The 102,924-nt window shown below is 35.6% G+C and overlaps 3 protein-coding genes across 12 annotated transcripts; 1 reads left to right on the top strand and 2 right to left on the bottom strand.

Annotated features, from left to right (window-relative positions):
- The first annotated feature begins 20,571 nt into the window (after positions 1-20,571).
- Positions 20,572-68,317, top strand: LOC138332392 (TNF receptor-associated factor 4-like). Of its 7 annotated transcripts, none has more exons than XM_069280477.1 (6): positions 20,583-20,677; positions 53,979-54,030; positions 62,171-62,440; positions 64,318-64,479; positions 65,323-65,478; positions 66,176-68,317. In XM_069280477.1, the coding sequence occupies exons 3-6, from the start codon at positions 62,204-62,206 to the stop codon at positions 66,791-66,793; spliced, it is 1,173 nt and encodes a 390-aa protein (XP_069136578.1). In that variant the 5' UTR covers positions 20,583-20,677; positions 53,979-54,030; positions 62,171-62,203; the 3' UTR covers positions 66,794-68,317. The 7 variants fall into 7 exon arrangements, with proteins under 7 accessions (XP_069136581.1, XP_069136578.1, XP_069136576.1 ...); XM_069280475.1 differs by lacking the exon at positions 20,583-20,677 and adding an exon at positions 50,712-50,791; XM_069280480.1 differs by lacking the exon at positions 53,979-54,030 and having other exon boundaries at positions 20,572-20,677.
- Positions 68,314-95,200, bottom strand: LOC138332391 (apoptosis-inducing factor 3-like). 4 transcript variants are annotated; one of them, XM_069280472.1, is made up of 18 exons: positions 95,044-95,200; positions 94,214-94,373; positions 85,225-85,639; positions 80,549-80,658; positions 79,309-79,418; positions 78,945-79,071; positions 78,117-78,229; positions 77,386-77,472; positions 76,811-76,902; positions 76,352-76,482; positions 74,715-74,830; positions 72,354-72,489; positions 71,844-71,917; positions 71,008-71,125; positions 70,618-70,716; positions 70,322-70,397; positions 69,709-69,813; positions 68,314-69,489 (listed from the first exon to the last, which is right to left on the bottom strand). In XM_069280472.1, exons 2-18 carry the CDS (start codon positions 94,239-94,241, stop codon positions 69,447-69,449), a joined length of 1,980 nt encoding a protein of 659 aa, XP_069136573.1. In that variant the 5' UTR covers positions 94,242-94,373; positions 95,044-95,200; the 3' UTR covers positions 68,314-69,446. The 4 variants fall into 4 exon arrangements, with proteins under 4 accessions (XP_069136573.1, XP_069136574.1, XP_069136575.1 ...); XM_069280473.1 differs by having other exon boundaries at positions 95,048-95,184; XM_069280474.1 differs by lacking the exons at positions 74,715-74,830; positions 95,044-95,200 and adding exons at positions 73,071-73,186; positions 94,593-94,748.
- A 4,371-nt stretch (positions 95,201-99,571) lies between these two features.
- LOC138330993 (neutral cholesterol ester hydrolase 1-like) lies at positions 99,572-101,324 on the bottom strand. Its single transcript, XM_069278456.1, has 2 exons — positions 101,032-101,324; positions 99,572-100,480 (listed from the first exon to the last, which is right to left on the bottom strand). The coding sequence occupies exons 1-2, from the start codon at positions 101,049-101,051 to the stop codon at positions 99,700-99,702; spliced, it is 801 nt and encodes a 266-aa protein (XP_069134557.1). The 5' UTR covers positions 101,052-101,324; the 3' UTR covers positions 99,572-99,699.
- Between the last annotated feature and the right edge of the window lie 1,600 nt (positions 101,325-102,924).

The raw sequence follows: 102,924 nt of genomic DNA, 5'->3' as shown, positions 1-102,924 counted from the left end.
ATTTTAACAGTCCTTGTACAATAAGTAACAGATGTTCTCCTAATTACATTTGAACAGTTACTGTACAATAAGTAACAGATGTTCTCCTAAATACATTTTAACAGTCCCTTTATGATCAGTAACGGATATTCTCCTAAATACATTTTAACAGTCCTTGTACAATAAGTAACAGATGTTCTCCTAAATACATTTTCACAGCCCCTGTACAATAAGTAACAGATGTTCTCCTAAATACATTTTAACAGTCCCTGTACAATAAGTAACAGATGTTCTCCTAAATACATTTTAACAGTCCCTGTATGATCAGTAGCAGATGTTCTCCTAAATACATTTTAACAGTCCCTGTATGATCAGTAGCAGATGTTCTCCTAAATACATTTTAACAGTCCCTGTACAATAGTACGTGTTCTCCTAAATCATTTTAACAGTCCCTGTATGATCAGTAGCAGATCTCCTAAATACATTTTAACAGTCCCTGTATGAATCAGTAGCAGATGTTCTCCTAAATACATTTTAACAGTCCCTGTACAATAAGTAACAGATGTTCTCCTAAATACATTTTAACAGTCCCTGTACAATAAGTAACAGATGTTCTCCTAAATACATTTTAACAGTCCCTGTACAATCAGTAACAGATGTTCTCCTAAATACATTTTAACAGTCCCTGTACAATAAGTAACAGATGTTCTCCTAAATACATTTTCACAGCCCTGTACAATAGTACAATAAGTAACAGATGTTCTCCTAAATACATTTTAACAGTCCCTGTACAATAAGTAACAGATGTTCTCCTAAATACATTTAACAGCCCATGTACAATAAGAAACAAATGTTCTCCTAAATACATTTTAACAGTCCCTGTATGATCAGTAACGGATGTTCTCCTAAATACATTTTAACAGTCCCTGTACAATAAAGAACAGATGTTCTCCTAAATACATTTTAACAAGCCCCTGTACAATAAGAAGCAAATGTTCTCCTAAATACATTTTAACAGTCCCTGTACAATAAGTACTTAGATGTTCTCCTAAATACATTTTAACAGTCCCTGTACAATAAGTAACAGATGTTCTCCTAAATACATTTTCACAGCCCCTGTACAATAAGTAACAGATGTTCTCCTAAATACATTTTCACAGCCCTGTACAATAAGTAACAGATGTTCTCCTAAATACATTTTCACAGCCCCTGTACAATAAGTAGCAGATGTTCTCCTAAATACATTTTAACATTCCCTGTACAATAAGTAACAGATGTTCTCCTAAATACATTTTCACAGCCCCTGTACAATAAGTAACAGATGTTCTCCTAAATACATTTTAACAGCCCCTGTACAATAAGTAACAGATGTTCTCCTAAATACATTTTAACAGTCCCTGTACAATAGGTGACAGATGTTCTCCTAAATACATTTTAACAGTCCCTGTATGATCAGTAGCAGATGTTCTCCTAAATACATTTTAACAGTCCCTGTATGATCAGTAGCAGATGTTCTCCTAAATACATTTTAACAGTCCCTGTATGATCAGTAGCAGATGTTCTCCTAAATACATTTTAACAGTCCCGGTATAATCAGTAACAGATGTTCTCCTAAATACATTTTAACAGTCCCTTTATGATCAGTAACAGATGTTCTCCTAAATACATTTTAACAGTCACTGTACAATAAGTAACAGATGTTCTCCTAAATACATTTTAACAGCCCATGTACAATGAGTTACAGATGTTCTCCTAAATACATTTCAACAGCCCCTGCACAATAAGTAACAGATGTTCTCCTAAATACATTTTAACAGTCCCTGTATGATCAGTAACAGATGTTCTCCTAAATACATTTTAACAGTCCCTGTATGATCAGTAACGGATGTTCTCCTAAATGCCTTTGAACAGTTACTGTACACTAAGTAACAGATGTTCTCCTAAATACCATTTAACAGTCACTGTACAATAAGTAACAGATGTTCTCCTAAATACATTTAACAGCCCATGTACAATAAGAAACAAATGTTCTCCTAAATACATTTTAACAGTCCCTGTATGATCAGTAACGGATGTTTTACTAAATACATTTTAACAGTCCCTGTACAATAAAGACAGATGTTCTCCTAAATACATTTTAACAGTCCCTGTATGATCCGTAACAGATGTTCTCCTAAATACATTTTCACAGCCCCTGTACAATAAGTAACAGATGTTCTCCTAAATACATTTTAACAGTCCCTGTACAATAAGTAACAGATGTTCTCCTAAATACATTTTAACAGTCCCTGTACAATAAGTAACAGATGTTCTCCTAAATACATTTTAACAGTCCCTGTACAATAAGTAACAGATGTTCTCCTAAATACATTTTAACAGTCCCTGTACAATTAGTAACAGATGTTCTCCTAAATACATTTTCACAGCCCTGTACAATAAGTAACAGATGTTCTCCTAAATACATTTTAACAGCCCATGTACAATGAGTTACAGATGTTCTCCTAAATACATTTCAACAGCCCTGCACAATAAGTAACAGATGTTCTCCTAAATACATTTCAACAGTCCCTGTATGATCAGATTTCTCCTAAATACATTAACGTAACACAGTAACAGATGTTCTCCTAAATACATTTTAACAGTCCCTGTATGATCAGTAACAGATGTTCTCCTAAATACATTTTAACAGTCCCTGTATAATCAGTAACGGATGTTCTCCTAAATGCCTTTGAACAGTTACTGTACACTAAGTAACAGATGTTCTCCTAAATACCATTTAACAGTCACTGTACAATAAGTAAACAGATGTTCTCCTAAATACATTTAACAGCCCATGTACAATAAGAAACAAATGTTCTCCTAAATACATTTTTACAGTCCCTGTATGATCAGTAACGGATGTTTTACTAAATACATTTTAACAGTCCCTGTACAATAAAGACAGATGTTCTCCTAAATACATTTTAACAGTCCCTTTATGATCAGTAACGGATGTTCTCCTAAATACATTTTAACAGTCCCTTTATGATCAGTAACGGATGTTCTCCTAAATACATTTTAACAGTCCCTTATGATCAGTAACGGATGTTCTCCTAAATACATTTTAACAGTCCCTGTATGATCAGTAACGGATGTTCTCCTAAATACATTTTAACAGTTACTGTACAATAAGTAACAGATGTTCTCCTAAATACATTTTCACAGCCCTGTACAAGAAGTAACAGATGTTCTCCTAAATTCATTTTAACAGTCCCTGTACAATAGGTGACAGATGTTCTCCTACAATACATTTTAACAGTCCCTGTATGATCAGTAACAGATGTTCTCCTAAATACATTTTAACAGTCCCTGTACAATAAAGACAGATGTTCTCCTAAATACATTTTAACAGTCCCTGTATGATCCGTAACAGATGTTCTCCTAAATACATTTTCACAGCCCCTGTACAATAAGTAACAGATGTTCTTCTAAACACATTTTAACAGTCCCTGTACAATAAGTAACAGATGTTCTCCTAAATACATTTTAACAGTCCCTGTATGATCCGTAACAGATGTTCTCCTAAATACATTTTCACAGCCCCTGTACAATAAGTAACAGATGTTCTTCTAAACACATTTTAACAGTCCCTGTACAATAAGTAACAGATGTTCTCCTAAATACATTTTAACAGTCCCTGTACAATAAGTAACAGATGTTCTCCTAAATACATTTTAACAGCCCCTGTACAAGAAGTAACAGATGTTCTCCTAAATACATTTTAACAGTCCCTGTACAATAGGTGACAGATGTTCTCCTAAATACATTTTAACAGTCCCTGTATGATCAGTAGCAGATGTTCTCCTAAATACATTTTAACAGTCCCTGTATGATCAGTAGCAGATGTTATCCTAAATACATTTTAACATTCCCAGTATAATCAGTAGCAGATGTTCTCCTAAATACATTTTAACAGTCCCTGTATGATCAGTAGCAGATGTTCTCCTAAATACATTTTAACAGTCCCGGTATGATCAGTAACAGATGTTCTCCTAAATACATTTTAACAGTCCCTTTATGATCAGTAACAGATGTTCTCCTAAATACATTTTAACAGTCACTGTACAATAAGTAACAGATGTTCTCCTAAATACATTTTAACAGCCCCTGTACAACAAGTAACAGATGTTCTCCTTAACAAATTTTAACAGTGTTTGTACAATAGGTAACAGATGTTCTCCTAAATACATTTTAACAGCCCCTGTATGAGTAGTAACGGATGTTCTCCTCAATACATTTTAACAATCCCTGTATGATCAGTAACAGATGTTCTCCTAAATACATTTTAACAGCCCCTGTATGAGTAGTAACGGATGTTCTCCTCAATACATTTTAACAATCCCTGTATGATCAGTAACAGATGTGCTCCTAAACACATTTTAACAGTCCCTGTACAATAAGTGACAAATGTCCTCCTGAATACATTTTAATATTAACTGTATACTCAATAACATGTGTTCTCGTAAATATATTTTAAGAGTCCGTGTATGATCAGTAACAGATGTTCTCCTAAATATATTTTAACAGTCCCTGTATAATCAGTAACAGATGTTCTCCTAAATACATTTTAACAGCCTCTGTATGATCAGTAACATATGTTCTCCTTAATACATTTTAACAATTCCTGTATGATCAGTAACAGATGTTCTCCTAAACACATTTAAACAGTCCCTGAATGATCACTAACGGATTTTCTCCCGAAAACAATTTAACAGCCCCTATATGATAAGTTACCTATGTTCCCCTAAATACAATTTAACAGTCCCTGTATGATCAGTAATATATGTTCCCCTAAATATAATTCAACAGTCCCTGTATGATCAGTAACATATGTTCCTGTAAATATAATTTAACAGCCCCTGTATGATCAGTAACATATGTTCCCCTTAATATAATTTAACAGCCCCTGTATGATCAGTAACATATGTTCCCCTTAATATAATTTAACAGCCCCTGTATGATCAGTAGCATATGTTCCCCTAAATACAATTTAACAGCCCCTGTATGATCAGTAACATATGTTCCTGTAAATATAATTTAACAGCCCCTGTATGATCAGTAACATATGTTCCCCTTAATATAATGTAACAGCCCCTGTATGATCAGTAGCATATGTTACCCGAAATATAATTTAACAGCCCCTGTATGATCAGTTGCATATGTTCCCCTTAATATAATCTAACAGCCCCTGTAAGATCAATAACATATGTTCCCCTAAATATAATTTAACAGCCCCTGCATGATTAGTAATATATGTTCCCCTAAATATTATTTAAGAGCCCCTGCATGATCAGTAACATATATTCCCCTAAATATAATTTAACAGCCCCTGTATGATCAGTAACATATGTTCCCCTAAATATAATTTAACAGCCCCTGTATGATCAGTAACATATATTCCCCTAAATACAATTTAACAGCCCCTGTATGATCAGTAACATATATTCCCCTAAATATAATTTAACAGCCCCTGCATGATCAGTAGCATATGTTCCCCTAAATATAATTTAAGAGCCCCTGTATGATCAGTAACATATATTCCCCTAAATATAATTTAACAGCCGCTGTATGATCAGTAACATATGTTCCCCTAAATATAATTTAACAGCCCCTGTATGATCAGTAACATATATTCCCCTAAATATAATTTAACAGCCCCTGTATGATCAGTAACATATGTTCCCCTAAATATAATTTAACAGCCCCTGTATGATCAGTAACATATGTTCCCCTGAATATAATTTAACAGCCCCTTTATGATCAGTAACATATGTTCCCCGAAATACAATGTAACAGCCCCTGTATGATCAGTAACATATGTTCCCCTGAATATAATTTAACAGCCTCTGTATGATCAATAACATATGTTCCCCTGAATATAATTTAACAGCCTCTGTATGATCAGTAATATATGTTCCCCTGAATATAATTTAACAGCCCCTGTATGATCAGTTGTATATGTTCCCCTTAATATATTTTAACAGCCCCTGCATGATCAGTAACATATGTTCCCCTGAATATAATTTAACAGCCCCTGTATGATCAGTAACATATGTTCCCCGAAATACAATGTAACAGCCCCTGTATGATCAGTAACATATGTTCCCCGAAATACAATTTAACAGCCCCTGTATGATCAGTAACATATGTTCCCCTTAATATAATTTAACAGCCCCTGTATGATCAGTAACATATGTTCCCCTTAATATAATTTAACAGCCCCTATATGATCAGTAACATATGTTCCCCTGAATATAATTTAACAGCCTCTGTATGGTCAGTTATATGGTCGCTTTATTGTAAGATTTAATTTCGATGTGAAGAATGAAAATGAAATAAGACAATTTGAGCGTTATTTGTTTATCTCATTATTATTGAAATTATGCGAGAGAATTAAGACAACAATATATATTTACAACAAACCTGTTTATACTTAAAGAAGGCTATAACTTCCAGTTCCCATAATATTTCTAACATGAATAGTATTAATTTGCTGTGTATAAGCCACAAAGCTGTGAAAAGTATGAAATAAATACACAATGCAACTTCATATAAAACATAGTACACCATAGATAGACAGTTAGGAGATGTTATATATCATACTGTACATAGACAGTTAGGTATGTTATATATCATACCGTACATAGACAGTTAGGGGTTGTTATATATCATACCGTACATAGACAGTTAGGTGTTGTTATATATCATACCGTACATAGACAGTTAGGTGTGTTATATATCATACCGTACATAGACAGTTAGGTGTGTTATATATCATACCGTACATAGACAGTTAGGTGTTGTTATATATCATACCGTACATAGACAGTTAGGTGTTATATATCATACCGTACATAGACAGTTAGGTATATATCATACCGTACATAGACAGTTAGGTGTGTTATATATCATACCGTACATAGACAGTTAGGTGTGTTATATATCATACCGTACATAGACAGTTAGGTGTGTTATATATCATACCGTACATAGACAGTTACGTGTTGTTATATATCATACCGTGTACATTAGACAGTTAGGTGTTGTTATATATCATACCGTACATAGACAGTTAGGTGTTGTTATATATCATATACCGTACATAGACAGTTAGGTGTTGTTATATATCATACCGTACATAGACAGTTAGGTGTGTTATATATCATACCGTACATAGACAGTTAGGTGTTGTTATATATCATACCGTACATAGACAGTTAGGTGTGTTATATATCATACCGTACATAGACAGTTAGGTGTGTTATATATCATAACGTACATAGACAGTTAGGTGTGTTATATATCATACCGTACATAGACAGTTAGTGTGTTATATATCATACCGTACATAGACAGTTAGGTGTGTTATATATCATACCGTACATAGACAGTTAGGTGTTGTTATATATCATACCGTACATAGACAGTTAGGTGTGTTATATATCATACCGTACATAGACAGTTAGGTGTGTTATATATCATACCGTACATAGACAGTTAGGTGTGTTATATATCATACCGTACATAGACAGTTAGGTGTTGTTATATATCATACTGTACATAGACAGTTAGGTGTGTTATATATCATACCGTACATAGACAGTTAGGTGTTGTTATATATCATACCGTACATAGACAGTTAGGTGTTGTTATATATCATACCGTACATAGACAGTTAGGTGTGTTATATATCATACCGTACATAGACAGTTAGGTGTTGTTATATATCATACCGTACATAGACAGTTAGGTGTTGTTATATATCATACTGTACATAGACAGTTAGGTGTGTTTTTATATCATACCGTACATAGACAGTTAGGTGTGTTATATATCATACCGTACATAGACAGTTAGGTGTGTGTTATATATCATACCGTACATAGACAGTTAGGTGTTGTTATATATCATACCGTACATAGACAGTTAGGTGTGTTATATATCATACCGTACATAGACAGTTAGGTGTTGTTATATATCATACCGTACATAGACAGTTAGGTGTTGTTATATATCATACCGTACATAGACAGTTAGGTGTGTTATATATCATACCGTACATAGACAGTTAGGTGTGTTATATATCATACCGTACATAGACAGTTAGGTGTGTTATATATCATACCGTACATAGACAGTTAGGTGTTGTTATATATCATACCGTACATAGACAGTTAGGTATGTTATATATCATACCGTACATAGACAGTTAGGTATGTTATATATCATACCGTACATAGACAGTTAGGTGTGTTATATATCATACCGTACATAGACAGTTAGGTGTTGTTATATATCATACCGTACATAGACAGTTAGGTGTGTTATATATCATACCGTACATAGACAGTTAGGTGTTGTTATATATCATACCGTACATAGACAGTTAGGTGTTGTTATATATCATACCGTACATAGACAGTTAGGTATGTTATATATCATACCGTACATAGACAGTTAGGTGTGTTATATATCATACCGTACATAGACAGTTAGGTGTGTTATATATCATACCGTACATAGACAGTTAGGTGTGTTATATATCATACCGTACATAGACAGTTAGGTGTTGTTATATATCATACCGTACATAGACAGTTAGGTGTTGTTATATATCATACCGTACATAGACAGTTAGGTGTTGTTATATATCATACCGTACATAGACAGTTAGGTGTTGTTATATATCATACCGTACATAGACAGTTAGGTGTTGTTATATATCATACCGTACATAGACAGTTAGGTGTTGTTATATATCATACCGTACATAGACAGTTAGGTGTTGTTATATATCATACCGTACATAGACAGTTAGGTGTTGTTATATATCATACCGTACATAGACAGTTAGGTGTTGTTATATATCATACCGTACATAGACAGTTAGGTGTTGTTATATATCATACCGTACATAGACAGTTAGGTGTGTTATATATCATACCGTACATAGACAGTTAGGTGTTGTTATATATCATACCGTACATAGACAGTTAGGTGTTGTTATATATCATACCGTACATAGACAGTTAGGTGTGTTATATATCATACCGTACATAGACAGTTAGGTGTTGTTATATATCATACCGTACATAGACAGTTAGGTGTTGTTATATATTATATATCATACCGTACATAGACAGTTAGGTGTTGTTATATATCATACCGTACATAGACAGTTAGGTGTTGTTATATATCATACCGTACATAGACAGTTAGGTGTGTTATATATCATACCGTACATAGACAGTTAGGTGTTGTTATATATATCATACCGTACATAGACAGTTAGGTGTTGTTATATATCATACCGTACATAGACAGTTAGGTGTGTTATATATCATACCGTACATAGACAGTTAGGTGTTGTTATATATCATACCGTACATAGACAGTTAGGTGTTGTTATATATCATACTGTACATAGACAGTTAGGTGTTGTTATATATCATACCGTACATAGACAGTTAGGTATGTTATATATCATACCGTACATAGACAGTTAGGTGTGTTATATATCATACCGTACATAGACAGTTAGGTGTGTTATATATCATACCGTACATAGACAGTTAGGTGTGTTATATATCATACGTACATAGACAGTTAGGTGTGTTATATATCATACCGTACATAGACAGTTAGGTGTGTTTATATATCATACCGTACATAGACAGTTAGGTGTGTTATATATCATACCGTACATAGACAGTTAGGTGTGTTATATATCATACCGTACATAGACAGTTAGGTGTGTTATATATCATACCGTACATAGACAGTTAGGTTGTGTTATATATCATACCGTACATAGACAGTTAGGTGTTGTTATATATCATACCGTACATAGACAGTTAGGTGTTGTTATATATCATACTGTACATAGACACATAGACAGTTAAGTATGTTATATATCATACCGTACATAGACAGTTAGGTATGTTATATATCATACCGTACATAGACAGTTAAGTATGTTATATATCATACTGTACATAGACAGTTAAGTATGTTATATATCATACTGTACATAGACAGTTAGGTATGTTATATATCATACCGTACATAGACAGTTAGGTGTTGTTATATATCATACCGTACATAGACAGTTAGGTGTGTTATATATCATACCGTACATAGACAGTTAGGTGTTGTTATATATCATACCGTACATAGACAGTTAGGTGTTGTTATATATCATACCGTACATAGACAGTTAGGTGTTGTTATATATCATACCGTACATAGACAGTTAGGTGTGTTATATATCATACCGTACATAGACAGTTAGGTGTTGTTATATATCATACCGTACATAGACAGTTAGGGTATGTTATATATCATACCGTACATAGACAGTTAGGTGTTGTTATATATCATACCGTACATAGACAGTTAGGTGTTGTTATATATCATACCGTACATAGACAGTTAGGTGTTGTTATATATCATACCGTACATAGACAGTTAGGTTTGTTATATATCATACCGTACATAGACAGTTAGGTGTTGTTATATATCATACCGTACATAGACAGTTAGGTGTGTTATATATCATACCGTACATAGACAGTTAGGTGTGTTATATATCATACCGTACATAGACAGTTAGGTGTTGTTATATATCATACCGTACATAGACAGTTAGGTATGTTATATATCATACCGTACATAGACAGTTAGGTGTTGTTATATATCATACCGTACATAGACAGTTAGGTGTTGTTATATATCATACTGTACATAGACAGTTAGGTGTTGTTATATATCATACCGTACATAGACAGTTAGGTGTTGTTATATATCATACTGTACATAGACAGTTAGGTGTGTTATATATCATACCGTACATAGACAGTTAGGTGTTGTTATATATCATACCGTACATAGACAGTTAGGTGTTGTTATATATCATACCGTACATAGACAGTTAGGTGTTGTTATATATCATACCGTACATAGACAGTTAGGTGTGTTATATATCATACCGTACATAGACAGTTAGGTGTGTTATATATCATACCGTACATAGACAGTTAGGTGTGTTATATATCATACCGTACATAGACAGTTAGGTGTGTTATATATCATACCGTACATAGGACAGTTAGGTGTTGTTATATATCATACCGTACATAGACAGTTAGGTGTTGTTATATATCATACCGTACATAGACAGTTAGGTGTGTTATATATCATACCGTACATAGACAGTTAGGTGTGTTTATATATCATACCGTACATAGACAGTTAGGTGTGTTATATATCATACCGTACATAGACAGTTAGGTGTGTTATATATCATACCGTACATAGACAGTTAGGTGTGTTATATATCATACCGTACATAGACAGTTAGGTGTTGTTATATATCATACCGTACATAGACAGTTAGGTGTTGTTATATATCATACCGTACATAGACAGTTAGGTGTGTTATATATCATACCGTACATAGACAGTTAGGTGTGTTATATATCATACCGTACATAGACAGTTAGGTATGTTATATATCATACTGTACATAGACAGTTAGGTGTTGTTATATATCATACCGTACATAGACAGTTAGGTATGTTATATATCATACCGTACATAGACAGTTAGGTATGTTATATATCATACCGTACATAGACAGTTAGGTGTTGTTATATATCATACCGTACATAGACAGTTAGGTGTGTTATATATCATACCGTACATAGACAGTTAGGTGTTGTTATATATCATACCGTACATAGACAGTTAGGTGTTGTTATATATCATACCGTACATAGACAGTTAGGTGTGTTATATATCATACCGTACATAGACAGTTAGGTGTGTTATATATCATACCGTACATAGACAGTTAGGTGTTGTTATATATCATACCGTACATAGACAGTTAGGTGTTGTTATAGTTAGGTGTATGTTATATATCATACCGTACATAGACAGTTAGGTATGTTATATATCATACCGTACATAGACAGTTAGGTATGTTATATATCATACCGTACATAGACAGTTAGGTATGTTATATATCATACCGTACATAGACAGTTAGGTGTTGTTATATATCATACCGTACATAGACAGTTAGGTGTTGTTATATATCATACCGTACATAGACAGTTAGGTGTGTTATATATCATACCGTACATAGACAGTTAGGTGTTGTTATATATCATACCGTACATAGACAGTTAGGTGTGTTATATATCATACCGTACATAGACAGTTAGGTGTGTTATATATCATACCGTACATAGACAGTTAGGTGTGTTATATATCATACCGTACATAGACAGTTAGGTGTTGTTATATATCATACCGTACATAGACAGTTAGGTGTGTTATATATCATACCGTACATAGACAGTTAGGTGTGTTATATATCATACCGTACATAGACAGTTAGGTGTTGTTATATATCATACCGTACATAGACAGTTAGGTGTGTTATATATCATACCGTACATAGACAGTTAGGTGTGTTATATATCATACCGTACATAGACAGTTAGGTATGTTATATATCATACCGTACATAGACAGTTAGGTGTGTTATATATCATACCGTACATAGACAGTTAGGTGTGTTATATATCATACCGTACATAGACAGTTAGGTGTGTTATATATCATACCGTACATAGACAGTTAGGTGTGTGTTATATATCATACCGTACATAGACAGTTAGGTGTTGTTATATATCATACCGTACATAGACAGTTAGGTGTTGTTATATATCATACCGTACATAGACAGTTAGGTGTTGTTATATATCATACCGTACATAGACAGTTAGGTGTGTTATATATCATACCGTACATAGACAGTTAGGTGTGTTATATATCATACCGTACATAGACAGTTAGGTGTTGTTATATATCATACCGTACATAGACAGTTAGGTGTGTTATATATCATACCGTACATAGACAGTTAGGTGTATGTTATATATATCATACCGTACATAGACAGTTAGGTATGTGTTATATATCATACCGTACATAGACAGTTAGGTATGTTGTTATATATCATACCGTACATAGACAGTTAGGTGTGTTATATATCATACCGTACATAGACAGTTAGGTGTTGTTATATATCATACCGTACATAGACAGTTAGGAGTGTGTTATATATATCATACCGTACATAGACAGTTAGGTGTTGTTATATATCATACCGTACATAGACAGTTAGGTGTGTTATATATCATACCGTACATAGACAGTTAGGTGTGTTATATATCATACCGTACATAGACAGTTAGGTGTGTTATATATCATACCGTACATAGACAGTTAGGTGTGTTATATATCATACCGTACATAGACAGTTAGGTGTGTTATATATCATACCGTACATAGACAGTTAGGTATGTTATATATCATACCGTACATAGACAGTTAGGGTTGTTATATATCATACCGTACATAGACAGTTAGGTGTTGTTATATATCATACCGTACATAGACAGTTAGGTGTGTTATATATCATACCGTACATAGACAGTTAGGTGTGTTATATATCATACCGTACATAGACAGTTAGGTGTGTTATATATCATACCGTACATAGACAGTTAGGTATGTTATATATCATACCGTACATAGACAGTTAGGTGTGTTATATATCATACCGTACATAGACAGTTAGGTGTGTTATATATCATACCGTACATAGACAGTTAGGTGTTGTTATATATCATACCGTACATAGACAGTTAGGTGTGTTATATATCATACCGTACATAGACAGTTAGTATGTTATTATATATCATACCGTACATAGACAGTTAGGTGTTGTTATATATATCATACCGCACATAGACAGTTAAGTATGTTATATATCATACCGTACATAGACAGTTAGGTGTTGTTATATATCATACCGTACATAGACAGTTAGGTGTGTTATATATCATACCGTACATAGACAGTTAGGTGTTGTTATATATCATACCGTACATAGACAGTTAGGTGTGTTATATATCATACCGTACATAGACAGTTAGGTATGTTATATATCATACCGTACATAGACAGTTAGTATGTTATATATCATACCGTACATAGACAGTTAGGTATGTTATATATCATACCGTACATAGACAGTTAGGTATGTTATATATCATACCGTACATAGACAGTTAGGTATGTTATATATCATACCGTACATAGACAGTTAGGTGTTGTTATATATCATACCGTACATAGACAGTTAGGTGTGTTATATATCATACCGTACATAGACAGTTAGGTGTTGTTATATATCATACCGTACATAGACAGTTAGGTGTTGTTTTATATCACGTACATATATATCATATATACCGTACATAGACAGTTAGGTATGTTATATATCATACCGTACATAGACAGTTAGGTGTGTTATATATCATACCGTACATAGACAGTTAGGTGTTGTTATATATCATACCGTACATAGACAGTTAGGTGTTGTTATATATCATACCGTACATAGACAGTTAGGTGTGTTATATATCATACCGTACATAGACAGTTAGGTGTGTTATATATCATACCGTACATAGACAGTTAGGTGTGTTATATATCATACCGTACATAGACAGTTAGGTGTGTTATATATCATACCGTACATAGACAGTTAGGTATGTTATATATCATACCGTACATAGACAGTTAGGTGTGTTATATATCATACCGTACATAGACAGTTAGGTATGTTATATATCATACCGTACATAGACAGTTAGGTGTTGTTATATATCATACCGTACATAGACAGTTAGGTGTTGTTATATATCATACCGTACATAGACAGTTAGGTATGTTATATATCATACCGTACATAGACAGTTAGGTGTGTTATATATCATACCGTACATAGACAGTTAGGTGTGTTTATATATCATACCGTACATAGACAGTTAGGTATGTTATATATCATACCGTACATAGACAGTTAGGTGTGTTATATATATCATACCGTACATAGACAGTTAGGTGTGTTTATATATCATACCGTACATAGACAGTTAGGTATGTTATATATCATACCGTACATAGACAGTTAGGTGTGTTATATATCATACCGTACATAGACAGTTAGGTGTGTTATATATCATACCGTACATAGACAGTTAGGTGTGTTATATATCATACCGTACATAGACAGTTAGGTGTTGTGTTATATATCATACCGTACATAGACAGTTAGGTGTGTTATATATCATACCGTACATAGACAGTTAGGTGTGTTATATATCATACCGTACATAGACAGTTAGGTGTGTTATATATCATACCGTACATAGACAGTTAGGTGTGTTATATATCATACCGTACATAGACAGTTAGGTGTGTTATATATCATACCGTACATAGACAGTTAGGTGTGTTATATATCATACCGTACATAGACAGTTAGGTGTGTTATATATATCATACCGTACATAGACAGTTAGGTGTGTTATATATCATACCGTACATAGACAGTTAGGTGTGTTTATATATCATACCGTACATAGACAGTTAGGTATGTTATATATCATACCGTACATAGACAGTTAGGTGTGTTATATATCATACCGTACATAGACAGTTAGTGTATATTATATATCATATTACATAGACAGTTAGGTATGTTATATATCATACCGTACATAGACAGTTAGGTGTTGTTATATATCATACCGTACATAGACAGTTAGGTGTGTTATATATCATACTGTACATAGACAGTTAGGTGTGTTATATATCATACCGTACATAGACAGTTAGGTGTTGTTATATATCATACCGTACATAGACAGTTAGGTGTGTTATATATCATACCGTACATAGACAGTTAGGGTATGTTATATATCATACCGTACATAGACAGTTAGGTGTTGTTATATATCATACCGTACATAGACAGTTAGGTATGTTATATATCATACCGTACATAGACAGTTAGGTATGTTATATATCATACTGTACATAGACAGTTAGGTATGTTATATATCATACCGTACATAGACAGTGAGGTGTGTAGTAAACAGCAATATCTAAAAGCAATATAGAATTTTATATAAGGGAATTCGTACCTGATACGCCGGTCTGTAAGTTTATCAGATATACTGGGCGACATCAGAGTGCCTACTTGTGTGTGACAAGCATCAGGTCATCCCTTATAAGTCAGAGTGCCTACTGATGTGTGACGATTCCGTAGGACTAGTCTATTACAGATACATAAAGGACATTGTTATATAGCCTGACACAAAACACTCATTCATGAATATGTGTATATAGTTAAAATATCATGCTCTGCCATTTTACAACAAGTGCTACAGAATAAAACCAACAGAGCCTATCAAAAGTTTATTTAAAGACCCATTATGTTTTTAATGAATGCTCTACAAACTAAACATCCAGGATTCTTTTGAATGTATCTTACTTAATTCAAATATATACAGTTTCGACAAAAATGCATATTGAATGTTTATGTCTGAAAGTAGCCTATGTGCCTGTACATACCCGGATGATTAACAGGTAAATCCCAGCGACACCACGGGGAAATTTAGAACATGTTTAATTTTATTCAATGTTTTACAATGTTCTTCCTAATAAAAGTGGTTCTCCTTTCCAAAATAAAAACACAATACTTCATTGGAACTATATACTCCATTCTGGCGACATTAAACACGCACTTGCCAAAACTACTAAAGAGTAGAGAATACGACTTAGCTTCCTCTTAATCGAGCGCGTGTACCCGCTTCGCTCTTCGCTCTTAACCTGTGTAGAGCGCATATTCGCTTGATGTTTGCTTATTCTCGAGTAATTGGCTTTCCATGGTGTTATGTATGACACTAAATACATGTAGCTATGAGATAAGGGAGATAACTCCTATAGCTTTTTTATCAATACATCCTATAAAGGTCATATCATTAATCTAGGTTATAGAACTTTCTAGAATATAATCATGTATAAACAAATATGTTTGTAAACATGTTGATTTTAAGTAGAGATCTAGAATGATCTATTTCCAGAAAGTTATGTGTGTTTATTTGTTTACTGCTTTTAGTTAGATATTTCTAGAAGTAGAAGGTTCTCCAATATTCTTGAATTAAGGTTAAGCTATATATACTCCAGCTGCCCAAGGCTAATCAGAACTGTAATGAGAACTGTAATGAGACCTGTAATAAGACATATCAAGAATTGTACAGTGCCATATAAGATTCTATTGGGAGAGCTATTGTGACTTTATCTGTGGATTATTACAACACTTTGTGTGGATTTATTCATATTGCCTGGAACTTTACAAATCATCGGTGGACATTCAATTTCCTTGTGGATTTGTGATTATTGTGAATTTGAAACCTGGAAGGATCAAGGATTATACCAGGACATTCGCATACAGATAAGTAACACTTTAAATCATCGTACTAGTCTTGTACCAGCACCAATTACTTTAGATATTGTAAACCATCTCTGTATAATATTGTATATATAATTAAATTGTGTTTTGAATTTAGCTGCTGGTTTCTCATTTCTGTTATTCGTTTATGTAACAATGGTTAACTCACTAACCGTTTTCATATGACCAATTTCTGTCAAACTCTATCAGTTTTCATACCTGGGGTCAAAGGTTATACAGAGCGGTTCTCATATGTGATGTTTATCCACGTGTGCACTGTGGCACCAACAGAGCGGAACAATGAAAATTCTTGGTATTCCCCCATCATTGCTACAATCCTGATTAACTACGACGTTTTAATTAAGAAATATCGCCATAAGGTTATCAACTCTATCATTTGACGAAAGGAGAAGGTACGTTAAAACTCGAATATGGCCCCAAAATTAATTCTCCAGTAAAGAACAACATATTTTGCCATATAACTGTTGAATACATTTGCTAACACATTATATCCCGAAAATATCCCGCATGTGCCAATTATGTTCACTATGACGTCATCAACATGCAGTTTCCCTCCATTTTTCACAAAAATCCTTGAAAAATCATACTTTTTGAGTGGTTTTCTCTAAAAATGAATGAGGCCGCCTTCATGGAGCAGAAAGAGATTTTCACACCTTGTGTATCGTGTATTTACGCATATCCATGCAAAATATAAAGTAGCTCCAAAGTGGCTGCCAAATCCATTTCAAGCCCTTTCTAACCTAAAGATGATGAATTTCTAGCAAAATTTGGCGAGAAGAGGAAAATCATCAATTTAATGACGTCATAGGTGGAGCAAATCGTGTACATGGTTATAAAAAGTTACGTTTTGGTGAATGGCAAGTATGAGAGTATTTATTGATGTGAAATTGATGTGGATCAGAGTTAATATTTTTCGGCCTGAAAAATTAAGGCCAAATACTGGTGCTATCATATCTACTCCTTTGGATTTTTTACGATTTAATATATTACGAAAACATAATGGGACTTTAACAACTCACGCTACATCTAGGAAGCTACAATAGCTAGCTATTATGCCAATTACTTTGGTATAATTACGCCTGTCATGAAACGTCGCGGGAATCGAGTGTTCGTCTTTTTTGTAACGATCAATTATAATTTACTTTTAAAAGTATCACATGTAAATATATAGATAAAACGATCAAGCATATAATATACAAAAGCATAAAACTAATGTCAACATCCAGTCTTATAAGACTTAAAATACACTATTAAGCATAAAACTCTATCTAAAATACATATATTTTCAAATTATCACGATAAGAATCACTTTACATCAAATAATTGAAATAGATTGGCAGGGAAAGTATGAATGTGGTTGGGACGATCCCTACTGACGATTCAAACCATCCCATATCATGAAATAAAAATATGAAAGTAGGTTACTTTAAAAAATTATTTCATAAAATAAAAATGCCTTTAACTATCACCTTTAAAGTACACCTGTAATCATCACCGTCAAGAAACGCATATAGTTATCATATGTAAGAAGCTTCACCTTAACAGGCACCAATAGTTATTACAAATGTACCTGTACGAAGCACCTGCTATTATCACTCTTACTGTCGTGTCGGTCTAACCGTTGACGATGGCAGTCATGTACTTGACGCGCAACCTGCGCAATACCTATTGCATAGTGGGTTACAATATAATGCTAAACGCGAGTTGATTGGTTGGTGGGCGTGGCTTATATCGTGTGATATGTGTGACCCACGTGTGATAGATCTATCCTGAACTCATCGGGTATTACCGTACTCATAAGAACTAGATCTATCCTGAACTCATCGGGTATTACCGTATTCATAAGAACTGCAGGATGTATCCATACTTTCTATTACCCGCAGTTTTACAACAGACGTTTCTTCAAAGAAAGTTCTGGCATTTAATGCAATAACGCGGTTTTCATGAGCTGTTGTCCGTGTTTCAGCAGGGATAGACTGGATAACTTTTCGCGTCATCGCTAGCATAATTAACGGTACTGTACTGTACAGTAGGGAATATGCGTCACAAACATTACTTCGAGAACAACGTAATGGCTGCCATGAGGCCCGCCTCGAGGTAAGTTTACCTCTGTTTGTTTCTTAATCAATCAACTTCTTAAATATCAATACCGTCTTAAGTACTTTTAATTCACTCCAGATGTATCGGCTGTAAATGGATTTCTTACAGAATATGCCGTTTTTTCAAACATTAAAGGACAAACATAGTACGCTCGTAGATCTAACGCTGTTATCGTTAGGACTTCTACGTGGAAATGCAGCAAATTGCCTCTAAATTCTATTTTATGACTGTTTATTCTATAAACTTAAGACTATGTTGGTAATTTTGCTTGGGTTCCGATGAACGGGTGACTGGGTCAAATGTCCCCCATGCATTCACATTCTTTATAAGGGCGCATTCGGGTATTTTTTCGGTAAATCTTGTTGTGAGATAGAGCGCTAATTTTTTTGTACAAAGATAGACAATTGCAAGCTGCACCACGAATCAGTCTCCTTTGCGAAAATTTCAAAAGTGGCCGAAATTTTGACCGACAAAGATTTTTGTGAAAAATGGTTTTGTGAGCTAAAGCGCTAATTTTTTTGTACAGCGATAGATGGTAAAAAATGATGACAATTCCACAAAATCCGGGTTGCATAACTTTAAAAATGGCCAAAATATGGCTCCGTAAAGTATGAGACGCGTCTCTGCACATCAATTTGCCGGCTTCCTGTTTAAAGGGGTTTTAATATATCACTCTAATGTTTTGCATATTTGTAGTCGGTATAAAGGTCTACAACACTGCCAATTTTCAGGGGCATATCTTTCAAAATGGCTGAGTATTTTCCCGCCAAAAATGACAGAATCTTAATAAGTCGGTTTTGCCGCTTAAAAAGGTTTCCGACTTCCGGTACAAAGCGGTTTAAAGTTATGGTTATGATTTTTTGTAAATTTATTGTCCGTAATATGATCTACAAAATGGCGGATTTCCAGGTGCGAAGTATTCAAAAAGTAAATGCCCGCGAAAGTTTAAAACGATTTAATTTGCAACACAACTTTGACCGTCTAATTTCAGACGATTTATCCATATTGTTTTGAAATATTGATACGATTTTTTGCACAACCGTACACACGTGCATGGACTAAGTGTATCTGTCCCCTGTGTCGTCTGCCCGTCCGTGAGGCTGTCAGAGTGTCCTCGTGTGGTCATACGTTCTGTGATGTCTGTCTGCAGGAATTTCTCAGGTAAGTCATCACAGCTGCTACAACGAATTCACTATATATATAGTATCAGTTCCAAACAAGGACCAGCTGACAGGTGTTTTGGCTGCAGCAGATTTGAGTCTGACAAAACTATAGATACATGCTGTATATGACAGCAGAAACATATATACAGATGTATATATGTTTCTGATGACAGTCATCAAATTTTTTGACAGCTAGTACAGTGCAGCTCCAATCTTGTAATTACCATATGCCTTTTTTGAGCAGCAAACTGACACAGGCCCATATGATTTTTTTCAATAGCAGAAACCAATGTTTAATGAATGGTTTGGATTATGTAAGCTAATTAGAAGAATTAATATATATAAATCCTTTACTGTCTCATTAAGTGTCCTTATTTGTGCCTTAATTTGTCTAATACTGATATTATAGATAATCCTATTCCTTCATACATTTGTACATTTTCTACTGTACTCTGTGACTGTGTTTTGGGTAGTTGAGATAGGTGTGTGTTGTTACCTGTATACAATATATACCTGTGTTATTGTATACCTGGTGATACATGTAACATTTTTGTGGTTTAGGAAACCCTGAATCAGCCTGTCAGTATATTGATTCTCTAGAAGCCTTTCCAGGGCTTTATCATGTAATGATAAAAGTGTAATCTTTGTAGAGCTGTATAATTAGTGTACGTCGTCCCAGACAGGTATTTACACAGGTATGAGTGGTTATTATATTGATAGACACGTACAATGGTAATGTGTATCCCAACTATATCTTCAGGATAAAAATCTACAACTGCTTTCATCTTTCAAAGAAAGGTAGACATTTGTTTAAACAGAGTGAAATATTATATTGTTAGCTTTCTACACTAGAAATGTATTCCTGCTATCTAAAGATAAAAATATATGTCACCTTCTTTGGTCTCGGAGGGAAGGTGATATTTTAATGTTTAAACAGAGCTAGGTAAGTAAACTATTTATATAGGACACCTTAACAGTGAAATCAGACATCTCTCCCAGGGGTACAAAAATAGCTATGTTGTAATTGTCTAGTGTTAGGTGTAGTGACTCTGTTTACATAGGCATTAATGTATCTAATGCTGTAATACAAATAATACTGATTCAATTAGTCTATAATCTGCTGTAATGTTCTCCAGTAATCCAGTAAAGGAGTAGGCCATCCCCTCTTAAATTACCAGACAAAAAGGAAGTAGTGATAAAGCTGCTATTAAGATTATTGGGTCCAATATGGTAATTAATTATAGATCCCATCCTTACCTGGGATTACTGTTTTATCTGGTGTAAATATTGGGTCAATTACGGTAATTATTGATACCTTATATGGATTATTGTCTTATCAGGTGTAATTACCGAGATAATGTTTTACTGCCGTCCTCGTTATCAGAGATAAGGTTCTATAATGACTTCATCACCTGACCGTGGTACCTGATGTTGTGGCAGATTATATGTTTCCACTAAGTAGATTGTTATCAGAAGTTAATTTCATAAAATGGTCATGTAAGTTGGTGGTCTTTCTCTGGTACCTCTGAACTAGAATTCTCCAGCAACAGAACCTAGCACAATCATATTATCATGGCTGTTCACGGGCATACATTAAAAACACACATTATGAAGAAAAATTTAGCAATAAGTGACTAAATGAATAAGTGGATAAGTGGCTACAGACTCTGTCTTTGTTACAAACATTCCTCCCTGTGTTTTGATAATTGACTGATCCCCCTCCCTCTCCCAAGGTTTAAAAAATATGCAACCAAAATAAATGCAACCAAATTATTTTGAGAATTTTGATCTTAGGCACTGTGCTGAGCCACATGTGTGCTATATCTAACATTGTAGATCAATTTATAGGGTGATGTATACCATTGTGGTCAGGAATTATGTTCTCATTCTTTAATGAAAGTTGTTTCCATGGTAACAAAAATCATCCTCAATGAAGTTATTATAGTAATGAGCCTCATCTCATTAGGGGAGTTTCCAGGGCCATCTGGCCAGAGAACTGAGAATCTGGCTGGTTATACAGGAGCTGGCGTGAGGGAGGTCCAACATCAGGAAGTGGGATGTTTTCCATCAGTTCAGATAATAAGTTACTTCCTGTTTGTCCAATTAGACAAGGAACTGCTTTATTGTTTTATATTAAAAGTACCGACAACCCCTCAACAAATGTGTATACCTTAGGCTTTAGAATGGCCACTAGCCACCAGTCTATAGAATTAAACACATCACCAAATTTTAGCTTAATAATTTCTATCACTGCGACATGTCTGCATGATTTTCAGTTTCAATCTAGGGGGATAATCTAGTTTTATGCTATGTCATTAATCATTAAGAAGTTTCACTTGTACATAAATACACTATTTATGTCCATATAATGATTAACTCAAGGTTGGTACAGTATAGCAAATACACATATTTCATGAAAATTGAGGTCTCATTAATTGCCCTCTACATGAATTTATAAAGAATCATAGTAAATGGTCAAATTTCCTGAACCAGAACCAGACTTTGTCAGTATTACTGATAATGATCATTCTCCTTAATACCTATTTCACTTTGATTTGACTTTGCTTTAAGGTTTTGATACTTGGTGACTTTTAACATTTGCATTAAGGTTAATGGATGTGAATATTTGTGATATTTACCAACAGTAGAACTATAACCAGAACTCAATAACCTTGTTTTTTATTGGCGTATACAACCTCCACTGTTTTTGTGTCAGTTTCTGTGGCGGTGTTACGACTGACTGACATAGATAAAGCTGATCAATATAAATTCTTTCATCTCTGATACTGGTAATTTAATTAACATTCTTCTCCAACCCACATTTTGTTTTATTACATCAAACAGTATGTACTTTTCACTCTGGAATGTCTGGGAAATTTATAGTGTATATACATGTACATCATGTCAGGACAGATATTACAGAATATGATATTGTTGTTTTATATTGATTTATAAAAGTTTTCTGATTAAGGATTTAGCTGCTGTTATCACATTATTGACTGAAAAATAATGGACAGGGTTTAGGTCACCAGCCACCAAAGTATCTGTTTCCTGTTTATTATTTACCTGGGTATTCCATCATGTAAACTGAGTGAGTACTCTGCCATTCTACCCTGCTATTCTACTAGACATCATGTAAGCTGAGTGACCATGGTTACCCTGTTATTCTACTAGACACTAGATTTCGGTGAGATAGCACTATAGATCTACAATCCATAGAAACGTGTGAGGTTTCCTGATCAATGGACCAATCCCCAGGTGTAATATAGCCACGCCTCGTGCTCGCAAACGCACATGTTTCTATTCTTTGTTGGAGCAAACATCATAACACACACAATCCAAAATGCAAAATCATGTGCAGTTTGATTGACAGCTGACAATCCGCCATTGTAGTAGCCAGTTCAGGGTTTAATTCCAGGACCTTCCAAACACTAGCTGAATATTCTACTGACTGAGGTACTTGGTTACAGATGATTGACCAAGTCCAATTTAGCTATTCCTTGATCCTTTCTCCAAGTCATCACCCTCAAAGATACAACCAACAACTCACAAGATTGCATACCCTTTGCTAAATGTTCCCTCAAGACTTAAAACAAGTCGGTAAATATAAGCTCGCCAATATTTGTAACAGGAGATCTAGAGGAGAATATGTAGAGGCCAGACCTGGGTTCGAACCTGGACCTGTAGTAGCCAGATGCCAAACCGATCAATTGATCGAGCTTCTTGTTCAAAATAGATCAGCCCATTCTTACTCTATTTCAGCTACTTATACAAGTAAGCTGTCCTTACATTTGACCTAAACAACAAATGGATTGGACGTGAACTTATTGAGCAAATGACAACAAAACCAACTTAATAAGCACCCTGTCCCTATAAGTGCCTCTCGTCCCTATTTGAAGCTTCATTTTTACAGAATTTACTGGGGTACCTCATACTAAATAATAGAATTTTTTATTTCAATTTCTTTTGCAAATTGGTATATGACTTACTATTTGTACTAATTTGATGAAAGTGTTGTCCATGGTTCTCTTAAGTAACCCTCAGGTTTTAACTTCACTGGGCATTTATTGGGTTGAATATGGTATAGAGAAGAAGCCTGTAATTATTGTTATTGATAAAGTTAATAGACTACGTTGTATTAGTGTACATGAAATGTTTAGGATGTCACTCAGCTCCACTCAGCTCCACTCAGCTCCGTCCATTACACACAATTATCACCATCAGCTACAGCCAGTAATTGATCATTTATCTGATTTCATGTTTTCATGATGATTTTTTTAACGGATGATTTAGGATGCTAATGACAATTTATGAAGTGCTATTTATAGAATTTTTGTATTCCCTCACATATCAGTGATGGGAAAATCATTTCTGTCTTAATGTTGATTTCCTGTTTCTATTGTGTATTGTCAAATCTAAGAGTTTTGATTTTTTTAGCGTCATGGTGACATAATGGCCTAAATTACCTGTCTGAGGTGGGATTATTATCCTAGCTATTAAATATCATCACCTTCAGGCATTATTACACTCTATCATAGGGCAGCCTTTATTTATAGAACAATTTCCCATGTACTTAAATAGAATCTGATGTAGATAAAAATTTATCTGGCCTTTGTAAATATTGGAGCTGACTTCATCTAAGGTTTTTTCTGTTTGATTTCAACAGATTCCTTTATATCCTGTACAGTTAAGTGTGTCTATTAATATTCAGTTCTGTAATTCCTTGTCTGTCCATTTACAGAGGACTTGTAATAATTTTATTACAATTTCCTTGGAATATTTTTTTTACAGATTATTGAGTTCTTTTAAACAGATGCTGTGTAATGCATCACAGGTGTGTTATAAAGATTCCACATTTCACACAACTGTATCACAGGTGTGTTATAAAGATTCCACATTTCACACAACTGTATCACAGGTGTGTTATAAAGATTCCACACTTCACACAACTGTATCACAGGTGTGTTATAAAGATTCCACATTTCACACAACTGTATCACAGGTGTGTTATAAAGATTCCACACTTTCACAAACGTATCACAGTGTGTTATAAAGATTCCACATTCACACAACTGTGTATCACACATCACGTGTGTTATAAGATCCACACACAACTGTATCACAGGTGTGTTATAAAGATTCCACATTTCACACAACTGTATCACAGGTGTGTTATAAAGATCACATTTAACACATTACACAACTGTATCACATGTGTTATAAAGATTCCACTTTCACACAATGTATCACAGGTGTGTTATAAAGATTCCACATTCACACAACTGTATCACAGGTGTGTTATAAATTCACATTTCACACAACTGTATCACAGGTGTGTTATAAAGATTCCACATTTCACACAACTGTATCACAGGTGTGTTATAAAGATTCCACATTTCACACAACTGTATCACAGGTGTGTTATAAAGATTCCACATTTCACACAACTGTATCACAGGTGTGTTATAATAAGATTCCACACTTCACACAACTGTGTAAAATCATTGACATCTAAATCATGCATGCATGCTTCAATTTAGAAGAAAACATGTAGCTTAAAATGATGTTTTGAAGGTGAAATGGTTATCTTATTTGTAAATTGATTTTCAGCTATAGTTGTTACAGATTGTAGAACTATTTCCGCCAGTTTATGGAATATTAACAAATAAAGCTGTTTTTTATACATGTTTTACAATCATAAAGTCTCCATCCACCATACTTAATTGATGGAGGTTTAATTAGTACGGTAATAAGATGATTTAAGATACTTGAGATGAATATCACTTCAACACATACATATTATGGCTTAGAGAATGTACCCACCTGGAAAACAAATAAATCATTTACAGTCGATGTCATATCTCAGTGGGAGGGTGTGACAGAGTATTAGAATCACCTGGTAGGTTATCATATCTTTATAGATTATCAGGGTATATTGTTCTTTATACCTCGGCCATTTACATGACAAAGAAAGAATAATCTGTATCAGCTGTTTGTAGTATCTAGGGTTGGGTGTCAGTGAAATTTATCTTTAAATCCTATCACCTGAGAATGAGTTTTCTGTAATGTTATAAGTATTATTCTGTATTAAGGTGTCTCCACGAGAAACATGAACATCTCCCTACATTTTCCTGACTTATCCGTGTAAGTGGTTACCTAATGAGGCGAGGTTGTGTCCCCTTTCTTTGTCCTGATGGCTTTCTGTATTCTATTCTGACTCTAACAAAGAAAATCCCACCTCGTAGATGTGACATGTTTTAGCCATCAGTCAAAGGATTATCTTCAATATAGCCAGTATTTGTGGTATAATCGAGACAGACGACAACAAATGATGTATTGATTACGAAGCGGAGACATGTCAAAGGCCAGATCAATATCGGGGAGAAAACATTCTTTTTCTTATAATGAATTATACTTTTGATTCATTTTCTGTAATCATGGATAAGAAAATCTACCAGGTAACTTTTATCTGTCATATACAGGGAAACATTAGCCCCATGAGAGTCCACCATTATCAGATGGTAAGTGTGTCAAATTGACTTTCTTCAGTGTTCTGTTGATTGTTACGGGTGGAATGTGTTCAAAAAGGGTTGGGGATAAGTTTTTTACACTGCCACAAATTAGTTTTACCAATCATTAAAACTAAATGAAACTTGCTTTAATTACTTCACCATAGACTGACCACCAGTCTCTAGAATATTAAAAAAAATCTTTAAAATTTGGCTTGATTAATTTTGTCTCTACTGCATGCCTGATTCTAAGTTTTAAACTAGGGGGAGATAATCTAGTAAAGAACTCTGCTGAGAAAGTCTTATCGGCAACTGAGGGTCTGGTGGCCAGTCTAACTTCACCCATGTATCATACAACCGGCCTACGTTTGTTGGAGATGCCAGAACTTGCATATTGTGATAAGGTAATTTTCTGCTACTGTACTTCCTACACTGACATTATTTTTCTACCTAGATTATAAATATTAATATGACAAGTTAAGGCATGTGAGAGAACTGGAGAACATAAAAAGATAATACATAATTCATGTATCCCTAATAAGATGCCAATAGATAATGAGAAATACGGGAGAGCCTGATACCTCGGGTGTTAGATATCATACTGGGTCTTATTGTGTCATGGTAATGTCGCGGTGAACAGTTTATATACCGCGCATCATTGGTGATCATACTTACCGACAATTAGTTTTATGGTGAGAAATTCTCAATGATGTTATTGGGGAGCCAGAAATATTGTTCTTTTTTTAATACGTTTACAAGAAAATTGGCGGGGTGACGGGGTCTTGTCTGAGCAGGCTTCATCTTTAATGGTTGTGAATTTTAAATTGGTACAAAATTAGCTCAGCAAGGCAATAAAATCATCAATATACTGTGTAAATTTGGATAATGTATTCATAATTTAGGCATGTTTACTGGATACTGTAGTCTATAGGACATCGATTTAGTACCCAGATGGTCTTTATAAGTGTGAAGTTAAAGGTGCATTCAGATATTGGAGAAGATAATAGTAGAAAAGTTTAACCATAGCCAGAACCTGATGCATGACAATTAGATATTATCTGTATATTCAGCATATCATTTGTTGAGCGTTTCAGTAATATACGGTATGACATACATTTCTTGTGAAAGTTAGATTCTCCAAATTAGGGGGAGATAATCTAGTATATTATAAAGATAGAAACTTCAAACAAGGAAATGATCTAGTACATATAATATTAATAATAAGATAGATTCTGCAACATCAAGGGGAGACAATTTAGTACATCATATGATGAATATATATATATAGTTTCCAAACTACTAGGGGAAGATAATCTAGAACATTATTAAGATAGATTCTGCAACGTCAAGGGGAGACAATTTAGTACATCAAATGATAAATATATATACATTGTATATAGTTTCCAAACTACGAGGGGAAGATAATCTAGAACATTATTAAGATAGATTCTGCAACGTCAAGGGGAGACAATTTAGTACATCAAATGATAAATATATATACAGTGGAACTCCTCGAAACTGATCATGGTCGGTGCATATAATTTCGGCCGGTTTAGAGAGGGTTCGGTGTGGAGAAGTGAACCGAATACCGATCATCACGATCCGGATTTAATCGATCGGAAGTCGTTTTTTACATTAGTGCACCGCATGTATGCCTAGTGTTCGTTAAAACCGACCGATATTGATTGTTAATGTGAATGTTATCACAAAAGAGAGAATCATACGTTTAAAAGGAATGGATTACAGCAAACTTGACTTTGTTACCGCTTATAAACGTAGTTTAGTTAGTTAGTTGCATGAATGTTCTTTGGGATGTTCTCGTCTGCAACCTACATACGACCGATCGCTTCCGGTTACGTCAAGAATCAAATTATATGGTCTAATATTACACGATGATCAGTCGATGCCGGTCAATATATGACAGACATTTTCTAAAACAATACCTGGCTTCGGCTTCTTCATACAGATAATTTACGTTATCCGACAACTACATATGTAAAATAAAAAAAAAACCGTGTGATTTGAATACGAAACTTTCTCTTTATTACTAGCTCTGTTTGTTTTCCTACAGTAAACAAACCGCGTGCACATGGTAGACCTTCGTTAGATATCTAAACAATAGGCATGATTAAATAATTACACCACCATCTCGGGTATAATTACTGTGTACCTATAGCCTTCCCATCGGTATATACATGCCCAAGGACATGGCATACAACAACTATGGTACAGGTATGTGTGTATTTCACGGTCGGTTGATCAGACCTCAATGCAATCTATCGGTGTCGCTCAGGTAAGGCCGGTTTTCAGAAGTGTATTTTAGTTACATTTGACTATTCCGATCTCAAAATCGGTCCGGTATTTGGAATTGGGCGGGATCGGTTTTGGGAAGTTTTATATACTATTAATAAAGAGGAATTCATTCCGTACATGACATCCATGTTCGGTTTCTAGAGGTGATCGGTTTTGAGAAGGTTCGGTTTTTGGAGGTTTCACTGTACATTGTATATAGTTTCCAAACTACGAGGGGAAGATAATCTAGAACATTATTAAGATAGATTTTGCAACGTCAAGGGGAGACAATTTAGTACATCAAATGATAAATATATATACATTGTATATAGTTTCCAAACTACTAGGGGAAGATAATCTAGAACATTATTACGATACATTCTACAAACTCTAGGGGGAGAATCTCCAAACTAGGGGGAGAATCTCCAAACTAGGGGGAGTTAATTTCCTACTGTTATACAAACTAGGGTGTGATAATCTATTGAATTATTATATATATTATTAGCTATGGTACAATTCTATACATGTTTGTGTTACATTCACACAGCTTTTGACAGGTGATGATGGAGAAGTATGTAGTCCTTATAACCATTATATCTGGTAAAACCATAGACAGCGGGGCATTGTGTAGCTAGGAATACAGCGAGTGTTTATAACAGGTGATGACGGAGGGGTATGTAGTCTTTATAACCATTATATCTGGTAAAACCATAGACAGTGGGGCATTTTGTAGCTAGGAATACAGCTAGTGTTTATAACAGGCCTTTCAGGATTAGTGAACTAGAAGAAAGGTGAATTTAAATATCCATGAGGTGTCACACAATTTTAAATATTCATGAGGTGTCATCTGATTCCTACAGTGTAAGATTACATCGTCCACATCTGTCACTAGACAGGAAGGGAGATAACTCTACAGGCTGGTATATATAGTAGAGTTAGGTATGATTTTATTGGAAAACATCAATAATGGTCAAATCAGAATGTAAAGTGTAACCCACTGGGTTATACAGACTTTACTTAGTAAAATTAGGCCGAAATGTTCATGGATTCAGATCAGACAAGGATCGGTTTTGAAAAGATGTACTGTTCAACTTAAATGATCAACTGATAATATATTATAAAATGTATGTCTTTATAAGGCAGTCAAATAGAAATTAGGGAAGACTGATAAAGATTTGGTTTGGTTTGTTTGTTTAGTTTTACGTCCTATTAACAACCAGGATCATTAAACAATGTGGGGGTTTAATAATGTAGCAAAACCGCAGTATTTGGAGAAAAACCACTGACCAGCAGTGAGTTGGCAACTGCCCCACATGAGATTGGAACTCATGACCCAGAGGTGGAGGGCTTGAGGTTATATGTTGGGACACCTTAACCACTCAAAATAGATCAACAGAACAATATCTTGTGGTCTTAGTATTGACTTTACAGTAAGTCTCCAAGTATCTAAAAGTAAAAAAAAATGAGGTGTCATACACGTAGAACCTAACAACAGGTTCATTTAAATTGACTAAACTGACAAGATTTCAAAGTGTTACATAGATCACCAGATATATTGTTGCAAGATCACCAGATATATTGTTGCATAGATCACCAGATATATTGTTGCATAGATCACCAGATATATTGTTGCATAGATCACCAGATATATTGTTGCATAGATCACCAGATATATTTTGCATAGATCACCAGATATATTGGAAGATTTTGATATTAGAATACTTCATCAAAAGGTCATATACTGTTACTGCTGGTTATATCAACATGAATGCTTCTTAATGAACGCTTTTAAAGCAAGTTTTAATGTTAAACTGGAGGTACATACATCTGATTATTGACCTTCTCCTATTGTAGACCTTGTAATGACCGATATGATAATACAAAATACCTAAAGCTTTTTTGGTCTGGAATTTTAATTTCCTCAACAATGTATTTTATACTGTGTACTATAGGCAGATTTGATAAAGATTAAATTTGATTCCAGAGAAATAACTTGTAACAGAAGGATGACCTTTAAGCTAAGTAGGTTGAGCTGACATATCAACAACAGCAAGTACATATTTGAGGTAGTGATTGAACGTATTAAAAGTTGATCTTCAGCTTGAAGGTCAGATCAGCGGTATTATGGATGTTCCTTATTCTGCCTGGACACTTGAAACTTGACCATTGGCCTTAGTTAAAGACTTAGGACTGACCACTGTTAGAGACTTATAATTTGTTACACGGTATTTCATGGCTGATCTGTTGTACTTAACTTTGTGATCCGTCCTTACACTAATTACGTACCGTAATACCCCCACAATAACAGGCCACTGTCAATATTGTTGTTTTGATTGGTCGGATTACAATTACGATATAAACACACAAGTAAGGGGTAAAGAGCTAGTGTCGCCCTAATGCTAAATGACACTGATTGGAAGTGTAGATTATAAGTAAGTAACTTTACACAGGATTTGTGCCATGTCAGTTATGTACTAAAGATTTTATATCAACAGATAATAGAATAGAAAAAGTACATACAGGAACAGGACTTTCAGGTTGTTGACAGCAGTATTAACTGTACATATTAGTCTATAAGATCATTAATTTGTCAGTTATGTATACCTGTATCACTATTACCTTTATATGTCTTCATTAAATAATTTGTGTATGTCCACCCTAGTAGCCTTATAATGTTTGTATTTAGTTGTATCACAGATCTGATTAATTGATTCATTTTCCAAAAGTAATGTTTATAGACATATATATATATATACACAATGTCCCTGGAACTGCATGCTGACCTAACACATATGAGTAAGTAGCTGAAACTCAAGGATAACAAACACAAGAACTAGAAAGAAGTGAAGCATTTTATAATCATGATGATGATGATGATGATGTCATGGTGATGATGATGATGGTGTCGTGGTGATGATGATGATGTCATGATGATGATGATGTCATGATGATGATGATGTCATGGTGATGATGATGGTGATGATGATGTCATGGTGATGATGATGTCATGATAATGATGATGTCATGGTGGTGATGATGGTGATGATGATGATGGTGTCGTGGTGATGATGATGGTGATGATGATAATGATGATGATGATGATGTCATGGTGATGATGATGATGATGGTGTCGTGGTGATGATGATGATGTCATGATAATGATGATGTCATGATGATGATGATGATGATGGTGTCATGATGATGATGATGATGTCATGATAATGATGATGTCATGATGATGATGATAATGATGATGTCATGATAATGATGATGTCATGATGATGATGATGATGATGGTGTCATGATGATGATGATGATGATGATGTCATGATGATGATGATGATGTCATGATGATGATGTCATGATGATGATGATGATGTCATGATAATGATGATGTCATGATGATGATGATAATGATGGTGTCATGGTGGTGATGATGTTGATAATGATTATGATTATGATGTCTATTTCTCTATCTGACACTCTGCCCAGTGTTACATTATATAGTGTGAGGTTGGAATGTACCTTATTACTGTAGTATTACCAGATTTGTGTAATTGATTATAAGTAGAGTTAATGTGACAATAAAGGTGAGATAAATTGTGTTAGATTGTACAGCTCAGGTGACAGGGCTCAGGCTGCAGGGCTCAGGCGACAGAAACACTGTCCACTTTGATATATCATCATGATTCATTGGACGGTCACTTTGATATCACCTAATGGTCACAGATTCACTGGACTGGTCAGTTTGATGTGGCCATAATGAGGGCTGGTCAGTTTGATGTGGGCGTAATGAATGCTGGTCAGTTTGATGTGGCCATAATGAGGTGATCATGAGATCAAGCCTAAAGGTGAAGATGTACTAAGGATATACATATACCTGTCAACTAGAAAATATATATTGTATGTAGGTGTGTTTATAGAGAAATTGATAAGGGAAATGGTTTAGTGTACAAAACTGTGTCTTACACTATGAAATACAAGTTTTAGGTTTATTAAAAAGCAGAACAAGGCATTCTTAAAGGGAGACAGCTGATATCCTAGTGGTTATATAGTCTTAGGGAACTACAATGTATAAGGGGAGATAATCTAGGGTGACAGCTGATATCCTAGTGGTTATATAGTCTTAGGGAACTACAATGTATAAGGGGAGATAATCTAGGGTGACAGCTGATATCCTAGTGGTTATATAGTCTTAGGGAACTACAATGTATAAGGAGAGATAATCTAGGGTGACAGCTGATATCCTAGTGGTTATATTGTCTTAGGGAACTACAATGTATAAGGGGAGATAATCTAGGGTGACAGCTGATATCCTAGTGGTTATATAGTCTTAGGGAACTATAATGTATAAGGGGAGATAATCTAGGGTGACAGCTGATGGTTATATAGTCTTAGGGAACTACAATGTATAAGGGGAGATAATCTAGGGTGACAGCTGATATCCTAGTGGTTATATAGGCTTAGGGAACTACAATGTATAAGGGGAGATAATCTATGGTGACAGCTGATATCCTAGTGGTTATATTGTCTTAGGGAACTACAATGTATAAGGGGAGATAATCTAGGGTGACAGCTGATGGTTATATAGTCTTAGGGAACTACAATGTATAAGGGGAGATAATCTAGGGTGACAGCTGATATCCTAGTGGTTATATAGTCTTAGGGAACTACAATGTATAAGGGGAGATAATCTAGGGTGACAGCTGATATCCTAGTGGTTATATAGTCTTAGGGAACTACAATGTATAAGGAGAGATAATCTAGGGTGACAGCTGATATCCTAGTGGTTATATAGGCTTAGGGAACTACAATGTATAAGGAGAGATAATCTAGGGTGACAGCTGATATCCTAGTGATTATATAGTCTTAGGGAACTACAATGTATAAGGAGAGATAATCTAGGGTGACAGCTGATATCCTAGTGGTTATATAGTCTTAGGGAACTACAATGTATAAGGGGAGATAATCTAGGGTGACAGCTGATATCCTAGTGGTTATATAGTCTTAGGGAACTACAATGTATAAGGGGAGATAATCTAGGGTGACAGCTGATATCCTAGTGGTTATATAGTCTTAGGGAACTACAATGTATAAGGGGAGATAATCTAGGGTGACAGCTGATATCCTAGTAGTTATATAGTCTTAGGGAACTACAATGTATAAGGGGAGATAATCTAGGGTGACAGCTGATGGTTATATAGTCTTAGGGAACTACAATGTATAAGGGGAGATAATCTAGGGTGACAGCTGATATCCTAGTGGTTATATAGTCTTAGGGAACTATAATGTATAAGGGGAGATAATCTAGGGTGACACAGCTGATATCCTAGTAGTTATATAGTCTTAAGGAACTACAATGTATAAGGGGAGATAATCTAGGGTGACAGCTGATATCCTATTGGTTATATAGTCTTAGGGAACTACAATGTATAAGGGGAGATAATCTAGGGTGACAGCTGATATCCTAGTGGTTATATAGTCTTAGGGAACTACAATGTATAAGGGGAGATAATCTAGGGTGACAGCTGATATCCTAGTGGTTATATAGTCTTAGGGAACTACAATGTATAAGGGGAGATAATCTAGGGTGACAGCTGATATCCTAGTGGTTATATAGTCTTAGGGAACTACAAATGTATAAGGGGAGATAATCTAGGGTGACAGCTGATATCCTATTGGTTATATAGTCTTAGGGAACTACAATGTATAAGGGGAGATAATCTAGGGTGACAGCTGATATCCTAGTGGTTATATAGTCTTAGGGAACTACAATGTATAAGGGGAGATAATCTAGGGTGACAGCTGATATCCTAGTGGTTATATAGACTTAGGGAACTACAATGTATAAGGGGAGATAATCTAGGGTGACAGCTGATATCCTAGTGGTTATATAGACTTAGGGAACTACAATGTATAAGGAGAGATAATCTAGGGTGACAGCTGATATCCTAGTGGTTATATAGTCTTAGGGAACTACAATGTATAAGAGGAGATAATCTCGGGTGACAGCTGATATTCTAGTAGTTATATAGTCTTAGGGAACTACAATGTATAAGGGGAGATAATCTATGGTGACAGCTGATATCCTAGTGGTTATATTGTCTTAGGGAACTACAATGTATAAGGGGAGATAATCTAGGGTGACAGCTGATGGTTATATAGACTTAGGGAACTACAATGTATAAGGGGAGATAATCTAGGGTGACAGCTGATATCCTATTGGTTATATAGTCTTAGGGAACTACAATGTATAAGGAGAGATAATCTAGGGTGACAGCTGATATCCTAGTGGTTATATAGTCTTAGGGAACTACAATGTATAAGGGGAGATAATCTAGGGTGACAGCTGATATCCTAGTGGTTATATAGTCTTAGGGAACTACAATGTATAAGGGGAGATAATCTAGGGTGACAGCTGATATCCTAGTGGTTATATAGACTTAGGGAACTACAATGTATAAGGGGAGATAATCTAGGGTGACAGCTGATATCCTAGTGGTTATATAGTCTTAGGGAACTACAATGTATAAGGGGAGATAATCTAGGGTGACAGCTGATATCCTAGTGGTTATATAGACTTAGGGAACTACAATGTATAAGGGGAGATAATCTAGGGTGACAGCTGATATCCTAGTGGTTATATAGACTTAGGGAACTACAATGTATAAGGAGAGATAATCTAGGGTGAAAGCTGATATCCTAGTGGTTATATAGACTTAGGGAACTACAATGTATAAGGAGAGATAATCTAGGGTGACAGCTGATATCCTAGTGGTTATATAGTCTTAGGGAACTACAATGTATAAGGGGAGATAATCTAGGGTGACAGCTGATATCCTAGTGGTTATATAGTCTTAGGGAACTACAATGTATAAGGGGAGATAATCTAGGGTGACAGCTGATATCCTAGTGGTTATATAGTCTTAGGGATTTACAATGTATAAGGGGAGATAATCTAGGGTGACAGCTGATATCCTAGTGGTTATATAGACTTAGGGAACTACAATGTATAAGGAGAGATTATCTAGGGTGACAGCTGATATCCTAGTGGTTATATAGTCTTAGGGAACTACAATGTATAAGGGGAGATAATCTAGGGTGACAGCTGATATCCTAGTGGTTATATAGTCTTAGGGAACTACAATGTATAAGGGGAGATAATCTAGGGTGACAGCTGATATCCTAGTAGTTATATAGTCTAAGGGAACTACAATGTATAAGGGGAGATAATCTAGGGTGACAGCTGATGGTTATATAGTCTTAGGGAACTACAATGTATAAGGGGAGATAATCTAGGGTGACAGCTGATATCCTAGTAGTTATATAGTCTTAGGGAACTACAATGTATAAGGGGAGATAATCTAGGGTGACAGCTGATGGTTATATAGTCTTAGGGAACTACATTGTATAAGGAGAGATAATCTAGGGTGACAGCTGATATCCTAGTGGTTATATAGACTTAGGGAACTACAATGTATAAGGGGAGATAATCTAGGGTGACAGCTGATATCCTAGTAGTTATATAGACGTAGGGAACTACAATGTATAAGGAGAGATAATCTAGGGTGACAGCTGATATCCTAGTGGTTATATAGTCTTAGGGAACTACAATGTATAAGGAGAGATAATCTAGGGTGACAGCTAATATCCTAGTGGTTATATAGTCTTAGGGAACTACAATGTATAAGGGGAGATAATCTAGGGTGACAGCTGATATCCTAGTGGTTATATAGTCTTAGGGAACTACAATGTATAAGGGGAGATAATCTAGGGTGACAGCTGATATCCTTGTGGTTATATAGTCTTAGGGAACTACAATGTATAAGGAGAGATAATCTAGGGTGACAGCTGATATCCTAGTGGTTATATAGTCTTAGGGAACTACAATGTATAAGGAGAGATAATCTAGGGTGACAGCTGATATCCTAGTGGTTATATAGTCTTAGGGAACTACAATGTATAAGGGGAGATAATCTAGGGTGACAGCTGATATCCTAGTGGTTATATAGACTTAGGGAACTACAATGTATAAGGGGAGATAATCTAGGGTGACAGCTGATATCCTAGTGGTTATATATAGACTTAGGGAACTACAATGTATAAGGAGAGATAATCTAGGGTGAAAGCTGATATCCTAGTGGTTATATAGACTTAGGGAACTGCAATGTATAAGGAGAGATAATCTAGGGTGACAGCTGATATCCTAGTGATTATATAGTCTTAGGGAACTACAATGTATAAGGGGAGATAATCTAGGGTGACAGCTGATATCCTAGTGGTTATATAGTCTTAGGGAACTACAATGTATAAGGGGAGATAATCTAGGGTGACAGCTGATATCCTAGTGGTTATATAGTCTTAGGGAACTACAATGTATAAGGGGAGATAATCTAGGGTGACAGCTGATATCCTAGTGGTTATATAGACTTAGGGAACTACAATGTATAAGGAGAGATAATCTAGGGTGACAGCTGATATCCTAGTGGTTATATAGTCTTAGGGAACTACAATGTATAAGGGGAGATAATCTAGGGTGACAGCTGATATCCTAGTGGTTATATAGTCTTAGGGAACTACAATGTATAAGGGGAGATAATCTAGGGTGACAGCTGATATCCTAGTAGTTATATAGTCTTAGGGAACTTGTATAAGGGGAATAATCTGACAGCTGATGGTTATATAGGGGGAACTACAATGATAATCTAGGGTGACAGCTGATATCCTAGTAGTTATATAGTCTTAGGGAACTACAATGTATAAGGGGAGATAATCTAGGGTGACAGCTGATATCAGTGTTATATAGTCTTAGGGAACTACAATGTATAAGGAGAGATAATCTAGGGTGACAGCTGATATCCTAGTGGTTATATAGACTTAGGGAACTACAATGTATAAGGGGAGATAATCTAGGGTGACAGCTGATATCCTAGTAGTTATATAGACGTAGGGAACTACAATGTATAAGGAGAGATAATCTAGGGTGACAGCTGATATCCTAGTGGTTATATAGTCTTAGGGAACTACAATGTATAAGGAGAGATAATCTAGGGTGACAGCTGATATCCTAGTGGTTATATAGTCTTAGGGAACTACAATGTATAAGGGGAGATAATCTAGGGTGACAGCTGATATCCTAGTGGTTATATAGTCTTAGGGAACTACAATGTATAAGGGGAGATAATCTAGGGTGACAGCTGATATCCTAGTGGTTATATAGTCTTAGGGAACTACAATGTATAAGGGGAGATAATCTAGGGTGACAGCTGATATCCTAGTGGTTATATAGTCTTAGGGAACTACAATGTATAAGGAGAGATAATCTAGGGTGACAGCTGATATCCTAGTGGTTATATAGTCTTAGGGAACTACAATGTATAAGGAGAGATAATCTAGGGTGACAGCTGATATCCTAGTGGTTATATAGTCTTAGGGAACTACAATGTATAAGGGGAGATAATCTAGGGTGACAGCTGATATCCTAGTGGTTATATAGTCTTAGGGAACTACAATGTATAAGGGGAGATAATCTAGGGTGACAGCTGATATCCTAGTGGTTATATAGTCTTAGGGAACTACAATGTATAAGGAGAGATAATCTAGGGTGACAGCTGATATCCTAGTGGTTATATAGTCTTAGGGAACTACAATGTATAAGGAGAGATAATCTAGGGTGACAGCTGATATCCTAGTGGTTATATAGTCTTAGGGAACTACAATGTATAAGGAGAGATAATCTAGGGTGACAGCTGATATCCTAGTGGTTATATAGTCTTAGGGAACTACAATGTATAAGGAGAGATAATCTAGGGTGACAGCTGATATCCTAGTGGTTATATAGTCTTAGGGAACTACAATGTATAAGGGGAGATAATCTAGGGTGACAGCTGATATCCTAGTGGTTATATAGTCTTAGGGAACTACAATGTATAAGGGGAGATAATCTAGGGTGACAGCTGATATCCTAGTGGTTATATAGTCTTAGGGAACTACAATGTATAAGGGGAGATAATCTAGGGTGACAGCTGATATCCTAGTGGTTATATAGTCTTAGGGAACTACAATGTATAAGGAGAGATAATCTAGGGTGACAGCTGATATCCTAGTGGTTATATAGTCTTAGGGAACTACAATGTATAAGGGGAGATAATCTAGGGTGACAGCTGATATCCTAGTGGTTATTACTTAGGGAACTACAATGTATAAGGGGAGATAATCTAGGGTGACAGCTGATATCCTAGTGGTTATATAGTCTTAGGGAACTACAAATGTATAAGGAGAGATAATCTAGGGTGACAGCTGATATCCTAGTGGTTATATAGTCTTAGGGAACTACAATGTATAAGGAGAGATAATCTAGGGTGACAGCTGATATCCTAGTGGTTATATAGTCTTAGGGAACTACAATGTATAAGGGGAGATAATCTAGGGTGACAGCTGATATCCTAGTGGTTATATAGTCTTAGGGAACTACAATGTATAAGGAGAGATAATCTAGGGTGACAGCTGATATCCTAGTGGTTATATAGTCTTAGGGAACTACAATGTATAAGGAGAGATAATCTAGGGTGACAGCTGATATCCTAGTGGTTATATAGTCTTAGGGAACTACAATGTATAAGGGGAGATAATCTAGGGTGACAGCTGATATCCTAGTGGTTATATAGTCTTAGGGAACTACAATGTATAAGGAGAGATAATCTAGGGTGACAGCTGATATCCTAGTGGTTATATAGTCTTAGGGAACTACAATGTATAAGGGGAGATAATCTAGGGTGACAGCTGATATCCTAGTGGTTATATAGTCTTAGGGAACTACAATGTATAAGGGGAGATAATCTAGGGTGACAGCTGATATCTAGGGAACTAATGTAGCTGATATCCTAGTGGTTATATAGTCTTAGGGAACTACAATGTATAAGGGGAGATAATCTAGGGTGACAGCTGATATCCTAGTGGTTATATAGTCTTAGGGAACTACAATGTATAAGGGGAGATAATCTAGGGTGACAGCTGATATCCTAGTGGTTATATAGTCTTAGGGAACTACAATGTATAAGGGGAGATAATCTAGGGTGACAGCTGATATCCTAGTGGTTATATAGTCTTAGGGAACTACAATGTATAAGGGGAGATAATCTAGGGTGACAGCTGATATCCTAGTGGTTATATAGTCTTAGGGAACTACAATGTATAAGGGGAGATAATCTAGGGTGACAGCTGATATCCTAGTGGTTATATAGACTTAGGGAACTACAATGTATAAGGAGAGATAATCTAGGGTGACAGCTGATATCCTTAGGGAACTACAATGTACAGCTGATATCCTAGTGGTTATATAGTCTTAGGGAACTACAATGTATAAGGGGAGATAATCTAGGGTGACAGCTGATATCCTAGTGGTTATATAGTCTTAGGGAACTACAATGTATAAGGGGAGATAATCTAGGGTGACAGCTGATATCCTAGTGGTTATATAGTCTTAGGGAACTACAATGTATAAGGGGAGATAATCTAGGGTGACAGCTGATATCCTAGTGGTTATATAGTCTTAGGGAACTACAATGTATAAGGGGAGATAATCTAGGGTGACAGCTGATATCCTAGTGGTTATATAGTCTTAGGGAACTACAATGTATAAGGGGAGATAATCTAGGGTGACAGCTGATATCCTAGTGGTTATATAGTCTTAGGGAACTACAATGTATAAGGAGAGATAATCTAGGGTGACAGCTGATATCCTTAGGGAACTACAATGTACAGCTGATATCCTAGTGGTTATATAGTCTTAGGGAACTACAATGTATAAGGGGAGATAATCTAGGGTGACAGCTGATATCCTAGTGGTTATATAGTCTTAGGGAACTACAATGTATAAGGGGAGATAATCTAGGGTGACAGCTGATATCCTAGTGGTTATATAGTCTTAGGGAACTACAATGTATAAGGGGAGATAATCTAGGGTGACAGCTGATGTATAAGGTGTAGATTTAACAAAAATACAAATGTACATCTAAATCTCTAAAATGTTTCACCTGTATTTACCTTAAATTGTGCAATCATCAATTTTCAAAATTGGTTTCCACGTCAAAGTGGTTTATCTCAAATTGTATCAACCATTCAGATTCTAAATTGTTGATAATAACTTGAATTGTTATAATTCATATTACCTTAAATCAATTTTTTGATTTTGTTGTCTCAGAACTCGCTCCACCTGTCCTGTGTTAAGGGAATGCCCCATTAACCCTGATATAGATATACAGCCCCGGGGCCAGCTGTACAGGCATCGTAAGTGATTCTGATAGAATTTAACATTTACAAGGTGACAAATCACTGTCAGTATTGACATAATAAATGATGAATGTTGGTTGTTTGTAGGGGTTTTCTGTGGATAACCTAATGTTTAACACATAATTGTGTGTAGTTGTGGAAGACTGGAGACTAATTGAGTGGTTAGCAGGTGCCCTTCCTGTGGTACTACAGCCACAATGTAATAACACATGTTACACTGGTTATCAGAAAACATCACAAATAAAAGGAGCAGTAATTTATCCTAAGCCCGCCCGGGTAATTTGTTATATCTGCCACATTTCTAATTATATTACACAATTATACATCATTAGGGGTGATGGTAGAATTTCAGTCATCTTAACCACTTTCCCACTGCTGTGCCCCTCTATATACCATTTAGTATTCTACAGCATAGAAAAAATATTATGAATATGTGTATATTTACTTTAAAACTAATTAATTCGATTATATACAAGCTAGCAATCCCCCACCCCTACCCCAGCTTTCCTAAAAGACTAGACAGCATGAAACGTAATGTAATATATATACAGATAGCTAAATAACATTGATGGGTTCCTGACCTGAACCACTATAATCAGTGTAATGTGTGGTAGTCTGGTCTGAAGTGTTATAACATGCAATCTGATGTTTTCATGTACACTAAGTATTTGTCATGAGTTGTATATTTATTTATCTTTCCTTTCATGTCCTCCATCCCCATTGAGCTGTCTGCAGCCCAGACAATCCTCATTCATGGAATACCACATATTAAGTCTCTCATTAACATTGAGGCACCTAAAAATTCCTTCCCCATTCAGAGATGTTTTCTTTACAGTCAATATAGAATTGGTTGTAAACAGTTGACAGTTATAGGAAAAAAGGCTTAATAAATTGTATACTCGTGGGACGGTGCAGACAATTACAGTGTAAGTAACATTTACAACCAGTAGCTGGTCACAGTACGCAGGGATACAATGTAGGTTTGTTTACAAAACTAAGTAGTCTGTTGGTATGTAGCTACAACTCTGTGTTAGACAACTCATGCCATTAGTCATAATAGACATTGTATGTATAGCTATTGTGGTAAAAAAAACGTCCCATGGGATAAAGAGGTCATCTACTCTCTGACAGATATACTGTCATTCGGAGTATCATTTTCCTGATATTGATATTGTCAGCAGAATTCAACACTTTTCTTCTCCAGGTGTTTAGTCAAATTTGTTATGAATAAATTTGATTCTAATTAAGTACTGACAGCTAGTACTTCCTGCTGTCATTAATCTGGTGTTATATAGTTAGGTCCTCACAACATTGTATCCAAAACTATAAATATTTACTAAGTAATGAGAACATTTGACCCAATAAGCGCCCAGCTATGGCACATACATACATGTACTTGGAAACATGAGAGGGTGCTTAGTAGTATCAAATTTGGATTAATTAACTTTGATAAAAGTATTGCACAAAGTAGGCCAAAAATCAAATTGAAAAAGAAATCAAAGAAATCATCTTTTTTATATTTTCGTTCTGCATTTTCTAAATTTCTAAATGAAATTACTGCTCAAAAAAGGGGGAGGGGTGCTTATATTTTCAATGGTGCTTGGTTATTAGGTTGAATACTATCACACGTTCTAATTCTCCTAAAGCTTCCTTATTTAGGTTGTAGAAATCAGATAAAATCATAAAAAGCCCTAATTTAGATATCTAAGCGGAAATTTTAATCTTTTATTAAAAGCTTCTAAATCATGTACAATTTAGGAGCATGCGTAGTCTGAATCCTGTTCAATTTAGGAGTATGTAGACTGGCCACCAGTGAGTCTCTAGAATATTGAGAGAAAAAACACTAACATTTGCTGTACATTCTAGAGTTTCAAACTAGGGGGAGATAATCTAGTGAAGAACTCCGCTGAGAAAATTTTATCAACAACTCAGGGTCTGGTGGCCAGTCTAAGGTATGTGGTGCACCTGAGAAGTTGTCACAGTAATTATGGATTTATGATAGCTACCCCGGGTAGTACAGGGACCGGTCAGTCCCACAGTAGGACAGGTCAGTCCCACAGTCAATATCCCTGATATCTTGGACATCAATTATTAAAGTGGGCTGCAATGGTCATTCACATCAGATGGTTATCAAATCAGAATTCTAAGTTTTAACCCTCGGGGCACCTGTTGGTCACAGTTAATACTGAGTGACTTACAGAAAATTAATTGAGTTTAGACAATCAAAAGTATGATGAAGTGAAATGGTTATAAATGTGAAGTAAATATGAGTAAGAATGAATTATCATGGCTTGATGTTGGTAAAAGTATGATTGAAATATTGAGATATCATATAAGCTTTAATAGTTATATCCCCCACTGCATGACCATATTGGTCTAGAGACTGATGCTGTAATTTGTCCATCAAATTGATATTATTTGAGTCTATATTTTAGATTTTAGGAATTAGAATCATCAATGGTAGAAATCTTATTCTAAATCTAGATAAAGGAATACTGTCTATTTATACAAAATATAGAAAAATAAATATTCTGCTACTTTATTTTACCAGTATATTTCCCTGAATTCTCAGGTTTAAGGCTGTATTACCAGAGTCGATGACAAAGTTGTTGAATATATTATTGCTTATTATCCTTATACAGTTTTTGTTTTATTGTTTTCATCTCCGAATTATACATTATATTTCAGCATAATTAACGTTCTTACAAGTCTGCCAATTAGTAAATAAATTATTTAATTTTTTTCTGCTCAAGATCAAATATATATAAAGACATTGATTTCTTACTGAAAATTATTGAAATAAGTCGGATTGGTGTAAAGAAATCAATCTTTATACTTTAGACTCATGAACATTGATAATTGTCGTTAAGATTAATCACAGCTCTCCCTTTCGTGTCAACAAGCAGGTGATCGTGGCAGATCGTAATCAAACTCAGTGATTCTGGGAGATGGTTTTTACTTTCATGCCTAATTTACAATATAAGATCTGTGGTAAGGTCCTAATACATATAATTCTCCAGCAATTCCTTTGGGCTCTACTCAGGTGGAGATAATTGACACACGACAACATAAGGGATATAATGAGTCTTTCGTGTGGCGATGAAATGATGAAATATAGATCTGTAACATTGGACTACTATATATAATAACTACACAGATATGTTGTGTAGTAAATGTAACAAAGATAGGCGACATAATAAGTCCACATATGGTACAGAATCTCTCTCCTAAGTCAGCCCTCAGCGATATAGATTTAAATCAACTGTTGATCTGATAATCTTCTACTTTGATGTCATATGTACAAACTACACAATAAAACAAGCACCTGCTGGCTTCTGTCGGCAGCAGATGTATGCAACATTCAAAGTGTTTTTAAGGTCGAGTGATTCATGTTAAATTTCAAGCTCAAGTGATTTAACATTGATTTATAACCAAGCTACTAGCTCCATACAATAGTTTTATATTGACCAATCAAAATATTTGTCAGTTTATATGTACGTTGATTGATATTTATAGTTATTTGTTGATATGAAGTTTTAAAATCTTGAATGTTAAATATTGCCACACTATAATAGATCGCTATTAAATCATTGTCACTGCATTACTTTTACAATCCAATATTGGGCCAGGCTGGGTAAAGGTTATATCATTTATTGTTATAAGCAAATCTCCTGTGGATCAAAGAGAAAAAATCTGTTTTATCAAACCTAGAAAATAACGTGTGTATTTGTTTAATCAGTGGGGATCAGATTGTTTGTACACAGATTAGGAAGTTAATATTCCCCAGGGCTACTGTGGTATTACACCGGTATATAAATACCACTTCATGGTTCTCTGGGTCCTCGGCCCTCTGTACACATCTGATCACTGTGTAATCTCCTCCCAGATAAAGGGCCAGACAAGGAATGAACAGAGCAGCCCTTTAGGATAAACAAACCTTGAGGTGTGATCAGTATCACCTGTGTGTGAGGTAATTAATAACCAGGTATCACACCCATCATAGATAAAGTGGAGGCCCAGACAATAAGGTAGAGATCAGGTTCAGGACAATAAGTTAGAGGTCCAGAAAATAAGTTAGAGGTCCAGAAAATAAGGTGGAGAGGTCCAGAAAATAAGGTGGAGAGGTCCAGAAAATAAGGTGGAGAGGTCCAGAAAATAAGGTGGAGAGGTCCAGAAAATAAGGTAGAGAATTCCCAACAATAAGGTAGAGGTCTCAACAATAAGGTAGAGGTCTCAACAATAAGGTAGAGGTCCCAACAATAAGGTAGAGGTCTCAACAATAAGGTAGAGGTCCCAACAATAAGGTAGAGGTCCCAACAATAAGGTAGAGGTCTCAACAATAAGGTAGAGAGGTCCCAACAATAAGGTAGAGGTCTCAACAATAAGGTAGAGAGGTCTCAACAATAAGGTAGAGGTCCCAACAATAAGGTAGAGGTCCCAACAATAAGGTAGAGGTCTCAACAATAAGGTAGAGGTCCCAACAATATACATGTATATAAGGTAGAGAGGTCTCAACAATAAGGTAGAGGTCTCAACAATAAGGTAGAGAGGTCTCAACAATAAGGTAGAGAGGTCTCAACAATAAGGTAGAGGTCCCAACAATAAGGTAGAGGTCTCAACAATAAGGTAGAGGTCCAACAATAAGGTAGAGGTCCCAACAATAAGGTAGAGAGTCCCAACAATAAGGTAGAGGTCTCAACAATAAGGTAGAGGTCCAACAATAAGGTAGAGGTCCAACAATAAGGTAGAGGTCCAACAATAAGGTAGAGAGGTCCAACAATAAGGTAGAGGTCCAACAATAAGTAGAGAGTCCAACAATAAGGTAGAGGTCCCAACAATAAGTAAAGAGAGGTCCCAACAATAAGGTAGAGGTCCAACAATAGGTAGAGTCCAACAATAAGGTAGAGAGGTCTCAACAATATAAGGTCACATAAGGTAGAGGTCCCAACAATAAGGTAGAGGTCCAACAATAAGGTAGAGATAGTCCAACAATAAGGTAGAGGTCCACATAGTAGAGGTCTCAACAATAAGGTAGAGGTCTCAACAATAAGGTAGAGGTCTCAACAATAAGGTAGAGAGGTCCCAACAATAAGGTAGAGAGGTCTCAACAATAAGGTAGAGGTCCCAACAATAAGGTAGAGGTCTCAACAATAAGGTAGAGGTCCCAACAATAAGGTAGAGGTCTCAACAATAAGGTAGAGAGGTCCCAACAATAAGGTAGAGGTCTCAACAATAAGGTAGAGGTCCCAACAATAAGGTAGAGGTCTCAACAATAAGGTAGAGGTCCCAACAATAAGGTACATGTCTCAACAATAAGGTAGAGGTCCAACAATAAGGTCCAACAATAAGGTAGAGGTCTCAACAATAAGGTAGAGGTCTCAACAATAAGGTAGAGGTCTCAACAATAAGGTAGAGGTCTCAACAATAAGGTAGAGAGGTCTCAACAATAAGGTAGAGAGGTCTCAACAATAAGGTAGAGGTCTCAACAATAAGGTAGAGGTCCCAACAATAAGGTAGAGAGGTCTCAACAATAAGGTAGAGGTCTCAACAATAAGGTAGAGAGGTCCCAACAATAAGGTAGAGGTCTCAACAATAAGGTAGAGGTCCCAACAATAAGGTAGAGGTCTCAACAATAAGGGTAGAGAGGTCTCAACAATAAGGTAGAGAGGTCTCAACAATAAGGTAGAGGTCCAACAATAGGTAAGGTCCAATAAGGTAGAAGGTCCCAACAATAAGGTAGAGGTCTCAACAATAAGGTAGAGGTCCCAACAATATACATGGTATAACAATAAGGTAGAGAGGTCCCAACAATAAGGTAGAGGTCTCAACAATAAGGTAGAGGTCCCAACAATATACATGTATATAAGGTAGAGAGGTCCCAACAATAAGGTAGAGGTCTCAACAATAAGGTAGAGGTCCCAACAATAAGGTAGAGGTCTCAACAATAAGGTAGAGGTCCCAACAATATACATGTATATAAGGTAGAGAGGTCTCAACAATAAGGTAGAGGTCTCAACAATAAGGTAGAGGTCTCAACAATATACATGTATATAAGGTAGAGAGGTCCCAACAATAAAGAGATGATGGATATATACCTTATTTTACCCATATCTAAGTAGTCAGAAGGTGATATATCTTATTACAGAAGTTAATATATATATAGTGAGAGGACACCTTTACTTCTGGCAGTGGTTTAGGTCAGAAACATATACAATATATCTTATATATAATATGTTTCTGTTTAGGTATGTATATATATATACACTTAGACTAGGCACCAGTCTCTAGAATATTGAAAAAATCACTAAAATTTAGCTTGATTATTTTTCTCTCTACTACATGTCTGATTATAGAGTTTCAAACTAGGGGGAGATAATCTAGTAAAGATCTGCTGAGAGTCTTATCAACAACTTAGTGTCTGGTGGCAAGTCTAGTATACACTGTACTTTGCATATTTCTGAATTGACTCCATTCTTTTCCATCCCATTCTAAATTTCTTTATTAGATTATACCTAATAAAGGAGGATGTGATTTACAACTAGATGATAATTACTAGGGCAGGGAAGAGTGTCAAGATGAACAGTGGCCCTTCCTTCCTCATCACTCAGACTGACCCAGGATGGGTATTTTTCATACTGCCCAGCAGGTGCCCCTCCCCTCCCTTCCCGAAGGCCAACCTAGCTGTCTGTCCTCTATTAGCCTGTCATTGGAATGGTAAGTGACCACTTCCTGTGTATCTCTAATCACAGCCCAGTAGGGGGGACTGACCACTGGTTAGATAAATGACCTCCAGTGGTCAGTAAGGTATCAGGCCAGACCACACAACTTGACCATGTAAACCATGCCTCCACTAAAGTTCTCTGCTTTTACAAGAAGATATTGGTAAGAATTTATTTTATAAAGACTCTGGAAACATCTTAAACTTAAAAGTGGTCAAATTACATTGCCATACTCAAAATGATAGTGCACTATATGGCTATATATGTTAATCAGAGATGATATATGTATACAGTAAAACATAGCTGGTATAGTTTATCTAAAATGTACACTTGTATGTTATATTGATTAATAAGAAGTTTGAAAGTTGAATGATATGTGTTGTATATATGGTTACATTTGCTCAGAATTAACTCTCGACCTCAGCGTTAATTGATATTTAGTATAATTTAAGTCAGGAAAGTAAACTAAAAAAGACACAAACAGGTACATTATACTTAATAATGATGTATTTTTGTAAATGACTAAGTTGAAGAATGATTAAGCATTAGTTGTGTTGTTAAAGGAGAAAACAAGATATATGATAAAGAGTATACAATGTATTGGTGTTGTATCTGACAACAACAGGTCCTATCTTACATGTGCTTATATATCCATCTTACTGTAAATCAACATTTATTCGCGTGCGATTTATTTTTCGCGATTTTCGTGATTAACTAAAAGAATTTAAATTTAATCTCCGCGAATCATTATATCAATATGACTTAGTATGATTGTATCAAATGAAAGTAGAACTATATGTATAGTCTGTTTCGCGAAAGATAATCTCCGCGAACTTGTTTTGAAACGGAATTCGCAAAATTTAATAGCCACAAATAAAAGTATTTGACAAAGATGTTAGAAATTTAAACAGAAACTTTAGAAACATCTGCATTGATTGATGTCTGTTTTCTAATTTTGAAGAATATTTTGTGTTTTCATAAGAACACATTTCTAGCCTGCCATAGCTGTTATCAGTCCTATTACATGTTCTCTCAGACCAGCATACTCTGTCATCAATATGCTACTCTGGGTTTGCACTCAATAAAATTTCATTGATACTTTGATTTCCTTTTGACTATAACCAATTCTTATTTTTCTCACAGTTATCTTTGGCAATTAAAATCATAGTCCAATAAAATGTGGTGGAATGTTGGTACAGGTGATTTGTACCATTTGAAATTATTGATTAATATTTTAGTTTAGTCATTAACCATCTGCCAGTTCTGAAGTAATTATTAAACGGATGTGAGATATAGCATGTTTAATGGAACCGATATGACAGTTGGTAGAGCAGAATTTGTTTTCACGCTTCAGAGAACTATGAATTTCACAGGTATATCTCTGTATTACTGATAATGTCGAAAATAAAGCAGAAAAAAAATCACAAAAGTATCGTTTAATCTCGTCCATCTAGTTTAGTGAATTCTATCAGAGTCCCATCATGGGGCTCGTGTTCTGGTGATTTTGTTTTCTGAAAGCCCATCAGAAACTCCGCCTTGATTCGTCGGTCCACCTGTTGGTCAGCACTGCCCCCTATTGACGACCGATGTCCGAGGACAAACGGTCCGCGGCCTCCCTACTGCACAAGTTTAATATTTGATCTAAAGTTGTACCCAGCTCCACCATTCACTCTGTAATCTATACACCTCGCCTTTGTCTCGACACCTTCACCAAAACTTCAAAAGACAACTCAGGCCGGTCGGGAGGGTCCTGTATTATCCTAACTCTCAAAGGCGCGTGGCCAAGTTCAAATAGACGAAAAATTATAATAGGCCTCATAGAATTAAAAGGCAACCCTGCGACCATTCTTGTCAAAAACTCGGGGTAGTTAGCAGGTGGAAGTGTGCCCGGAATTTCTTAATTTCAAACCCAACCAATCAGATTGGAGTAGAATCTTGTCACCTGCCCCCAACATCTGCCGGCGGGGTTCAGAGTTGATTGTCAACAGGTTAAAACTTAAGTGGTGAAAAATTGCGGGAGGGTAATAGGAGGGATAGTGGAATGCTTTAATCTGTCTAATACCGTGCTAACTGTCAGTATACCGTTAGTAAGCCACTGGACAGGTCAGTCCTAACTGTACAGCGGCCTGAGGTGTTGTAGGAGACCACTGGACAGGTCAGTCCTAACTGTACAGCAACCTGAGGTGTTGTAGGAGACGTCCAGTCACCCTGTTAATTTGTGGCTCAGGCCTAAAACATGCCTTCTCTTAGGAAGGATGATATCCTTAGAGCCAGTATCAAGATGATCAAACAAATGAAAAAGTAAGTGATTGGAATTAATTTTGTCTGTTTATAAAGTATTAATCTATGTTGGTGGGCCATTAATTAAAATTCAATTCACTTCTGAAGTAAAGTCTTATGAAGCTATTTTATTGAATTAGAAACATTAGAAATGTACCTATATCAACATTTTAATTGTTAAGTTACCAAATATCACTGCACTTTAAATTGTCAAAATATGTATCATAAAAAATTATATTTAGCAAATATTTGATGTGTATTACACATTTAGAATGTAAAGTATTCATTATGGACTTCAGTGAAGGATTATTAACTTTATAATGAAGTCATGATTGCTGATGCAAAACACGAGGCCTACTTCATTCTGTTCACAAAACAAATCCTTATCAATATTGATGGTAAACAATTAACCGTGTTTAAAGTATTGGTTGTGAGGTTAGCATGTCTATTAAAAATTAAAATCAGTATTATGAGATTAAAGTCTGTTTAAAACCACACTGATCCAAAGTCATTGATCTTGATTTGAAACAGATTGAAGATCAAGTTTCCTGCTATTACTGCCCCTGATGAATCTATAACTGTATGACACCTTTGTTGTATGTATGTACAAATTTGTCTTTGTGATATACAGTTACGGGGAAATTATGGGAGAAATCGTGATCAATATTGTTTAGTGTGCTTCAATAGATTAACAGCTGTTGTATTGACAGACCGCGAGTCTCCTATCACAAAAAATACAGCCGTGTGAGATTAATATTTAGGGTTGTATCACAGGAATCCGGGGCATCTAATACCACGACCAATATCTGTTTCGTCCAGCCCGATATCTGTTTCGTAGATCGTGACACTGATAATAACACAGTCATGTTAATGTCGTAGTTTTAGGTGAACTGTTTTATATTACAGATTTTGGTCCACATGATTAGCTTCGTCATTAGAGATCATTGATTTGGGAAAGTTAGATGTCAGTCCGTCTGACTGAGTCCTAGAGAACATCATAAATTAATGTGTTTTCAAATGATCAGCCGATAACTATCTGTAACAATGATACTACGCTGTCCACAGGCCATATCCGGCAAAATAACTCTCTTGGGAAAAGCTGCTTGATTTACACCCAGGTATGAGTGATGTATAAAGTTTTGTTAGTTACATATATAGAGACAAGCCTGCCTTTAACAATCACCTCTGTATAGAGACCACCTGTCCCCACATTTTGGGGCCATAATTGTATCTGTGGTATTTCAATGGGTTGTTGCACTTTTTGATGGTACATGTATGTCACACACCATTCTAGTAACCAATAGATATAATTTCATTTGAATTTGTTAAAATATGCAATAAAACCAATGTTGGAGCCATATAGCTTGTATGTCCCTGTGAAGCTAGGTCATGGCAAGATTGATATCTGATAGAGAAATTTTCTGCTTGCTTCCTTAAATGTTATCTGTGACTGGAGCTCTATACAGGGACAGGGAGGTATAATGGTCACTACTGGTTTACTGGGGTATAAAGTTTTAACAGTTATAGGGGTGATAAGACATTACTCTTCGGTTCTGATGGTACAGGTATGGACAGTAGTACACTTAGTACAGGACGCTGATGATAATGTCTCACCTGGTGTTACCTGTCAGGTACGTGAAATATCACAGAGTTATTAAATCTCAAGTCTTGATAAAGATTTATTTAATGATATGATCCTTTAGATCTCCAGTAAATATGTAAACTCTTTGATTTAAATTGGTCCAGTTTGATATACAATGTGCCTAACTCATCGACTAGGTATATCAGGTGGCTTAAATGGATGGGGTATCTACAAGTGCTAATGTTTGTACAATTTGTTATTCTTCAAAAGGAAAATTGTCCTGAGAAAATTCCTGATTTAGTGGTATGTACTAAGTACATAGGCCTCATTGAGTATGACTTTTGAAAAAACTTTATATTAAATTATTAATGTAATAAAAATCATTTTTGTAAGTTGATTCATCTTGTGCTGTATGTTATAAAAAACAAGAATCTTAACTGAACAGGTTATTCAATATATGTACCTGATGACATCAAAGGACTATCAAACACAGATCTAAGTATATACTAATGTAGCAGGTTCTGAAAGAAGATGGTTGTCACAACTAGGTAGTTCAATTGAGTATCTGGTTACTGTTTTAAATTCTCTGGTTCGAACCCTGATCTGGCTGTGCATTCTTTGATCAAACCTTCCTTGTTTCAAGCGAGGGAACAACTTGACAAGGGCCTGTGTTACTTGTGGCTTACAGTACACCATGCACACAGTAGATATTGACAGAGATTTATGGTGGAGTATGATAGCAGGTGTAATGGGTTACTACCAGAAGTCTTCATAATCAGTAAATCTATAAAGGAGCTATCAATTAGGATGAAATCAAAAACATCAAAACAAAATCTATTGAGGAAATCTCCTTTGTATTTGATAGACATATTTATCAGAACAGAAATGTAATTATGTGTAACTTCTTCCTTTTCTAAGACATATCTCGTGAGATTTGAGACTCCAAGACATTTCTTGTGAGATTTGAGTCTCTAAGACATTTCTCATGAGATTTGAGTCTTCAAGACATATTTTGTGAGATTTGAGTCTCTAAGACGTTTCTCGTTTGAGTGCATGCATGTATATAGTATTTGTTTTAAAATACAGATCTTTTGTGTTGACAAACTGGTCTTTAAAGGGAACACTATTTGTCCACGACCCCTGACCTGTAGACCTGTCATTACCACCCAGATGTGACTTCCTGTCTATAGACACGTGTTACGTAACATTTTACCAGGTGTTAATGTGTCTGTTAATCCTGTAGTTATATACCTGTTTGTACACAATGAGATGAGATTTTTACCGGTTTCTTTTTTATAATTACCTACAGGACTGTCAAATTACACTGTCTGATACTCACTAAATGTAATAGGTACATCTACAGGTAGAAATTACTTAAGTCCTTTTATACAGCTACCAGTAAATGTGTCGAAAATGACTTACATTATCACCTACATATATGTAGCTTCTTAATTCATTCAAATAAGTGTTTTTAAACTTAAGCTTAATAAATGTAAATAAATGCAGACAATTACAGACCTTTGGTAAACAAAGTACATGTACTGGGAGGCCATCCAGGGTCCTGTGCAGTTATGCAAAGAAATAAAATTGTAATGATATTTTAATTTTTCAATTATTTATTTACAGTGCGGGTGTATTCAAATGTCCTGAGGATGACAAGCCATTGGATTATGCACAAGTATGTAATAGTTTTTTTACTAAGTCTATCTAAAACACTAAACCATTATCTAAAGTTATATCTACTGTATGACCTCTGTGTTACCTGTAAACGACGTGTGAAATTGATCACAGGTGAGTACACACCTGGCCTACACCTCAATAATCTCTTTATATAAAGTCATCACATAATTACACAGTAACTCCACTCCACAGTTTACTCTTCCTATTTACAAACACACAGAGGGCAGGAAATCACCCTGTCTGATTCCATTTCCTGTCTGATTATGTTAACAAGTAGATGTTTTAGGGGTGGAGATTCCTACTGACTTGGCATTGAGAGTCAGTAAGAGAGGAATAGGACACAAAACTGGTCAGATACACAGGGGGTCAAGTGACCATTGTCCAAATAACCAAGGACAACACAATATTCTTATAGTCAAATTATATATTTGAGGAGTATAAGATGGCAACACCTGGCAAAATCAGCTAATTGACATGTGGAACTGACAAAGATTATATAGACAGTCAAGATGTTGAGTTTTGACTTTAAACAAAAAATCATGGTATGGAATGTTGACTTGACATGAATAGAAATATTGACTTTACATCTGTCTTCTTACTGAAGTTATATTTATAATGCATCTGACGTTTACGGCTGTCAACTAAAACTGCAATGTCTTGGTGTTGTCACACAAACAAGACATACAAAGGTAGATTTTATGTTTTATAAAACCCATACATAATGTACCAGTATGATGCTAAATACAACAATGTACCAACATAGTGTTAGGGAATACTCCATCCATAATGAAACATACAGGATTCTGGAGAAATACTCATAAATCACCGGCTAGACTGACACACCAAGTCTGGGAGGAGGCTGGGGCCACTGGACCGTGTCGCTTAATGAGTCACTGGACAGTAATCAAACAATGGATAATGTGGCCTCATCATTTTAACACAGGCTCAATCAGGCCTTCAGGCGAGGTAATCACGAATATCAGGGGAGGTAATCAGGCCCATCAGGGGAGTTAATGAAGGTCATCAAGGGGAGTAATCAGGCTGATTAAGGGGGGTAATCAGGCATGGAGATCAATTGAAGGACAGCTGAGCAGCCAGTAAGTTTATTAAATTACACTTTATGGATATTAGTCTAATGGTAATTGGTGATGAATTTTAAATAAAGACCGTAGTAGATACCCAGGTAACCATTTTGGTGGTGTCCTAACTATAAGCTTACAAATCTAGGAAAACATGCAGAACAATGATTGAATAATGACCAACAGGATCAGTTCACTAATGAACAACATATTGATTCAGTTACATGTTTTAAATGTTTGTCTAGTACGATGCATAATTTGACAGCTTCTCAAAACTGCTGTTGTATTTCAATTATCTAATACATTATACATAATTTGTAATCCAGGCAGGCTCCTGCCTCTCTCACTCTAATAGGCTTTTCTCTCTTCCTATTACTAAGGTTTAGAAATTCAATAACAAATTGCATGCTTGTTGAACATTTTAATCATCATTATGGGAGAGTGTAAGGGATGTGGTTATGTGATTTTAATACCTGGGATTCTGTGCCATATAATGGGATTACATCAGGTACTGTGTGCAGCATTAAGTAGCCTGCACACGTCCTAAGCCAGGTAAAAAAGATAAAATCTCATCGCTGACTTAAAGAGTAACCTCACATAGTACAGATCTTAATGTACCGTACTGTCAACAAACATGTATAAATACGACAATATTTTCACATCATGATTTTCCTTTTATTAGGTTTAGCTAGAGTTGACTTTGTAAAGCCAATATTGACAGCTATAATATTGACAGATCTGTACTATAGGCCTGGCCACTACTGGGGTACAGCAGGTGCTCTGTTGACAGCCACTAATGTCATACCTGCTGTAATGCTTGAATTAATTCCATAAGATTGGCATAAGGCTATTGATCTCTTATCCTGGAAATCAATCCTGGATTTAATTGAAGAAAACATAGTGAACATGCCTACAGGAGAGTAGAAATCCATTTGTCGTTATTGTGATGACAGATTGTATTGATCGGGAGTTTTCATTGGTCCAGGCCCGAGGGGCTGTAGGGGACGTCAGCTGTTGTTCCTTTGTGGGAATCATTTGTCCATAGTGGTCATTATCCTCTCCGGGACCTGTAATGAGGTGGGCCGTGTTACTGTACTAACAGTATAACTGGACACCCTATTGACCTCAGAGAAACTCGGACACTTCCAAATCCTTGTAAGGAGACAGATGGGAGGACTAGCTGGACATTTGTCTAATTTAAAGGGACAAGGATATTTTGAATCCAATTAGGAGACAATGGAACTGGCCGTTGCCCTGATGTTTTAGTTCCACCCCTACGGTTGGTAACGGGATCATTGGACATCACATACATCACCGGACAATAACTTTATAACTACAGTATACACAGACTGATGACATCACATACATCACCGCACAATAACTTTATAACTACAGTATACACAGACTGATGTTAGTGTATTCATATAACACTAAACAGTTATAACTGGTGTTTAACTGTTAGATTCTGTACCTTCTTATAGACAGTCACTCAAGTATTGACTGAGAGATTCACATTTAATGGAAGGTTACGCGGGTGTTATGTTTACTTTATTTCGGGAGTACACATTATATACTAAACAGGGACGATGTTAGCCTTTTGTGGTATACTCTGTAGATATAGGTACCCACTTCAATAGGACGGTTTATATGGTATTTTAGGTTCAAGTTTGGAAGGTTGATCCAGGACTGGTCAGTCATTTTTACTGGTCAGTTGGTCGTTTATATTAGACAGATCATGTACAACATCCTGTGATGATTCATCGTGTAACACCTTAATTACAGTATCTCACGATGACATCCTCCAGGAGATACGTTGTTGTGAATTGTGTGAATTTTCACCCGAGGATTATTGCTAGATTAATGACATATTGACCATCATCGTGTTAAATCAAGCACGACTTCACGGTTTGTCATCCAAGTAATCGTGGTACTGTTTGATAACACAATCCGTTTGTGAGGAATGTTATCTTTCCCCGATAGCCATGGAAACCGTGTTTTAGTGTAGTGTATGGGCTATATTTCCATTGATTTTTGACGATATCATTGGGAGTTGAATCACTATGACATTGTAGGACAGTATAGAGCTGTATATATATACTACAACGGAGTTAGGCCAGCCAGGTGTGTATATTACAGGTAAGTTACAGGATAACTTCTCTTTACTTATAAAACATGCACGGTTCTTACCGTAAACAGGATGCTTTTTTAAGCATGAATTGAAACAAACATCTAGAATATGTTTTACTGGGAGTAACGTCATGATGATCCATTTGCTGGACTTTTGCAAACAATCATTTGATTTGGCATCCCGTACTTATGTAAAATTGTAAAAAACTTTTCATGATTTTGCTTTAATGTTCGTAGTTAGAATCACATTGTTGAGCATTTACAGCCTATAATGTACTATAGTATTTGAATACGTTTAGTGTTAATGTAATATTGGTGTAATTATCCTACCTTCCTCAATTTAAGGTGATGTATTTTTTGTCCGTCCTTGTCATTATTCCTTTGTAATGGTCTATCCTTGTCATTGAAGGATAATTAATTATTTGTGTTTGTTGTGTTGTTTAGGATGATTAATTAAGGTCGGTGTAGGTGTAGCGTCGTTTACACCTGTACCACCTGTTATCTCTCACCATATCACCTGTTGGTCAGCTAACAGTTCCCAGTGCTATCTCTAATAGTCGGTGTATAGTAGGAAGTAATGTAAAACACCTGTCTGTCTGGTCACTTTATCAGTTTATTATATATATAAGTGTATATGGTGTACAGTCAAACCTGTCTTTAATGACCACCAAAGGGACATTGATAAAATGGTCTTTATAGCCAAGTGGTCTTTATACACAGGTCAAATTGTGTTCCTTTAAAGTGTATCCGGATTTGTACAGCTAGCTATGTAATAAGCCTATATGACAGGGGGGGATCCTGATCTGTACAGCTAGCTATGTAATATGTATATATGTGGGGGGGGGTGATATTGTTATTGTGTTGTGTTAGGTCACACATGTGTTACCTACAGGCCCACATACCTACACCATTGATTTTCTCTATATCACTGATATGACACCTAATTACCATATCTAGGCTTTCATGAATATTGTTAAATATGTCCTGTTGAAATAAGCCTCCAGAAAATAAGGCTTCGAGTGCGATATGGATGGGCTGTATATTGATTTCCCTTATATAAATATTCTCTATTACCCTAACCGAGATTTTCAAGTATTTGTTTATGGTAAATAAGTCTAAATATGTATAAGTATGAATTTTCGTGATTGATCCTCCTGTTGATTGAAAGGGGTGGAGGCCGACAGCACTTTTGATTGGGATTCAGATTCTTAATATATGCTTGTCAATGACTTTTGTTTTTAGCTACAATATTGGTCATTAGACTCATGGGATTATCTTGAATAATGTAATAATACTGTACTGAATTGATGTTTACTGTCTGGTGCTGGTTCTAAAACCCTTTCTAGCCAAGCTATCTCCTGGTGCTCATTCCTGACCATTCAGATGACCACATTACTGTATGTACCATTAGATAGACTTTACTGAACTATAAACAGTTGTATCTGGTCATCGTTAGCATTAGAACTATACAGTTGTATCTGGTCATCCTTAGCATTAGAACTATACAGTTGTATCTGGTCATCCTTAGCATTAGATAGACTTTACTGAACTATACAGTTGTATCTGGTCATCCTTAGCATTAGAACTATACAGTTGTATCTGGTCATCCGTAGCATTAGAACTATACAGTTGTATCTGGTCATCCTTAGCATTAGAACTATACAGTTGTATCTGGTCATCCTTAGCATTAGAACTATACAGTTGTATCTGGTCATCCTTAGCATTAGAACTATAAACAGTTGTATCTGGTCATCGTAAGTCACCTCTCCATCACAGCTCTGTAACCTTAGAAGTCTAACAAATTCAAATAAATCCTCATTAGGCTAACACGTGAATGGTGAGATATGGGCCTAAATCTGATCTGTACAATACTGTACCAGTGTGTACCTAGAAATGTCCACTTTGGTGGTCAGGGCCGCTTTGATCTGTTACCAACGCCCCCAGCCAGGGTTAGTACTTAATAGAGCTGTGTCCTTATCTCTGGCACGAGTCCTAGATAAGGAATCTGCTGACATGTAATAATTTTAATACTGTTGATTTACACTCAGGGAAACAATAGTCGGTATTTGGTCGGAATGCTGTAACAACACCTGCAAGTCATATATGGACCATAAAGCGTGTCCAATACACTAATACAGGTGTACAGACTGACCTACCTGAAAGTTCTGACTCACCTGTGTAGTGTAAACGGTTACCACTATCTGATGATATGGTGTGATTGTTTCTGTGTTTAATGCCCCATTAAACTGAGAACGTCATGAGAGATCTCTCCAATTAGAATTCCTATAATTCTATAGGCATCAGGCAGGGAGCTCTGTTATTGAGCTTTAATTTGTTGTTGAGAAGCAATAACCTTACTGGTTTTGGATTTAAAGGTATGTAATTGATCAATAAGTAACAATAACCAATTTGTCAGTCGCTGGAGATTACCCAGGGAGGATGGGATTAAAGCGATCGCTGTTGTAAGTTACAGCTCACTAAACTATTCAAGAGTAGATTTACACAATATCATTAACATTTAGGGTATAATTATACACATTTACATTGATAAAAAGTTAACTTTCTGTGAGTAATCTTGCGTTTCATCTACTTTTGTATTATTTTGTTTTGATGATTTGTTGATTTTATATATCCTATGGAATACAAGGCAGTTTTAGATCAGACATCATGACTACTGAGGTAGGATGAAATGTCTGTCATTTTCAATGGCGTCATATAATGTTTATTTACACTTGGGAAGCAGCTTGCATGTCGATAATTAAACTGGGAAGTTTGTACCATCATTTTAATTAAAATAAGAATACAAATATTTCCTAAGAGATTAAGGTATTTTATCTGGTTGTATCTGATATTATAATCCATCATTATAAATATTTATATACAGCTCTCATTACATTCTTGTCCAATCCTAATCAAAGAGATTCCATAGAGATGATAAATTAAAAAAAACCATTATGATGTATCTAAAACGTTTTTTGGTCAGAAGATTTATAATAAGTGTAGAAAAAAGTTTTAATGTTACAAAAATTGTTTACAGGAGTTAAAATTTGTTTCCTTAATAATTTAGTCTAGAAAATAGATTACATGTACATTGTATTTGGTTGTCAATCTTGACAATAGGATTTTATTGAAATATTCTGTAATTATTAACATATAAGCCAGCTCAATGCTGAATATTCTTGTAGGAAGTTTAGTGTTGTAGTTACTACATACCTCACAAATAGATATTTGGTGTTATGATGTAACCTAGCATGCCTAGTTACTCAGTATATGTCTATCTGGTCAATCTACTGATAGCCTTCTACCTCTACAAGGAGACATTAGAGATAGTCAACTCATCATACACCTGTCAAAATTCCTACAAGATTACATATCCCGATAACACTTGACATTGAGGTTTGAGTATAGCCATTGTTACTGAGAAGTACTTCAGGACAGATCTGTGTTAAGATGATACTTCAGGGGAGATAACTGGAATGATTAGTAATACTTCAGGGGAGATAACTGGAATGATTAATAATACTTCAGGGGAGATAACTGGAATGTTAAGATGGTTCTTCAGGGGAGAAAACTCAAATAAATGGAATATTTAGGTCACACTTTAGAGAATATCACCTTGATTGTAAGATGTGTATGCAGGGGGAGATAACTGGATTATTCAGGTACATGCATATGATACTTCAGGGAAGATAACTTAATCCTTCAAGGGAGATAATACTAGAACGTTTAAACATTAGCAGGGACAGATAACTAGACTATTTAGGTAGCACTTCAAGGAAGATAATTGTAATATTTAAACTGGAATGGTCAAGGTACCCAAATACCTTGTTTATGTTCTGCAAACCTTTTACGGGTGAAATTGATGTAAACAATAAAGATAAACAGAGGGCTTGTATACATTCTATATCATTTACTTGAGCCGATGTCCTATTTTGCTAGCTACACATGTAAGCTGTTGCATAATTCTTCTGAAGTAGGAAATTTGCAATAAGGAATAAATTACCAAGGACTTTATTTAACCAGCTATGTAGTGTATTGTTGAAGTCTTAGTAGGATAATGAATTCCTGTTTTTTCGGATTAGTTACAACATGTTCCCAAGTGTCATTTTACTCCAAAACATCGGTGCCATATTTTCCTGTCATGAAAATTGAGCTTTCCTCTGAATAAAACATGACATTAGATGGATGAGATCCCAATAGGCATTCCCTGAATATTTATGAGGATTGTGATGTAATATAAGAAGATGATGTTTGAGATATTCTACTGTGGTCATTAAAGATCAAGGATGCATTTATAATCAGTTTAGTGTTTCCTACTTCAGCTAACTGATCTATAGAAGCTTGGGTATTATCTCCGATTCTTGGATGAAATCCAGGTTAATGTTTTATCTCTGTAATGATTTTCTTGATTGACATCTTTGATGAAGCCTCTTTTCTGTCAGACTTATCTGCATTGTTACCTGTGTTAAATGATGGGATGATATAATTACCTTACTCATTAATGGAATTGTCACTCTACAGTAATGTTTACCTGTCTGGAGACGTGTAGGGACGATACACAGGTAAACATACCTGTATCTCTGTTGTCTGGATGATCTAGCTATCATACTTGATACTAATGGTAGATTAAGTGGTCTTTAGTTTTATGTAGGATCTTCTCTGGTGGATGTGAATTCATGCAGAAAAAATCTCGCATCACATGGAATTAACTTGATGCATATCTATAGTGCTTTAACTGTCAGATAATATAGCCCTTCATCTGTTTAAGGGAAGGCTGATATTGGCAAGTAAGTCTTTATGCTCGCCAAGAAAGTGAGTTTGCAAACAAATTTCCACATAATTTTTGAACACCTATTTGCAGAGAAATGCAGTAACATTTTCAAATGATTTTCAAAATTCACTTTAAAAATCATTGACTTTTGTCTGTTACAGATCTATCCTGATGATGATCTGACGTCGGAGGTGATGAACAGCCTCATTCGGTGTCGTTACAACAAGGATGGATGTCGCTGGGTCGGCAAACTACACAACCTCCAGACTCACCTCGACCAGTGTCGCTATGACAACATAGCCTGTCCTAACAAGTGTCCTGCCATGTTGTCCCGTCTGTCCCTCGAGGACCACCTCGAGTTCTCCTGTCCCAACAGACTGGTGTTGTGTGAATTCTGTAACCAACAGCTGCCCGGGGACACTTACGAACGGGTAAGAAACATAACCGTGATCTATACAAATGAGTAAGGCACATTACATAATGGTGGTCTATACAAACGAGTAAGGCACATTACATAATGGTGATCTATACAAACGAGTAAGGCACATTACATAATGTTGGTCTATACAAACGAGTAAGGCACATTACATAATGGTGGTCTATACAAACGAGTAAGGCACATTACATAATGGTGATCTATACAAACGAGTAAGGCACATTACATAATGGTGATCTATACAAACGAGTAAGGCACATTACATAATGGTGGTCTATACAAACGAGTAAGGCACATTACATAATGGTGGTCTATACAAACGAGTAAGGCACATTACATAATGGTGGTCTATACAAACGAGTAAGGCACATTACATAATGGTGGTCTATACAAACGAGTAAGGCACATAACATAATGGTGGTCTATACAAACGAGTAAGGCACATTACATAATGGTGGTCTATACAAACGAGTAAGGCACATTACATAATGGTGGTCTATACAAACGAGTAAGGCACATTACATAATGGTGGTCTATACAAACGAGTAAGGCACATTACATAATGGTGGTCTATACAAACGAGTTAGGCACATTACATAATGGTGGTCTATACAAACGAGTAAGGCACATTACATAATGGTGGTCTATACAAACGAGTAAGGCACATTACATAATGGTGGTCTATACAAACGAGTAAGGCACATTACATAATGGTGGTCTATACAAACGAGTAAGGCACATTACATAATGGTGGTCTATACAAACGAGTAAGGCACATTACATAATGGTGGTCTATACAAACGAGTAAGGCACATTACATAATGGTGGTCTATACAAACGAGTAAGGCACATTACATAATGGTGGTCTATACAAACGAGTAAGGCACATTACATAATGGTGGTCTATACAAACGAGTAAGGCACATTACATAATGGTGGTCTATACAAACGAGTTAGGCACATTACATAATGGTGGTCTATACAAACGAGTAAGGCACATTACATAATGGTGATCAATATATAAGATATCTTTGTTGTCATCATTAAAATGTTTATTCTTCTGTATTTACTTCAAACCGTAACTTATTTCTATTTAATATCAAAATCAGCAACAATAAGAAAAGAAACATATTATGTTTTCTCTTTGCAATATAAAATAAAAACCTAACAACTAGCTATAATAAGGAAAGCAGAATCTCTGTAAACACACATTTTGGGCCTGCACTCAGCAGACTTACATCCAGCAAAAATCTGACTTAGAGGGTATATGTTAAAACAGTGTGTTACAGAAGTGGTTAGGGATGGCATTGATTACCCTGATTAGTGGTTGGGGCTCTTGTTTTTGTTACCGTGATTAGTGGTTGGGGCTCTTGTTTTTGTTAGGAGTATTACGTGACTTGCTGCTGGAGTTTGTTATCAGCAAGGAGATAACTCATTTAGTAGTTTAGTCAAACGTATCAGTACTTAATTCCTTGTAACAAATTTCTGAAACATTCCCCGTCAGCAGTGACTGCATTGTGTTGTAACATTATGGTGGAAGTTTAGAAAGGATCAAAAAGACAATGTCAATGAGTCTGTATATGGGTGACTTTATATCACGTCAGCCATGTCGGCTACCTTACAGTACAGAATGTTACATAAAAAGGTGTCAGTATCAAGTTTCTTATCTAAATACTACTTAAGTAATCCAAGATTTATTTCATTTTGTGTTCAAGATTCTGTATGTATATAAAGACATTGCTAAAGTATTTTGAGTTGATGGATTCTGAATACTATATCATCAACACAAGATGATGGGTCCTGAATATTGTATCATCAACTTTATTATGCAGACAGTATATTGACTGATTGATTGTGTTGCTGTATTTGCAGACCCATTCAGGTCAGTGTCCATATGAAGTGATGTGGTGTGAAAACAAATGTGGAGCCCGACTGGAGCGCCGTTTCCTAAACAACCACATGAGGAATGAGTGCCACAAGCGGACCGTGGAATGTTCTTACTGTAAGCGGGAATTTGTGCAGGAAACATTACAGGTATTTACATACATATTAACATTAAAACACCTTGTAAAGTAATATCTTAATTATCATCTCTTTCCCAATCTTACAATATATTAGCTCTGATTACCTGCGCTGCCTATGGCTGTTTGTGTTACTGATGTCCTGTCCGTGATTGACTATAGTTCTCCCTTGAATTATTAATGGAGTTAAAGATATGAATATAATCAACTCACTTCCCATTTATACCCCACGTTGGTCCTTCAAATTATCAGTAATGTTATTATTAGATCCATGTTTAGCTGACTATCTCCCCTAGATGTTAAAGATGCTCCACCGCTGACAAATGGTATTTTTTCACTATCAAAAACAGGAGCAGGCGATCTAGTATTTTTCTTCAGTTACAAAAGTTACTTACTTTACACTATTACCACCATTGAAAAGTTTGAGCTTCTAATTTTACTTAAAGTTAAATATACGAAATATAATTAATTGCATCCCGAAAAAATTCCGTGGCACTATATCTTATATGGAATGAAGTAATGATTGCGCATGCACCAAAGGCGAAATAAATTATTTTATGTTATTTTCTGTGTTAATTAGGCATATATATACACGATTAAACACCAATTATTGTTCAAACGTTTAATATCATTTATGCTCTGTCGGCGGTGGAGCATCTTTAAGCTACGACTGCGCTGTGTATAATTTTTCCCAAAATAAAATATTGTTTCCTTATTATGATAATTTCCCGTTATTTTAACAATGATTTTAACAATGATTGTCTCCCCTGTTTTACTATAAATGTCTTCCCTGGTTAAGTGATTGTCTCCCCTGTAATGATTGCTTCTTTTCTAACTATACATATTTCCTTTTCAGACCCATCAGTACCAGTGCCCCAGATTCCCAGTAACATGTCCTAACCGCTGTGACCCTACCAAGATTGCCAGAGAGGACCTAGATATTCATGTTCAGGCTCTCTGTCCGTCAGCAACTGTTAGCTGTGCCTTCAAAAAGGCAGGCTGTTCTCATAAGGTATGCACATTTCTACTTATGTTTGGAATAATTCTATGACAATTAGTATACAGTAAGTTTATTCATTATTGTGAAACAAATGATTTACAGAAAAGTTAATTTTAACTAATTTTGTCCAAAATAGCCATATATAACACAATTTGATCAGTCTATAAAGATCACCTGTCTATACAGATCACCTGCCTATAAAGACTATCTGTCTATATAGATCACCTGTCTATACAGATCACCTGTCTATAAAGATCACCTGTTTATCCAGATCACCTGTCCATACAGATCACCTGTCCATAAAGACCACCTGTCTATACAGATCACCTGTCCATAAAGACCACCTGTCTATACACATCATCTGTCTATACAGACCACCTGTCTATACAGATCATCTTTCTATAAAGATCACCTGTCTATACAGACCACCTGTCTATACAGACCATCTGTCTATGCAGATCACCTGTCTATACAGATAACATGTCTATACAGATCACCTGTCTATACAGACCATTTTTTCCCTGATCTATTGGATTGCTCTATAGACAGGTTTGACTGTATAAATTGCTGAATATAAATTTTGTTGTTGCCAATTATTTCATGATTTATTTATTTTAAGGCTTTAAAAATATGCAACGTTTATATTTCGATGCTGTAGTTTGTATACTTGTTATGTAGTAATGCTAACTATACCTGTAACTGTTTACAGTGCCCACGGTTCAGCATGGACAAACATATGGAGGAGAACATGAAGCACCACCTACAGTTGATGTGTGACTTGTCACACCGACAACAGGAGGAGATAACTCAGCTGTGTGATGCTCTCTACTCACTGTCACACGTCACCGATGGTACCTTTATATGGCGTATCACAAACTATAAACAGAAGTTCCTCGAGTCTGTGTACAAAAGTGTGGAGATTGTAAGTGAGCCTTTCTACACATCGCGTTACGGATACAAAATGGTGGCCTCTGTGTTTCTCAATGGAAATGGAGCAGGAGAGAACAAGAACTTATCAGTGTATATAAAGCTCCTCCCCGGGGATTATGACAATCTGTTGGACTGGCCATTCGCCCTTCCGATCTCATTCTGTCTGTTTGACCAGTGCTCAAGTCCAGACAAACGCTGCAATATCACAGAAAGCTTCACTCCTGACCCGACATGGAAACACTTCCAGAAACCTCTCAAGGAAGCCGACAAGGACACGCTGGGGTTTGGCTACCCTAAGTTTGTCTCTCATGAAGTTCTTAAGTCCAAACATTACATCAAAGACGATTGTATTGTGATCAAGGTCAAAGTTGACAATAACAAGTTCATCTGTCCCTGAGCTTGGTACTGGTGTGTGTGAAGTATATAGACTGGTCCCGTCCACTAGTGCTGGGTTACTAACACAGGAACTTGAGTGTCCACTAACGCTGCTAATGACAGACTAGTACCCAAAAGGTGAAGTATAACCAAGGTATAGAATTCCTTGTACGCTATGATCGCATGCAAGTTATCTCTGAAAGTCAAATGGCAGTTCATACATCAGCATGGCTACATGAACGATTGGAAGGGCTATAGCTGGCTGTAATGACGATTATGTGAGACAGCTGTAATACAGAGGGAAAGGAAGTCACAGGTCATTCTGGTAACTGAAGTTTTATTACTCAGGACTTAACTCAGTTGATGGTCATCACAAATTTCAATCGAGTGAGAAACTTTCCTGGATAGTATGAGTTTAAAAATCAAGTGTAGATCCCTATACCTTGTGAGATTGCTGAGTTTTCTAATGGAAGTTTAATGTCTTTGTAAGATAATGTGAACCGTGAAAGACATGTTATATATCTTTTACCTTGTCAATATCCAATGTGCCATACCAATTGGTGTGAAACTAATCCAGATACAGAGGCGAGTGAAGTCTCATCTACACCTTTATCATATGACTAAACTACCAGTGTTCTAATGACAAGATTATAAATATTCAGACAGATAAATGATTAAAAGGAGCAATGTATGCAGTATATAATAAAATAGTGGCTCCCCAGCTTCTGTAATCTGTTTTGAAGTATTTTTGTAGAGAATGAGAATCAATAGTTTAGTTGGAATTGTATAGTGCTATAGGGATGATACCATTGATATTGTTTTTTTGTTACTGTTGAAATTACAACAATCAGCTTCTGTTAACATTTCTATACGTGTCAATCTATCAATGATACAATGAAATGTACTTAATGTAGACAGAGAAGTTACAATATATAAAGATGGGATTCCATATAATCTGTGGTGTATAACGTAGGGGAGGTAACTCTTATTGCCACTGTTTACCAGAACAGATTACCAATTATATCTTTGTTCGTGTACAGATTATTTATTTTGTGGATTCTGTTTATGCAGTCTTTGTTCTGCTCTGTTCTGTCACCATTAACCTCCTATTTTGTGACCTTTCACTATCCTCTTGTATAAGTCCCATATTTCTTTTCTTTTCCTGTTACTGATATTCCAGGGTCAATATTCATGAAACCGTCCACATCCTCGAACTCCAGTCTGTGCTCAGGATGTGATGTTATCTAATGGGATGTCAATGTACTATATCTACATTTAATGTATGTATCTAAATTGACGGTTTTATGAATATTTGGCCATGTGTACAGCATGTTGATCTATCAGGGTATGGTGTACAAGGACACGACTCCCTGTCTCCCACTATAACACACCGTGTACAGACAAACTCTTACCGTCTTCCTAACATACTCATCAATCTGTACAAATGTTCGATCTAGTCAGTTACATACAACATGTATTTGGTGTTTATCATATGTCCATATTTATTGATGTATCGTTGAAGAATAATAAACGCAATAAAACTAAACAGTGAGTTCGTTTTAATTCCATCACATATTTAGTAGATTTTGCACCAGAACTGGTACATTAAAATATGGTTACACTTATCAATCATTGAATCGAAATAAATCATTGCTATGAGTTTACAGTGTAGCATGGCTATATTGGTCAATGTGATCTTTCAAAAGTCAAGAGAAAGGCATAAAATTGATATATCCATGGTTACCTGTACATGTGTCGATGAAGTAAAGAATAAAATACGTGTAATTCAAAAGCAAGGTTTGATGTGGTAAGGAAGCAAAATATAATGATTTAAAGAAAGTACACACGTACAACATAACGTGGTCTCCATGGTAATGGTTGATCTAGCAGTCATACGTACAACATAGCGTGGTCTCCATGGTAATGGTTGATCTAGCAGTCACACGTACAACATAACGTGGTCTCCATGGTAATGGTTGATCTAGCAGTCACACGTACAACATAACGTGGTCTCCATGGTAATGGTTGATATAGCAGTCACACGTACAACATAACGTGGTCTCCATGGTAATGGTTGATCTAGCAGTCACACGTACAACATAGCGTGGTCTCCATGGTAATGGTTGATCTAGCAGTCACACGTACAACATAACGTGGTCTCCATGGTAATGGTTGATCTAGCAGTCACACGTACAACATAGCGTGGTCTCCATGGTAATGGTTGATCTAGCAGCTACTATTTAGAGATAGACACTGTACAAATCCACCACTCCATCCGAAACCATTTCCAGCGGTCAGTTACTCAATACATTGTTATAAGTAATGAAGTGATTATGAACACATTCTATTGCTTGTTTGCTAAGATACTTCATTTACCTTATTTTACGGCAAGTACAGTTGTATATTGGAAGCTCTAAGTCGTATATGATCAGTTAATATATCACATCCACTATCTACAAACATACACGTATATATTATATCCATACATCCCTAATGGTCAGACTCGCGTTTGTTCGCTAACATCAACACATTCTGATTTCTAACACAGCTAAACAGTCGATAACATATACTTTGGTTTATACAATGTACAGAGAAATCAACCAAATAGTTTCATTGTATTTATACACAGTTATTCCTTTTGTGGTATAATATAAACAATGATATACAGTAATAGTCTATAGTTTACACAACCTCTCCACCCAAGTGTCCGTTTTGTCTCTGAAACAGAAAGAACAATAGATCATTATAGAATGAATGTATGTATAAAACATAAACGCCCCTTTCAAGATTCATTTGATAATGTTCCCTCTTCACGGGAGCAAAAATAATATATAATGTATTTGTCTTTGATAACTTCAATTTTATAACATAATTTTGTCTCTTACAAACTTATTAGGTAGACAAAGAAAGCTTTCTGAAAGGTATGGTTGTACATACTGAATCTCGCTCTTTGATATCTTTAGTCCTTTAGCCATTCCTTCCGCCGCTTGTGACACCAAGGGGTCAGAGTTCAAACTGGCCACTGCGACGACATCCTCTCCCCTAAATAAGATTTTTTTTTATTATATTGCCTTAATCATTAAAATATATATGTAATTAAGAGTACGAACCATGATAATTTCTGCAATCAATAAAAATAGCTATTAATATTCATGAGATACGTAACGTCATTGATGACAAATCATTAAAGGAAAGAGATCAACCACAACAAATCACGAAAACACACAGAAGTCGTCCTCTTGTGGTCCAGCCATTTTAGGAAAACTTACCGTGGTTCTCATCGATGATCTTGGAAAAGCGATTTCAAAACAACGGATACTATAACATAACGAAATGTTAGCTCAGCTTCCAAATCAATAATGATAAATTAAACAAGTACAAACAGCAGCTAGGGTGCTACGGAGACTTCAGATAAATTATAACAGAACCAGATGATTCGGAAGAGAAATGATCCTCATCATTGGGCGTCACCCGTACAAATCTATATTAGATCAGGGACAACGAAGCTACAAGACACAACATATACAAAGTTGTCTTCCAATGGACATACCTTGTATAGAACGCAACACACTTCATGGCCTCTTCATCCCAGTGGACGATGACGTCATCGTAACCAACACCGTAACCTGTAAGGATAACATTCGTCTTCTGTGAAATCTATTTAAAATCAAATTTTCCGATCGGTCACATTTTACACAAACAGCGCCACAAGATGAAGCAAAAAGTACTATAATCGCACAAATTATCTGTGCTCTTAGACACTAGATTGTAATTAGTATTACATCAGAGTTATTTACCTACCTGTGTATCTAATTGTAATTAGTATTTCAGAGTTGGTGTACTTACCTGTGTATCTGATACTTTTACCGTACATCACTGTCCAGAAATACGGTACACTAGCTATCTCTGTCTTTTTACCGACAATACTCAAGGCTGCCGTACGTCCTGTGGAATGAAATACTTACATTAAAATATATCAAACACTGGGATAATTGAATGACAGCACTACAACAATGATTCAACATGCGAAACAAAAGGCTCAATAGGGCCATAAGTTTTTGTTTGCCCAATGATGCATTGTTTTTTTAATCCGTTTTCCCTCAAATACTCTGGTATACGGAATTTCTACGTTTTTTTTTTTTTTTTTTTACAAAATCAAATGTAAACATGCATATACATGTTTTTATTTGTTGCCCTGATTATAACATCCGGATATAGGAAAGTCTGGGTATTCACCGTGCGCATGTGCCATCTGCCAATGCTGTACGTTAACACTCTTATCTCCCTCAGTAAATAAGGGGAACTCTACAATATCCCCAGCAGCGTACACGTTAGGCTGACTCGTCTCCATAAACTGAAACGGTACAACAGAAATGTTATAATAGTACTAATACAATTCTGTGATGTAACTATATGCTACATATGTAAATCAACATATATAAATTTATTTAGAAAAATTTAGTTCTATCTTTTGAGCGAGTTCAAATGTTTAATTTGTAGACAATTTTACGAAAGCAAATCAATGCACACATGACCGTTATGACCTATTTATTGGTAATAACGATTTTTTCATGGATTTGTTTTCTCTTCATGTAAGTTTACACAAGAATATTGCTATATGTTAATCAATGATGCACCACTCCAATGGTTTTCAATAAAAACACTGGAGAAACGTTGTTCGCAAATGAAACAGTTTAGGAAGTCATGCTATTTATTCTTTAACTTGAAATATTGAATAAATAATCTTCTTCACAATGGCCTGATCTGAATGCTCGGTAAAATACTTATTTAGGAAGTAGTATAAGATATATCGTTGAGGCTGAAATTAAATGATGCTTCTATTAATAAAATTGATTTTTAGACACTGGTGGGACCAGATGAGGACCGGGAATATAGAAATGATTCTGATAAATTTTAACACATTTACCTCGAAATCTACATGTGAAATAAAACGATGAATGATGATAAATCCACATGGCAGTATTTTCAATACTTTTGATTCGGTACACGTACGTACACGTGATTAACTTTCACACAGTACCTTCACTACTTTGATTGGAAATGTTTCTTACCTTGTTGACGGGTAGGAATCCTCTGTTCATTGTTAGACCAGAAGACTTCAGGAAATCTGTCGCTGGAACCACACCTGGAAACCCGAAATAAAAATACGTATTTCAATCATAATTTATTTTTCATGTCAATAACATATTTTCGATCCCTATGGCTAATTGCAATGTCCCAATATCATCCAATAACTCGAGAAACTAATTTCTATAAGTAAAGTACCAGCCACCATTTCATGAGTTATGAGTAAAATGTTTTATAGAAATCGTGAAGACAATGAATTTCCACAGGAAATAGATATTTTAGTAAAATTTGCATATGTTGTCGATATGAAGACAAATCCGATACTTGCTGTAGAAAGCAACTTGCAAGGTTTGTACAAAACCAACACACACGAAAAACACTTTCAAACGTTAGAAAAAGAGGCTTAGAGAAAAGAATAGAGAATTTTTTGTCAGGAATAAGAAGAAGAATAATGTTAGTAGTAGGAGTGAGTTTATTCTTTGTCGGCAACTCACCCACGCCGAGGATACAGAGGTCTGCGGGCAGTCTGGTATCATCTGACAGCACAGCTTCAGTCACGTGACCGTCCGGTCCAGAAAACTCTTTGATACCTCTCTCCAGGAAGAACTTGACGCCGTGGTCTTCGTGCATCTGGTAACAGGGTCCAACATTATAGTTTTAAAAGATTAATACGTGCAATACGTGGAGTTTTATCTACCTTTTTCTGTTGTTTTTTTTTCTTCAAAATATCACATCAAAATATCCTAATTCAAATAATATTTTTATCAGTAATCAATGAGTTTTTTTAATTAGAATTACGCCTGAATGAAATTTGTGAGCTGTGAGTTCCTATGAGTTTATGTTTTGCTAATTTTTCATCCTTGATACATGTAAATTAAGTTAAGTGTAGTGAAACGTATGACAACCGATTGGCACAGAAAGTTTGGTTTTAACATTTCATTCTTTGATAAATCTGAAGGCGATTCTCTATTTCGTTGTCATGTGAGTCACTAGTCGATGGTCAATAAAAAAACTCTCCAAACAAAAGTTTACAAATTATGACTTCCGATTCGAAAGTATTTAATATTCAATTGTACATATCAAATTCTTACAATAGTTATACGGAAGTCCAGATATTTTTTAATCAAGGAAGATAAAGAAAAACATAATTATGCAATGTAAATGATTATAGCACAAAAAAAATTTGGACACAACTGTTATTTGAATGTTACCTTGAGAAGAAAAGATCCGATTTTTTGGCCTAGTACATTTTCAAACGGAACGCAGCCTCGCACGACAACTGTCACAGAGCTCGCTACTTTCACCAAACTCGCCGCCACTTCCATTCCTGGTTGGTAAACACTTGTTCATTGTCATCATTACACATATCCATACCTTCTACTACACTAGATAAACACCTATTATCCAGTGTTTGTAAGGTGTTTAGTATCCGTCAGTAATTTGGTGATTTTAGTACCAAATTTAAGTATAGTGCGTTCGTGCTCATTTAGAAAAGCGAAAGAAAATGAAAAACCAATTTTATGTGTAACCATGGTCACAGAGAGTAATGGCAGAAGCATGCGTCATGCAGGAGTATATTAGACCAGCTATTATATAAAAACAATAAGTACCTATTTATATATTCCATAACTATCATAACCTCTACTTCAGGATAAACAATGATTTAATATTTTGAGCTGAAAGGCCTCTAATCGACTGTTTCAAAATACATTTTTTTAAGTTCTTAACAAGATCAATTGGGTTATACATTCCAATCGTATCTCAATATATTTTTTGTATTGAAAGCTCCAATTCAAACCTAAATTGTTTACCTTCAAATTGACTCTATCACTACTGGATACATTTGTCAATCTCAGTGCTTTCTTTGAAATTCTCTTAAATTATTATATTTAATATTTCTAATGTTTTCTTTGACCTTGTGAATGTCCGTATCGAATATGACTTGGATTCACAAATAACATCTAACTTTCTCTTAATACTACTGTCTTGTACCTCTCACAATGCCAATAGTCTACTGCCAATCACTTATTCAACCGCAAGCCATTTACAATAAACCTACAATTTCAATAAGGCAGCGGTCGCCGTTTTGGATTTTTAGCGAGGACATTGGTGAAACAGTATCCATTACATCAAGTTCTTTATCTGCCATCACTCACCTGGTAACGTACCATACATGTACAGTTGTACACGTAATAGAAATGGATTGTCAATACCTTTCAATGACACAACTCATACATATATTACATTATCAACTGAGTTTACACGCACATCTATTCATGACAAACATAATAGTTTTATATAGCATTAAACATGGATTATGTTTTCCCTATTTTGAAAAATAATTATGCCTTAATAGCGATATGTAGTGGTTTGAAATTCTTGTACTTACATTGCTGTCTACGAACTCATAGCTACTATACCGCATTTGCTTTTATTTCACTCATTTGTTATGTATACATGTACATGTTGTTGTTGTTTTATTTGGTGTGTAGTCATTTTCTGCTTGATCTTGTTGGTCTGGGTGTGTTTCAATTTGTTTTTTTGTTTTTGTTTTTTTTAACATTTGTTATGTAGGTTCTCTTTAGTTTTTCCTTTGTGTTCCTTTTGTTATAGAACTCTAGCTCTCAATAAAGACACCAAACTCTCACGCAAAATACATCGGTAGTTACCATAAAAACAATGCCCTCTCGAAGACAACTGATTCTAGACACACAGCTCAATACACCACGCCATGAGACTCGTACATGACAAAACAGGTACCACAACATCGCCAACGTTTACCTATCTATAAACCTTTACCTGTTTAAGCATGCCTCCTACTTTCTCCCCTAAGACCAGTTGGAATGGCGTTTTACCTGTTTAAGCATGCCTCCTACTTTCTCCCCTAAGACCAGTTGGAATGGCGTTTTTATGATGTCGACCACCGATACACTGGCTGCCTTGTCTGCCAAGTAGGCCGCTACCTCCATGCCTAGGTACAGATCACAACTATGTTTGGAAGGCCATACTATATTTAATGCCGAGTTAACATTTAAGCCACTATGAACTAATGTAGAAGCACTACAGGCACAGAATTTGGCATATTCGTCACAGCGCTAAATACTTCACCGCTTAATTGAAATTGGTCTCACTAGTTAAGCGCAAATTTCATTTCAATTCGTGTCGAAACGATGCGTAAGCAATATGCTTGAAGTCCTTGCCCCGTTACAGAGACAGTTTCGAAAGGTAGAATATTATCCGATACATTAGAAGTGTGAACACAGCAGCTCTAATTAATAATCATGCAGAATACATTGTATATAATATTAATGGACGAGTGTAATGTGATTAAGCTAGAAATGGAAACAGGTATATATAAAAGGATAAAAAGAAATGTGACACAATGTGAAATATTCCAGGTAAATGGAACAGAAACTCGATCTTAAGTAAGGTGGAGAAAGAAGATAGGTTACTCGATCTTAAGTAAGGTTGAGAAAGAAGATAGGTTACACAACAATAAAAAATAGCTTATAAAAATATAAATTAACAAAAGTATTTATAAAAGGTCATCAGTATGATATCGGTGTGTTAACGACAAAGAATACAAAGTCAATGGTGCATAGGATACACAATAACTATTGAAAGGTAAGAGACATCTATACAATATATTTCATGTGGTATATTTAGTAGGATTGACAAAGTAAAACAGGATATGCTGACACAATATTCTGTGAAAAAGAAAACGACATTATAACCAATCAGTTTTGAAAACGAATTCGGAAGCAAGATATCTCTGTGTCCTTCATCAAACTAAGGAAAAGTATAACTACTGTATCAATTTGTTTTTGAGAAAATTCATTAGAAACCTAATTATGTTTTGACCAAAAGGACAAATTATAGTTTAGACCATTTTTAGCCCCAAAATCTGTCAAATTTTCAAACCTGATACCTAATGATTAAATTGTTGAATTTCACATTTTGAGTATATCCTTGACACTAGCCATGATGGTTATGTAACATTGCAGCTTGAGTTACTATGGTAACCATTATACATATGCAAACATTATAAATATGTGAAAATTGACTATTTTTTTTAAATAATCTAGAAACCACTGAGCACATTCCTGAATAAATTTTATTTTTCTCTTAAAGACGTGTCTGAAATACCTACATATTCGGAATAAATATTGAGCTTGTTCAAGATTGCGCTCTATTGTTTCTGAGACAAAAACTATCAAAATATAGGCAAAAAATGATAAAAAATTTCAAATTCACTTAATTCATTATTTTTCGGATGATTACCATAACAACTTAAGCTGCAAAATAAGAAAACATTTAAAAAATAAGGTTATACTAAGGTTAGACCTAACCCTAACTTTACTATTAATATTTTAAATACAACAATTAATTTTTCAATACCTAGGTTAAATAATCGATGGATTTGGGGGCCAAGAAAGGCCCTGATCATACAAAGCCCTTTATATATTATGTTCTGTATATATTATGTACATACCGATAAATGATGATCCTATTATCACAACATTCTTGCCTACAGCCTTTTCGGCGATGAAGTTGGCGTCGGATGGTGTTCGGAGCATGCGCACGTTCTCTAGGTCTATACCCGGGATAGGCAGGACTCTGGGGCTGATGGGAAAGCATGAAGATTATTTAAGCATTGAATGCCTTTAAGTTGGCATTTGGTTTAACATAGATTAAACGGGAAACTGAATGTTGAATGGAAATATTGAACAGTGTCGATCACAATAAAGAATGTCAGGTGAGGAATGAATAAACAGAACAATGCATGTCTAGATCGAGAGGACTAACAGATAAATCAGAATGCAGTTTTGCTAAATTACAAATATTTAAACATAACACAGTGACGATTTTTATATGAAAAATGAACAAATAAGTCATACTGCAACTTTATTGCCATGGATAAGAATAACGAATTCTGATTGGACAATCCTACCTTCCTCCTGTAGCCAACACGAGGGAGCCGTATGTCTGTGTGCTTCCATCTTTGAATTTTACGGATTTGTTCTCGGTATCTACAGCTTCGGCCTAAAATCATCAAAACGAAGGAAACAAAATTACAAGGCAAACCTTAATGCAGAGAACAGCTACCCTTTTATGATAACGTTGATATGCCCTTATATTTTTATGTTGGCCATAATAAACTTTCCTTAGGTTCGTTAAAATTGTTACTTGGGTTCAACATCTAGAGTTAAAGATCTATCATTGTTAAGGTTTATTCTAAAGAATTCTTCCTCCTTTTGTTTTTTAACAATTGAAAATACCTTCGCCTTCGAACGTGATTCTCTTTTTCATCACATTAACAATTGTTTATTTCAGAAATCGAAACGAACTTTCGACCAGGACGTCTTTGCATATAGAGGTGAGTACTGTAGTGGCTGTTTATTTTTAGGGCCTATTGAAATTCAAGCAGTTATATGAGTTAAGTTAAGTATATGTATTAAGGAGTTATGGGACAAGGAATTATAAAGGAGTATTAAGGATAAATATTAAGGAGTTACAGATACCTACCTCTTTTTGTGTAAGGATGTCGATATCTGCGTTCCTGTAGAAGTCCTCCCCACGGAGAGCTATGGCTGCTGGTTTTATATCCATTGCCTGGTACATAATTATTGATGCAGTATTTTTATCTTTAAATTAGTTAACATGTACATGTAAATAAATAACAAGAACATACATGCTTCTAGACTGACCCACTAGTGGTTGTACATTTTCTCAGGCAACATACGCATTCACACATTTTCTTATATTTACTTTTCAGTTTGGATAATATTTTACTCCATAAATGGAGTTTAATGCATCCACACGCTAAGGCGTGTAGCCATATTCTGGGATGTTAACGATAATCCTACATAATTCGACGCTTTTTCATGGTATCCTCTAGTGCATTTTCCAGTTTACTTACTACCGTAATAATGACTAAACCAATTCAATTTCTCTATTGCTTCTTTCTTGTCGCCATGACAACTGTTGCTCAGTGTAAGTCTTGTATGGTAAGGGTTCATTTTTAGTTGCGATATAAATACTACCATATTAAGTTTTATTATATTGCTAACATTTTTCGTTTTGTCACAATGGTACCATATCCCTTGTTTGTCAATAATTCAATACTTCAGGGCTCAGATTGATTCTACAACCAGTACTAAATATTCCTGATCCGTTGGTATGGTTACTCTACCTTGCTCAGTTTCAGTTTACAACCACTACTTAATATTCCTGAACCGTTGGTATGGTTACTCTACCTTGCTCAGTTTGATTCTGTCATATGGTAAATGCTCCTCTTTGGTTGCTATGGTGACCTTCCCAGTGAACCCTTCTTGTCGAAGAGTTTCAGCACATACTACCGACGCAGGGCCTGTTATTCACAAAAATATAATGTTTATAAATAACTCAACTCCTTAATCATGATGTTTTGTTTTAATTAGCACTAATAACCAAAAGATCCCAGAGTGATCATGGCGCCAACCAAAGAATGATCTAGGTCTGACAATATTGAAAGAGGGATCTTTTCTTTGATTTTTAATCTTGAACTATCAAAACGAAAAATGACAGCCTGTCGGCCATCTTTTTTTCACCGATCGGTCCCAAAACGCATTATGCACAATAAGGGTCCTAGGGGAACCTACATATCAAATTAAGACAGAACCCTTCAGTACTTTATGAGAAATAGCGGTAACAAGAATTATTAACGAAAGGACGGACGGACCACGGACGAAAGTCGATTTGAACAGTTCATCGTTTGATGATGATGGGTTATTAAGGGAAATAAGCAGTCAAAACCACACTACAAACTGATAATCGTCATTATAAATTTTTCACTACAAAGATTCAGCTTCTCCATTCGTAATGAAGCATGTATTCGTATCCGTCAAGAGTGTCTACACATAATTTAGAACCTGCTATGCTAGCTGCCATTCTTTAACTTTCATTTTAACTTTCAAGGATACATTTTATTACCTGGAGGATAAGAAAAAACGTGTTTAATTTACTTATTTGAGTTGATGAATGATATTCGATATGACTGTATCGTATATGACATTTTTATGAAGATCCCAACATTCACTACTTACCGCCTCCGATGATTAGAACACTGTCGGAGTTATCCCCCTTGGCCTTACACATGCTACGTTGACGACGGAAAGTTTTTAGCGCCGATTTATTGGCTTTGACCTTGACCTTTCCATCAGCAACGGATACCTATTTGTAAGTATGTTTTATGTGGGTAAGTACATATGTATACAATGTATCAGAGAAGTTACAGATCGAAGAAGATATGCTGGCTGGGAAAATTCTGTTATGGAGATCAGACAGTAATCTGTAACAAAGGTCAATAGCACTGATGAATTCCGCATTTAAAGCAATATTGTAAATGGCTCGTCGTCAGAAATTATCTCTTGTTTTGACGTTAAGTACATCACAATATGTAAATCTCACATCAAATTTATGAACGCTGTCCAATCCCGGGTAATCTTCAATGTCTCCAGTTTTTACGTCAAAGCACGCGCCGTGCCAGGGACAACGCACTCGGCCCTTACAGTAGGCACCTACAAAATGGCAGAACAAAAAGTCGTGACGAAACTTTGTAACTCCAAACATGATGAAAGCATGCCTTTGTCTCCCCGGTACCAAACATTTGTATAAGCTCACACTGGTTTAATTCTTATTTTACCCTTAACCCTAATACATTGTCTGAGGCCCGCGACTAATTATTGCGCTACGTGATATGCGCAGCGTAGCGTCGTGCAATCATCCACAGAATAACAAATGAAATCTTCACACTATAGAAGCAAATAAATCACAAATATACGTAGGACCTTGTATGATCGTAATGAATTTTTAATACAAGGAACGCGAATAATAAGACCAGAGTTATTATTTGAGAAGGAATGATAAGAACGCAAAAATCCATGACCATCTATTTATCACTTTTCATTCTAAATGGCATTTTCAGTGGAACCTTGAAATCACTTTTGTTTCTATGTTTGTAACGATGACTTGTATACTGGCCTTTGATTGGTGAATTGTATACTAGCCTTTGATTGGTTAATTTTACACTGACCAATTTGATTGGTGAATTGTATATTGACATTTGATTGGTGAATTGTATACTAACCTTTGATTGCTGAATTGCATACTGACCATTGATTGGTGAATTGTATACTGACCTTTGATTGGTGAATTGTATATTGACATTTGATTGTGAATTGTATACTGACCTTTGATTGGTGAATTGTATACTGACCATTGATTGGTGAATTGTATATTGACATTTGATTGGTGAATTGTATACTGACCTTTGATTGGTGAATTGTATACTGACCTTTGATTGGTGAATTGTATACTGACCTTTGATTGGTGAATTGTATACAGACCTTTGATTGGTGAATTGTATACAGACCTTTGATTGGTGAATTGTATATTGACATTTGATTGGTGAATTGTATACTAACCTTTGATTGCTGAATTGCATACTGACCATTGATTGGTGAATTGTATACTGACCTTTGATTGGTGAATTGTATATTGACATTTGATTGGTGAATTGTATACTGACCTTTGAATTGATTGGTGAATTGTATACTGACCATTGATTGGTGAATTGTATACTGACCTTTGATTGGTAATTGTGTACTGACCTTTGATTGGATGGTAAATTGTTAAATTGTGTACTAACCTTTGATTAGAGGGGCGCCATAGTGAGTACATTGTGCCCCCATCGCGTGAATATCGCCGTCCTCTTTCACCAGTAGGACCTTTCCCTCCCCAAGGGCCACCTCCTTCATCCTGTAAAGGGAGGGAATCATGTGGGTAACAGGATTAAAGTATTCAAAATACAACGTGGATATAATACTCCAATTATACGAATGACAGTCTAATCGAAAAGTTATCCGAAGTTATGAGAGTGCAGAGCAATACGAAAATATAAACTGTACATAGCGTTTTGTATCATTAATATAAGTAGGAACTGAAGATACTTATTCGTTTTCCTACTTTTACTATTGCTATTGCCTATACATTATTGTGTTGCAAACACCAACAATTTTTTTTAAATGAGGAAAAAAACAACGAACTGTTCGTTAGAAGTAATTGTATTCGTTCTTATTAATCTCGTACTGAACATGTTTTACTGTATAGGATTCGCCCTCCACGGAAAGGTAAACTGATGTTATCAGGGATACGTTTGTTGTGTTTGGTTTGTTTATTTACGTTTAACAGTCCTTCCGGAGTGTCGAAGTCCTGGCATAACAACCCGATTTATATATGTCGGACATCTTAACCATCGGCCACCGAGGATGTCCTTCTGAATCTGATAACAACGATTTATTTCTGGATTATTTCTGATTATATATCGATCGATAGGTGATCATTCGTATGTAAAACAATCATGTAAATAATCCTTGTAAATCTGAATAATTCACATATGTTGATATTTCATATACTCCCAAATAGTGTTCTTTCCTTGATTTTTTTTTTATAAATATTTTTTTTATCAGAAATTGATTGATTGAAGATTGTTGTTGCGTACCGGAATTCAACTATAAACTTGAATACTAGTTCGCGAATATTAAATGCTATCTCCTGGGTTAAAAAGTAGCAGAACAAATGTTTGGACATAACCGGACTATCACCAATCCTATGTTGGAATACTCTCTCGTGAAATTGCAGACAGCTGAACGTCGAGTCAAAGGTCAGAAAAGGTTGCAAAATTGTAGGAATTATTTTTCTGTTCCATTGTCGTTTAGCTTAGGGCTCAAAGTCTATACAAAAAATGATAGAATAGTATAATTCAGCTCAACGCTTTTATAAAAAGACCAAAGAAGAGTAGAAACCATCATTGAAGAGGCTACATTACACTTATCACGTGATGATAAGTATAGCGATGGTTGGTGAGATTAACGTCCTATCGAATGGCAGGGTACTTAGGGATGGTATCCTGTGAATGTCGCGTGTTGTTTGTGTGAGGGTGTGTGTGGGAGGGAGTGTGTGTGTGTGTGTGTGTGAGAGAGGGTGTGTGAGGGCGAGGGTGTGTGTATGAGGGTGTGTGTGTGAGGGAGTGTGTGTGTGAGAGAGGGTGTGAGGGTGTGTAAGTGTGAGGGTGTGTGTGTGTGAGGGTGTGTGTGAGAGAGGGTGTGTGAGGGAGTGTTTTAGGAGACTTTAGTACCTTCGTGTTGTTTGTGTGAGGGTGTGTGTGTGTGTGAGAGAGAGGGTGTGTGAGGATGAGGGTGTGTGTGTGTGTGAGAGAGGGTGTGTGAGGGTGAGGGTGTGTGTGAGAGAGAGGGTGTGTGAGGGAGTGTTTTAGGAGACTTTAGTACCTTCGTGTTGTTCCTATTTGTGATACTTTGAACTCTTACCTTTTCAGTGTTATCTGACTGAAGTATACCACTGGAAACATAGACCAAGCACCCCACCGACAGTGGGCTAACCATTCGTCCCACTCTCATTATACTGAGCGCTAAGCAGGAGCAGTAACTACTACTACAACTATTATAGTGTGTCTCGGCCAGGGAATAGAACTCAGAGTCTTCATCAGAGTAGAGTGCGAGTGCTCAACTTCAGATCGCCAAAATGTAGGCTTTACCAAGAGACGTTGAGTTAAATAGAAATAAGAGGGAAGAAAAGTCCCAAAAGACGCCTTTTACGATCGTGCAACGAACGCAACAGGTATATCACTAACACCCAACCTGCGTGTAGCGTAGCAAAATATTTGGAGAGGAGAGTGGTAGACATTGATGGCTAGTAGTGAAAGAATGGCGAACGCTTGCCATGTCCTAGACGTGAATGGCTAGCTCAAGGATGTCAGAAACCTTTTACCTCGCGTTTACCAATGCTCAGAGTTATCAAGAGGCAAACTGTCAGACATGCTGCCTGCTAACCAAGCCCCACGGTGGATGGGGCGATAGTGGACGAATATTAAACACCTTCAATTCTTGCCCAATAAGTCGCAAAAATTGAGAAGATTGTCAGAAATCATGTGAATGGGTAGGAGAAAATGTTTACTACTCGGCAATGACGTCACAAAATTTAAAGTGTAAAAAAAAAATTTCAGACATATTTTAAACATTCGACTTGTAAAAAGTTGGATAGTTCCAGGAAGAATGTCGGACACCCTCAGTACTCGCTTACTAAATCCCTGGGATTGGTAAATAATGGGAAAGGGACAGACATCTTAACCACTCACCTAATAGGGACAGAGCATACCTAACAATCGTAACTACGGCCTAGACTAACTACGGCCAAGAACTGGATGGTTAGAGGAAGAATGCAATACACCTTAACCATGTCCACGCCGAAGACTGGGGTGTGGATGGCAAGCGGAAGAATTTGACACAAATTAACCTCGTCTATGCCGCAGACTTTGGGATGTGGATGGCAAGCGGAAGAATTTGACACAAATTAACCGTGTCCATGCCGAAGACTTTGGGATGTGGATGGCTAGCGGAAGAATTTGACACAAATTAACCGTGTCCATGCCGAAGACTTTGGGATGTGGATGGCTAGCGGAAGAATTTGACACAAATTAACCCTTTGACATAAATTAACCGTGTCCATGCCGAAGACTTTGGGATGTGGATGGCTAGCGGAAGAAAATGACACAAATTAACTATGTCCATACCGCAGACTTTGGGATGTGGATGGCTAGCGGAAGAAAATGACACAAATTAACTATGTCCATACCGCAGACTTTGGGATGTGGATGGCTAGCGGAAGAATTTGACACAAATTAACCACGTCCATACCGCAGACTTTGGGATGTGGATGGCTAGCGGAAGACTTTGACACAAATTAACCACGCCATACCGCAGACTTTGGGATGTGGATGGCTAGCGGAAGACTTTGACACAAATTAACCACGTCCATACCGCAGACTTTGGGATGTGGATGGCTAGCGGAAGACTTTGACACAAATTAACCACGTCCATACCGCAGACTTTGGGATGTGGATGGCTAGCGGAAGACTTTGACACAAATTAACCACGTCCATACCGCAGACTTTGGGATGTGGATGGCTAGCGGAAGACTTTGACACAAATTAACCACGTCCATACCGCAGACTTTGGGATGTGGATGGCTAGCGGAAGAATTTGACATAAATTAACGTCCATACCGCAGACTTAAACACATGCCTTTCGTGATTGTGAATTCCACCTGTCTCCTAGGTTTACAATATTAAAACGTATTTATTAACAGATTAGATGTCAATGTTTTTATTGAATGAATTTATATATCTGTGCCTTACTAAGTCTTTACACGACTACATCTCTCGTATATATAACTGTTGTATGTATACTACGGTGTATCAGTAGAGTGTAAAATCGAGTGAAAATCTTATGGGAGAAGAGAATCAGGTTAGTATAAAATGTCGAGTTACTAAAGATCAGGAAGCACGCGACCCAGAAACGATTACGTGACGGTACGTGAAGCTCTTCAATTCAAGATCAGGAATTTACCTCAAAACAAAGGAAAGTAGACACTGAAGCTCCTTATAGAAATAAAACAAAAGTGTACCACAATAAATAAAGCATAGTATACACCCTAAGGCCTGGTCACAAAAACAATCAAGAAATGAAATAATTAGATAATCTGAGTGTTCTTCACGAAGGATAATTAGATCATCTTTCTGAGTGTTCTTCACGAAGGATAATTAGATCATCTTTCTGAGTGTTCTTCACGAAGGATTAGATAACCTTTCTGAGTGTTCTTCACGAAGAACAGTTAAACATGAAATATTAATGACCATATATATACTATCCTGTAAGTTGTTTATACAGTTGATAGGGATGTAGGATATTGCTACAGCTTCGATAGCCAGGCATGTTACTATGATACTAGAGAGAGAAGAGTACACAGTTTTCACTAAACTAGCGGTCGGGTTTGACTTACTGTTAACATGTCACACAGCCACCTGTTGTCTGTACTATCTCTATAGCAATCAATCATTCACTGCAAGGGCGGTTAGCCACCTCTTGTTTAGATCGAATATCGATTTTAGGGAAATGTACAGAATTTATCTTTTCTTTAATCTTAATTCATACCTTATTTATATTGATTTTAAAATATACGTTCGGTAAATGAAGGAAATAAGTGAGTACATAAATAAATGAACAAATGTATCAAATACAAACCAATTCAATGCTAACAAGAATAAAAACCGCATCGCTGAGGATTTCTGTGTCCAGGTTTTGGCAATTTTGACCAAAAACGATATTTTAGCGGTCTCAAATTTTCGCAATCTGTCTATAATTATTTTACAATTACTCAATATTTTGCGCATCTAGTTTTGTGATCATTTGATGTCGCGCGAATTCCTTAAAATCTTTATCCGGGATAAAAAAGTAAATATAAACTTACATGCCATCCTCGAGTTCTCCTTCCTCACACACAACCTCCTCTATGACGTCACTGTCCGACATGGCGTTTTCTACAGTTTGTGCAGAAACTTCCGCTATAACTACTTCAGAGTTAGAATCCTTTCCTGTGACCTTCACCTCAGTGACCTCTGATTCTGTGACCTTTACCTCATTGACCTCCGTAGTATTTTCAAATTTGACCTGTGATGTACCGTTGAGTGAATTTTCGTCTGTCAGAGTCGGGGTCCAATCCCAAGGATTATTTCCGGTTTTGTATTTAGAGACAGGTTTTGCTGGGCAACTATTGGATTGCTTGACAACCGTCTTTTCTGGTTGTTTGTGTGTCCGTTTTTCCACTGGTTTGACCTCCTCGTGTATCACACTGTCTCTGTTGTACTCTACTGAGTTGGCGTTAGCTGGAAAACAAAAAACACAGCTCATTATACTCACAAAATACTAATCTAAAATCAGATCTATGAAAAATTGTTAGCTGGAAAAAAAACCACAGCTCATTATACTGACAAAATACTCATCTACAATCAAATCTATGAAAAATTGTTAGCTGGAAAACAAAAAACATATCTCATTATACTGACAAAGTGCTTATCTAAAATTAGATCTATGACAAATTGTTAGCTGGAAAACAAAAAAAACACAGCTCATTATACTCACAAAATACTTAACCAAAATCAGATTTATGACCAATTGTTAGCTTGAAAACAAAACACAGCTCATTTATGTATACCCATTACATACTTAACCAAAATCAGATCTATGACAAATTGTTAGCTGGAAACATGTACTCACAAAATACTTATCGAAAATCAGATATATGACAAATTTGGAAACTAAAACATTATGTGTATATTGACAATACAGTCAACTACAATAAGCTATGTGACAAGTTGTATCATCAATATCATCCTCAAAACTGGTTTCTAAACTTATGTTGTGATGTCAACATCGTCAACTAAGCGTATCCATTACTGACGAGTGTTTTCAATGCGATTATTTCCTGTCACTTGTCGTATTGTTAAGATGGCGCTTAGTTAATCTTCTCTAATCGATTACTGATCGACTTATAGTCAAAAATCCAAAGGTTTGAATGTTGGAGTGGCCTGGTTTTAATCTGCAGCTTAAATTTTATCATGTCAAGAGCTACGATCACCCCAGGACTGCTTTCCTTGAAGCTTTGTTCACAAGTATTTGAGTATGTGTTGTCTGGGAGTCTTCGCTCCATGCGACTCTTTAGCTACTTTTAAGTGTCGCCTCACGAAACCATACCTCTTACAACGCTGGCCGTACAACCCATACCGACCCTACTGTATCACGGCAAGTGTTCCAAAGTGTTGAGAAGATGCCTGAAACTCTCTTGATACCATGATCTACCCAGGTGAACAATAGCGATTGTCTACCATCCCGTGACACGATTGCTATGATGCTATTGGTAATAAATTATGTAAATTTTAAGACAATCAGCAAGTAAGGATTCAAACGTCCAACCATAAAGCCGCATACAAATTTGTGGCCTGTCCGATTTATTGCTCAGTGATCCTCCGACCACTTGAGAGATAGATATGTGGCCAGAGTAATATATTTACAGTCATAAGAATTTATGGAATTATCGTTAGGGACAATGAGGTGTAAATCAGAATTGGCATGATTTATAATCGTATGTCGAACATTTCTCCATAGATATTTTGTAAATAAGAAACAGCTACGGTGAACTGATTAATCATTTTGTGCTACTTATTCAACCTATCAGATGAAGTGTTTATAAAAAATAAATGTGAATTTATTTGAGTAAATTGGAAATAGCTTGTCTATCTCAAACATATTTTTCCCAATTTGTTAAAGACTGAAAAGGTGTATTTGAAGGGTGTTTTTTTAGAAGATTTCCCTGGATTACAGGAAGTTTCTGTCTACCTTAGAGGAAATGCTACGTATACATATATATACACGCCAGGTTTCCTTTCCTGCATAAGTTACTCATGTATGTTGTTTTACGACAATGTTAACACGTGAGGGACAATAAGTACATGTATGTGAGGACAGTTGTGCATGTAGATGTGTCTCGTCTTCAATAAGCAGTCGACAGCTTGACCTAACGTATATCAGTTAGTAAACACATGTGAAGGCTAATCTATCAGAACTCGATAATGAGATCTTATATCGGCTACACCTCGCTTTAACAGGTAATCTACTGTATACAAACTCAGGTAGCATCGCGTGTAATTCAGTCAAAAGTTACACACCTAGCAGTAGTTTAATAACATTGTAAGTCTAATATAAACTGTATAAACATATATATTTAAAATGTCACTGCACAGTACCGATATGTTGCATATATATCATAGTGCGCTAACGCGCACCATCATCATCGATACTTCAGGGGTTCCGATCACTTATAAACGATCTCTACTGTATACGCCTGGAATTTCTAATAGTAAAACTGGAGGCAGCTCAGATGACAGAATCTGAACTAATCACAGGCCAGCAAAATTCTCATTTGAAGACCACAGAGAGAGCGACGCCCAACTTCAAAGTCACACAGTGTACCGTTACACGGCTCTTTTGATGCACTTCAAAGAACTCAATTACCTGTTCTGTTCTGTTGCCTCCAGTTTTGCTATGAGATAGTCCAGGGGTGTAGAGAATAAACACCCAATGTATATGTTACACAACAATGAATGTCAAAAATAAGACACCCAATACTTGAAAAATGGACACCAATGCGTTCCAATCGATTCCCATGAAATGTCATCACGATCCTTACAACCCGACGGCAGTGATAGCAACCCATGGAGTATCGAGGAAGACGCCTTCCGTGAACACTTATGTAGAAATGACCCCTTGGTGGACAAACACTGACTTTGACGACTGTCTGACAACGTTGGAATCTTGTTAGCCAGATGGTAAATAGCCTCGTTCTAAAAACGATGGATGGTTTGTTTCTAACCTTATCGCCCTTCGTAAGAACGCGGTATAGGATATGCTTGCCGTGAAGTGACGTTTTTGAGTTGAATGACGTCAATCAATTGTTAATATGACGTCATGAATTCTTACAGCAGACCACTCAACCGTATTGCTCTATCTGCATCTAAACTAATCCCATAAAATAGCCACCCGACAGATGTAAATTGTCTTTTGATCAGTTTAATATACAAGTCACGGGTTCAAACAACACCACATGAACCATCTCTGCCCTCGGGTGACATAACGACTCTCAGGTGGTCAAATCGTCATGTCACACAATCATTGGGGCATCAATTGTATAATGTTATCAACTACGTTAAATGGCAATAGAAAATTATGTTTCGATACTAACTGTTGCATTAGTTTGGTCTTTCATACTTAGCATACTTAAATCAAATGTCGCTAATAGGATTTCAAACTGCACCTATATTCGGTTGTAAACTCAGGTGTTCTAAAACTATAAAGTCAGGTATCTATAACAGGCGAGAAATCAGACTAATTAAACCGAGGACTTACCTGGTAAGGTGTGTGTGTCCACTGGTCAGGTGTTAAACTCCCTACAACTATGTCACATGTAGTACATACGTATGATTGAGGAACTGTGATATTGACAGTACTATCCGGGTCACACCAGGGGAGTGTGTACTATGTAATGTACACATCGATGTGAGATAGTACACTGAGATAATACTAACCACGAGACTATGTTAGATAAAATGCGATAATTTTTACCAAGAATATTAGTATGAATCTTAAATTTCGCATACACATTAAAAGTACAACGGATATAGCTACTGTAGTCTATCATCGGTAACTATTATATACATTCTAATCTATCAGATTTTCTTCCTTCATGTAATGACGGAGTGGAACGAAGGGAAGTAACTATGATAGTTCAGAAAATGAACTGGAGAGTAAGAACGCACGAAACAACACATTACTATCTTAGAGGGATAATGGACCTACAACTTGCATACGTCCAACATACCCCTCGGTTTTCCTTAAAAAGGGTAAGCAATTGCCATTTCTCATTCTTAGATAGAGTTCCGCTCGCGGCATTCCTGGCCCCGAAAAGCTGCGCTCTTGTTAATCTAACGGACCATAACTGGTAAGGTTCTAAGTATGTGTATATATACTAGCTAGTATTGTGGTCGACTGGATAATATCCCAGAGCTCTATTTTTGGAGACATTCGTTCTGACTAGTCCCCCCCCCCCCTCCCCCCCCACACACACATTTTGTTGGCTCAGTCGTTGATATGGATATTTGGTCTATATAACTGATTCCGTATACCTGTCGCGAAATTCTCACATCACATACAGACTGTACGGTGTTACACCGAGATAGAGGACATGTATATTTTTTTTAGTTGTCCCGAAACTGACGAGTAATAATGCCAGTTTTCACTATAACTGTCATTCGGTACAGACCTTAATTGATCTCTATATAACTCACTGGTAGCTACATAGGTACAGTACATACATGTACATATGTATACTGTAATACATATGTAGCAAGGTTAATCAACGGAAGCGAAATCTACACAAAGAAGGTATTACTACACTTTTCTCAAAATCAGACTTACTCTCTTACATCTCCCCAGAAATTAACACTGTTGACTTATTCTAACTAGTACTACAGATTATCTCCCATTAAACTTGATCCTGTTTCTGTGTAGCATGCAATATCTCGTTTATCAATTCTAAAACCACAGTCTAAATATGTCGCTTATTTTTAGATATTCTAATACACATAACTAAACGTAGTTATTATCAACTTAGTTGTGTTTAGTGTTCCTAAGAAATGATATATAAACGCTATGTTAAACAGGGATCAGTACCTACGTTTATTATCACTATTCACGAAATGACATTTCTCAAATGTTTAACCCTAAGATCAACATCACGTATGCCACATTGTCTAGCGATATGAGTGTGAATTATATATACAAGTCGGAATTTTATTTAATATCCGTAAATAAATTAGCACAATGACATGACAACACGATATTTCACCTATCAATGATTAAACACGAGGAATCTATACACACACGGTACATAGCAATATGTCCTATACACACACGGTACATTGTACAGTATCCTGGGTAGTGAACATAGATGTTCTAAATTATGACTGAGTTTTAATGTTATGGACGAACTACAATTTTACCTATTCTATGTTTTCACATTTTATGTCGAATCGATATAACTAAACATATGTGTATACTCAAATTACTACTTTTCCTTTTGTACTCTCATCAATAAATTCGGTATATATACCCACACCGTCCACTAACTACTCACTATTTACATTAGATTGTATTTACTTGATCCTAGGTGTCTATATAGGTAACCGACAAAATAGGACTTACATATTTACCTATTTCTTACCTTATAACAATAAAGCAAATATAAAAACAATGAGGAGAAAGTATTTCGAAATTTAAAATCAATTAAACCAAGGCAACATATGCTGACCAGGCTACAATCTTCTCCTAGATAGCATGGACAAATCATTCCAGTTATTATTGAATAAACGAATCAGCCGAAACTGAACTTTAGCAAATTTCTTCGGCATCCCTGTTTGGTGACCGTAAATGAGAATAAAGCTAATTAAGGAACTACATACAGTGAAGGTTGAATATAGTATTGTATAGTTGTCTTAAAACAGAAATAATTATCATCTAACTTAATTCAATTTGTTTAAATTACTGATTAAAAAACTTAAATGAATATTTGATATCGTTCATGGCTATTTTATCGTACACAGTATTGTAAATATTAGCTAATCTCCTAAGAACACAACATGAAGGACACCTAAGTATGCAGTACATGTCAAAACTTAATCATGGTGACGTTGGCCTCTAACACATCCATTTGAACCTCGATATAACTGGATATCACGGATAATCTGCTGTACCAGAAAAAGAAATGTTCAGTAGAAGGGCTCTGATGACGTATGTAATTCAGTTAGATTTAAGGTACATGTCATTTTGAGGTAAAAAGTAAAATTTATATATATATGTTCTCCATACACCATGCATTCTTTCTATCATACGCACTATCGACATTTCACTGCGGGGAGGGTGTAATAACGCCATGTCAGACGAGGATTATGCACCATGTATCAAACCGATGACTCCAGCAGATATAGCATACTCACCAACTATGCATTAAGTCTTTAAGCATTGTGTCAGCAGTTTATTCCAAAGTATTACGTACAAAGAAGTTATCACCATAGATAGAAAACAGAACCATTCACTTTGACTTTGACTTTGGAAAGAAAATCCAGCATATAACAGAATTATTGTGTTTAAATAAATAAATAACAACAATAATAATAATAAAAAAACTGTTCGGTAGATAGATCTGTAATGCCATAATCTTGTATTTTAACATATCAATATAGGAAGAATAAAAGATCAGGTTTCACAAAACAGTCTTAAACATTCCCATTGATTGAATTTCAGTTTAATAAAAGTATTCTGAGAATACTATTGAAGCAATGCATGTTGGGACCGGTGTAACATTGAAAATGGACCTCCGTTGAAAATTGACGCCAGTTTTCAACGGGGGTCCATTTTCAATGTTACACCGGTCCCAACATGCTGTGGCATTGACAGTCCTATTTCTAGTAACAATGAACTTTTCATGAAAATTCACATTGTAATCCTTTACGTTGCAATCTTCAATTTTGGAGGCATTACAGATAATAATAATGCACTGTCATTGTATTAAGTCTCATGTTATCGTCTGGAAACTAATATCCGAACAGACAAACAGAGAGAGAGACAGACAGACAAATAGATAGACAGACAGACAGCAGACAGACAGACTGAGACTAGCACTATGGATTAGTCCCCTCCGGTCTTACTGGCAGAGGATTAAAATGAAATGATTTTTAGCATAGCGGGCGTCTGGTACATGTACACTCAAGAATGGCCAAGTCAATTCCGAGAATTGTCATGCTTTCAAAATAAGGACGAAGGTAATATGATTAGGTAATATGTTTTAGTATATCTTCCCTTTGTTATGTTTGATGTATCGTTCATCGTTGTTCATTGCTTACTTTCAGATAAATTGTTGTTTACATAATGTTAATTAATGTTTACTAGCCTGAGTCCAGTTGTTTACATCCACGGTTCACTTATTGATGAATTACATGTTATCTATTGACAATCCATCACTGATTTCCATGGTAACAGAACTTTGAAATTTCCTTAACAGTGTTCGATACATACACAGATTGTTCTCTATCAGTCTGATGATAACAACTAACTTCCTCTTAACAATTATCATTTATATAGACCTATTGATTTATCATGTTTGCCTCGATAATTTAGTAAAAACTCAAATATTGTATAGATACATCGATATCGGTTTGGTAAACATTTTCAGAAAAAAAAAACATAATATAAATACGAATGAAAATGATAAAACTGTGCCCACAGAAATTAACAAGTATGCGGGAAGTTATAAATTAACAAGTAAATGGGAAGATGTAAATTAACAAGTTTGTGGGAAGATATAAATTTACAAGTTTGTGGGAAATATAAATTAACAAGTTTGTGGGAAGATATAAATTAACGAGTATGTGGGAAGATATAAATTTACAAGTTTGTGGGAAGATATAAATTTACAAGTTTGTGGGAAGATATAAATTAACAAGTATGTGGGAAGATACAAATTAACAAGTATGCGGGAAGATATAAATTAACAAGTTTGTGGGAAGATATAAATTTACAAGTTTGTGGGAAGATAGTGGGAAGATATAAATTTACAAGTTTGTGGGAAGATATAAATTTACAAGTTTGTGGGAAGATATAAATTAACAAGTATGTGGGAAGATACAAATTAACAAGTATGCGGGAAGATATAAATTAACAAGCATGAGAAAATCGAAATAAAGAAATATGAAATCATGTCAAACAGTATATTGAAGATAGCTATATATGATTGAATGATAATTGTACAATCTGTAATGATATAGATGGTTCATTGGTACATAAACGTCTAATCACCACAGATGGTTTACAGATGGTTAGCGACAGTGACAGGTAAAGTACATATCGTAGTGTAACACGCCAATAAACTTTTTTATACGGTAGGTATATATCAGAATACGTGGACCGACTGTACCAGCGGTAAAGCCCTCTGACATCACTCATAGAATTCTAAATCAGCACTATAATGTTAGATAATTCGTGCCATGTTGTTTAAGATAATAACGTTAATTGCAAGTTTTTGTATAACATTTTCACAAAGTTAATGCGTGTATAACATCAAAAGAAAATTAATCTAAAAAACCCCGACGGTTTAGATATAATATAATGTGAATTTCCATCTAGTCTGGTTTTTTTTGCGAAACCTTATTTAGACAAATAATGAATAACACATGTATGGGGTAATGAGGTTATAGTAAAGTAAATAATTCATATGTACTGCTATACGTATTAACATATTTCATAAGGGCATTGGATAAGTTAAGGAAATCCCGATGTTTTGTCTACAGACGTTATCTATGTAGAACATATGATTAACACCTGTGTATAGACCTAGTTCATCAAGGTAAATCATTCACCCAGGAATAGACTTATTAAGAGAAAATGTAAATATAATCAAATATAGAGTTTGAAGTCTGAATTGTATAATAGTTACCTGAATGTTAATAGGATTTTATAAACATAACGACACTGAGAAATACTGGGAACTCACTGTAAAATATATAACCCTGTCATTGTTACTGGTGATATATGTATAAAAAACCCAAGTTCTGTCTGGAATATAGGTAATATAGTGGACATCTGTTATACAGTTTATAAACAAGATAAATACAGATTACTACAGATGACATAATGAATTGTGACAAACAATATTGGACAGTTTAAACAGGTAACATCAAGCATGAAATGAAGCATTCGATATTAAATTCAAAGTTGTTCTTTTCAATGTCGATAACAAATCAATCCCTAAGTGTTACGTGATATGATATTGTCACTATCGTATTCATACCTACCTAAGTCGTAAGACTGCGACGCCCCCATGGTGACGATGGAAGATGCTAAACCTTTTCAAACGTTAGATATCACACCACCTTCCCTGTTATATCAATGATGAAGGTTAGTCCTTTTCTGCAATCCTAACAGAATTCTGGTTTGGGTTTCACGCCTTTCGTTCTGAAGAAGACAAAGAACTGCAGAATGTAAGTTGTTCGCCTTCCACATTGCATTAAGAAAGTTTTCAACAGTGCTGTAGATTTCAATCTACGATGTTAAGATAGTACGTGAATATGTTCTATCAGTTGAAGGGAAACCTGGATAGTTTCTCCACCAGGATTTCTAACTGGCATAGCTATAATGTACAGCACATATCCTGTTCTATATAGTTGTACTTACCTCACTGTACACGACCCCAAAGTTTGACCGTTAGTTCATGTAAATCACAATGACGATGAGAAAGAAATGACATCCACGCACAAAACAGTATACGCAATGACATGAGTTTTATGTATCAAACCAGTTAACGTTGAATGATATGCACATGATTCATCAGAGGCTACACACATATAACTTATACATTTCTGTAGACAAATCACATTACGTAACGCTAGTAAACTTTCTCTAAAGAGAAAAGATTGACGAGAGTTTTTATACCAGGACATGTAGATAAACATCCTTAGGAAACAATGAGTCGCTAATAAACAGTATCAGCATAAATTATTCACTAAATAAGAAAGAGAGGATAATTACACCATATTATATAAAAAAACTATTTCGGTGAAAATGTACAAGTATAGCTTTAAAAAAATGATAAATTATTGTCTTATGCTAAATAAGTAATACTTACTTACTGACACACCAAAATGGACCACGTCTCTCTACCTCACGAGCACCTTACACATCCACTCGCCTACCAAGAACGGGAAGGGTCACAGGAAAAGGGGGACTGGACGGGGCAGTCCTGAGGACAGATCACGATCGCGAGCACCTAACACACCCACTCACCTACCAAGAACGGTCACAGGAAAATGGGGACTGGCTGGGGCGGTCCTGAGGACGGATCACGAGCATCTTACACACCCACTCACCTACCAAGGACGGGAATGGTAACAGGAAAATGGGGACTGGATAGGGCAGAGGACGGATCACGAGCACCTTACACACACACTCACCTACCAATGACGGGAACGGTCACTGGAAAATGGGGACTGGATGGGGCAGAGGATGGATCATCCAATAATTATATGAAATGTAAGTGAGGAGTTCGGGGTTACATCACGTTTGAGTGAGGTAACTATCACTGGGTTAGAAGTAATAAAGAGATTTTGACAGCGTTTTTATTGAGCGAGTATTTTTTATTTCAAAACAATTTTCATGGGGCTGTTAACACTTTAAACTGATATTCCGTCATTTTATGTGAACATTTAGAAAGGTGTTTATTGGCCTGGTTTGAAGTTCTAACGGAATGCACAGGAATCACCCGCCTAAAAACATATTTACACATGAATTCAGGTACACCTAACACTCGATCTACCTCTGCATTAAATATAAGTTTGATTTCCAAACTATTGACAATGAATTGTATACCATGTGTACATTACATTTCCAGCTAAGATAAGTGTGTACCTCATACAAGGTGGACCATTGGACGTGTGTCAAGGCCGACTGAAGGTTTTAACACTCTGGATACAAAGAAATAGCTGTTTTATGTATAAAATGTATAGAACATTTTTATTAGATTAGTATTAAGTCTCCTTCAAGGAGGACGTATGTCAAGGCCGAGATATATTTGTATTTTATCTGTACCTGTTAAGCACTCTTGATACAAATATAACTACATAGACTATATTAGTTTCACACATGGGATACAGATTTCGAAGAAAATTAGCATAAGATAATGTAATGCAATACATTCATGCTCCAACAATTAGTTTTGAAAAAAAAATATAAGAAAGATGCACATAGTATTAATTTTTTGTTTTGATATTCAAAACAAAGTATTCCCACCAAAACGAAATTATCGTTGTAAATGCTGTTCTAATTGGTCAATATTGGGAGAAAATATCATCACAATACCACACACATATCCTCACCATCATCACAATACCACACACATATCTTCACCATGATATAAGACTCTTTCATACATATGTGGATATGAAGGATAGGGATATTCTACCCGAGGGTCACAAAATGTTGAAAAATCTGAGGCTTGCCGATGGTTTTTCAAATTTTTGTGATCCCGAGGGTAGAATATCCCAATCCATCATATCCTTGGATGAAAGAGTATTTTTCTCTCATACCTCGACGTTTTATTGCAATTTACTACTATGATTTTCCACCATTTTGAAATAAATTCGAAAAAAAATCTGCGACTGCAAGTCGTAATCTCCATACATGAAAATTTCATGATATTTTCAACGCAAATCCCCTTGTTTGTATATTTGAAAGTAAATCCAGCCTAGTTTCTGATAAAATGTCAAAATTATACAAAAAATAGTAATTTTGTTGACGCAGTGACGTCACGAGGCTTTATTGCATGGGTGGCCATGCAATGCAGCCTCAGGCGATATGAGTGTATTGCCATAGACCAGCCAATATTACACGTGTAGGCATGAGAGAAAATTTTATATTTCACTCTGAAAATGTAATAAAACTAAATATCACAGTCTCCATTATTAATATATTGCTGATCTTTTGTTTATTTCATCTAGATGGAGATTACATAAAGAATGACATTTCACATGAACACATCTAGGATGAAGTAAATCTACATTTCTACCAGCGACATGTATAGGCCAGTCCAGCTTTCCCACGACAGACACGAGACAATGACAGGTAAACAATTAGAAGCGTTAGGTCACCCACAGAGACATCCATCACAGGTAAGGCTTTCTCAGGTACGGTATATTAACAGCATTAATCTACAAACTAGACACGGGGAGGGAATCATCGGAAGGTCATTATAAACAATGGAGAGTTCTGAGTGTTTCGTCACTGTATGAACACCCTACTGAAGAAAACATATCTGCAATATGTACATGTATATAACGAACTATGCTTACAACGAAGTTATGTTGTTGATCACCCAGAGGTTTGTTGTAATCGTGTTTTGATAATAATAATAGACTTCATTTATAAACTTGATTACATGTTGAGCTTAGCAGCTCGTCTTAAACATGGTCAAGATAAATATAAAGTATACAAAATATACAATGTAAAGGAGTATCTATATTCATTCATGAAAAAGTAGCACATATAAAGAGTATATAAAATATATCTACAGGTCCAATAAAGTTCTTCTATAACAAAATCTTATGTTGTCAGGTAAAATGTTCCAAACATAAGCTGCTTTATATCAAAAGATCGTTTAAATGTACTTGTACAGTGATTTGGTAAATAGAAAATATTTGAATTTGGAAATCTAGTGAGTTTGCTGTGGATATCATATATACGAGTAAAACAATTCAAATTTTGCGGAGATAGAATGTTAAGAATTTTGTGCATTAAAACAGATTGAGTGTATAAAATCCTTTTGCTTATGATTAAAGGCAGTAATTTAAGAATTTGAAACATTCCTGACGAAGGTGTTAAAAAATCATAATTTAAAATAATTCTGGCAGCTCTCTTCTAAAGGCGCTCTAACTTCGTAACATTCTTCTTTGTACTGTTACCCCAGACAGTGACGCAGTAATCCATATGGGGATTAATAAAACAGTTAAAACAGTGATACAAGAGGTCTGACTTACAAATGGTCTTAATTTTTTCATTTGAAAAATTTGACAGGATATTTTTCTGCATATATTAGAGAACTGGTAATTTCAAGATTTCAAGATTTGTTCATGTGTTACATTATCAATATTAACATGATTAATGACAGCACATACTTCATCTTTTAACATACTTTTCCTCTGTGATGTGCAAACAAGCTTAGCTTTGGTTTTCTCAGTATTGATGCACATTTTACTTACATCACACCATGAGGATATTGACTTAGCATCCTTCTTTAGGTTAGTATTTACAATACCAATATATTTTGCATGCGTTTGAAAAAAAAACGAAAGTGAATTTATTTTAATTGACAATTGGAGATAAATCATACCGGCATAAAACAGTCCTTAGCCAATTAAAGATGAAATTCAAAAAGATAGTGCGTTTTGAAAAGCTAAGCTATTTAAATCTAAGATTTTTTGTCATGACCCTGAATCCATAATTCAAAACCAATGATTCACAGATGTTATAGAGACATGATGGAGAATTTACACATTGTACGACCTCCCCTATGTACAAAGTGACGCATGTGTTGATGTTTGCGTGTTTTGGGAGGCTGCGGTATATTCGTAGAATGGGAGTGCACGGAGCATTAAAACGCTAGAATTTATAATCGGACAGATTACTAGCTCCAGTATCTGATAAACTGATAATGACACTACTCCTATAAAGGAACCAGGCTCTCCACATATATTCACGCCTAAGCTAAAAGTGACAAAAATATACTGATATACAAAAGTGTTCATTCCATAATTTTCTTCTGTCGAACAACGTACGGACAAATGTATTCATTTGACGGAGATAACATTTCCAAACGGTGAAAATTATCCATGTGATTGATCCATGCCATATATGATCAGCAAATAAAATAACATGGCCGATACCACAACAGCGCCATATTTCAAATACAGGAAATAGTACTAGCTGCTAAAATATTATTTCAGAAGGTTTGTATTTTAACGAATAAATGACTATGTATATTTTGGTGCCTTTTTGGCCCTTGATCTAGGGCATCCAGTTGACCCCTGTGTGTATGTTTTAGCTCCCACAAATCATATTTTGACTCTTTGGGTTTGAAGTACATATCTATTTGTCATAGGTTTTGACTCTTCAGATATCTGAGAAATGATTATTTGACTTCTGAAACTGCTAAAAGTCAAGTATAACTGCCCTGTAATAATCTATTTATTTTGTAAGCAAAGTGTCTTATTCAGTTGTTGCACTTAATATGGCAACCATCCGATCGATCATAAATCAGGCGAATTTAAAAATTGTAATGCTTTATTTAATAGTTTTTATAAGAAACAAGAGAGCGCAATTTTGCGCAAACTTAATATTTATTGCGAATGTGTAGACACTTGCAATTGAGATACATCATCAAGAGAAATAAAGTTTGTTCATGGATACGCTCCATGGTTTCTAAGTACCCAAAAATAGTCAGAATTGATTTCATAATTGATACGGATTTGGTGTACCAAAAGGGCACCACACATAGTCATAGTGATAAGATAAAGTATTTAGCAATTACTTCAATACTCGCAACGTACATTGTGGTTTTTACTCCGTGACAATATTACAATCAATTGAAGAACAAAGAATCGCAATCGTATTTGAATATTATTTAATAACAAAAGCTATTCTAATTTGTATATATACATATGATATGTAGAGGATGTTGTCCATCCATATATGTTTGTACTAACAGTCCTTGGCAAAAATAAAACACGAGTATTTACAATTTTTTGTTGAGAAATTCTACTAGATCATTCATTGCGCGTATCCCAACTTGGAACGGCATAGGACCTTTAAAGAAAAATATCATCCCGTGAAAACCGTCGGGATAATGCGCAAGATGAACTTTGACCCCTGCTTTTTTCAAACGTTGATAATATATCAGTCCATCGTCCCGTAACACGTCATATCCGGCCGTTAACACATAAGTCAAGGGCAAATCCTCGTTTTCTTTATCGTCCACCATTAATGGTGAAAAGTAAGGATCCAATAATGTCTTTTCGAGGCTGGCCGATAACTCCTCGTCACCAAAGTCTGTTGGCTTATCGGCATTGTATAAATCCTGATTTCTAATGTGCTCCTTCATCAGCCATTGTTTGCCGATGTAATTAGCATATTTTGACTTTTTCAGTTTTGGTGAAGTATGCTGATTGGTTAAGATCTTTTCCAGGTGATCGTAACTGATGTTACCATAGTTCAGCCAGTAGGTCAACATGGAGACGTCATTCAACATTCCGGGGATGTAGTTCTTATTTTCAATGTAAGATGGCGTCTTCATGTCCAACAACTGAAGACATGGATAGATCGGGATTTGAATCTTGATTTTCTTTTTCAGCCGGAGTGCTACAGCGGCACTGAGATGTCCTCCAGCACTGTCACCGGATATAGCTACGCGTGATGCATCAATTCCGAGTTGTTTACCGTTGTTGATCACGTGCTCCGTGACAGCTAAACAATCATGGAAGGGGATCGGATGAGGATGTTCCGGGGACTGTCTGTATCTGAACAAATCAGAACAAAAGAAAACTGTCAAAGGAACTGAAAAGTCTTTTTCATCTTATATCATCTGGTAAGGCGATGAAACTACAGTTGAAACTGGTATAAAATATTCTTTTATTTTATTGAACATAATAAAAAAATGATTGAGCAAAAAGAAACTTACTTTCGATTTATAAGTAAGATACAGTAAAACACGTTTATAACGAACACACTTTCAACTAATTTGTGGTTATAACGTAGTCAACTAATTCGTGGTTATAACGTAGTCATCTTCATTCCCTGTCAAGGTTCCTAAAATATGTCTGTAATAAGTGTATCACGAACAATAAGAAAAAGGCTTATAACGAAGTGATATTGATGGTCCCTAGAGATAAGTTATAACCTTGTTGTATTGAAACACATTATCCAAACAGATCTTTAGAGTACACTCAGATTTTTGTGTTATATCTCCATAACATAAAAATTCTATTCAAGTTAATCCTTAAATATAAGTAACTATTCCGAGTAAGTTCCTAATCAACAGTGATAATGTTATCAATTATAAGACACTTACGCCACGGATATCACCACCATACCAACTCTCTTAGCCAACTCCCGCGTGGCTTGGTCATACACGTCTGAAACGATGTTAATTATACAGATATTATAACTAAAAATAATTATAATTCTCTTTATTAAACATTACAATACAGACAATCAGTTACTGCAAACATTTATATTTACAAGGTAATTATATTTTCACGAATATCGCGCCAGACATTTTGGTATTTCCTGTATTTCGTTAGTATAACAACGATTACCATTTCATCACTATAGTACATTTAGTATAACAATGATTACCAATACATCACTGTAGTACATTTAGTATAACAATTATTACCAATACATCACTGTAGTACATTTAGTATAACAATGATTACCAATACATCACTGTAGTACATTTAGTATAACAATGATTACCAATACATCACTGTAGTACATTTAGTATAACAATGATTACCAATACATCACTGTAGTACATTTAGTATAACAATTATTACCAATACATCACTGTAGTACATTTAGTATAACAATGATTACCAATACATCACTGTAGTACATTTAGTATAACAATGATTACCAATACATCACTGTAGTACATTTAGTATAACAATGATTACCAATACATCACTGTAGTACATTTAGTATAACAATGATTACCAATACATCACTGTAGTACATTTAGTATAACAATGATTACCAATACATCACTGTAGTACATTTAGTATAACAATGTTACCAATACATCACTGTAGTACATTTAGTATAACAATGATTACCAATACATCACTGTAGTACATTTAGTATAACAATGATTACCAATACATCACTGTAGTACATTTAGTATAACAATGATTACCAATACATCACTGTAGTACATTTAGTATAACAATGATTACCAATACATCACTGTAGTACATTTAGTATAACAATGATTACCAATACATCACTGTAGTACATTTAGTATAACAATGATTACCAATACATCACTGTAGTACATTTAGTATAACAATGATTACCAATACATCACTGTAGTACATTTAGTATAACAATGATTACCAATACATCACTGTAGTACATTTAGTATAACAATGATTACCAATACATCACTGTAGTACATTTAGTATAACAATGATTACCAATACATCACTGTAGTACATTTAGTATAACAATGATTACCAATACATCACTGTAGTACATTTAGTATAACAATGATTACCAATACATCACTGTAGTACATTTAGTATAACAATGATTACCAATACATCACTGTAGTACATTTAGTATAACAATGATTACCATACATCACTGTAGTACATTTAGTATAACAATGATTACCAATACATCACTGTAGTACATTTAGTATAACAATGATTACATACACACTTGTACATTACATCAATACATCACTGTAGTACATTTAGTATAACAATGATTACCAATACATCACTGTAGTACATTTAGTATAACAATGATTACCAATACATCACTGTAGTACATTTAGTATAACAATGATTACCAATACATCACTGTAGTACATTTAGTATAACAATGATTACCAATACATCACTGTAGTACATTTAGTATAACAATGATTACCAATACATCACTGTAGTACATTTAGTATAACAATGATTACCAATACATCACTGTAGTACATTTAGTATAACAATTATTACCAATACATCACTGTAGTACATTTAGTATAACAATTATTACCAATACATCACTGTAGTACATTTAGTATAACAATGTTACCAATACATCACTGTAGTACATTTAGTATAACAATGTTACCAATACATCACTGTAGTACATTTAGTATAACAATTATTACCAATACATCACTGTAGTACATTTAGTATAACAATTATTACCAATACATCACTGTAGTACATTTAGTATA

Source organism: Argopecten irradians, chromosome 9 (genome assembly GCF_041381155.1).
Source record: "Argopecten irradians isolate NY chromosome 9, Ai_NY, whole genome shotgun sequence".
NCBI lineage: Eukaryota > Metazoa > Mollusca > Bivalvia > Pectinida > Pectinidae > Argopecten > Argopecten irradians.
The sequence above is the reverse complement of the archived record's forward strand: the minus strand, read 5'-3'. Positions and strand labels throughout refer to the sequence as shown.

Excerpts from the sequence above, each read along its gene's own strand:
- LOC138332391 (XM_069280472.1), bottom strand. The coding sequence starts at position 94,241 with ATGGGGGCGTCGCAGTCTTACGACTTAG. Across the intron at positions 80,659-85,224 it reads GGAGAACTCGAGGATGGCAT|GATGAAGGAGGTGGCCCTTG; the intron begins GTAAGTTTATAT and ends CTCCCTTTACAG. Across the intron at positions 69,814-70,321 it reads TGTGTTGCGTTCTATACAAG|GGGAGAGGATGTCGTCGCAG; the intron begins GTATGTCCATTG and ends AATCTTATTTAG.
- LOC138332392 (XM_069280475.1), top strand. The coding sequence starts at position 50,727 with ATGCCTTCTCTTAGGAAGGATGATATCCTTAGAGCCAGTATCAAGATG. Across the intron at positions 62,441-64,317 it reads CCGGGGACACTTACGAACGG|ACCCATTCAGGTCAGTGTCC; the intron begins GTAAGAAACATA and ends CTGTATTTGCAG. Across the intron at positions 64,480-65,322 it reads TTGTGCAGGAAACATTACAG|ACCCATCAGTACCAGTGCCC; the intron begins GTATTTACATAC and ends TTTCCTTTTCAG.
- LOC138330993 (XM_069278456.1), bottom strand. The coding sequence starts at position 101,051 with ATGGTGGTGATATCCGTGGC. Across the intron at positions 100,481-101,031 it reads ATGGTGGTGATATCCGTGGC|ATACAGACAGTCCCCGGAAC; the intron begins GTAAGTGTCTTA and ends TGATTTGTTCAG.